Source organism: Mus musculus, chromosome 1 (assembly GCF_000001635.26).
Source record: "Mus musculus strain C57BL/6J chromosome 1, GRCm38.p6 C57BL/6J".
Classification (NCBI taxonomy): domain Eukaryota; kingdom Metazoa; phylum Chordata; class Mammalia; order Rodentia; family Muridae; genus Mus; species Mus musculus.
The window spans coordinates 75,624,912-75,769,090 of NC_000067.6; the positions used below are offsets into that span (position 1 = coordinate 75,624,912).

At 44.3% G+C, this 144,179-nt stretch overlaps 1 pseudogene, besides 1 other annotated feature; it reads left to right on the forward strand.

The window, feature by feature from the left end:
* On the forward strand, nt 11,467-12,310 carry Gm5257 (predicted gene 5257; annotated as a pseudogene).
* Nucleotides 35,842-38,343: an enhancer, noted in NCBI's record as "VISTA enhancer mm1045". NCBI's record gives its function as "enhancer in: midbrain (mesencephalon)[4/4] | branchial arch[4/4] | facial mesenchyme[3/4] | other[3/4]" and the evidence as "EXISTENCE:transgenic organism evidence [ECO:0001131][PMID:17130149]".

Here is a 144,179-nt window from a genome sequence, read left to right on the forward strand (position 1 = left end):
GCCTTCAGGGACTATCACAGAATTCATGCTGGAGAGTACCCCTACAAGTGTGAAGGATGTGGCAAAGGCTTTCCCCATTTTCCAAAGCTTCAGGAACATCAAATGATTTATACCGGAGTTAAACCCTACAATTGTGAAGAGTTTGGCAAAAGTTTTTCCTTATCTTCATGCCTTAGAAGACATCGAACAATTCACTCTGAAGACAAACCCTACGTGTGGAAAGCCTGTGGCAGATGGTTTTCCTCTTCTTCCAAACTTAGAGGACAGCAAGCAATCCATTTTGAAGATAATCCTTACAAGTCTAAGGAATGTGACCATAAGTTGTCCTGTTCTCCATAACTTCAGGAGAATCAAATAACTCATCCTAGAGAGAAATTATCCAAGTGTGAAGAATGTCACAAAGCCTTTTGTTCTCAGGCATTTCTTAGCAGACACAGGACCGTTCATACCGGAGAGAAACCCTACAGCGTGGGACGTGGTTTTCCTCTCTTACATCCCTTAAAAGACATCAAATAATTCATTCTCAAGACATCCCCCATGAGTGGGTATAATGTGGCAAAATATTTTCTTGTTCTGCATGTCTTCAGGAACATCAAAAATTTCATACTGAAGAGAAACCCTACAAATGTGAAGACTGTCACAAAGCCTTTCTTTATCACTGGTTTCTTAGGGGACACAAAGCAGCTCACACTGGAGAGAAACCAAGTGTGAAGAGTATCGGGAATGTTTTTCATTTTCTTCAGCCCTTAGACGACATCAAATAATTCATTGTGAAGACATTCCCTTCAAGGGTGGGGAATGTGGCAAAGCTTTTTCTATATTGTCTACCATTAAGAAACACAAGTTTGTTCGTTCTGGAGAGGAACCATAGCAGTGTGAACAATGTGGGAAAGCCTCGTCTTCTAATACTTCCCTGTTTCAGCACAAGCTAAGTCATACTGGAGTGAAATCTTACCAGTGTGAAGAATGTGTCAGAATATTTTACTCTACTTCACAACTGAAGAAACATAAAAGAGTACAATGTCAAGAGAAACCATAGGAATGTGATCGATGGAAAATCTTTTCCACTGACTGCTATCAGCATGATATTGTTCCTACTGGAGAGCAACACCACAACTGTGAAGAGTGTGGCAAAATGTTTGCCTGTGTCTCCCAACTGAAGGGACATGGAACAATTCATTGTCAAGAGAAATCCTACACATGTGCCAAGGACTTTTGTACCAGCCAATAACTTTCTGTACACATGAGAGCTCATACCAAAGAGAAACCACACAAGTGTTAAGCACATTCAAAACCTTTTCCTACTCTTATACCTTCTTCTCCACAAATTATATCATATATATATATATATTTACTCTACTTTAGAACTTAAACACTAAAATATTCATACTGGAGAAAAACCATATACGTGCAAAGAATATCCCATTGGGTGCCCTAACTCTATGTACCCACTATGTTATTTTTTTTAAAAAAGCTTTATTTATTTTATGTATGGAAGTACACTTTGCTCTCTTCACACCAGAGGAGGGCACCGGATCTCATTACAGATGGCTGTGAGCCACCATGTGGTTGCTGGGAATTGAACTCAGGATCTCTGGAAGAACAGTCAGTGCTCTTGGCCGCTGAACCATCTCTCCATTCCTAATTAGTTTCAAAATGTTAAATACCGAATGTCCACGAGCACAAATGCTAAGAATATGATCGGATAACAGTAAAGACACATCTTTGATGTAATCTCCCACCACTCTATAAACCAGCATGTTTGAAATATACCTTGATTAATACATTTCTTTCTTCTGTGAGAAAAAAAAAAAAAAAAAAAAAAAAAAAGAGCACACATTGCTCTTCAGAGGGCCCGCTCTGTTCTCAGTACCCGTGTTGGGTGGCTCACAACTGCCTATGACTCTGGCTCCAGGGGAGTGCTCACACCTCTGGCCTCTGTAGGCACTGCACTTTGTGTGTACGTACCTGTAAACAGACATGGATAGATCATTACAAATCAAAAGGGAAACTTTCCCAAAGTTTATCACATTTGTTTACTTCCCATTGGCTGGAGCTCAGACACATACCTCTGCCCCCTAACTAGATGAGATCTGGGAACTGTATTTTTCCAGCTGGATAGCTCTGTGAGCCACTAAGATTCAGGAGTTACTGACTAAGGGGTAAGGAAGATGGGATGTTGGAGAGGCAGCTTGTAGGCTCTGTCTCCGAATATGAATTCAAGGACTGGGAAAGGGTATTTAGGAGAGGAGGGGGTGTATGACATATTTGCAGGCAATAATGACTAGGCTTGACAAGGGATTAGCGACTGGACAAAAATAAGAGATTCGCAGCTTGGGTAAAGTGAAGCTAGTTAATGTCGAACAGGCAGGCGTGGCTTTAGTGTTTTCTCACAATCTCCCACCATTTCCCTTGGGCTTGTGGTGATAGAAAGACTCATGCTAAGTGTGGGTGGCACCGTTCCATGGGGTGGAGTCCTGGATTGACTGGAAACGGAGAGACGGAGCTATCACTATCTTCTTCTGTCTTCCGTTGCCTTCTAACTGTGGGTACAATCGACCTTACCCAGAGATTATTTGTTTATCTATGTATTTATGTGAGTATACTGTTCCTGTCTTCAGACAAACCAGAAGAAGGCATCAGATCCCATTACAGAAGGTTGTGAACCACCATGTGGTTGCTGGGAATTGAACTCAGGACCTCTGGAAGAGCAATCAGTGCTCTTAACGGCTGAACTGTCTCTCCAGCCCTGTTTATTGTTATTATTATTTTTTTAAAGTGCCTTTTTCAGGCATGTTGATAGAGTGGTGAGGAAAGAAACCAATATATTGTCCTTATCTTGTGGATGAAGACAGTGAGACATAGGGAGGAGAATTTGCTTGTCCCAAGTGTTAGAGCCAGTGTTGAACTGAGCTTGGAAAAATCGTCAGAGTGTGGATGATTTACCACATATCTTGGTCATTGGCAGTTCCAAGCCTTGGCCTGGGACGGTCACTGAACATTGGCAATGCCTTCTGGGTCCTGGGATTAGTTTTGGAGGTTGCAGCTCAGATTTCCCAGTTGGTCAGGAGGTAGGCTGCCCCAGAACCTACGTTACCAGGTCCAAATGGACAAAGGAAGGAAGGAAGGAAGGGAGGGAGGGAGGGAGGGAGGGAGGGAGGGAGGGAGGGAGGAAGGGAGGGAGGGAGGGAGGGAGGGAGGAAGGAAGGAAAAAAGAAAGGGAGGGAGGAAGGAAGAAAGAAAAGAAAGAAAAGAAGAGAAGAGAAAAGGAAAGAAAGAAAGAAAGAAAGAAAGAAAGAAAGAAAGAAAGAAAGAAAGAAAGAAAGAGACCAAGAGGGAAAGCTGGTTGGGTCCAGTGTCTTTCACATCTCATGTCTGGGTAGGGAGCTGGCTGGGTGGTTTCCCCTTATGGTTCTTGGAGCAGTGGGCACATCTGAGCTTCAAGGGCTGGGACGTGTGGCTCTAGGAAGGACAGAGGGGATTTGTTTTGTGGCCAAATGTGACTTGGAAGAGAACTTCTTTGCTGCTGCTGTATTGCAGCCTGACGGAAGCCACGTCCATGCCAGGGCTGAAGACCGAGACTGGAGTAACGTCTGCAGAGAGCAGGGTAATTAACAATTTCTTTAATTAGAGTTGGGTTCCTGTTTCTTCAGTCAATTCTAATCACTCATTAGGCTTTAACTTGACTTCTTTGGCCTGCCTGGTGTAGTCACGGAAAACCACAACCCATTGGTCTTACATAAAGACAGACCTGGTTCTTCGTTTCCAAAGCAGGGAAGATTCAAAGAAATAGTTTGTGGATGTTTTGGCAAGCTCTCAAGTTGGTTATTTATTTCAGGAGTAATAAGGTTGCCTTGTTGGTCATAAATGCCTGTTAGTAAAGGATGGTGTGCTTAGATTTCATGCTTCAGGGATCCCAGTGGCTTCCATTTGTCACCGAGGTGCCTCTCTACAGTGACACCTGTAATCAAAGCCTGGAGATTTACTTAGGTACCCTAAGATCAATCTTGACAAAATTCATCAAGTGTTCTTTTTTCTTCCTTCCTTCCTTTCTTTTTTTATTCTTAAAGTTCACTAGGATTTAGCCACCATTGCTCTAATAAGGCATCTTACTTTTAATCTGATAGAAAGTTGCTTTTGAATATACTTAGAAAATATATTTGTTTAAACAAAATTATGGCGGAGACTACAATAAATCAATTGGGAAGAAATGTGCTTTCTTTTTGTGTAGATGTGTTTGTGAGTATATGCATGTGTGTGTGTATACGTGTGTTTGTGTGTGTGTGTGTGTGTGTGTGTGTGTGTATGCAGCTGTGTGGGGCAAAGGTGGACACTGTCTTCCTCAATCACCTTCTGTCTTATTTATTTGATAGAAGATCTTAGTATGCAGCTCTGGCTGGCCTGGATTTCTCTATGTAGACCAGGCTGGCCTCAAACTCAACAACCCACTTGCCTCTGCCTCTGCAGTGCTAGGATTTAGGGCACTAAATGGTAACTCATCCACACAATCTCAGTTTCTAAGGTAAGGTTTCCCACTGAATTTGGAGTTCACTAATTTGGTTGAGCTGTTTGGCTAGCAAGCCTCAGGAATTCTCCTGTCCCTGTACCTTCAATAATGGCATTACAGACACGTGCTTCTGGATTTTCATGTGGGTGGAGCAGCAAACCCTTTATTCATTGAGCTGTCTTCCTGCACACCAAGAAACAGGTCTCTTTGGACAACAATCTCACATTGGGACAAACTTTGATGTTTTGATATATGGTACCCATTTATATTCTCTCTCTCTCTCTCTCTCTCTCTCTCTCTCTCTCTCTCTCTCTCTCTCTCTCTCTCTCTCTCCCACACACACACACACACACCTTTTTATTGGCTCTTTATGAATTTCACATCAGGCACCCTATTCCACTCATCTCTCCATCCCCTCATACCTGCCCTCTCCCCTTGCTGCTTCTTCTCCATAATAATAAAAAGATCATTGTAGAAGCTGTAGTGTGTCACAGTGTGTCCCACAGAATACCTTTTTGTCCATGTTTCTTTTTTTTTTTTTTTAAGATTTTATTTATTTATTATATGTAAGTACACTGTAGCTGTCCTCGTCCTCAAACATTCCAGAAGAGGGCATCAGATTTCATTATGGATGGTTGTGAGCCACCATGTGGTTGCTGGGATTTGAACTCGGGACCTTCAGAAGAGCAGTTGGCGCTCTTAACCACTGAGCCATCTCTCCAGCCCTTTGTCCATGTTTCTTTGCTTTCAGATGTTCATTGCACTGAGTCATTGGTCTGGTTCAAGGCCTCTGGCTTCTGCTACAGTATAGATACTACATCCTCACTGGGATTCCTCTCAGATATCCTTTTGTTGCCCTGTGTCATGGAGTTCCTGCAGCTTTGGATCTGTAGGACCAGTCCCTTTATGCATCACATGCTCTATCATTGCATCAGTGGGGTAGATGTTGGGATAGGCCAACTCAAACCCTGGATCTGGGCCTGGGAGGTAAGCCTGCCAGCTCTCAAATACCCACATCATCAGACTGAGCCCTCCAGCACTGCCCCAGCTAACTCATCCAATGCCAAAGCTGGCAAGGGGTGGAGCCAATTCTCAGAGACCCATGCCTTCAGGGCTGTCTCACTGTGCGCACTCCAGCAGGCAGCCATGGAAGCAGGGCCAGTCCTACTGTGCTGCCCAGGTGAGATGTAGGGCCCACTCTCCCAATTGCTGCAGCAGTATGAGGCACAGCCAACTCTTCCATGCTCAGGCCCACGGGGGTGGCTCACCTGCATCCCCACCACCAGGGTCAGCTCTCCTGAGCTGCTCAGGCCAGGTGCAGGGCCTGCTCTCCAGGTTACTCAGTATTTTTATTTTCCACTATACGTCTCCTTTTCTTTCAACCAAGATTTAATTGCTGGGGACCAAATTCTTTTATTCTAATTTTTCTATGATAAAGATATAGACAAGAATAAGATAATTACATCAATCATCTTACAGTCCGAGAGGAGATAACCTTGAAACTAGCTCATGCAGTAGGGTAGATGTCATTGAGTAATAAATTGGTGTGCTCACGAGTAAACGGGCAACACTGGGTTTACCTGCCACTTAGTAAACTGGAACTTTCTATCACAAGCCTTATAGTCGCCTGGGAAGAGAAGTCTTCTACTGAGGAATTTCCTCTCTCAGGTTAGCCTGTGGGCATGTCTGTGGGGCATTTTCTTGATTGATGGTTATTAGAGGTGGGCTTAGCCTACCGTGGGTGGTGCCACTCTTGGGCAGGTGGTTCTGGGTTGCATAAGAGAGCAGGCTAGGTAAACCATGGGGAGCAAGCTGGTAACTTTCTCCATGGCTCCTGCCTTGTCCTGTCCTGACTTCCTTTGATGATGGACTGTGATGGGGGCATGTAAAACAAATAAATGATTTCTTCTCCAAGTTGTTTTGGGTAATATTTTATCACAGTAACAGAAAGCTAATTAGAACAGGGGGATATTTGGCAATATTTAATAAAACATATTTATCCTTTGTCACAGCAACATTATTTACATTACATCCTGCATTTATCCTAATGATATATAATATATACTATGTACTGTTGTGTAGTATTTTACACACACACACACACACACACACACACACACACGAAATGAAATACTATTAAAGCTAAAATATGGTGTAAATATACCAGATTGTGTTGCTGACAGAATACTTGGCAGAAATAATATAAGGGAGGAACAATTTATTTTGCTCAAGGTCCAGAGATTTAAGTACATTCCAGCAGAAAGGGCATGGTAGAGCACAGAAGCTCATTGTGATGTTCAGGAAGCAAATAGGAGGAGGGAAGGGAGGAAGAAAGGGAGGGATGGGAGGAGGGAGGGAGTGGAGGAGGGAGGGCTGGAAGGAGGGAGGGAGTGAATTTGTGCTTTTCTCCACCCCCCTTTTATTCCACCCAGTTCATAGCCAGTGGAGTGGCGCCTCCCACCTTCAAGCCTCTTAGTTAATTCCCCCTGAGAAACTCTCACAGATGTGTGCTTTCCTAACCTCCAGGCTCTCCTCAATCCAACCATGAAGTTAGCACCACTGTATTTTGCTTTTTATGTAGGAAAGAAGAAAAGATAGGCCAACATCTGTATTTGCTTATTTCTCTCAGAACAACACAGACAGGATCAGAAACATTGAAGTTGGCTGCCAACAAGAGGAATGATGCAGGAGAAATATGGAGAGAGCCATAATTCATTCTCTCTCTCTCTCTCTCTCTCTCTCTCTCTCTCTCTCTCTTTCTCTCTCTCTCTCTCTCTGTGTGTGTGTGCATAATTCTGACCCCATGAAGTGTGTTAGTCTCAATATATTAAAAAATTAATAGGACTAGAAAGAATTCTGAGAACAAACTGAAGCTAAGCCATCAGCTGTATGTAGTTCAGATGGATGATATAACCACACTGATGGGAAGGGGAAAGATCTGCATTTGACTGTCTCCCCTGGGATCTAAGTCCCTCTCCAGTACTCGATGTTGAACCCAGAGCCTAACACATGCAGGGTAAGTGCTCTATCACGGCATCATACCCTTATCTCCTACTCTCATTTTAAGATTTATGTTTATGTGTTTTGTATTGCATGTGTGCATGTGTGAGGGTGCCAGACCCCATGGAACTGGAGTTACAGACAGTTGTGAGCTGCTGTGTGGGTGCTGGGAATTGAATTAAGATTCTCTGGAAGAGTAGCCAGTGCTTTTAACCACTGAGCCAACTTTTTAGACACCCCTGTCCTCATTTTAAATGAAGGGATAGAGGGACAGGCAGCCTGAACCTTTTACAGCAGCTTATAGTTATAGGAAAAATAGTGCAGAAACACTTTTCTATTTTATTGAGCTCAGTGAACTAGTACCAAAAATGTGGTTGTTGGCAATACAGGTTTTATCAGAAGGAAAGGAAATATATGGCGTTGGGGGAAGGAAAAATAAATCCCTGTTGAAATGGATTGAAACTGAGGCTTGCTTCAGTGTATCCCATAGTTCTAAACACACATATACATGCATGTAGCAGCATTCATAAGTATGTAACAATGTACACACATTTATTATCTAGCTTCGCTGCAAGTGTTGAAAAGCAAACATCAACAGAGGCAATGAGCACATGAAGTATCCAGATCTTGTTTTTTTTAAAAATAACATTCTTATCTGTATTGGTTGACATTGGCTGTCAACTTGACAGGATCTGGAGTAAGCTAACAGGCAAGCCATTAGACAATTGCACTTATGAGTTTTTAAAAATCAGTTATTAAAGTGAGAAAGCTCACCCTAAACAAGGATACTACCTTGTGTCCCCCTTCTTGTCTTCAAGTTTTGTTGGCAAGTTCATCTACCCTGTTGGCATCTTTCTGTTATGCACTTGCCACCATTCTTTGCTGCCATTAGAACCTGGCTTCTTCTATCTTCCAATAGCTTCGTTGGCCTTCTCATATAGACTGAAGATCAATGGCTCTCCAGGAATCCTCCAGGCCTTCAGTGCCAAACTGGGACTGTCGAAGCATGGCTCTGTTAGATGGAGTAGCTCCTGTGCCCTCCGACTCTCCAGTGGGAATGCAGCCATGTTGGATTACCTAGACTGTATCATGTAACAACCTAACAAATTCACCCTTAATATAGATTTATTTTGTCAGTTCTTTTCCTTTGGAGAGCTCCTGATTACTATACCATCCAAAGGTACCAAGGATCTTAGGAGGAAACAGGAAGTTCTAGGACCAGGGCAGGGGTATACAAGATGAACTTAGACCATACTGTTAGAAATTAAGGAAGTAGTCATAGAAATATGAGAGTATGTTGTAAGGAAAGATCAGGTGGGAGTATTGCCCACTCATAAAGATGTTCTCGCACGTAACAGAAAGACAGCTAGCAATCTTAGTAAAATTAACATAAAACAATATTTTCACTTAAATCTAATGTCTGTGGCCTGCTTTTGTGAGCTGACTCAATGGTGAATTTATAGTTTTTCTATAGCTATATCTAGGATAATTTAAGGGCAGTGATTAATTATGTCATTAGAAATAGGAGCCTATGATTTCAAATGGATGACTGGATGGAGTATGGGAGGGCTTGGGCATGCAGTGAAATGCAGAGAACCAACAGGTGACTTGGGTGGTGGTGCTGAAATCAGAAAGTTAGCAATTCCAACCATTATGACAAAGATTAATTAGACGAAGCAAGAATCCTCCACACATGTAGGGTTTAGGATGAAGGGCAGGGTGTTTGTATAGTTTCAAAGTCTCTCTCTCTCCATATTAGTTCTAATGGGAGGAGCGTGTCAAATCTATTACAGGAAAATTCAGTATCTTGAGTGGGTTGCATGGATAATGTGTGACTTGCCGAGGACCTGGTGGCATGTGTGTTGGGTTCTGGCCAAGAATGCCTAACCCAAAACCATAAAGAAATACTAGACAAACTCTAAATGAGAAAAAAATTTATCATTTAGAGAACTCCAGATTTGGAGAAAGGTCACTGTATATGACAAAGAAAGTTCTAGAAATGTTCCAGGTTAATGAAAGATAAGGAGATCTGGCAGCTAAACACAATCTTTGATTCTAGAGCAGTGGTTCTCAACCTTCCTAATGCTGTGACACCAGTTCCCCTTTTGTGGTGATCCCAACCATAAAATTATTTTCATTGCTACTTTATAACTGCAATTTTGCTACTGTTATGAAGTCTGAGGTAAATATCCGTGTTTTCCAATGGTCTTAGGTGACTCATGTGAGAGGGATATTCAACCCCAGAGGTGGCAACCCGCAGGTTGAAAAGCACTGCTTTAGACTGACTTCTGTATCTCAAGGAAAAACTATAAATTCACCATTGAGTCAGCTCACAAAAGCAGGCCACAGACATTAGATTTAAGTGAAAATATTGTTTTATGTTAATTTTACTAAGATTGCTAGCTGTCTTTCTGTTACGTGCGAGAACATCTTTATGAATGGAAAACACATCCACTGATATAGAGAGAAGAGGCCATGAGGTTCTAAAATGGTTGAGGGAAACACACACACACACACACACACACACACACACACACACACACAGAGAGAGAGAGAGAGAGAGAGAGAGAGAGAGAGAGAGAGAGAGAGAGAAATACAAGAAAGCATAATACCAGGCATCAAAAGCTAGAGCCAATAGGTAGTTAACAACCAGTGGATTGTAAGGAAAAACCAAAAATAAAACAAAGCAAATCCTGCAGTCTTTAACTACGTCCATCCCGGTCAATTTTTTTCTGAATATAAAATGATTTCCAAATTTAAAGTTTAAACAGATCGAACATCTTGCTGAACATCTTATTTTAATTCAGAAGCTTATTGCCTCCCCCCGCCCCCGCGTCCCCCCTCCCCCCGCCCCCGCGTCCCCCCTCCCCCACTAAGTAGTTTTCTGCCGACTCGACACGATAGAGAAGAGGGAACCTCAGATGAAAAAATTCTTAAGATTGGGCTGTAGGCATACCTGTAGAACATTTTCTTATTCAGTGATTGATGTGCAGGGTTGGGGGTGGGAGCGGGGGTGGGGGTAGGGTTGGGGGGCAGCCCACTGTGGATGAGGCAACCCCCGGGCTTTTGGTCTTGGGTTCTATAAGGAAGCAGTGTGAGCAAGCCATGTGAATGAGCCAGAGCCACATGAACGAGCCAGAAAGCAGTACCCCTCTACGACCTTTGCCTCTGGTGAGTGGAGTCTGGCTAAATTAAGCTGGACGTGGTCCACCTGACCTTAGTATCCTTGGAGTGAGAGTGGTTGCTTTGTGATTGAGTGGAAACCTTAGAATTAGTTCATAACAATTGACTTGTATGCTGTGGCCAAGGTCTAATGCTTGTTCGCAGTGACAGATGACCGCCACTTTCTTTCCTCCGCTCTGTGAGATGATTTTGTCATTGGCTTGTGGTTAATGCCTGGCAGCTATGCAGTGATGAAGCCCTATGTGCCAAGGCCAGTGCATGATTCATTCAGAGTGTGTTAGATAAAGACAGGGCAGACAGATTTACATTTCTCCTAGCTAGATCAAGCAAGAGTCATTGTGGCTGTGGATTTAGAGAGACATACAGGAGAAGAGCAAGATATCCATGTGGTTTTATTTACTTGATTTTAAGTTGTGTCTATGTACGCTTCTTTGTACACATGAATGTAGTGCATACGGAAACCAGATGAGGGTGTGGGCTCCCCTAGAGGTGGAGCTAAGGAAGGTTGTGAGCCTCCTGATGTGCGTTCTGGGAACAGATCTTGGATCCTCTGCAAGAGCAGTCTGCACTTTAAACTGAAAAGCCATTTCTCCTATGGCTTTAAAGTATCTTAGAACTTGAAGTTCTCTTTTAAATGGCTCTGGTGACTCACTGCTGATAGGATTTGTATTTACCTAAGCATCTTCCTCGTCCCTCTTCCTCTTCCTCTTCCTCTTCCCTCTTCCTCTTCCTCATTCTTGTTTTCATTCCGTTAAGAGCCCTTAAGTGCTTCCCTCCAGCTGAGCAAGATGCCCAAAGAAAAGTAGGGCAAGGGGAAGAATGTGGCCCTTGCCCCTGCCACCGTCAAGAAACAGGAGGCCAAAAATGTGGTCAATCCTTTGTTTGAGAAAAGGCCCAAGAACTTCAGCATTGAGCAGAACATCCAGCCCAAAAGAGATCTAAACGCTTCGTCAAATGGCCCCGCTACATCAGGCTGCAGTGGCGAAAAGCCATCCTCTATAAGAGGCTCAAAGTACCTCCTGCCATTAACCAGTTCACCCAGGCCCTGGACAGGCAAACTCAGCTGCTTAAGCTTGCCCACAAGTACAGGCCAGAGACAAAGCAAGAGAAGAAGCAAAGGCTACTGGCCCGTGCTGAGAAGAAAGCTGTTGACAAAGGCAACGTCCCAACTAAGAGACCACCTGCCCTTGGGGGAGTCAATACAGTCACCACCTTGGTGGAGAACAAGAAGGCTCAGCTGGTGGTGATTGCCCATGACGTAGACCCCATTGAGCTGGTAGTTTTCCTGCCTGCCCTGTGTCGAAAGATGGGGGTGCCCTACTGCTTCATCAAGGGAAAGGCCAGGCTGGGGCACCTGGTCCACAGGAAGACATGCACCACTGTTGCCTTCACACTGTTAACTCGGAAGACAAGGGTGCTCTGGCTAAGCTGGTGGAAGCCCTTAGGACCAACTATAATGACAGATATGATGAGATCCACCGCCACTGGGGAGGCAACGCCCTGGGTCCTAAGTCTGTGGCTCGCATTGCCAAGCTGGAAAAAGCAAAGGCTAAAGAACTCGCCCCTAAACTGGACTAAATGTACACTAAGTCTTCTGTGCATAAATATAATTACAAAATTAACTTCAAAAAAATAAAAATAAAAAGAGTCTTTAAGCAAGGAGGGTTAGGGGGTTGTGGGATTAGAGGAGGCTTCAGCACACCCACTGGGAGAGTGACCGAACAGAACTTTCCTCTAGTTCAGTGTTCTGAAAGGTGGATTTTTCAAACAAATCCAAACAAACTAAACTGTAAAGTCCTGTTATGGTTTGAATAGGAAATGTCTTCCACAGGCTCATGGCTTTGAATACTTGGCCTCCAACGGTGGTACTGTTTTGGGCAGTTATGGACCCTTAGGGATATGGTTCCTTCCTGGCTGGCTAGGTCAAGGCTACTGGGTAGGCCTTGAAGTTGATCCCTGCTTTGGTCTTTGGCCTAAGCTCTTTGGCCTGGCACATTTGCCAAGATGTGAACAAGCAGAGCGATAAGCCCTTGCCGTTACAGACTGATGTCTGCTCCCTCCGTGCTTTCTCCACTGCAATGGTCTCTATTTGTGAAAATCCAGGAATTGCCAGGATTCTGAACTCAAAAAAGAAAAGTCCAGGAAAGCCACAACAAATCCTTCCTACCTTAAGTTGCTTCTGCTAGGTATTCAGTCATGGCTATGAGATAAGTAAGCAACAACGTTATTCTTTGAGCTTGAGAGGTTGTACCTAACACGTACAGATTGCTTTGAAAAAATGTAGCTATCTGCTTAGTGAATTGAAGTCGTGCATGAGGCCCAAGGTTGTGATGACCACTTCCTTCATGGGAAGCTGGATCCTGAACACAAAGCTGCCTAACTGTAGCCTCCCCTCTCCTCAGACTAATCTGTGAAGAACATGTCATCAAAACATTGAAAACAAGAGCCCGGAGAGACGGCTCAGCAGGAGAGAGCACTGGCTATTCTTCGAGAGGATCTGAGTTCAATTCCCAGCACTGATATGGCAACTCACAACTGTCTATAACTCCAGTTCTAGGGGATTCATTCAACACCCTCACACAGACACATACATGTAGGCAGAACACCAATGCATTTAAAATTAAAAAAAATGGAAAACAGAAAGAACCCTAAATATGTCATGTTTTAGGATGTTCTGCCTTGATCGATAATGACTTCTTTGAGTCTCATGTTGCGGATGGTTCTCCAGGAACATTTGGGTTTAAAGGGAATGAGTGCTGTGATTGATTTGTGATGCCTGCTTGGGGTATAGAATGGGAAAGTTGGTCAGGTGTGTGCAGCTTACACAATTCTCCAGGGCTCTGTTTATTTGGAAAGAAACAGCTTCATTTTATGTATTTTCTTACTCACCCAGGAACATGGGCTGTGGTGTCCTAGGTTTGATAGAGGAGAACCACAGGACCGTAACAAAGACTTGGAACATTTTTTTTTTTTTTTTTTTTTTGTTCACATGCCTTTCTTCCCAATGCAGCAAAGAAACCCTGAGTGCAGGAGACCGCAGAATACATGGTACATCCTGCCCCTGGCTTACCTTGTTTGAGTTTATCTGGCAGGCACACTCTTCTTGACATTTAGAATCACCGTCTTTTTAAGAGTTCAGAATGCTGACATTTATTATTCTTGGATAAACACCGTGATCTTTCCTCATAATCTAAGTGCCAAGGAAATCTGACCCCACCCAATCTCTCCATTGCCATCTACCCTGCAGGAAAGAAGCCCAAGAAGCAGAGGAGGAGATTTTGTAGAGAGTTCTCCATGAGGGTTCCACCGGCTGCTTCCACACGGGTGGAGAATTCCCACCTCTGATTTTTGGCGTTTAGCTCTCTTAGGTGGGCTTGATGCCGCATTGGGCTCTTCTGAACCATCAGAGGCAGTGAACACTCATCAGTAGCTCATTAGAAGGCTGTGGTGGTTTGAATATATTTAGCCCAGGGAGTGGCACTATTAGGAGGTGTGGCCTTGTTGGAGGAAGTGTGTCATTGTGGAGGTGGGCTTTGAGACCCTCCTCCTAGCCACCTGGAAGACAGTCTGCTCCCGGCTTCCTTTGGATAAAGATGTTGAACTCTCACCTCTTTCAGCGCCATGCCTGCCTGGACACTGCTGTGTTTCTTGCTTTGATGATAATGGATTTGGTCATGGCGCCTGTTCACAGCAGCAAAACCCTCACTGAGACAAAGGCTTATTGCTGTGTGCCTCTTAGATTTCTCACCGTTTCTGACATGTCACAAAGACTGCTTTGAAGGCATTTCTAGGACCCCACTGTGCAAAGTGAATTCTTTTCTCGACATTTGTTTTAGGAATTAGTTTTCAGGGTATGAATGAAAAAGGCTGCAGAACTGTGCTAATCTGGGCCATCAGGTAGGATTGTGCCTTCTATCCTTCCTTTGTTGAGGGTTGATCTGGGGCTGCTTGTATTCATTTGCTAAATTCTGCACCCCAAGATTTGGTTGCCCCAAGATGAGCAAATTCATACATAGCCTTTATTGTGCAAACCTTACTTCCCAAGTTAAAACTATTGGTTGGATAAAAATGGCTGCAACCAGTTACTGGGGAGAGGTAGAGAGGTCACAGGTAGGGACCATGAAGGAGGAGGAGGAGGAGGCGGAGGAAGAGGAGGAGGCGTAGAGAGAGGGGGAAGGAGGTCGAGAAGACAGAGAGAACAGATGGTCTCCATTAGCAATGATAGACCAGAAACACATGGCTCAGTGAAAAGCTTCCCAGGACACCAGGCTGCTGAACAGAAATAACCCAGGAAGATTCCAACATCAAGTATTTGGGGAGCACAGTAGGCCAGCAGTAGAGTTATATTAGGAGTAATCCCCCAGTAGTTGCACAGAGCCTAATAAACAAATATTAGTTTGAGTCTCATTCATTTAAAGCTGGATGGAAATAGGCGTAATTTATATTATTTTTACACTCCTTGCTTCCTCTACCAGTATCCGAATTCCTTTTACTCTTTTGTGATCCACAGAGCTGATTCCCTGAAGCAGAGTAGCTGGAGGTATTTTACCTGGAGGCAGGGGTATTATTAAATGCAGTGCTTTGAAGGAGCCAAGACGTGCTTTCCGCACCAACAACCCCAGTAAGGAAGACTGTGTGAGCATCTTGTTTTCCAGTAAGGCACGTTGGGATGAGCTGGTGGGACCCACCCCTTCCTTAAATGAGAAAACAAGCCTCCATCTGTGTAGGGCTCCCAGGTTGCCCTATTTACTTGGACACTTGGCGGTATGGGGCTTGAACTTTGGGGTCAGATGTGTGAACAAGAAGATAGAGACCAAAAGAACTCCCGAGAATTTGTAGTGGAAATGCGGCCCCAGACGGAGGGGAAGTAAGGATGGGCACAGACAGGAAGCCTGAAGCAGTGTTATTTAGAGTACACAAGAAGGGTCTACATTTCTATTTTGAAAATTGCTGAAAATGGTTCTTTCCTGACTTACTTCTTCTTCCTGTGTCCCCCTTTCTCTTAGAATAATCTGTGAAGATCCTGTAATTAAAGCATTGAAAATAGAAAAAAAAAACCCAACCCTAAAATGACATCTGTAAATCCTTGCTGCTTCTTTCATTTAAAAAAACAAAAACAAGAGAAACACAATAAAATCAATTTCAGTGAATTTTCATCTGAGCCTCCATCAATATATTGTCTCAGCTTTATTCTACTCGGATGGGTGGTCAGGGTATGATTATGGTTTAAGATTCTTCGAAAAGTCAATTCTTCGAGATAGTCATTAGTTATGGGAGATTTAAAACGTTAACAAAACTCAGAATATGTAAAATTTGAATCTTGATCATCTGCATAGTAATTAGTAAGTAAGTCCCAAATTCCGACAAAGTTTAGCCCCCCTCACCCCCCCCCCCTTACTTTTGCTTTTTTGAGACAAGAGCTTCACTGTATAGTCCTGGCTGTCCTGGAACTCACTCAGGCTAGCCTCAAACTCAGAGATCCACCAGCCTCTGTCTCTTGAGTGCTGGGGTTAAAGGCATGTGCCACAACCACCTGGCTAAAACTCATCTATTTAAATGACCATAGTGCATTTCACCCGCCTGTCCACACTCACCTGTAGCCTCTGCCACCTTCTCTCACCAGGCTCCTGCCCTATCTCACCTCAGGCTACCTCAAGGTTCTCCACCCTGGAACAGGCCACCCAGCTCACTCACCACAGGCACCTGATTGGCTCTACCAGCTCCATCTTCAACCAGGCTCTGCCATCCATGTTACCTTGATCACCAAGGGCAATCAATAATAAAAGCTCGCTCTCTCTCTCTCTCTCTCTCTCTCTCTCTCTCTCTCTCTCCCCACACACACCCCTCCCTCTCTCTCTCCCTCTCTTTCCTTTCAAAATATTCATGAAAACTTTTTTTTTGATTTGATTGCTGACTAGTTTCTAGACTTACAGTAGAACTTTGTCAAACATTGGACCATGCCTGGCTGCTTTATCACAGATCAGTCAGACACACAACATTCACTAAATAAGTCAGTATTGGCGAATCGAATGGTATAATGTCCTTAAGCAGAGCTACAGAAAACAAACAACAAGGGCTGGAGAGATGGCTCAGCAGCTAAGAGTAGTTGTCCATCTTGCAGAGGACCTGAGTTTGATTTCCAGCACCCACATGTTGGTTCCCAACCATCCCCAATTGCAGTTCCACAGGGATCTAATGCCCTTTTCTGAGCTCCATAGGCACCAAGCATACATGTAATACGCAGATGCACATGCAAGCAAAATACACATAAGACAAAATGAATAAATCCAATAAAATATTTTGTAAAAATGAAATAATGGCCTGTTGCTAAAGGGGTCACTTGCAAGTGAGATACGGGGTCTCTTTAAGCAAACTGCCTTTGACATTGCTCAGGAGTACTGGTTTGAAGAACCAAAAGATTCTTTGCATTCCTGGTTATTAAAATACATGGCACATGCTCTCTAAGTTATTGGTTAAGACCTGTGAACTGGCTAGACATGAGCCTGAAACTGTGATTTTTTTTTTTGGCTCCAGGGGATAATGGTGTGGGTCATACATGGTATTTTTAATATTAGAAAGGAAGACAGTTTTGAGTTTTTCCTGAAAACAAAAACATTCTTTTATTAGCAGACATTCAGGGAACCCAGTAGGTGTCTTCTCAGCAGTGTCGTGTTTGAGGCGGAGGCAGGGGGATCAAGGAGACAAGAGGCTCTGTGTCTTATGGGAGACAGACATGTGAACAGTCATAACTCAAAATGACAAGGGCTGCTACCGAGAGGAGGGCGGATGCCCTGGGGAGGATGAAGGAGCTAGGGTATAGCCGCAGAGGACTATGGAAGGGGCAACCTTAGCTTGTGTCTCCTTTGAAGAGGATTTAGTGACCTCTGCTGGGGAGTGAGACCTCGGCTGGGAGGAGATACAAAGTCAATTTTTCTAAAGAAAAAGAAAGCAGCTTCACAAAGGTGGGGCCTTAGAGGAAGAGTAGCTTAGTGTAAAGGGTGGAGAGTGGAGACGCTAAGGGTGCTGGAGTGGGGAGAGGACAAAGGACACAGGGAGGCCTGCCCAGCAGCTCATTGGAGGGACCCAGGGAGGCCTGCCCAGCAGCTCATTGGAGGGACCCAGGGAGGCATGCCCAGCAGCTCATTGGCTCTGGGGATTTGGACTGACAATTCAACTTTCAAGAATTTACTCTAGGGGCTGGAGAGGTGGCTCAGCGGGTAAGAGCACTGACTGTTCTTTCAAAGGTCATGAGTTCAAATCCCAGCAACCACATGGTGGCTCACAACCATCTGTAATAAGATCTGACGCCCTTTTCTGATGTGTCTGAAGAGCAGCTACAGTGTACTTAGATATAATAATAAGTAAATCTTAAAAATGTTTTTATTCTAGTTGAACAATGGTAGCACACAACTTTAATCCCAGCACTCAGGAAGCAGAGGCAGGAAGATCTCTGAGTTTGAGGCCAACCTGGTCTACAGAGCCAATTCCAGGACAGCCAGGGCTACATAGAGAAACCTTGTCCCAAACAAAACAAACAAACAAATAACCAACCAAACAACAAAAGAATTTACTCTAAGGAAGCAGTCCAGTAACTGAGCACAAGTGTTTGTTCCTTCTCTGATGGGACAACAGGAATAGTAAAGCCCAGGGGTTGGTGAGTGCAGTCTGTGCAGAATATGGTTTAATACTGTGATGGATGATGACAGCTGAGAGATGTTGATAAGTGAAGAACCAAGTCACAAAACACTGTTACAATATGCAATGGTCATGGGTGTGAGGAGCCGCCCTCACATTTGCCATTACAAGATGGCGCTGACAGCTGTGTTCTAAGTAGTAAACATACTCTGCACACGTGCAGGGGCAGTTTTCCCGCCATGTGTTCTGCCTTCCCCGTGACGACAACTCGGCCGATGGGCTGCAGCCAATCAGGGAGTAATACGTCCTAGGCGGAGGATAATTCTCCTTAAAAGGGACGGGTTTTGCCATTCTTTTTCTCTCTCTTGCTCGCTGGCTCTCTTGCTTTTGCTCTTGCTTTTTCTTGCTCTTGTTCTTTTTCTCTCTCTTGCTCTTGCTTTCTTGTTCTTGTTCTTTTTCTTGCTTTCTTGCTCTCTCTTGCTCTTGCTCTTGCACTCTTGCTCTCTTGCTCTCTTGCTCTCTTGCTCTCTTGCTCTCTTGCTCCTGAAGATGTAAGCAATAAAGCTTTGCCGCAGAAGATTCCGGTTTGTTGCGTCTTTCCTGGCCGGTCGCGAGAACGCGTGTAAGACATGGGGGCTGGAGAGATGGCTCAGTGATCATGAGCTCTTGCTGCTTTTATAGAGGACTGGGGTTTGGCTTACAACATCCACATGGTGGCTTGCTACCATCTGTAATTCTGGTTCCAGGAGATTTGATTTTGATGTCTTTTTATTTCCTTCATAAGCATTGGATATACATGTAGTACATTGTCTTAGATGGGGTTTTACTGTTGTGAACAGACACCATGACCAAAGAAACTCTTATAAAGGACAACATTTAACTGGGGCTGGCTTACAGGTTCAGTCCATTGTCATCAGAGCAGAAACATGGCAGCATCAAGGCAGGCATGGTGCAGGAGGAGCTGAGAGTTCTACGTCTTTATCTGAAGGCAGCTAGGAGAAGACTGGCTTCTAGGCAGCTAGGAGTAGGACACACTTCCTCCAACAAGGCCACACCTCCAAATAGTGCCACTCCCTGTGCCAAACATATTCAAACCACCACATACACAAATTACATTCGTAAAAATGCATATATACATAATATATACATACACACGCCCACACCCCACTGGCTAGCTCTCATATCTATCTATCTATCTATCGGCATAATCGGGCTGGCACATAGTTCAGTGGTAAAGCACTTGCATGTCCGAGGTCCTGAGTTTGGTCCCCAGCATTGCATAAATCACCAAATAAAGACCACATAAAGTCTAGAAGTAAATGAAAAATGCTCACAGTAATGAGACAGAGAATGGTTAGCTTTCACTTTACATTGTAATGTGGAACACCCTGCCCCATAGTGAATGGGCATTAAAGTTACAACCAGGAAAATCAGTAAAGCTATTTCCACTTTGAAAAGTCCACAGAGTTTTAAAAGAGATCATTAGGGTCAGAATTCTAAGTGAGTGACTGGTAAGACTGTTAAAGCATATATGTGACTCATTCTGGACCCTTCACGGGGACCATCCCAGTAGAGTAGGATTGTCTCTCACAGGGCGGATGGATGAGTCCTTCCTTGGGTTGCTCCCTCTCATTTATCTAGAGGTGGGTGGTGGTGTAGTCTCCTTATAGGTTCTAGAGTAGGCATGAAACGAGTAGACACTTGGTCACAGTCCCTGAGCCAGCCATTCTCTACATTCTAGAGCCACCAGAGGAGCCTAAATAATTCCACTGCCTAGACCTTTTGCTCTCAAATATCTGCAATGAGGCCCAAGTAATAGGACCTACGAGATGCTATTCTGCAGTCAGGGTTGAGTCTGATCTTCTGATTAGAAGAGAATGAATTAAAAACTAACCAGCCAGGAGCATGCCCATAGACCCGCACTTTCAGGACATGCCAGATCTGAATATTTATCTTTACAAAAATGATTTCCTAGTCAAATATTTCTGTATCCCTGTCTAGAAAAGTCCCAAAGTGTATTAGCCAATAAAGACTTTGGGAAGTCTTACAGTAGGGAAATTTGTCTCAACTATTTTTTCCTAAGTAGTTTCTCATCTTGGAAACTGTCTAAGGGTTTCTAGTGCTACATCAAAACACCGTGACCAAAAAAAGCAAGTTGAGGAGAAAAGGATTTATTCGGCTTATACTTCCAGATCATAGTCCATCATTGGAGGAAGTCACTGTAGGAACTCAGGCAGGGCTGGAACTTGGAGACAGGAGCTGATGCAGAGGCCATGGAGGGATGCTGCTTACTGCCCTTTTCTCCATAGCATGCTCATCCTGCTTTCTTATACAACCCAGCAGCCCAGGGATGGCACCACCCACCATAGGTAGGGTCCTCCCTCATTGATCACTGATTGAGAAAATGCCCTATATCTGGATCTCTTGGGGGCATTTTCTCAACTGAGGCTCCTTCCTCTCCTGTGACTGACTTATTGAGTTAACACAGCCAGACCAGAAACCTTTGTCTTGGGTAGCACTCTGCCTTCACTTGTCAGCCTGAGGCTAAGCCCTGTTGGTTCCCCTGCATGCCATTCCTCTGTTACCCTTTGGGACATTTCCCTAAAGGGTCCTTAGGACACTGATAAGACCCGAGCAGATCTCTGAACCCACAACAACACGCAGCAGAGGAGACCCTGTTCTGGAAATTTGTGGGATGCTCATCCCTTTTGGGGCACTGCTGACCTGGGACCCAGAGTGGAGAGGGAGCACCATGGTTACAGAGTCTGGAGTGCAGAGTAGAGTGAGGAGTTACTGACTGACTGCTTTGTCCCCCGTCAGAAGCTGGGCAGGGATGCAGCAGACACCAAATCCCAGACTTTCCCCTCTTGGTTACATTCCTCCACTTCCTCCAATGCAGTCAAGAGGTCACCCCAGGTCTTTTACAATCTTCGCATAGAGGAGCACAGTCACCATTAGTGACAAGTTCCTGCCTTCTTTCAGCATTTTGAGTTTCTGTCTCCGTCTGCCACGAAGACACCTAAAGCTCTAAATATCTCTGGGTTGTAAGGAATGTTTAGAATCGAAGAGCTGGTTCGATACAATTAAAAGCTTCCAGAAGGCCGTTATGGCGCCAATTATTTACTTTGCGATAGCAGGCTATTTAAATTTCATTACAGAGTAGAAAATAGGGAGATAAGAAGGAAATATGGCCAGGCTGGCTGTGACCTCAAAACCTTTGCTCCTTTTGTTCATAAAAGATACCAGAGGCAGGACGTTCGGATTCAAGGATCATTTGGTTAAACTGTGCGTTCCCCTAAATGAAAGCACTTCTTAATCTCTTCATGGGCTGTTAATGGGCCATTTATCAGGGTGTTACAAGGCAAAGTGAATGTGGAGGAAGCAGGGTTACCAACTTGGGAGGGCCACCCTGTATCACAGGTGGTCTGACAATGACCCGGTGACTCCTGGGCTTGACCTAAACATTCCCAGTCCCCAAAGGAAATAAATGAATGTTCACCCCTTGTCCCCCTTCTAGGACCCCTTCTGAATAGATCGCTTTGATGGTTAAAGCTCTCCTCATGGTCCCTAGTCCTTATTCAAGCTGTTCTCTCTGGTGGCTTAACTATAACATTTCCAGTGTTGCAACTTCTCATTTAATCCTTTGTACAGGAGGTAGACAGCAGCCATGAGGCAGGGTGGAGGACCTGCTTCACGTGATTGTCAGATGTATGTGTAAACACTTGGTGTATGTATGTGTACACGTATATGCACGTGTGCGCACACAAACACACATACATACACACACACGCAGGTACAATTGACACAGTAAAGTTGACTAAGTTTCTAATTTTGTTTTGGCACAAATTTGTATGCGATCCAAATCAAGATAGAGGATCCTTTTGTTACCCAGAAACATTCCCTTGTACCCCTTTGTTGTAGATTCCTCCCTTTTCCCTAAGGATGAGTTAGGTCCATGAAGGAAGCAAAATAAGGGTCCATGTTGACTCACAGGCTGTCCAGGCAGCACACACGACCCGTCCCATGAATGGACAAGTGACTGGTTAGGCAGAGGGAGTACCCATAAAGCACGTGGACTCCTTACTGTCTCAGTCAGAGATGTGCTACACAATGACCAATCCCCAATATAATCACCTTAGTCTCTACCCAGATTCCCTCATTAGATTTATAAAAGGCCACCGGGCAGTGGGACCCAGTGCTGTCTCTCCCTTATAGCCTCTCTCAGTCTCGGAAATTCTTTCTCACTTTCCCTTAGTTACTCTACATTCGTTCCATCTATTCCTTATTTGAATTTTCTTATTCTTGGGCATCGGGCAATGAACTTAGTAGCCATTGGTTCAGGGTGGCTTTGGTATGCACTACATGTCTGGTACCCTTAGCTCCCCGAGTTAAGCTCATTAAGAATCCGGAAAGGGGAGTGAAGGGGTGGCTTAGTGACTCTTAGCACTGGCTGTTCTTTAAAGGACCCTGGTTCCACAATTCCTCACACCCGCATGGCAGCTTACAACCTTCCTTATCTTCAGTCCCAGAGGATTTGGCTTCCTCTTCTGGTCTCCACAGACACTACACCCACATAGTGAGCAGACACACAGACAGCATACATACTAACAGCAGCAGCAGCAACAACATCATCAACAACATCAGCCACAACCACCAGCTGAGAAAGACTCTGTTGTTCTGAAGAAACCCACGCCAACCTTATAAATGAAGAGCCCAGGAGAAGAAGCCACACCCCTGTTAAAGACCCCACTTAGCTATCGGATGAAAGCTCTGCGGTTGTAGAGAGCTAGAAAGTTATACGATCCAGAGGCAAATTATCTCAGGCTACCTTTAGCCCACCATTTGTTGCCCTCCTCTTTGTTCTTTTGACGCTCAGGTCAAACCTTCAGAATGCATGTTTAGCCCACTAACGTAAATACTAAGAATGTCATCAGATAGCATCTGAAACTTACAGCCGAGTCCCCCTCCCACACTGTGACAGCTTACTTCCGCCAATGTACTTGGGGGAGGGTATTGACTTTTGGCTTCCTTCCTTCCTTCCTTCCTTCCTTCCTTCCTTCCTTCCTTCCTTCCTTCCTTCCTTCCTTCCTTCCTTCCTTCCTTTTTCTGTGATTATAAAAGTTCATGCAACTTTATTTGGGGCAACATGAATCTGTGTTCCTGGATGTGGCGTTTGAATGAGAACGCCCTCCATAGGCTCATTTATTTCAGTGTTTAGTTCCCAGTGGGTGGACTGTTTAGGAAGCCTTAGGAGGTGAGGTCTTGTTGGAGGAAGGATGTCATGGGATTTGAGGTTTCAAAAGCCCATGCCAGGCCCAGTCTATCTCTCTGTCTGTCTGTCTCTGTCTGTCTCTCTCTCTGCCTCTTGCCCATGTGCCACGCCCACCTGTCTGGCTGCAGTGCTCCCTGCCATGATGGCTGTGGGCTAACCTTCTGGAACAAGTTCTTAGTTAAATGCTTTCTTTTCTATGTTCCTAGCACCCACATGTTAGCTTACAACTGTTTGTAAATCCAATTCCAGGATATCCAACACCCTCACGCAGACATATATACAGAGAAAACACCAATTCACATACAATAAAAATAAAGTATTAAAAAAGAAATATGTATAGTCTAAAGAATACGTTTCTTCTATCACTATCCTTTCTTCTCATGAAGATTGCAATTATTTCAATGTTTTTGGTCTTATTAAAAACTTGAATATAGGGCTGGGAAGATGGCTCAGTGGTTAAGAGCACTGACTGTTCTTCCAGAGGTCCTGAGTTCAAATTCTCAGCAACCACATGGTGGCTCACAGCCATCTGTAATGAGGTCTGATGTCCTCTTCTGGTGTGTCTGAGACAGCTACAATGTACTCATATACATAAAATAAATAAATCTTTAAAAAATGACTTGAATGTATACTGGCAGTTAAGGACAATTTGAATTATTTAATTCTAATTTTAGTAAAATTCTTTGAGACAGACTTTCATTATGTAACCTCAGCTGGCCAGGAACTTACTATGGAGACCAGGCTGGTCTTGAATTCACAAGAGATCTGACTGCCTCTGAGTCTCAAGTGCTGGGATTAAAATGTCCAACCCCTACCCTCTGTGTGTGTGTGTTAACACAGTATTTGTGGTGTGTGCTTATGTGGGTGGTAGATACATATATGTATGTGTTCATGAGGGTGGTAGATATGTGTGAGCATGTATGAACACAGAAGTCAACAGCTCTCTTCCTCTACTGCTCTCCACTGTACTTTTGGAGACATGGTTTCTCATCGAACTTGGAGCTTGCTATTTCACCTAGCCTGGCTGGCTAGTGAGCGCCCATGAGCCACTGTCTCTGCCTCTGTCACTGTCATCTGCTCTGGGTGACAAATAGATGTCTGCCACTGTGCATAGATTGCTTAGGGATCAGAACGCAGGCTCTCATGTGCATGGTAAGCACTTTACCCACAAGGACACCTTCCCCATTTCTCCACATTTTTCTTTTGATTTTGAGGCAGGTCTCACATTAGCCTAAGCTGGTTTTGAACTCCCGATATAGCCAAGGATGATCCTGAATGTCTGGTGCTCTTGCTTGACCCCTTCAGTGTTGGGGTTATAGGTGTGCACCATTGTGACCAGCTTACGTGGTGTTGAGGACCAAAGCCAGGGCTTCTTGCATGCAAGGCAAGCACTTCACCAACTGAGCTACTTCACCAACTGAGCTACAGTCCCAGCTCCGAATCGAGCTTTCTTAGTTCCAGGTCTGCATTTTAGTCTAACGCATGTTGCTAGAGCAGTATATCATAGACTGGGTCATTTGTAAAGAAAACAGTATTTATTTCTCAAGGTGTAGGAGGCTGGAAGTTCAATATTAAGGCACCAGCATCTAGCAAGGGCAGTGTCGTTCCACAGAGGAAGGCAGAAGGTGAACAAGAACACCTGCACACGAGGCAGAGACAGACGAGGGCTGAACGGCTTTCACTGCAAACCTGCGGTAGCAGATTCACTCCTGCAGCACTGAATGCTGATGCATGCTGATGATGACGAGGATGAGGAGGATGATGATGATGATGATGACAGGATTTCTCTTTGTGACCCTGTAACTAAAACTTGTTCTGTAGACCAGGCTGCCCCCAAATGCAGAGATCCACTTGTCTCTGCCTCCCAAGTGCTAAAGTAAAAGGCCCACACCCCTACCCCTGCCTGCGGATCCACTCTTGATGTGATAATTTTCAGTGTCTAATCAAGTCTTAGAGATTCCCACTTTTCAACCCTGTTGTACTGAAACCAAGTTCCTGGCTCATGGACTTTGGAGGACACATTCAACACATAGCAAGGTCTGTATCTTTTCTTAAAGATCTTCTCTATACCATTTCATAGAGTAAACCAAGACAAAACCATGTGTGTTGAGGAGTGTCAATTGGTATTCTTAGGAAAGATTGTTCATTCTTTTTTTTTTTTTTTTTTTTTTTTTTGGTTTTTTCGAGACAGGGTTTCTCTGTGTAGCCATGGCTGTCCTGGAGCTCACTTTGTAGACCAGACTGGCCTCGAACTCAGAAATCCGCCTGCCTCTGCCTCCCGAGCGCTGGGATTAGTGTGTGTGTTAGCAAATGAAAAGCAAGGAAGGGAAGACATCATGGCCAGTTCCAGGAATTGTGTCAGAGTTGGTTGTAGAAGTTACACTTTGGTTCTTCCTCCCACTCTACGCTCCAAGAAACAAGACCCAGACTCTAAATCTATTTACAAATACCTTGCCATATAGTTCGGCTCTTCTCTGACTAGATCATAACTTATTATAATCCAGTTACTCTAGTCTACCTTCTGCCCCATGGCTGGTTACCTGTGCTCAGGTGCCATGCCTCTGTCTTGTCACATCTTCCCAGGCCAATCTCCTGCTCCTGGCTCTATCCCAGAATTCTTTCTCCCTCCCAGATGTCCCACCTTCTATTCTACCCTTTCCTATAGGCTGTAGGTTTTTGTAATTGACAGGTGATGCATCCATAGAACACACAAGATATTCTCTCCACAGTTCATCTACGTGTTTCTGTCCTCGTTCCCCCCCCCCCCCCCCGCAGGTGCAGGAGACCAGCACACACCATAATGATTATGGCTTCATCTTCCCTCTCTCCTTCCATGTCTACTCTCTGATTTTCAAAGTGTTTCTGAGTGTGAAGTAGTCTGGCCTCTTGTCAGCCAGAGAGCTAGGGAAAGGGAGAGTGTTGGCTTCAGAAAGGCATGTGACAGAAATACTAGCCTTTCATTATGTAGGAATATAAAAAAGATTTAAAATAAACCCTTCATTTAATTTGAATATTTTATTGGTAACGATGGTGCATGAGTTATATGACACTGGATACTGATGCCTTTTATAGGCATTTGAGAATTTTTATAGTTTATTGACATATGGGCCAGTTTCCCTCACTGAGTGGGGCTCAGAGCTTGCTCTCTGGGTGTCTCTCCTCTTTCACCTTCTTGATTTAACAGTCACATTGGCAGAATTATTAGTCAATTAAAAACATTTTAAAGAGACTTTGCCCAGCATTTCTGTGGAAAACCTGAAATATGGTATTTTTGTTTTAAATTTGGACAAACTAGAGACCAAAGTGACCTCTGTAATCAGGGTAAGCTGATAGTTGAAAATGTCTGAGAGTAGCACGAGGCACCCCATCTTCTGCTTGTCGAAAGCAACGGAAGCTCTGTGGAGAGATCTGGCCACCCAGGGATGAAGTGGAAGTGATTTTGTTCTGAGCACTGTTGAGTCTTCAAGCGTGAGCTAACTCATTCCCAGTCTGCACAGCACAATGGATTATGAAATGGGACTATTGGAAAGAATTGAAAACTTTTAGGGATGGGGAGATGGCTCAGTGGGTAAAGGCATTTGCTGCCAAGCCTTATGACCTTGGCTCAATCCTGGGCCCACCACAGGAAGGAGAGAACTGAGTCCTGGAAGTTGTGCTCCACAAGCACACCATAGCAATGTGAACACACACACACACACACACACACACACACACACACACTAAATAAATGCAAAAAATAACAATTCAGTTCCTAAATTGAGGGCTTAGCAATCAAATGACTACAGATATTAATGAGATACTTAGGGGCAACAGTTTTATCATTACCCTAGTTAGTTTCTATATTTCAAAATAAATTGCAAATTATTCATTTCATCAATGACATATAAACAAGAAGCAAAGAAAATAAATGATTGTTTGCCACATGAAAACATTTCTTATTTTTTCTACTGAATAATTATTAAGCATAAAAAAACCTAATTGAATCTCATTTCTACAAATCATTAAGGAGTTTTTGAGCCAAACAAGCCATGGCCTTTTTGCTGATGGGATTGTAAATATCACCAGTCTAGAAAAAAATTAGCCGATCATTTATTCTGCAGAGGGCATTACTGCATTTCTGTAAACACATCATGTCATTGTAGAGTTGGGAAATTGACCAGAGGCTGGGGAAAAAAAAATCTCACTTGGCCAGCAGAGGTCACTCTTTCTCCTTTATCGATCCCAGTAACCGGCTTCTGAGTGTTTAGTCAAAGGTGTTTTGAGCTTGAAGCTCAGCCAGAGGCTGTGGAAATAATACACATCATCAAGGCGAGCTCTGCTTTCTTACACACATGCACGCACACATGCACGCGCGCGCGCACACACACACACAGACAGACACAGAGTTTAAATGTTTTACTCTAGCTGGACAACTCACATACATATAATAAGAGCCACTCGGTTATGCATGTTAATGCATTTCTTTAATTAATCTGTTTCATCAACTATTACTCTAATGCTTACTGGTGCCAGCTCCAATTCTGCCCAGTTCTCTGACTTATGAACCAAAGCTTAGATTTCTATAAATACCTGCAGGTGACTGGCATGAACCTTTAGAGAGAGTTTCTGCAGAGGAACCAGGAACTAACTAGGACCAGGCTGTATTGAACCCTGGCCAAGCAGAGAGGCCAGTGCCAGGCACTGAGGGTTAAGCTGGAGAGGTACATACCCTACCCTGGCTTCTGTGTTTGGCTTTGTTATGGAAACAAAAGCATATGCTAGCAGTTCTTTCGAAGGTTGGGCCATAGAATGAATTTAGATGAATTATACATGAATATCCAAAGTATAGGCCAGTCATAAGTATCTATAGATGGTCACGACAGCTGAGTGATGGAACTGTCTAGTAGTGAGGTAAACCACTCAGCGTTTGTCTGGCCAAATCATTAAAAGTATTTCAGTAATTCATTTTTAATATCTTTCTTTATGGGGGACATAGTGGGCATTTTTAGGAAGTGCCTGGGAAAGTTGAGCTTTTGGTTTGCCAATGATTAGCTAAGATCTTTTCTAACTCTTCCATCCCATCTCCTCCTTCCCCCTTCCCTCCCTTCCTGTAGCACCCCCTTCCAGTCCTTTTCTGTCCCTCCCTTCGATTCCCCTCCCCCACTCTTTTTCTTTCCTGAAATACCAATTTCATACAGAATTTTAAAAACGTGGTGGAAATCTGAGATTCTCCGTGGCTGTTTTTCCTTTGGCCACCAGGTGGCGCCATCACAGTGCGCCGGGGTCTAGGCAACCCTTCCTAAAGAACGGAATGTGTCTCTTCCTTAGGTGGTGGGTAGCTTAATGACTAGGTCCGTAGCTCCCTGTAGTGCCTGCGAGGAGCTGCATCCAGGGGAGGAAGATCTATTGGGCTTCCTCACATCGCCCTCTGAAACCTTGGTTTCTCTGGTCTGTGGTTTTGTGCTGGGCCAGCTGCCATCTGCTTACCCAGAATGCCTTGCAAAAGTGTGCTGGAGCCAGCTGGTGTACTTGCTAGAGACTGGTTAAGTAGCCAGGAATTTTGTGAACTGATTGTTGGACCATTGGCAATTAGACATCAGCCTTGGTGGGCGTATTTGAGGCACTAAAAAATCACACGACTTCGTCCTGTTTGCTGATGTATGAGTACTCTTGCCTTTGTGACCCTCGGTTGTATCCAAAACCAACCAACCAATCAAACCATAGTCCCCTGTTGCCTGACGTTAAAAGTGTCAAATTAAAAAAAAAATGCAAATATTTGTAGGGAAGGAAAAAAATTCCTCCTTTTTCTTATCTTTCTTTAAAAGCTTTGAAGCAAAAGTTGTTTCTTTTTAAATGATCAAGTATAGATTTCTGCTCTTCTAGCTAGAGTTTAGTCAAAAGCTGAGGGGATTATTCCAGCTTTCAGCCTCAATCCGATTCCTCTCCTGAAATTAACGTTTGGCCTAGCTATTTTTCCTTCCTGTCTCCCCAGTTTTATTTAACATCCCTTTATCGCCCTCACACTGTGAAACTCTGGCCTCCTGAAGGTGTGTGTCCCCTGACATTGTCCCTGGCCTAGACACCAGTCTTTACCAGTCCTTTAGGACTCAGAAAGCCGTCCAGGTGTAGGTGCACCTAGGCCGCATGCGCTCATGGAGTGCTTGTCAGGAACGATTGTCGTTTTCCGGTTCTCCACGGCGACATTGTTTTACTCCCTGATAGGCCGAGCCTGGACTCCACGGCACGGCTCCGACTGCTTCGGAGGCAAACTCAAGGGAGAAGACAGTCAGTACCCATTGCCTGGGTACTGAGCACTGTTCCTCCTCAGGCTGAGGAGGGCGCACCTAAGTTGGTGCCAGCATTGGAGGGAGGTTGTGGAAGCAGAGGCTTAGAGCTGCTGTGGGGAGAATCCTGTTGAGGACGCTATCACAGCTTCTGCTATAAAACCATTGTCTAGACGATGGTTCACTCCTGTTTGTTGACTGCCTCAGCGAGCCTCATCCCTTGGGCAGAACATTTCTTTTGCACAGATGTTGCATTAGCTGCTCAGGGTGCCATAAAGAGACTTTGCACACTGGGAGGCTTAAGTGACTGGCATTTATATTCTCTCTGTGGAGGCGAGAAGCCCCACAAACTTAATTTATGGTGAGGGCTCTCTTCCCAGCTTCTAGATAGCCTTTTTTCCCCCCTGTATGGCCATGGAAGGGTCTTTCTCCATGGAGTGTCTATTAACTCTTCCTACAAGGACACACTACTAACGGGTTAGGGCCCTAGGACTCCATGAACCTTTAATACCTCCCTAAAGCCCGACATCCAAATAAGTCTAACTGGGGACTAGGGATGCAGTATACAAACTACTGTGGGCCCACAATTAAGTCCATAGCAAATGGCAACTGATGGTTTTAAAAACATTTGGAGCAAGAAGAAATGCGAGGACATAGTCTCCTTTAATCACCGTCTCAGGTTTACCAGATGTATTTAGGAAACTCTTCTACCTGGTCCAATTGCTGCTAGTGTGGGGTAAAGTCATGATTTTTTTTTTCCTGCTTCCCCATGTCCCCATAAGGAGGACCGAGACCTCGTCCTCATTCTGATCCAAGCTTCAATTACCCTTCAGAATTTCCCCACTCACAATTAATGCTTACCCATTTGTAATTAAATAATAAATCTGTGTCATAATTTGAGGAGATTTCCGGTGGCCAACTGAAACAGCGATGGGATTCATAATTCCTTAAAGGCAGAGGCATGCTCTTTCTAAAAACTCTCATAAAATAGTGGATTTAAAAAGTTCTCTGTATTACCTCCTATTTTCTTCTTGCCAACTGATTTTTTTTTTCCTCTGATTCCCTTGTCTTCGTCTGGTTGAAGACACAAAATAGAGTGTAAGTCGAAGAGCATGCGTGTTTGTGAACTTTTTATTCCTCTCTAAGTGTTTTTCTTAAAAAAAAATGATTCCTATCTCTCTCTTGATGGGGAAGTTCTTGTGTTTCTTAGAAGCCTTTGTTCTGTACTTAGAGACCTGGGGAGGAGCAATGGGGGGGGGGGGTTCCGGGTAGGGGGTGGAAAATGTTGGTGACACTGGGAAAAGAAGTCTGAGCACATGCTAGTCTTCTGTGTACATTTGCATTTATCAGGAAACTTCTGGAAGCAAGATGCTTGCATGCAAAGACTCTGGCTGCCTGTGCTGAGAGTTTCAGGTTGGACTGTGAGATTGTGTGGGGTACTGTGTGGTTGTGTGGGGTACTGTGTGGTTGTGTGGGATACTGTGTGGTTGTGTGGGATACTGTGAGGTTGTGTGGGATACTGTGAGGTTGTGTGGGATACTGTGTGGTTGTGTGGGATACTGTGTGGTTGTGTGGGGGACTTTCTTTAAATCATTCCGCATACGTCCAATCTGCGTCTTCCCCACCCACCTCAGAGTGGCCCAGAGATCTTGGAGCTGTAGAAGTAGTGGGACTGGACTCAGCCCCATAGACGGTTCAGAGGTGTGCCTGTCTGTAAAAAGCACACTGGTATCTTCCCTAGTCTCCATGTGGGTTAGGCCTTGGGACCAAGTGGCTGGGTATCTGGACTTGGGACAGGAGCCTTGGTCTGGGAGTGGGGCTGAGCATCTTTCCTCCCAACGGATTACTGAATCTCAAGCCTTCAGGGCTGGAGACCCCCTGAAGTCCAGCAAAACAAGCTTTTCCATTCAGATGAACTCGCTGAGGCCTCAGGGGGGGTCCCACCCTCTTTCTGGGCTTGTCAGAGGCACTTAAGAAATACATGTTGACTTGACATGACCCACTGTGAAATAGGCATGACAAAACTCCCCACATGGCAGCTGGATTAGGCTCCCAGCAGCTGGGAATGATTCTCCCTCTGTTGCTGTAAGCCTCAACGGCAGGGCACAGCAGAAAGGCATTGTGGGATGCACGTCCAGGCTCTGGATGGTACAAGCCACACAGAGATTGAAAGCCTCCTTTTTACAAGTAAGAGTTTAATAGATGTCAGAGCTGGAATGGACCTTGTGAATCAATGGTATCGGTCTCTTCAAACTTCAGATTACAGATCACTAAACTGATGCCCGGAGCCCGGATAGAGGAAGCAATCTGGGCTGGCGAGTTGACTGTGTTTGGATTCAGGCAAGAGGCAGACCGGCAAGTGGCAGGGGAACACACAGCTAGGTGTAATGAGGTTCAGCCCAGCTTTCTCTTATGCCACCATTTTGTGACTTAAAGTGGAGCGAGAGTTATTGTCCCACCAGCGAAACAGAACCGTATAAATTAAAACGGCAATGAACTGTCTGCTGAAGGTGTGAACAAGGCAGACAAATCCCCGGGAGCTTAGGAAACATCTGTTCCTTACCTTGAAGGCAGAAACCTAGCCATAAAGCAGACAAAGCAAGGACTGGAGTCTTTCACCTTCTCTGCCGGGCTGCAGGGAGATGGGGCACCTTTTGGATGTGCTCCGGAACACGAAGAGCTTTTTGCGAACCATCTCCCGACCTCCCTCTGTCTCTTTTAGGGGTCGTGGGTTCCTTATTTCAGTCATGCGGGCCTCGTTTCTTCAGCATTCTTGCGCTGCTGTAAAGTCCTGGGAGGCGCTCTTGACGCGGCCCAGGTGCTTTCTGCGTATCCCAGGGCGTGAAGAAAAACCCGAGCCAGGGGAGGAGTGATGAGAAGACTGCCAGGCAAGAGTCAGGAGCAGGAGGCAGAGGGTGGCATCAGAGCTGGGTCAGAGGTCAGGTCTGAGTGACTCATGATAGCTATCAACTCAAGAATCCAGGAGATTTTCATTAGGTTGCTAACTTGACAACAAGAATCTTGGGCTCACGGGGCTATGAAGACAGACCATAGCGGGGCTGAAGGCTACTGCAATATACTGATGATGACTGTTATGGGCAGGACAGAAAAGAGGCTATGTTTTAATGCCATATTAATTTTGCCTTACTCTGGTTTGTTGTGTGGACTTGTGCCTTGTCTGCCTACAGTGTTTCATTGTCCAAAACAGGCACTATGCTACCTGTCTGCCCACTCATAGAACTGTTGTACAGAAGTTGGCTCCCTTTAATTTATTGCCTATGGTGGAGTCTAAGACTTTCTTTATTTACTATTATGTTCAGTACAAAAGATATTGCATGGACAAAATCCTTTAGGCAGAAAAAAGATAGGTGGTTCTTATAACCCAGAGGGTGTTGAACACAGGCCATTGTTCTGGCATTTTGCAGCCCTGGGTGTCTCATCTTTATTTCTTGAGAGCTGGGTGAGGGGTGCACACGCGTGTGTGAAGATGCTGTATACCAGGATATGTGTACACCTGTGCAGAAGCCAGAGAATGATGTCAAGTATACTCTTTACCTTATTCCTTTGAGACAGGGTCTCTCACTAAACTTGGAGCTAGGCTGGCGTCCAGCAAGCCCCAGTGACCTTCTTGTCTCTGGCCTGACCCCTGTGCTGGGGTTACAGTCTGGCAACACCAGGCTTTTTAAAAATGTCAGTACTGGACTACGAACTCAGGTTCTTACACTTGTGCAGCAAACGCTCTTATCCACGGAGCTGTCTCTCCACCTCTGTCTTTTTTTTTTTTTTTTGATTTGGAAATGGGGCTTCACTGTGTAGTCCTGGCTGTTCTGGAACTCACTCTGTAGACCAGGCTGGCCTCGAACTCACAGAGGTCTACCTGCCTCTGTCTCCCCAGTGCTAGGACCAAAGGTGTGCACCACTGCTTCCCAGCTCCATTATCAATTTTGAGGAGCCAAGATGGGCTGTGGTAGGCTTTCTGTTGCAGTCTGTCAAGGTCCTTGCTTGTGCAGACTGACAAAACATGGTAGGCATCTAGTTAACAGCTGCGGGCTAAAAGAATCCACATCAAGAGACTTTCTGGTGAATATGACCAGGTTTCTGTCCCAAGGGGACTTCTGCTCTAGAGAGAACAGAAAGGGACAAGAATTCCATGGTCCTTAGGAAGTTGGTGAGAAGCACCATTATAGTGGACTACTGAGCTGCTTAATAGTTGACTCTCTTGGTCATAGCCACATATGAACGGTTTCACTTGGGGATAGGGGAACAGGGAGGAACAATTCTACATTTCTTTTCTATTTCTTCTGGCCATGTTTCATTGATCAGAGTTACAACCATTAACTTCCTGAAAGTGTCTAAACCTTTTTCTTTAGAAGACACTGTGTGTGGACGTATGCACCTGAGGGTTAGGAAGCCTGGCATTGGCCAGAGAAATGTCTCTAATTGATTCACTGAGATATTTCGGATTGAATTACTTACATGACTTCTTTCATCGCCCAACTTTCATTACAAAGAATCTGCAAGGCAGAGTAATAACGTTTACTTTACTTCTGAAAGGATCAGCAATACTAACATGTGGGGAAGCACTGTAAACATGTGAAGATTTATTAATGTCATATTTATAATATAATATTAGGTGAAAATTTTCACATTTATTGCATTAGGTTTTCTACTGTTTTGATAAACCACCATGACCAAGGCAACTTGTAGAGGAGTTTATTTAGGCTTATGGTGGCAGAGGGTCAGAGTCTACAGTGGAGGAGCAAAGGCACAGGAGCCAGAGCAGCAAGCGGAGTGCTCACACTTGATCCACAACCAGAAAGCAGAGCATGCTGGGAATGGCATGAGTCTCTCAACTCTCAAACCCTGCCTTCAGTGACTTGCTTCTTCAAACAAGGCTGTGTCTCTTTTGCCTCTCCAAATGGCGCCAGCATCGGGGATCCAAGCATCCAGATTCTCACGACTGTGGGGGAACATTTCCAGTGAAATCACCACAGTGAGTAATCTCTTTTGAATGAGTTTTTTTTCTTTTCAATGATTTATTCATTTATTTATTTTATGCGAGTACATCATTGTCTTTAGACACACCAGAAGAGGGCACCAGATCCGATTACAAATGTTTGTGAGCCACCATGTGGTTGCTGGGAACTGAACTAAGGATCTCTGGAAGAGCAGTCAGTGCTTTTAACCACTGAGTCATCTCTCCAGCCCTTGAATGGGGTTTTTAACTGCACATTCTAGTTACCAATCTAGAAGCTCTCCAGGGAGCTCCTTTCTATCTTTGGATGATGCTGTGTTTTGATCAACAGGGAAGAGCTCTGAGCTGCTTCTTGGCTCATGGCTTTAGGCTTGTGGTGGAACAAAACTGCTCATCTCATGGTTGGGAATCCAAAGAGTGAGGGAGAGATAGGAAGAGATCGAGATCCCCAGGTCTTCAGTGATGTGAAGACTTCTCCCCAGATCCCACCTCTTCATGCTTCTCCCACCACCTGATAGTACTAGGCTGGCAAGAAAGGCTTTTCTATGTGGGCCTTTGGAAATCCTGAAGATCCAAACATCATTAAAAGTGGAGAAAGGAGTCTCTCTTCCTTCACAGGCTGGTTGCTTCACAGGGAGAAGGGATTTGCTTTTGAGATGAAGAACCAGGTGAGGGGTGTGGTGTTGGTCTGAAAATTCAAGCACAACTACTGGCTAAGGTGTCCTTGATCTCTTGGTTAGCTCGAGATAACCAATTGGGCAATAGAATGACAAGCGAGGCCAGTGACTCGGCATGTAAACATGCTTGCCACCAAGCTGGATGACCTGAATTTGATCCAGGAGGCTCACAGGATGGAAGGTGAGAACCGCATCCTGGAGATTGTCCTTTGACCTCCATTTGGCATGCACCTGCCCCCTGACCCTGCTGCCCTAGTAAACAAATGTAACAATGTAACAACAGCAACAATTACCGATGACAAACAACACAGGCAAGTGATACCCAGACAAGAACTGGCACGGGTGTTTCAGATTTACCTTGTTCCAGCACCTGCCTCTTTCTAGGGCCTTTGTCAGGACTCAGTGGATGTAGCTGGGCAACAGAGCAGGTGGGGGGGGGGGCTGTTGTTTTTAGCTTCCTAGGTGAAAGCTATTGCCCCATTTGTGTTCAAGGCTGTGCACTTTGGAACTAGGGCACCCTGAGCTCAGATCAAATGCTCTGCTGACAAATTGTTTTTACTTTCAGTTCCTATGGTCAGGAGAGAAACAGAACTTGGAATGTCATTTGCCATACCGATTAGCATCAGTGAGGAATCCTCTCTGTGGCTGTTTGCTTCAAAGCCTTAATTGATGGAAGCCCGAATATATGATCATTAACAAAATGATCTCTTTCCTACTATGTTAATAATCTTACTAAGTAGAGATGCTCCTTTAATTTCTTCTGGGATAGGTTATTTTCCTGGCACCAAGACGTGTTGGTTTGAGATTTTTGCCATCTATGTCAGCTGCAGAGGTGGTGCTGTTGGGAAAGTGCTGTTGGCTTAAGCGTGATGACGTGAGTGGGGATTCTTGGCATCCATAGTAAAATCTGAGTATGGTATTCAAGCTCCTGCAGCCCCAGTGTTGGGGACGTAGAGATATTATCCCCACTGCTTGCTAGCCAGCCAGTCTAGCCAAATCCGTGAGCTTCAGGGTCAGTGAGAAGCCCTAGCTCAAAAAATAAGGTGGAGGGGTTGGAGAGATGGCTCAGAAGTTAAGAGTACTTGGTACTCTTGCAGAGACCCAGGCATATGTTCCCAGAACCCAACTGGTGGTTTATAACCAGTTCCAGGAGTCTCTGTAGGCACCAGGTATGCAGGCAGTGCACACAGATGTGTGGAGGAGGCAAAGTGTTGGTATCATGACCTCCAAAACCTATGACATCACATAGGCGGGACCTGCAGACCCGTTGCCAAGGCAATAGCCACAATATTCCCAGAACCCACTTGGCCCACCTCCCACCTTTACCTGTAATTATATCATCACCCATATATAAAGAAAGGCCCCCCTCCCATCTCTCTCTCTTCCCCACTTCTCTTTCCTCCACCACCTTGCCCCTCTCTCTTTCAATAAACCTTATGTGGAACTATTTGGCCTCGTGTAGTCCCTTTTGAAGCCATGCAACATTCAAGATCATAACACAAAGTACCCGTACACATAAAATGGAACTAAAGAAATCTTTAAAAATAAGATGGAGACCAATAAAGGAAAGCCATATCAATAGAGGATGACACCAGCGATGACCTCTGACCTCCACATGCATCTGCACACACATACACTTAAAACTCCACACAAACACACATTAAAAGGAGTTTTTTTTTTTTTTTGCTACATATGAGACATATGAAGTTCCATTTTGGAAAGCTCTGAGCTTAGGCTGCTCAAAAAGACAGGACTTGAAGGGACTGTCTTGGCCCAGCTGTGGGAAGCAGTGTGTTTACATCAGAATAACCAGAGACACTGGCTCACGTGGGAATTGTATACCTGCCCCACATGTTTCAAACACGTCTACAAAAACAAACAGCTCCATCTTGGCAATTGTAGGGTCAAAATGTCACGTGTTAGCCTCAGTGGCAGTTTAGCTGACTGAGTCCTTAGGCAGTCAGCCCGATGTTGTTGAGTAAGACTATGTTGTGGCCACTTAGCCAATTCCACACCTGGAAAAAATAAAGACTCAAACAAGAAAGAGAGTGAAGTGAATTTGAAACCAGAGAGCAGGCTCTAGTGACAGTGTTGAGATTCGGAGTTCCTAAGCTGTCTCTACATTCCAGGCTGGGGGTGGGGCGGGGCGGGGTGGAGGGGGTGCATATTTGAAAAGCAGGCATCTTTTATGGGCAGAATCTTCTTAATCCATATCTCAGGGGCGAGATTAACGCCGTGCAGCACCCCAGATGGACTGAGCTTGCTGGAAATATGTTCTCATGAAAAGTGTCCCACCGACTGTGTCTTCTGTGTCTCTCTTAAGCCAGCTGGTTCATCTCTTGAAATTCGATATGCTCCCCACCCCGCCTTTCAGAGATGTCAGTGCACAAAAGAGGCCCATGAAAAGAAACAGCTGCACGGAGACCAGCAGCCGCTGCTGGAGCTGCAGATTGGAGGTGTGCACCTGCGTGGAGTTGGGTGACTGGCGATTTTTCAGAGGAGGGAAACATCAATGGGATGTTAGGACATGAAGGCCAGAGGGATGGATGACTCTGGGGTGGCACACTGGATACCCTGCTGCTCACCTGGAGGTCACGGGGATCACACCTGGCTTGAATTAGTCAAAAGGATTTCAGGCGAAGGTTAGTTGGTCATTTAGGAATGAAATGATTAGCTGGGCTGTAACAGTTGCTAATAAACAGATTGTCTACATCAATGACATCCATTCATCAGGACAGGGACAAATGGCATCCTGTGGTCCTCGTGGCAGAAGCAGGCAGGATTGATGAGACTGAGATGCATCCTGTGGAAGCTATGTCCTCCTGCAGAGGTGAATGAGCTGGAGGTGGGGGTGGAGATTGTGGGTGGTACTCAGACTACGGGGGGGGGGCAGGGGGAGGGGCAGACAGTAAGGGAGAAGGGTAATATAATCAAAGTGAAAAATGAAAGGTTTGGAGGATGAGGTTCTGCTGGAAGTGGTAAGATCGTGCAGTGTTCTGGCTCTACTGTGGAGGTAGAGCCAGGAGCATGCTCTGGTGGAGTAGCAGAGAGTGTGAAGGAAATGGGTCAGGGATGGGCCCTGAGGGTTTTGGTTTGGACAACTGGAAGGGCTGAGTTTCCAGCAACTTGGATGAAAAAGGCTTTGAATAGGGACAGGTTTGGAGGAGAACTGTTCACGTTGGCTCTGTCCACTATGATCTGAGTAGAGGGGCCGGGGAGGAGGGAACTGGGGGAGCTGGAATTTCAGAGAGAAAGAGGGAGAGGGAGGGGAAAGGGGAGGGGGAGGGGGAGAGGGAGAGGGAGAGGGAGAGGGAGAGAGAGAGAGAGAGAGAGAGAGAGAGAGAGAGAGAGAGAGAATGAGATAGGTAGGTTCTGGTTGAGAAGGAAATTTAGGAGTCAGCAGTGGATAGAAGACATTTAAAACCAAGGAGTGGAGTGAGATTCCAGGGAGCAGGCAGAGAAAAGGGTCAAATGCGGAGTCCAGAACCTTCCAGGAGAAGAGGCCAGTGAAGAAAGAGGCATGGCTATGAGGTAGGAGAAAACCTGAAACAATGTGGCAGCCCAAGAACCAAGTGAAGAGTCCTCCAAGGAGGAGGAAGAGGGCAGGTCCCCATGACAGTGGAGGATGAACACGGAGCCCTGATGGTTGGATTCAGTTACATCCATGCTACTAGTGACTTGGACAAGAAAGCAATTCTAGTGGAAGAGGAGGGCGAGGGATGGAGAGAATGAGAGCAACAGCTTCAGCAAAGGAGCACCAACAACTGTGCTGAGGAGCACTGACAGCTCCTCTGAGGAGCACTGACAGCTCCACTGAGGAGCACTGACAACTCTTGTAAAGGGATCCTGCACGTGGGTGGTCGCTGCAGGGAAGTAAAGACTGAGGAAAAAATGACTTATTCACTTTTCTTTTAGGCCAAAAGAATAATACGGGCACAGGAATAGCCCAGCAGACCAGGAAAATTTCTATGATGTAAGAGACACAGGGGAAGGTTTTGGGTCTTGGATGGGGTGCGTGGAATCCAGCTTTTCCTAGGAGGGAGATGTATCAATATTTAGGTGGAGAATGTAGAGTTTTGGGGTACAGATGCTGGTGAGCAGGTAGAAGTGGAGGTGAGAAACGGTGGCAGTTTGTTTCAGGGTGCTTCTGTTTTCTCAGTGAGGCAGGAAGTCAGGTGAACACCCAAAAGAAAGGAGGGGCAGGGAGGTGCTGGAGGTTAAGGAGAGAGAGAAGTTGGTCTTCTAGGGACTCATTGGAGGTCATGGAAGTAGACCATAGTGTCATGTTCTCCAGCCATGCTTGGTAGTTGTGTACAGGTCCAGGATGGGAGATATAGATTCCTGGTGATGTCAGTGGGGCAGGCACCTAAGCACCTCTGGCTCCATGAGATCCAGCTGTAAGGCATTTTCTCAATTAGTGATCAATGGGAGAGGACCAGCTTATGGTGGGCGGTGCCATCTATAGGCTGGTGATCCTGGGTTCTATAACCAGGCTGAGCAAGCCATGGGAAGCCAGTCAGCAGCATCCCTCCATGGCCTCTGCATCATCTCCTGCCTCCAGGTTCCAGCCTTGCTTGAGTTCTTGTCCTGACTTTGTCCAAGTGATGGACCATGAGCTGGAAGTGTAAGCTGAATAAACCCTTTTCTCCACAACTTACTTTTTGGTTATGGTGTTTCGTTGCAGCACTAGAGACCCTAGCTAAGACAGGTGGCTTGCTAATAGTTTCATGCCGCAGACCCTCTGGGTCTCTGTGTCTGCGTGGAACAGGTCTCTAGTCGTGGGTGGGCAAAGCGTGGATGAATGAATGACAAACAGACACACACAGGAGAGTTTGTGTGGAATCTGAGTGTAATTTTCAAATCGAGCATCAGACTTTTTATGCAGAGGACAATAAGGAAGTTGGGTGACATATTCACAAGGTACAATTGAGGTAACCGGAATCTTACATAAAACAGAGGAATGCAAACACAAAAGGTCTAATGGGAACCACCTGGGATAGAATTCATTGATAACAGCTGGGATCAACAAGGGCTCCACCTAAGATTCACTAATCTTAGAAGCCAGGGTCAAGGGCTTCGCGCCCTTGCCATAGTTCCTATTTTAGTCTCTTGTATAGTCCACCTTCCCCTTAGGCCATTGTAAATATGTGTGTATGGGTGTAACTCTGCTACAGTTCTAAGTATCTATTCTGGTTTCTCCTTTGGTCTGAAACTTCCTTCTTCCTTAGTGATGGTAAATTCCTGTGTAAGGGAGTGACTTAGCTTTTACAATCTTACTGAATTCCAAGCCCATGATCTTGCTCAAGGACATTTCTAGGACTGTTGGAACACTGGCAGAAGGCTTTAGCCATGTCAGAATTCAATTTTAAAAAAGCACTTATAATAGGAAAATACTGAAAGAGAACACGTGGATCCATACACTAGACTAACGCAGGAATGGAAAATTAATGTATGGGTAGGGAATGCTAGACTCCAGGAGGAGAGCTTCCTTGAAACTCTTTTGCCTCATGAGTGACTTTTAAGCCTTTCGACTTGTCCAGCTGACTTGACCGGAGAGCGTAGCAGTTTCAGAGAGTGAATCCACACCCATCATGGTGGGAGTATGGCAACAGGCAGGCAGGCTTATAGCTGAGATCTTTACATCTTATCTGAAACTTGAGTGAGCAAGTGAGAGAAAGAGATAGATAGATAGACAGATAAGAAGGGAGGGAGGAAGAGGGGGAGAAGAAAAGAGAGGGGGGCTTTTGAAACACCAAATTCTATTCCCAATGACACAACTAGGCCACACCTCCTAATCCTTCCCAAACAGTTCCACCAACTGGGGATCCAGCAAACATATGAGCCTCTGGGGCCATTTTCATGCTAATCACCATAGCCTAGAAACTCAGAACTGTGGACCTTCCCAAACAGTTCCACCAACTGGGGATCCAGCAAACATATGAGCCTCTGGGGCCATTTTCATGCTAATCACCATAGCCTAGAAACTCAGAACTGCGGACAGAAACTTCTGAGAAATGAGTAAAAAGAAATTCTTGTGTTCTTCATCTCAGGCATTCTGCATCAAGAAAAACCACCTAAATGCAAGGCTCAAACACCCCAGATGTCCACTCTCTTGTCGGTCTCAGAACACATGAGCCCACTCTAGGACAGTCTCTCTGTCTAGCATGAGTAGCAGACACTGTTAAATACTCTCTAAGATGATACTAGCTTTTAAGGCAGCCTCGTCAAATTGTTGACTTGCACAAGCTCTGCCTTCTAAACCAGTTCTTTACTTACAGAATTGACTTTTTTTTTTGATGGAACAAATAAATGCCTTTGCCACTCGAGGTTGGGAACTATGTGTTTCAGAGCTGAAGACTCATACTTGCTGAGCTGGGTATCAAGTCCTGGTTCTTGTTCCCTCAAATTTTGGTTTGTCTCAGAGCACAAGACCCTGTAATGATCTCAGGGGCAGAAAAGAAAAATGCTTAATTTTCTTTTCTTCTTTTTTTAAAAATATTTTTTATTATGTATTTTCCTCAATTACATTTCCAATGCTATCCCAAAAGTCCCCCGTACCCTCCCCCCTCACTTCCCTACCCACCCATTCCCATTTTTTTTGGCCCTGGTGTTCCCCTGTACTGGGGCATATAAAGTTTGTGTGTCCAATGGGCCTCTCTTTCCAGTGATGGCTGACTAGGCCATCTTTTGATACATATGCAGCTAGAGTCAAGAGCTCCTGGGTACTGGTTAGTTCATAATGTTGTTCCACCTATAGGGTTGCAGATCCCTTTAGCTCCTTGGGTATTTTCTCTAGCTCCTCTATTGGGGGCCCTGTGATCCATCCAATAGCTGACTGTGAGCATCCACTTCTGTGTTTGCTAGGCCCCGGCATAGTCTCACAAGAGACAGCTATATCTGGGTCCTTTCAGCAAAATCTTGCTAGTGTATGCAATGGTGTCAGCGTTTGGAGGCTGATTATGGGGTGGATCCCTGGATATGGCAGTCTCTAGATGGTCCATCCTTTCGTCACAAGAAAAATGCTTAATTTTCTTAACCTTCTGTCCGTATCTTTGGGTCTTCAGCTCAAAGGAAGAATGCGTTAGAACAAAGCTGGTGTGTTCCATGCCCTTCATTCATCATAATTTCATTCGCTGTGAAACATTGAATATAAATAAAGGGTTTCTCTCGGTGGCATCCCATGTTGATGAGCAGGTACAGCCTTCTCACTGTTTATGGCCTGCATGCTTCGGTGCTAACGTGCTCCCCATGAATGTGGTTGGGTTTGGCTTTCCAGGCAACAGTTAAACCAGCAGGAGACCACTTGTGTGCAATTTGTTGGAATGGAATCTGCATTTTGGGATTAGATTACTTAGTAGTGTCATTTTGCATTGAGTCAACTTTGTGGGTGGTCTCCAATAAACCCCAGCTCGTACAGGGAGTGTCAGCCCTGATTATCTCCAAGCAAGCTTGTAATGACTGCACAGCTTGGTGTTTACAAGAAAAAGCCAGCTTCCCTTACTTTAATTCAGGGTATGCAGAGGCGTGGATGAACCCCCCACAGAAGGAGTGGCAAAAGGCCCATTCTCAGGGCCATTCTGAGAGCTGTGTAACTCAGCTTTTTGTCTTCCCCGGGGATCAGGGCAATAGTTAACAACTATCACTTGGGGCTCACCAATTAGGGCATTTGTCTTTAACAATGCCTGAAGGAGCTGTTGCAGCTCAGAATAATAAGGACTAAGGGATTAGCTGAGGAGGACAGACCCAGACTGTGCAGTGAGCTATATGGCTGGCTTACGTGTGGGGGCATGCAGCGAATACCAAGCCACAATGTGGGATCGCAGCTGAGCCAGTCTCCTCCTCAGCCAGCGGTGAGCTGGCCCCACATTCTGTCTTTGGTAATGTCTAGAGACAGTTTTGGTTGTCACACTTAGGGACGGCTACAACACCTAATGGGTAAAGGGCAGGGCTGCTTGTGGCCATGTGCAGTGTGTGGTCTACCTCCCATCTCTTAGAATGGGGAGTAAAACATCAGTTGGGATAGAGAGACCCCGGTTCAGGGTACTGGGGAGCCTTGAAACCACTCTCCAGCTTCTAACATCTCTGGTCCACTCTCATTCTTTCTATACCCCTGATTGGCTGGGGGGGGGGGTCCACAAAATACTACAGTATTCATGGCCCCAAAATACTACAGTCTCACAATAGAAATGGCAGTGTTCAGTTGAAGCTTGTCAGATGTGCATTAAATCCCAGCCTCGGGCCTTTTTAGGGGGTGACATTGAGATAATTATTATTTTTTTTGAGGCAGAGCCTCATTCTGTTGTCCAAAGCTGCCCTAGAATCCACTACGTAGCTCAGGCTTGCCTTAAAAATCACATCACAGCAATCAGATTGCATTAGCATCCTAAGAGCTAGGATTATCGATGGAAGCAAGGCCAAGTGTCTGGCTGGAGCAAGTCACTTAGGCCAGATCAGCTTCAGTCAAACCATTTCCCATTAAATTTTAATTTCTTTATCGTGTGTGTGTGTGTGTGTGTGTGTGTGTGTGTGTGTGTGTGTGTGACTGTGCATGCACATGTTTGTATGTGCATATGTGGGTGTGATGTCTAGGTACTTGTGCAAGTAGAGGCCAGATATTGGGTCAATTCTGCTTTTAATAACACTTTTCTCAAGGATTACCTAGACTGGTGAGGGATCCCCAGAAATTCTATCTCTCTCTTGCACACTTACCTTAAGGGGGTGTGGCGGGGGTGGGGGCTACAGGTATGCCCAGCTTTTTATATATATGTGTGAGGGTCTGAAGTCAGATCCTCTTCCTTCCTTCCTTCCTTCTTTCCTTCCTTCCTTCCTTCCTTCCTTCCCTTCTTTCCTCCCTCTTTCTTTCCCTATTTTTCATAGAACACTAAGTAAAAAGAAAAGCAAAAAAACAAAACAAAACAAAACAAAAAGCAAAAAAAAAAAAAAAAAAACCAAAAAACAAAACAAAAAAACCCCAAATGAAACCAAACCAAATAAAAAAACGAAACGAAACTAAAACTAACCAAACCTGAATCACCCATGTCTTTATTCTCTGGAAACTAATAGCTAACCCCCCCACCCCCCACCCCCCACCCCCCACCCCACATTTCCAGCTCCTCCCCTCCCTTCCTCTCCCCTCCCTTCCTCTGCCCACGTGCACATTGCTCAGTGCCAGCTTGTTAGACCTTGTGATGTATTTGGAACATCCCTTCATGTCAATAAATATAGATCCACCTTGCCTACATCGTCACTCTCCGAAGCTGCCCACTGGTTTACAGCCTCACCGAAGCGGAATGTAGCCCTCCCATTCCTTACAGTCTTGAGCATGTGGGGCATCAGGGCTAGTGCAGGTTGCATGGAGCTTGTGGAAAGTGAGCCCTTTCTGTGTCCATCTGGCATTGTATGAACGCACCCATATGGTTGATCCATGGGGTGAGTTTTCTTCTAGAACCATGTTCTTTGTACCCACCCTCAGGAACTTCCTGCTCCCGGTGTGGGGTCCATGGTAGAGTCAGTCTTCATTTTTCATGGCGCCGCTCAATATATAACAGCTTTTCACTCGCTCTGCAGTGCCATACAGACTGGTGATTCCTTACCCAAGCCTCGGCTTCTGGATCTCTGAGAGGGCAACTCTGCTTCATTACATAGCTGTTCTCAGAACAGAAGGAGGAAGGCCATGCCAGGTGCATCAGATCTGGTGGATAGCAATCACCCTATGTGTCGTAACCCACATCCAGTGAGAACAAATGTCCTATAAGCTGTGCACATACGAGAAGCCTTTCTCCTGGTAGAAGTCCAGGCTACTGGGCAAGCATTTTCTACCACCATCGTGTGTCTTTGTCCTAGAGCAGCTAGAGTTTGAAAAAAAAAAATCTCTACTGCTTTTCTGAGTCTTCCTAAAAATCTCTACTTTGCTGCTTTTCTGAGTCTTCCTAAAAATCTCTACTTTGCTGCTTTTCTGAGTCTTTCTTTTGTTTGATACGGGGGGGGGGGGGGAGGGGGGGCGTGTCTCACTATTTGTCCAGATGTGCCTGGGATTAACCGATCCTCCTCCCTTAGGCTCCCCACATGCTAGGACTGCACCAAGATCTTCTGAGACGTTCATTTTCAAAAGTTGCAGTAAATAACCACGCAACGCCTTAACACGGCACATACTTATTATCTTACATCAGGAGAGTTCCTGATCTGTTCTCCTGGTCTTAGGATGCTCGTCAGGCTGTGTCCTTCCTGAGGCTTTGGCAGAGGACTCATTCCCTGGCCTTTTCTTAGCTGGCAGAGGTTGCCTGCAGTCCCTGGCTCATGGCTTCGCAGCACTCTGACTTAGGTTTTTGTTGTCAGATCTTCTACTCCGAGCCTTCTGCCTTACCCTTAAGAAGACACTGTGGCTATATCCGGTCACCTCCTCATTTCTCTGTTCCCCCCCCCCCTGCCCCCCATCTGCCAGTTCCCTTTTGCTACATAGTTGCCCTACATAAGTTTGCTACATAGTTGCTACATAGTTTGCTACATAGTTGCCCTAGCCACAGGTTCTGGGTCCTAGCAGGTGGACATCTTTTGGAGGCTGCATGGCAGGCGCCTGCTGCTTTGCCAATTGGCTTCTCTGAGACTCAGATGTTGCTGGGAGTCCAGGTGGGTACCCCTGACAGGTGCTGCACCCCTGAATAAGCAGGGTTCACTCACTGATCACTCTTCATGGTGGAACTTTCCTCATCCTTGGGAGAGAAAGAATGGATGCTTGTTCTGGATGAAGTTTCCCATCCAAATGATACCTGTGCCGTAGGCAGCGGGTGGGCACAGGAGCACGCTGTCTACGAGAATGGCCAGATGCTCAGAGGCTGGGCTACTCCACCCCCTACCCCTTGCTTCTCTCCTTAGTCCTGTTAATCTACAAGTCTGCTTCTAAATCCGGAGCTCAGGCAGCACATGATACCTACTCACTTCAGCGACCAGCCTCCAGAAACAGACACTGTGAGGAACGGGTACATACAGGTGGCCTCCAGCTACAAGTAAAACCCCAAGATCTGCTGGGCTGGGCAGGGGGCGTGTGATCAGGTGTCTCCCAGCTTCTGTTCTGCTACCTGTCATGTAGTTTCTCACGAGGGCCAACCAAGTTTCCTTATCTCTGGATGGGAGAAGCGTCTCCCTTTTACGTTCTCCACAGTGACTCATTCTAAGTACCACACAGTCTCTCTCCCCAGGATGAGATGAGGGCAGCCAAGTTCTTCCATAAAATGTGGTTGGGGAGTCCTACTCACTGCACATGCTCTCACCCTGTCTCCCCTACAGGATGTACCCCAAAAGACATTATTCCTTACCATATCTGCCCCAGACCCTCTTTCACCTGCTTTCATATGTTCAGAGTGACCTCTGGGTCCCACCATCATTTGCTTGATCCACTGGACCTCTCTGGCAAGACTCATCCCTGGCTGAGGCTCAAACAGAGAACGGTGCCCCTCACTGTCACTGGGCCTCTAGATTGTGGGTGCTGTGAGAGAAGAGTCCATACAAGTACCTTCCAAAGGGAAGTGGGGTGGTCGTCTCATGAGATCGGAAGACTCCCCAGGTCAGCCTTCTCAACGTACCTACCTTTGCTGTCAGTCAGCATTCTGGGATGTGAGCCTGGGCAATTGGGTCCCATTTGGGCTCTATCATGCTTGTCCCTCTTGGGAAGGACTTAGTTCCTTCCAGTGCCCAGTAGAACTCTGTATTTTCTGTGTTTTTCTGTTGCAATGACCCTCATGACCCACCCTTTACATTAGAGCCATCTGTGGCCTGGATGTGACCCTCTGCAGATTTGCGTGCTGAAGTCCTAACCCTCAAGGTAATGTCTTAAAAGGCAGAGTCTTGGGGAGATAATAAGGCTCAAGAGGGTGGAGCCTCATAACTGTCCCATATAAGAGACTTGGAGAGCTTCCTCGTCTCTCTCACTGTGTGAGGACACACCAAGAAGTTACCATCATTGAGCCAGAAAGCGAGCCTTGATGTGAATCTGTAGGTCAGAACTCTGAAACATTCTGGTGTTTATAGCTTGCCTCATTTGTGGTACCTTTGCAAGAGCATCCTGAGTGACCCAAGAACCCCAAATCATTAGTGCCTGAGCGCTTGTCTCTCCCATGCAGGTCTAGTTGGTTACTCCCATGTGACACTCAGTTTTTTAAGTCGCAAAGCTCAAGTTGCATTTGGGGAAACATTTGCCTGTTCCTATCCCTTTAGAGAGCTGCTACTTCCTCTCCTGCAGGTGAACGGGATGCCTGTCTGCCCTCTTCAGTTTCTGCTCCATCCTCCAGCTGACTTTTTTTAAAATTTTAGCTTCTGAAGATTTGCTTAGCTTTACAGAAGCACCAGCCTAATACAGAGAAACCCACCCATGTCGCCAGTCATCCCCGGCAAATTAAACTATTTTTTTTCCATGTTCCTTCCCAGTTCTTACCCTTGTGAACATATAATTTGAGGGGTTGTAATCATAGTATAGCTATCATTTTGTGTTCTGCATTTTCCACTTAGCATTAATTATATCATAAGCATTTTTCCACACTGTTGTAAAGTCATCATAATTATCATTTTTAATGACTGTATGAGAATTCAAGAGGGGAGTGTGCTACTTAACCCTTATCTTGTCCTGGGCTTTTGGGGACTCCTTTGTTCTGTTTTCTCCTTTAGGTTACTTGTGACCTCATGCCCATCTGCTTTTCTTGGGTGAATGAGGGGAGGCAAGCAGCGACGTGGGGGTGGGTGGAGGAGGAGGGGAAGATGGCCGTGGAAGGGGTAGCAAGCAGAGGAAGCAAGAAAACATACTGTGGTGGGGTCTGGGGATGGTTCACCAGGAAAATGCGTGCAGTGCAACCGTGAGGAGCTGAGTTCAGGTCCTTAGCACCTGCATGAATAGGCTGGGCATGACCGTGCACGGCTGAAATCCTGACACTGGGGAGGTGAAGACAAGAGAGTCCTTGGCCTGTCACTCTATCCTCATCAGTGAGTTCCAGGTTTAGTGAGAGACCCTGTCCCTCCAAATAAGGAGGAAGTGACAGGAAGACAGATTTGTTGCTTTTTGGCTTCCCTCCAAATGTATATATGCGCATCCTCCCTGCCACACACATCTATGACCCCCACACAAACTAAAAGCAGTCTGTTAGGCTGAGAACTGGAGGGCCACCTGGACTCTCTCTTGGTAAGTCCCTCCATCAATGATTCTCGGGGATGGCAATCCTTCACAACGACCTTGCGTGCTTAGCGGAAAGGAGGCTGCAGGAAGCCGATTGTGAAAACAAATTTAACTTCATGGTCTTAAGTTCTCCGGCTGTCAGGATCAGCTCTCAAAAGGCTTTTCTGAATCCCACAAACATAGCTACAATTTTTGTTAATCAAATATTTAGTGCTGATTAGAATGGACAGGATCAATTGAGAGGATCTCAGCTCTTCAAGCTCCACCAGTGTCGTCAGGCTCACCTGCACTCCAAGACATGGGGTTCTACCCCATGCACGATCCTCTACAGAACAAGGCTTCCCTTGAGAACACAGGAGAAAACAGTAACGCTGCGTGCTAGAACCCTCTCCTGGATATTCTTAATGCCTGTTCACATATTCAGAATCCAGAGGGGCCCTGCATGAAGGAAAAGGGCCTGCATTTGCCTGACCCAGTATTTTCTAAGGTCCCGTGGGCCCTCCATTGGTTATAGTCCCTTTGGGGAAATGAAGACAGGCTGCATAATTCCGAGAAGATGAATCATACTCTAGTTAAAAAATGTGGGGTTTGGTGCCCAGAGGCTGATAGAACTCTTGCTGTACAAGTATGGAGACCTGAGTTTGATCCCCAGCACCCGTGTGAAGAAGCCGAGCATGGTGGTAGTGCTTGAATCTTTCCTTGAGAATATGAAGAGAAGGAACACTGGCCAGCCAGCCTAGTCTACTTGGTGACCTCCAGGCCAGTGAGAGACCCTGACCTTAACAAACAAGGTGGATGGTGCCAAGGGAATGACACATGAGGTGGCCTCTGGTCTTCACATAAACACACACACACACACACACACACACACACACACACACACACGTTATAGAGATTGACAGGTAAAGGAAACATCAAAGCAGAGGATGGACACAGTGTTCATAGGACAGTGTGCAGCCTTGTATCTTCAATCTTGGGGGTAATGCACAGGGTCTTGGGACCTCCAAGAGTAATGGTAGGATGTGGCAAGACACGTGCTGAGCCTTGCTGTTGTACACCGGAAGAGGCTTCAGCTGTGAATGCTAGGTCTGTGGAGGACCCAGGAGTCACAGCTGCCTGCCACTTCTGAAGGCCTTCTGCTGTGGCAGGCAGAATTTTGGTCCCCATGACCTCCGGCCCTTGTTTCATGCATTTGAGTATTGTGTTATGAGATAAAACAGAATTTGCAGATAGGAGTTAGGTGGAGCTTATATGGAGATAACCATATTACCTGGTGTGGACTCCGTGGAATCACACAAGCCCTCGACAGTGGCAAACTGTGCTGGATGGTTTTATATGAATTTGACACAAATTAGGCTCATCTGAGAGGAGGAAACTCCAATCGAGAAAATGCCTCTGTAGGACTGGGTAGCAGGCAGGCCTATAAGGCACTTGCTTAGTGATTAATGGGAGAGGACCCAGCCTGTGGCAGGTGATACCATTCCTGGGCTTGTGAGCTTAGATTCTGAGAGAGCAGGCTGAGCAAGCCAGTAAGCATCCTCCTCCACCGCCTCTGCCTCAGCTCCTGCCTCCAGGTTCCTGTCCTGTTCTGAGTTCCTCTACTTACTAGCTTCGTCCATAACAGGATTGTGGCGTATTGCTGGGACAGACCTGGGCATGCCGTTCTGGGGAGTACAGTGGAAGGACTTGGAGCTTTGGTCAGAATCACTTGAGTGGTCAGTGATTGGTGAGATGCTCTGGAGGAGTTTGGAAACTCAGAAAATTGTGAGTGAATACCAGATTTTGGACATTGAGTTATTTACAGTTTTGGAGTTTGGTTTTGCTTGGATTTGATTGTAATTGAGCCTTGGTTTTTTTTTCCCTTTAAAGTAAGAAAGCATTTAATTTATTTATTTTATAGGAGCTCATAGTTGGAGAGACTTTGAAATTTTTTTTTACTTTGAATTTTTAAAAAAGATGTATTTTTTATTTTATGCATATGAGTGTTCTATTTATTTTATGCATATGAGTGCTTTATCTGCACGTACACTTGCATGCCTGAAGAGGGCGTCAGATCTCATTACAGATGGTGTGAGCTACCATGTGGTTGCTGGGAATTGCGCTCAGGACTTCTCGAAAAGCAGCCAGTGCTCTCAACTGCTGAGCCATCTCTCCAGCTCTGAGACTTTGAATTTTAAAAGACTTTGGCTTTTAAAAGAGTTTGTCTATTTTAAAGAGACTAAACATTTCGTGTTTGGATTTTTAAGGTTTTTCTTTGTTTGCATTTTTAATGTGAGATCTCGGGGATGAACTTTCGAGAAAGGAAAGGTTGTGGCTTAACAGTGATGTACTCATGTGTCAAGTTGACAAGGGGTCAGTTGTGCTCGATAGTTTTATGTCAACCGGACACAAACTGGGCTCATCTGAGAGGTGGGAACCTCAGGTAAGAAAATGCTCTATATAATTTCCTGTTGTGGGCAAGCCTGTAAGGCATTTTCTTAATTAGTGTTTGATGCGGGGAGGGCCCAACCCATTGTGGAATGAATGTGGATGGCTTGTAGAAGCTGACAAGGACTAGCCAGTAGCTGACAGGAAAACCATCCTCGGGTGTACAACTTCACAGAACTGACTCCAGTGTTTGGGAAGTGGACCTAAAGCTAGGATGAGAGGCCAGGTCACCCAGTACCTTGTTTCTGGCCTTATAAGACCCTAAGCAGGGAACCTTCTGAGCCCATTGGGCTTCTGACTTACAGATCTGTGAGATAATAGGTGAGGGGTGTTTGAAGCCAGTAAGTTGAGAGTAAGTTGCTATGGCAACCATGGAGCATGAACACATGCTCCTGCTTGTGAGTAACCTGCCATTCTCATGTCTTTGCAAGAACCAAGGCTTATTGCAAGGGGCTCTGGGACATGCAGTGCGTGGGTTCTAGCTCCTCTAAAACAGCACAGAGTGCTGGAAGGGAAGGCTAACGGCTCCTGCTGAGCACCTGGCGCCGTGCCTACTAGCATTTGGTGGGGTGGGCATTAGAATAACTCTGCTAGGGTGCTGACTGTGGTATAGCAGAATTGGAGCTTTAAAACAGGGACTTGGGGATCTCCCATGAGTGTGAAATGAATTGTTGTTTGTGGGGAATTGTATTATTGTGTATATGTTAATGCTGGAAGTTAATACAGCAGCAGATATTACTTAACCAGCTGGTTCCCCACATAAGCTCACAGACACCTTTTTAATATTTCAGAGCTTAGGCCTTAGCTGGCTAGACTCCTTAACTAGCTCATCTAAGTTAACCAGACCACCTAGTCCTATCCAGCCATGTGGCTAGCTATACCTTCCAGGTCCGTAGTCACATCCATCTCCCTTCATGTCTCCTGGTGAAAAAGGCCTTCCCCTTTCTTCCCAGAGCTCCTTTCTCCCTCCCAGGAAGTCCTGCCTTCCTCTCTCTGCTGCCCAATCATAGGTTTTTAGCCTTTTATTGACCAATTAACTTGGGGACCCAGGTGTGCACAGCAAAAGCCAGTGTATGTGAGAATTTGCTCATCTTGGGGCAACCAGATCTTGAGGTACAGAATTTAGTATTTGAACACAGCAGTACCAGACCAACCCCAACACATTAGTAATGGTGGTACACTCATGCTAACCTGTGAGACTGACTAGGAGCTCAGTGGGGTGTCCTGGAAAGAGTGTTCTAGACTGGAGGTCAGTTTTCAGCTCTGTCAGATTTTAACCAGTGGTCCCGCGTCACCCATGCTGCAGGTTCTCTTAAAGGGTTACTGTTGGAGACCCCCTTCCTCTCTCTCTCTCTCTCTCTCTCTCTCTCTCTCTCTCTGTGTGTGTGTGTGTGTGTGTACATTTGTTTTTGTGTAGGCATGAACGTGTGTGCACATGAATGTGTTAGCCAGGAAACAACTTTGGGTGTCACTCCTAAGGGACTGCCCAACTTTTTAAAACCAGAGTTTCTCTTTGGACTGGAACTGATCAAGTAGGCTAGGCTGGCTGAGCAGTTAACTCCATGTTGGTTTTTGCCTCCCAGTGCTGGTGTGAGCCCACAGCACCACATTCAGCACTATAAGCCATAGGTTCTGGGCTGGAGAGATGGCTCAACGGTTAAGAGCACTAACTGCTCTTCCAGAGGTCCTGAGTTTAATTCCTAGCAACCACATGGTGGCTCACAACCGTCTGTAATGGGGTCCGATGCACTCTTCTGGTGTGTGTCTGAAGACAGCTACAGTGTACTCGTATAAATAAAAATAAATACATCTTAAAAAACACCCACAGGTTCTGGAGCTCTGACTCAGATCCTTGCTGCTGACTGAAGTATTTCCCCAGCCCAAGAATAATTTTACACATCTGAATGGTTGTGGATGCCATCTATGTGACTGTAACCATTTCAGTCACTGGTGGGATGGATAGCTCCCAGACATGAAACCGTTGCTAAGGGATATTTCAGACTCTTATTTCACCAGCTTGGGAGATAGGGTCTCAAATGGGTCTGCGGGCTTCTAATACATGTTGGCATAAGGTTACTTTTCTTGGATATAATATTCTATGCCAACCCTGTTCCGGGATCTCCCATGAGTGCAAAATGAATTATTATTATTATTATTATTATTATTATTATTATTATTATTATTGTTGTTGTTGTTATTAATGCTGGAAATTAATTCAGCAGCAGGTATTCCTTAACCAGCTGGTTCCCCAAATAATCACAGAGACCTTTTAATATTTCAAAGCTGTGGGAGCAAATTAGAGGAACAAAGCAGATACTTCTGGCTTCAAGGAGCTTCTAATCCCGCGGAGGAAGGAGGCTGACAGCCACGGCTAGGATGGGAGTGAATGGAACCATCTCTTGAATTCTCTCACAGGCTTGTGTCAGCTCCCTGATACTGCTGTCTGGGGGTTATGTGAAGGAGGTCTTCCCTTTGATCTCTGTAGATCACAGAGAGGCATAGACCTTTGAGCAGCAGTGTTTCAGAGCCGGGCTTTATGGCTTTTGTATTTTTCTTTTGGCTGTTCCAGGGGAAGTGCTCACTGAAGCTGTGAGCATCTTTTGTGACAGTTTCCCATAGGGTGTAAATGTACCTTGCCACCCACCTTGAGAAGGTTGTTATTTATTTATCTATTTGGCACTTGAAAGTAAAACAAAGTACTAGTGCCATTAATGGAAAGCTAGACTTTTCTCTTTTGCTGGTACCCGTGACAGGTTCATTGATGCTGTCCCAGGCTGCTCGCCCCTTTTCAAACTGCAACTTTTAAGCTCATTACTCTTTGGTGGATTAATTCCTGATGCTCCCCTTTGACACTCTCTTTACTTGCACTGACAGAGCGCAATGCTGCCAGGTCCCCTCTCCCCCACTATGTCGGAGCTGATGCCTTGATCCTTTCCCCCCTTCACGAACGGACAGGTACATCTGGGCAAACCTTCAGTATGCACCTGGTGGTTCAGGCCTCACGGACCCAGCTTTAAGCCTCTTTGATGTCCTAACTGCCTCGTGTTCTCAACGCTCAGTGTTTCTTTTCTTTTCTCAAGAGACTGCTTTTGGAAACTTTTTACAAGGGCATGGAACAAATTTTGCTTCATCTGTCATAGGGTGGAGGGTCATCTAGGACAGTGTGGAAGGCCCAAGCCAAGGGGGAGCTGCCAGAGAGTGAGTTCTGATTCCAACACTGCTTATTTTATTTTTGTGTGTGGTATGTGTGTGTGTAGTGTATGTGCATGTCTGGGCTGACAAGAATAGGAAGACATTAGAGCCTGGTCTATCACTTTTCTATTCTCTGGAGGCAGAGTATCTCATAGAGCCTGGAGATTGCCATGTTTGGCTAGGCTGGCTGACTAGCAAGGCCAGAGATCTTCCTGATTCTGCCCTCCTCCCCCACCCCAAGACTCTGCACTGGGTATGCAGGTATGCCTGTGGCCACACCTGACTTTCTGTATGGATGCTGAGGTTCTGATCTCAGGTCCCTCTCCTTGTGTTGCAAGCACCCCTACTCACTGAGCCCTCCAGTGCTTAGCTCAACATTTCTTTGAGCAAGTCTCTTTATTCCTCTGAGACTTGGTTTTCTCATCTGTGAAGTGGGAAGAAATGCAACTTGGCGGGATTGTTAAGATCAAGGTAAATAACACACACTAAGTGATCAGCCTGGTGCATGGTTTATAATTAAGTGCTTGTTACAAACTAGCTGCTGTCATCGTCTTCATCAGTGTGATCCTTATTGCTGTGCCCATTCCTGCCATTGCTGCCATCACCATTATTAGCATCAGCACCATGATCACTCTCTTAAGTGTTTCCTGTGACAGGGTCTCACTATATTGTTCAGGATAGCCTTTGAACTTCTGAAATCAAGCAGTCCTCCTGCCTCAGCTTCTGAAATAGCTAGGACTACATACATGTCCATGCTATTGTGCTGAGGCACCAATGCCACCAGTAGGTCATTGTCCTTATCTCTGTCTGTACCATTGTCGCCATCTGTATCCTTTTGCCCTCCTGGAGCATCTCCATCAGCCATCTTACTGGAGTCTCTGTTTCCTAAGAAAGGGTCTGGAGTGTAGAACATGGACTTGACTTGTTTTAGAGAACACATGTTTTGGGTGGTTTTCTCATGGTCTCCCTGGAATGATAGTTCTTCTGATTCTTCTCATTTTTCAGAAAAGACTCCTCCCTCCCCCCTGGCTTTAACCCTTAATTTGGAGCTTTCTTTCCCCGCCTCACTGGAGACTGCAAATAGAAATATATTTTGGAAAATGTAAGAACATTGATCAATGGAAGAAATCATTTCTTTTTATTTTTTTATTTCAGTGTGGAAGGTTGCCTTGTAGCTAATCACAAATACTTTCCAATATTAGGTTTTCTCACCGTGCAGCTAAGTGAAGACTTTACCCCATCTGCTTTCCAGCCCCTCTAAACTGAACAATGTCAAAGAAATCTTGCCGCCACAATAAAACCCACCCGTGTCCCCGCCCCTTCTGTCTGGCGAGAGGGGATGAAATCACAGCGTGTCAAGCAGGCTGTAAACACATGAGCTGCTATCTCTCAGCTTTCGAGGGGCTTCTCCTGGATGACAGGGGGACAAAGGGCTGCAGTGTAAATTACCATGCAAATTGCCACAGTGTTTGAACTAAAGACACCTTTGCCTGTGGCAGCTCAAAGAACCGCAGCTCCCGTGACTCCCACTCAAGAGGAGACTTGAAGTGCTTTCCGGCACCACCTAAACACCTAAACAGCCTCCGTGCCTGACTCCAGCCAGAGAGCTTTCGGGAACAAATGAGCAGCCGGAGAGTATGACAACTCAGACAGAGTGTGCTTTGGTAGGTCTTCCTCCACTGACCTTCTGCAGGCTCTCTCTGTAAAGTCCAGTTCATGAGGACAACTGGGGACAGTTTTAGACTATGATGAAGTAACATGTCTTGGAGACACTATGGCTGCCATCTTTAGGTAGGGATATACATGCCACATTTTCTTATGTTTCCTTCCTTCCTTCCTCACTCATTCCGTGAGGCTGCAGAAGGCTCCTGTTTTCTTTACCTTTGAGGCTGACTCATTTGGTATGTTAGTCCTGTCCCCAAGCCTACGACCCAGTGACCTGGCATTGGAGTAGATCCTCATGTACAGACACATCTCTGACATTTGTGTGTGAGCTTGCCTGTATCCCATGGCTACGGCTGCAATTCTGGAGGCTCTGAGAGAGATAATGGGCACTGAGTGTTTCCTGGCCCGGAACTTTCTCTGCCTCTTTTCTCCAGAGGAAGTGACTCCATAGTGGCACATTCCTCTATCAGGGGCACACAGAGGAGCCTGGAAGTGTGTGGGGACTTCCTTAGCTCTAAGGAGCAAGTAGATATGGGCTTGGTCTCACCAGTCCTTCCACTCTAAGTTAATGTCCAGTGTGGTGTAGTGACACTTCACATGCGCACACACATGTGTGCATGCATGTGTGTGTTAAAATAGACAATACCCACTGAACCCTAAAACTGTGCACATGCAGGTAATACTAATTGGGCTCAGTGTATACATATATACATACACACACACGTACACACACACACACATATACATAATCTACATATATATGAGAGGTGGGTGGGAGGAGGGACATGGGAGGAATTGGGACAGGGAGAGGAGAGGGTATAGTTACAATGTACTCATGTATGAAATTCTCAAGAATAAAACATAATCCCCTAAAATATACAACACTCACATTTACTATTTATTGGCTTTATGAGCTTTGGGCGTTATACTGAACAGTGTACATGTTTTCACCTCAATGCTGACCACAAATATTTAGTTCTATCTATTTTTATCTAATCTACTTTTTTTTTGTTTTGATTTTTAAAAGGAACTGATTGTTGCGATATTTTGATGCTAGAAAGTCTGAAATCTTGCTGACATGCTGGGCTGGAGACTTGGGGGAGAACCTAATGCTTCAGGCTGAGCAGGAGTGCTACCTCCAGGTAGACTTCTTTCTTGGGAGATTTTAAAATTTTATTTTAAATTATGCATGTCTATGCGTGGCCATGTGCAGATGAATGCAATACCCAAAGGGGCCAGAAGAGGGCAGCAGATCTGAAATCCGAGTTACAGATGGTTGTGTGCCGCCATGTGAGCGCTGGGAACTGAACTCAGGTCCTCTGGAAGAGCAGGCAGTACTCTAAACCACGGAACCACTTCTCCAGCCCCTGGAATGTTTCTTCTTTATTTTTAAAATCTTCAACTGATGGGGCTGGAGAGGGAGGCTCAGTGAGCAAAGCACTTGCTGCACAAATGTGAAGAGTGGAGATTAGCTCCCCAGAATCCATGTAAATGATGATAGGCACGGGAGGAATATCAGTGTTGAGGGGCAGAGGGAGGGGAACCCAGAGCAAGGTGGCTGGCTGGGGTGCTCAATTAGCGAGCTCTGGGTTCAAGTGAGAGACCCTGCCTCAGTGTGTCAGGTGGATTATAATTTGGAAGACATCTGAGGCTAACCTGGTCTCTACATGTATGCATGCACACATGTGCACACACATAGGCAAACATGAATCCACACATGCATGCATACTACATATATGTGTGTACACATGCAAAATATCTTGAACTGAGAAGGGCGGTGTTTATCACACTTTGGAGGATAGCCATCATCTTTCAAAGCCCACTGAGGTAAGTGCTAATTGATTTAAAAATACCTTCATGGTGATATTTTTGACCTGTTTGACCAAGTGTCTGGAGGCCATTGGCCCAGCCAAATGGATACATAAGTTCATTGTTTCCTCTGTACAAGTGAAGAAAATGAATCTCAGAGAAATGGATTGAATAATACCTTGATGTATATCCACATTCTATCCCAGGACTAATATATGATCTTACATAATGAAAGGAATTGTGATAGTTTGAATATGAATGGTCCCCATAGGCCATGATGATAAGGACTAAACCTCTGAGACTGTAAGGCAGCTCCATCTAAATGTTTTCCTTTATAAGTCTCACCATGGTCATGGTGTTTCTTCATAGGAATAAAATACTAAGACAGTTTTTTTAAAAGAATTATTTCTTTCATTTAATGTTGTCTTGCCTGCATGCATGTATGTACATGGCTATGTGCCTGGGATTCATGGAGGTTGGAAGAGGACATCGGCATCCCTGGAACTGAAGTTATGTGTGATTGTAAGGCATCGTCTGAGCGCTGGGAACGGAACCAGGATTCTCTGCAAGAGGAACTAGTGTTCTTCACTTCTGAGTCATTTCTCTCGCCCCCAAGATACGGATTTTGTGGTGGTGATTTGTTTAAAGACCTTGAGGCACAGAGGGGATTCCGAATTATCCAGGTGGCCCCGGGGATGTGATCAAAAGTTCCTCTGATGAGGAATGAAGAAAAGTTGGAGTCAGAGGGAGAGCCAACATGGTGCCCTTTGAAGGCCAGCAAGGCGTCTGTGGCCGAGGAGTTCAGGCGGTCCATGGAAGCTGAAAAAGGCTGAGAAGTGTGTTTTCTTCTGGAGTCCGCAGGCTCACTTGCATTTTGCTTTTCAGCCATGTCAACTTTGGATGTGCTTGCCTCTAGAACTTTAAGGAAATACGTTTGTGCGTTAAGCTGCCAAGTTTGTGGTAATTTGTTATAGCAGCTGTAAGAAGCTGCTAGACCTGTCCAAGGCCACATAAGCGAGTGAGTGTTAGAGATGGATGCAGAGTCAGGTGGGGTTGACGCAGTGGCCTCAAACATTTCACACTTCTGTCACTATCAGTCCTGTTCGTTGATTGTTCCAAAACAATAGTTCCCGATCTCTCTCTTTCCCTCACAGTCCTTGTCCACAGCCTAACCACCCTGCCTCGAGGGAAGCATTAGTCATCCCCCGCAAGAGGACAGGCAGAAGGTAATGAAAACAAGAGGCTTTATTTATTGAGGTCCTTCCCTGTGGCAGACACTTCATAATCTTTGCGTTTGTTTGCCCAGCCTCCTTGAAGGCAAGTAGCTTTGCTAGCCCTATTTCATAGTTAAGGAAATTGAGACCGAAGAAGGGGAAGTAGATTGCCCAAGGTCACAGCTGGTCAGTCAGCCTGATGCCAACTCTTTGGGCTGTTCTCTTCACAATCCTCGCTTCACGATCCTCACTTCACGATCCTCGCTTCATGACAACCTTCAGCACAGCTCAGTAGCAGCATCCGGAGGACAAGTTTATTGATTGTCAGAAGCTGATGGCAGAGGTCCCCTGTGTCCTTACTCCCTGACTTAGAAGCAGCATGTCCACACTGGATGTTTACATGCAAGGTCTGTGGAGTGCCTGGCAGCTCCCGGTGCCCACTGCTTGCCTTTCTTTTCTCTGCCATCTCCATCTTTCTTTTCTGCAAACCTTGGCTGTCTTCAGTATCTGCAATGGCTAATATTCATTGTCCAGTTAGCTGGGTTTAGACTGGCCTAGAAGACACATCTCTATGTGTCCGTGAGGACGCTTCCTGAGCAGTTTCCCCAAGGGAAAACTCACCTTGCTGTGGGCATATGTAGGAGTCCCAGACAACAAGGTAAAGGGAGGGTAAGCTGGGTACCAGGTGTTCATATGTCTCTGCTTCCTGACTATGGACGAGATGTGACCAGCTGTCTCCCACTCCTACCACCAAACCTTCATCATAAGGGATTGTATGCTTGCTCACATCAGGAACCAAAATAAACCCTTCCCTCTTTAAGTAGATTTTCCGTCAGATGTCTTGTCCTAGCACACAGAAGTGACTAAGGTATCTGTGCAGAGTTGTGTCCCTTCCCCATGCCCATTTTCTCCTGCCATGGTCTCTGCTGCCTCTTCCTTTTCACTCTGGCCACCCACAGAGGGGTAGGGGAACAGATAGAAGGTGAGCAGGTGGGCAGTGCTCCTCTCTGTGGGATACTGACCTGCCTCCCTCAGGCTATGGTGGGTAGCAAATAAACCCCCAGAGGCACAGTTAGGCCAGGTGAGCTGGGCACCCAGAGGCCTGGAGATCATTTTTGGGAGTGAGCGTGCAGCCTGTAAGCTACCTTGGTTATGGTGGATCTGAGCTGATGACTTGGTGAATCAGATTATCAATGGCACTGGGCTAAAAATACCATGTTTATTTTTGAAATAGCTTGTTTTGGCAGTTATAAAGACTCTATGAAGTCAGCTCAGAAAGTGGTCTAGCAGCTCTCAGAACATGTGAAGAATATTTCAGAGGTGCACACCATCTTCTATGCAATCCAACATACAATTTCCAGAAGAGTCTTTGCTCTCCCCACTAATGGAGGGAAGACAGAGTGCAGATAAAACCAGTGGGTAATCGTCTCAGCGAAGGCTTACAGCAAGCGCTCTCAAGCTGGGAAGCTGACCTGGGAGTATTTCTACAATAAATGTGCAAGGGAGTTTTCTATGCTGCCAGAGATGGTATTACCCTTGGGAAGCAAAGACCTGGAGTGAACTGCTGTCACTCAGGGCGGGATTTACACCCCTTCTCTCCATGCTCCTGTTCCCCATCTCCCACTTTTTTTCTCTTACGTCCCTTTCTCCCTTCCCCTGTCCACTTCTATTTCCCTCTCTCTTTCTCTTACCTCCCCCCCCCTTTTTTTTATCAGTCCACCCTTCAGACATTAATTGAGCACTAACTGTGTGCCTGCTACTCTGGTGGCTTCTGTGAGTAGAGACCAAACAAACCCAGCAGTATCTGCAGCCAGCCTCCCGGCCCTGCATGGAGTTTCTGATTCATTATGGTGATTAACAAGCAAAGAAATGAGTAATTACAAAATGTGATTTGTATTCCTAGGACAAGGCAGAGGGACGGAGAGAAAGCTGGCTGGAGGCATCTTAGATAAGATAGGATCTTGATTCTTCAGAGGGTGGCGTTTTAGCTGAGGATGGATGTGAGAACCAGACGCAAGCACACACCTGAGAAGAGCTGGGGATCCGAGTGAGGAAGTGGCTTGGTACAATCCACGGCGCATGCGCATGCCTGTGATGGCCAGAGGCTACTACTAGGTACCCTCTCTTCTATCACTCTCCGTTGTTTTTGTTTTTGTTTTTGATTTTGTTTTGAGACAGGGTTACTTGAACCCAGAACTCAACAACTGCCTAAGCTCTCTGGCCAATGAGCTCCACCGATCGATCCTCCTGTCTCTACCCTCTAGTGCTAGCGATGCAGACAGAGGCTGCGAAGCCTGGCTTTTGAGCTGGATTCTTTGGGTTTGAACTCGCGCCCTCATGCTTGAGTACCTTGCCTGTGATCCCAGCCCCAATGGCACGTTTTTGCTCTGGCATTGCCATTGTGAGCTGACTGAGGCTGCTGGTTGCATTCCTAAGACTTGTGTCCGATCTCCCGACGACCCCACACTTCATCCCCTTCTGCCTTCCTTTTTCACTGTGTTGGCAGACTCTTTCCCTGGATGAAGACACCGTTTATTTCAACTCCGTCTACCCCACCATGTGGACCCCTGCGCCCTCCATCATTGTCTTCATCTTTGAAACTCCATATCTACTGTACCTCATCATATGTCAGTGAGAAAGCAGATGCATATTCTGCCTGCTCCCCTGTACCTCACCAAATCTTCTCCGAGCTTTCCGCGAGCATCCTCATAACTCCATTGGCGGTGCCATGTTGGTTCCCCTTGCTGCTATGATGTTCCGCTCTTAGGCCTACTGACTGCCTTGGCCATCAACTCTGTGCTCTTCCGTACCTCCTCCTCATCTCACTCTCTCCCGCTCCTTCTCGAGGAAATCAGGTACTCTCATTCTTGTCTTTCTCCTTCCTACCCATCACCATCATTACATCCCCACTCTGCTCAGCCCCTGGGAGGACCTGGTTCTCTGTGGCATGCCATGATTGTAGGACTGTGGACTTCCGAGTTAGATCTGGATCTGAGGTCCACTCCATCCCTGGTTACCTTAACCTTTCATCTGCAATGGCTGGCAATGGCTGGTTGTACTGGCTAGTTTTGTGTCAACTTGACACAGCTGGAGTTATCACAGAGAAAGGAGCTTCAGTTGAGGAAATGCCTCCATGAGATCCAACTGTAAGGCATTTTTTCAATTAGTGATCAAGGGGGAAAGGCCCCTTGTGGGTGGTGCCATCTCTGGGCTGGTAGTCTTGGGTTCTATAAGAGAGCAGGCTGAGTAAGCCAGGAGAGGCAGGCTAGTAAAGAACATCCCTCCATGGCCTCTGCATCAGCTCCTGCTCCCTGCCCTGTTTGAGTTCCAGTCCTGACTTCCTATGGTGATGAACAGCAGCATGGAAGTGTAAGCCAAATAAACCCTTTCCTCCCCAACTTGTTTCTTGGTCATGCTGTTTGTGCAGGAATAGAAACCCTGACTAAGACAAATTGGTACCAGCAGAGTGGGGTATTCCTGTGACAACCTGACCATGTTTTGGGGAGGACTGTGGAAGGACTTTGGAACTTTGGGCTAGAAGATTGGTGTTAAGTGCTCTGTCAAATGTTGTATAGGAGCTTGGAAGATAATGTTGATAACAGTACAGAAGATGGAGGCCTGGCTTGTGAAATTTCAGAGGGAAAATTAAAGACTCTTTTCAGGGCCATTGCTGTTTTGATTGTGAAGATTCTGTAGTTCTGGTTAGCTGGGGCTGAAGAATCAGCTGTGATTAACAAGATACCAGAACTACTAAAGCAAAAACTTTACATTACTGGGACTATTGATGCTGGTTAGCTGGAGTTAAGAAATTAGCGGTGATTAAGAAGAGACCAGCATCATTGAGGTGACATCTTCTGGGAAGTGTTTTCTGAAAGCACAAAGAGGCTGTGTTCCAGAGATAGCCAAGGTTGTACTCCTGCTGCAGCAGGACTTGGTAATATGTAAGGGTCACCCAGGTGGTACTGGTTTTGAAGGCATGAAGGGGTCATGCAGAGCAGCTGAGGCTCGGCACTGTGAGAGGCCATGGAAGGCCATTGGTGACGGTGCAGCCTCAGTTGCAATTGAAGGCCCAGGACTGAAAGGGCCATGCAGTGTTTTGGAGATGCCAGTACCATGAGATGACCACCAAGAGCAGCAGCAGCAGTGGAGTACAGGCATCTGGAGCCTAGAGGATGACGCCTGTGCTACAAAGGGCATGGCTGGAGAAGTGACCCAAGCCCTTGGAGGAGCCCAGAAGATCGTGAGTTGGATCCCAGACATTGGATGGTTGGAGATTGATTTTTGCTTTGATTGTGACTGTGCCCTGATATTTTCCCTCTTGAAGGAAGAAACTGTTTTAGTGGAGCCCACAGTTAAGAGACTTTTAATTGTAAAAAGAGTTTGGATTTTAAAAGAGATGGATATTTTAAAGAGATTGAAAATTTAAGAATATGTAAAGACTGTGGGACTTTTAAAGTTGTTTAGATCTTGGGGATGAATAAGAATGTAAGGGTTGAGGCTTACTAGTGATGTGTTTGTGTGTCAAGTTGACAAGGGGTCAATTGTACTGGCTAGTTTTGTGTCAACTTGACACAGCTGGAGTTATCACAGAGAAAGGAGCTTCAGTTGAGGAAATGCCTCCATGAGATCCAACTGTAAGGCATTTTCTCAATTAGTGATCAAGGGGGAAAGGCCCCTTGTGGGTGGTGCCATCTCTGGGCTGGTAGTCTTGGGTTCTATAAGAGAGCAGGCTGAGCAAGCCAGGAGAGGCAGGCTAGTAAAGAACATCCCTCCATGGCCTCTGCATCAGCTCCTGCTCCCTGCCCTGTTTGAGTTCCAGTCCTGACTTCCTTTGGTGATGAACAGCAGCATGGAAGTGTAAGCCGATTAAACCCTTTCCTCCCCAACTTGTTTCTTGGTCATGATGTTTGTGCAGGAATAGAAACCCTGACTAAGACACTGGTCCATGACTATGGAGGATTACAGGATAAAATGGCCACCAAGGTGCCTAATGTTTCTGAGGTACTTAGCAAGAAGGTGATTTTTCCATCTCAGGGGATGTTGGTGACTCCTGAACAAGCACTGAGCCAGCACACAGAGACCCGTGCCCAGGCTCAGGTGACACCTGCCCTCAGTGCCAATGCTGTTGTGGAACCTGGGGATACTAGAATACCCCACCCTAAATGATTTAAAAACATTTGGCTAATGGCGCTTAGGATCTTTTAAATTACCCAAGCAGTTGTGAGTATCTTCTTGTAAAACCACAAACAGCAAACAAAGGGAAATTTCCCTTCGGCAATTACCATTCTCCCTTTCCAACGCTGGTTTCTCTCTCAGTAGTGACAACTTTAGTTTAGACTTGAGTATAGCCTTCTGAACTTAGAAACGTATAATTCTGTATTGGCACTTGTTTTTTAAAGACACCCCTGTCATGGTCTGAACAACATACTGCAACTTGTGAATTTGTGCCGCTTGTTCCTTCCTTGAGAGTACGTGGGGGCTATCGAGGTTTGTTTAGACGCTGATTGTTTTGAGAACATATTTTTCTCTTTCTTTCTGGGACTAGATCTCTCTGTGTAGCCCAGGCTGACCTTGAACTTACTCTGTACCCTAGGTTGTCGTTGGTCTTTGTCCTGTTTCAACCTTCTGAATTCTGGGATTACAGGCATGCACCACCATGCCTGGCTCCCATTTAAAAAAAATCTTTTGATTATAGAAGAAGTTGGAACCATTGCGGAGGTAGACAAGGATGATATAATGGACCCTCTGTGCTAACTGCTTACCTCCAACAGTCATCATCACCTCCAGTCTGGAGCGTCTGACCCCACTTACGCCTCCTCCTGTATTATTTTTAAAGTAGAACTCAGGCAGGCCATTCCACCCACCAACACTTCATTATGTAAATCTGGAGGCTAATGGCTATTGAAAACATGAAACAGTACCGTGGTCACACGTAAAAATTAATAATCCTCTAATGTCGGTCTTCGTTCAGTTTAAAAATTATTGGATTTACTAGGTTCCTGTCAAGAACTTCATATTGCAGTTTGTTTCAGTTAACTCTTTTTCTTCCTCCCTTCTTCTTCCCTCCCTCCCTCCCTCCCTCCCTCCCTCCCTCCCTCCCTCCCTCGTTTGGGAAGATGTACTTTCCCCATGGGATTGTGCAGTTGGCAGGATGTCTCTCAGCATTTATTTTTCATTGTTGTGATGATGGGCATTTAGGCTGTTTTCTAACTCTCACTGTCAGCATACGCTGGAGAGACTGTGTCAGAAGCATCTTTCTATGAGCAGGCCAGCATTTCTTTCAGGCAGCTTCTAAGTGTTTGGTTTCTGATACCCCCACCCCACAACCCTCCCTGTCCCTGCCCCAGGGACTGAGGTGTGTATTTTACTATCAAAGCAGACCTGGCCTCCAGGTTCTCCCAGCATCTCTCAGTCCCTACCTGGTACATATATCCTGCCCCCAACCCTGAACTTTCCAGCCCAGAGGCTCTTTCCTATATAATCCAGACATTTTGGTCTCTATTCTTTCTGTTTTCTTTGTGTGCAGGATCTTTCTCTCTTTCTCTTTCCCCTCCCTCCTCCCTCCCTGCCCATGGTGACTTCCATGGCCCTGGTCCTTGGGGCCAGTGAACTTGCCTGAGACTCACCAGAAGAGGGCGTCAGATCCCTCAGCTTATAGATGGTTGTGAGCCACCATGTAGTTGCTGGGAATCGAACTCAGGACCTCTGGAAGAGCAGTCAGTGCTCTTAACCTCTGAGCCATCTCTCCAGCCCTCAGTGCACTTTTAATTGAGTGCTTTCAGTCATATGAATTTGTCTTTTTCCCCAACAGTGTCTAAAAGTACCCATTGCCCGACCTCTATTTCCACTGTTCAGAAGATCATCATTTTAAATGTTTTCTCTGCAAAGGCAAGGAATGGCTTTCCTGTGTTTGTCATGGAGTCTCTAAAGCCATGTAGCGTTTGCAGCGTGAAGGTTCTGCTCCCAGTGGAAACTAGACCCTTGGGTATGCTCACTTAAAACAGTCAGTACTTCTGCAGTTGTCCTCAGGTGAGTGAGTGCACCACAGGCGGGAAGAGCTTCAGGCTGAGACAGGACTGGCTCCATTCTCACAAAGATTCTTCCCTGGAGTGAGATCTGACCCAAGGCAGCCTCACACCTGGTTCAACATGAACCCATCCAGCTGAAGCCAGTAGCCTCAAGATGACCTGTGGGAGATCTCGCTTCACCTGTCTTGACTAGAAAAGAAAGATGATGGGGATCAGATGCTTAGAAAGATTCCTGGAAATTGCAGCGATGAATACCTCTTATACACTATACTCTAGCTTTGCTCACTCAAGATCTGCCTCTCTACTGAAGGTCTGTGGGATGATGCTTGGGAAGTGGAAGCAGGAAGAGCAAGAATTCAACGTCACTTCTGGCTACATAGTGAGTTTAAGGCCAACTTGATTCACATGAGACCATATCTCGCTAACTCCAACCACATATGTATGTGTGTGTATATATGTATATGTGCATAAAATTACATATATACATATATACATACATACATACATACATACATATATATATACATATATATATATATATACATACATACATATATATATGTATAAAACTTTGCCAGGGATGCAGAATAGGAGGTCCCCTCAGAAACTTCAGCTAGCATCTACCTATAGACAAGAACACTTGGTGAAAGTCTCCGAGGTTACCTGTATGGACCAGAGAACTGGATATTGTAAAGAAGGGTAAGGGGCATGGTCTCTCTTCTCTATGTTGTTCTTCTCTTTCTCAGACGCTGGTGCTGTGACACCTCTAGGACATGAAAGAGAAGTTGAGGTAGACATTCAGTGTCTCCAGCATCCTGAGTGTGTCCCAGTAAACCCACTCCTGTGCCACTGCCCAGGTTCATGACACAGACGGACAACTTGGGATGTGCACAGGCAGAGTCCACAGTGACCAACAGACAGATTTTGGTGGCTCTGAGTACTTTCAGTGGTACCCACTGTTATGAAATAACAACATACCTTACCCACCATGTTGGCAGCTCACAGAAATGCTTGGACAGTCTACTTGGCTTGAATCCTTACATGATAGTCTCCAGGCTAAGATTTAGGTACCACCCCGAGGCTCTAGTGAGGAATAGACACCTGCTACCTTGAATTTTAGCAAAGATCACGGGTGTATTACACCATACCTGGGAGTTTACCTGGAAGTTTAAAGCTATGGAGTGAGTCAGACTGAGCATTCAACAGTGGGCAAAGGGTGCAGGGAACATGGCATGTATACACAGTGGAAAACTGCTCTGTCTTAAAAAATGAAAGAACTGTCACATGCATCCACGTGAAATAAACCAGACACAGGAAGACAAATACCACATGTTCTCACTTGTATGTGGAATCTAAAACAGTTAAACTCAGAGGAGCAGGGAGCAGGGGGTGTGGGACGGGAGGCGGGAAGGAGAGAGCTGACAGTCAAAGGCTGGGAATAAGTTTTATTTTGAGTTGGATTCCACAGATGGGCAAATACAGTTAGCTAGATCATTGCACCTTTCAGTACTGCTAGTTGAGTAAATTTCAACCGTTGCTTATCACAAACTGTAATAAGCACTTGAAGTGGTGGATACTTAATTATCAATTTAATTATCCCACATTGTATTCCTATATTGTGACACTTTATGTCCCATAAATATATATAATTATAATTTGTCATTCTATAATAAAAATAAAAAATCGGAGGTAGAGACACCTGGGGAACTGAGGCAGGAGGGTTGTAAGTTTAATGTTCACTTGGCTGACATACAAGACCCTATCTCAAAAGTATATTTATAAGCATACACACACACATGCACCCCACACACACACACACAAGTACACGCACGAGCCATGGTGGTGGTGGGTGGGGATGAAGGCTTTGGCAGTGATGCTGGGTGAGAAACCAGAAGCCCCGCACCTGGTCTGACTCACCAGAACACTGCCAGAGAATAATTCACAGCATTATTCTATGCTACAGTTGTTCCATCTGGATAATGGGAACATGTGGACCTGTCATGTCCTTCCCCCAACTCCCAGTGTTGTCACAGTGGGCACATGTCCCCAGAGGCATTTTGAAAGCCCTTGTGTGCTGTGCACAAGTGAAGCTTAGTTTTCAAATCCACAGACTCTGCAGGCTAGAGCAATGCCCCCTTTCTGGTAATTATTCAGTAATTATTCACATAAGAAGGATTTCATTGTTATGCTTCATGTATTTGTCTCAGCTGATGGCCTTTTAATAGTGGCATTGAGTTTGTGTACAGAAAGGTTATTCATTTTAAGATTTCTGGGCCTTAATTGTTATTTGTTTTGCTTGGTTTCAGCGTGCTATAAATTAGTGATATCGACAGAGCATATTTGTCTTGGCACCGTGGTGCATTGTCTGTGGCGAGCACTGTTTGGCCTGGCACCGGCCTGGATTTCCCCATCTGTTTCTGATGTTTACATTGTTAAAGATCCGATAGACACACAGGACATGGTCACATGCAGAGAGGGAACTTTTTTCCACTCCAGTGCATCAAACAAGGTCTGGGCCTGTAATAAGCACAGCCCTAAATTACACTTGAGCTTGCTAGTGGCCGGACCTAAGCCCAGCCCCAGCCATGAGACTGATTGCTCAGCCCTGGGGATATTCACTCTCAGGAACGCTTCTGGCTGGCCCCACAGCTCAGTCTCCACAAACTCGCTTTGTTTTTTTTTTTTTTTTTGCCTTGTGTTTGCCAAGGGGGAACGGCACAGAGAGCATGCCAAGAGGCTTTCCAGACATCTGAGGACAGTGACAAGGTGTGGCGTGAATCCCCAAGGAATCTTGGGGTTATGTCCTTGCGTGCAGGGACCTGTGAGGGGCAGTGTTTTCTGTCAGCTCTGCTTCTGTAAGCCCTAGCTTTCTTGGGATGCCGAGGGAAAAGATGTTTCTGCAGATGGCTTGGTTCTAACTCCCAAGCAACTCCTGTCATGTAGTCATCCCAAGTCTGTTAAAGTGAGTGTCCACATCACCTTCTAAGAAGGAGATCTGGAATTTCTATCATCACACCTGAGGCCATTGAGGCAGGAGGAGGAGGTAGGTATGGCTTGGGCCTGGAAGGGCATTTGGAGCCTTAGCAAGTTCTGACCAGTGAGAGTGTCTTGAAAACACAGTGCATGGTACCTGAGTTGTCCTCTGGTTCCCAGTTGCATGTGTGTACCTGATCCATGCACCCTCCCTGACAGGCCCCACACATGCATCACCCTTATCCATCCCCTTGCAAAATGGAGCCATATTTGTAGTGCTAGCTTCCTGTCTGGGCGACAGGATAGCCAATTGTGTGGAATGATAGACTGCTGCTATCATACAAGTGTCTTTTTGGTGCCCACAGAAAAATGTTTCAACCCTATTCCAGGCCAGTTGACTTTCTTAAACCCTTCCTCTCTCCAACTGATTCTCCATATTGCAGTTAAGACAAGCTTCCTAGAACGTTTGTGGAAGGCTGACGTATATAAGAGATTCATTAGGGGTTTTGTTCTTGCTGGGGTTTCTCTAAAACTCCAACCCCATGTGCGTATTCGAAGAAATAGCTGGAATTTTTAGGTGAGGGTCCAGTGAATCTCTCAACCCCCTTCTTCTATGAGGGAATGTCAGAAATCAACAGATATAGCTTGGATGGAGGTTAGCTGAGTGGGAATGCTATCTCTGTAGTGATGGGAAACCACCATCTGAACTGAGTGGACACCGTCTGGTGCTTTGGTATCGCTGAGTCTGCCTGTAACCCATGCTCTTGTGAGTAAGACTGACTGGTTTCCCAAGGTGAAATTCATCTGAAGGAGACTATGGCTTGCCACCTAGGCCTTATGAGGAGGTTGTGGACATTGTTTACGTTTTCCCAGGGAGGGAATTCAGACAACACTGCTTCTCACCTTGTCTTCTACCATTGCCAACACCCTTGGTCCACTTGTTCTTTATTCTCTCTCCTGTGAGAATTCTCACTCCATATTGAAGCTATAGTGATCTTGAATTCAAGTCTGTGCTAATCCCCATCCCCCACTAAAATCCTTTGATGGTTTCCTGTTCTTAGGAATAAGATCGGGCTGGAGAGATGACTCAGTGGTTAAGATCACTGACTGCTCTTCCCAAGGGCCCGAGTTCAAGTCCCAGCAACCACATGGTGGCTCACAACCATCCATAATGAGATCTGATGCCCTCTTCTGGGGTGTCTGAAGACAGCTACAGTGTACTTACATATAATAAATAAATAAATAAATAAATAAATAAATAAATCTTTAAGAAAATGAATAAGATAAATGTCTAGGTGTGACCTATAAGCCCCCTCCCCCACTCACCTCTTCAATCTCCTCTTACACTGGATCTCTCCTTTCCCTACCTTGCCAGTTCCTCTGGCCTTCTGCTCCTTTCACCATACACTGCGGTCACAGGGTTTATGCACATGTTTATCCCGACAGTTGCAATTTTACAGCAGTAAAGACAATTTAATTAACACTCGCTTCTTTAATAATGCTAGATTGAGGAAGTTGGGATCCTGTCTATTTCTGCAAATCATTATGTCTCCATGCCTTGTATGGTGCTTGGCTCTCAAATTAATCATTGAATAGATTAATAAATAAAAGAATGAAGGCAGATACAGATGCAGCTTGGCCAACATTCGAACGCTCACTTCAATGGGCCATATCTAGTTTTTGGTACTGCCTGGTAACTACCTACCAACATTTAATACGTCATTTTACTTGGGCAACTCTGTCCTTTGCATTTTATTAATTGAAATGTTAACAGTTTACAGAGAATCAGGATTTGCTCCATTGTAAAAGGATCCATATGTCCTTAAGAATTAGTTCTGATAGCATGATGAATGGCTCTTGCCTCTGTTAACAAATGATCATTAATTTTAATTCCTATGCCTGACATCTGTTCCTGATCTTTGTCCTTTCAAGAGTAATTAAAATAGTTGTAAATATGCAGCCCATTGCTGGGAGTCACAGGTGAGTTTCTGTACTGAAGCCATTCTCCAACTGGCGGTGCTGTCCTTGGTGACAGGATATGGTTTTCTGGCCAGGTACTTCAACAGTGTGTGGGGAAGGAGTCCTGTGGGTGGAACAGGTTGGCCTATTTAGCAAGTGTCTTTCAAAGGGATGACGGCTCATGTATGGGCTGCTCTGCACATGAGAAGCAGTTCTCTGAATGGCGGCTCTACTGAGTTGGAGGGCTGTGTTTGTATTAGGTATCTACTTTAAAAATGGTGGGATTTCCAGGAGCTAGAGTCTCCCTTTCAATGTATACGTCTGAGAGTCTGTCTTAGTTGGGGTTTCATTGCTGAGAAGAGACACCATGACCAAGGCAACTCTTCTAAGCAACAACCTTTAATTGGGGCTTGTTTACGGATTCAGAGGTTCAGTTCCTTATCAAGGTGGGAGTGTGGCAGCATCCAGGCAGACTTGGGGCTAGAGGTGGTGCCAAAAATTCTACATCTTGACCCAAAGGTCGACAGGAGAAGACTAGCTTCTGTGTGGCTAGGAGGAGGGTCTCAAAGCCCACCCCCACAGTAACACACTTCCTCCAGCAAGGCCACACCTACTCCAACAAGGCCACACTTCCTAATAGTGCCACTCCCTGGGCCAAGCATATTCAAACCACCACAGAGTCTAAGCAATTTCTATAAGAAGCAACATCTTCTTATCACTGGTAAAAAGCCAAAGATTTATTCATTCTGAAGACAACCCAGGTGATTCTTCTCGTAGTTGGAAGAGCTCTATGTGAAAATGCCTTTGGAAGAGAAGATGTTTGGATTCCTACTGAAGTGTAAAAGGCTGACACAGCCCATTTCTCCAGAGGAAGCTTTAGCATGGGGATGGGACTGAACACCTAGAGTAAGGAAAAAGACGAAGGGTGGTATTGCCATCCTCTGCTGCCTGAACACTGCCCTAATGCTTAGATTTCATACCTTTCTAGGGTCTGTCACCGTAACATGAGGCCCACCAGTCAGCATCTGGATGGCTGACAGATGTGGTGCCAAGGTTGTCCCTGGGCTCAGTTCTAGGCTGAAGTATGGCAGGCCGATAAAGGCTGGCTTTGACAATGTCTGGAGGAATACCTGGGTTTGAAACCACAACAAAACCACTCTGTCATTCTATCTCTGGGATCTCATAGTAAGGGCTGGGGGAGGGGGAGGGGGAGGGGGGGTACAGTGGATGAAATAACACTTTTACCATTCAAAGGAAACTATGCAAGTGAAGTGTTTTCCATATACCTGTGTCTGAATTGTTACAGGGACATTTTACTGTAATAGAACCCATGATCTCAGAAACCAGGTTTTTGTCCTGAGGCTAGTATGCTTTTACAGCCACATCAAATCAGCAGAACATGTGAGCCTGTGACGACTCTGTTTCTCAGATCTATCGCCTTTGTGAAACCAATTTATGCCCTTGGCATAGGTTTGGCTGTGAGGTTGCCTCAGGGGAGAAAACAAAGGGCACTGGCCACTCTCCCCCTTCTCTTCTCCTCACTCAGCCTTCCTTGACTGCTCCCACCTACAGAGGAAGGGATTAAGAGGGCTAGAGACATGGCTGGGTTGTGAAGAGTGCTTGATGCTCTTGTAGAAGACCCTAGCTTGGTCCCTAGTCCTCATGGCAGGCAATTCTAGCTTCAGGGACAGCTGATGCATCTGATGCCTTCTTCTGATCTCTCAGGAAACAATTGTATATATACACCCAGAAATACGCATAAAGAAAGATTATATATAGAGAGAGTTTTCTAGGAATGTGTTTTGGGTTTTGAACACGGGAAAGTGGGCACTGGTAATACCATACTTGGAACAACTTCAGTCTTTCACTCTCTTGCTGTTCATTCTCCCAGGGGGTTAAGAGGGCTGCTGTGGTGGTAGGGCTGGTTCCCTGATCAAGAGAGTATTAGGATACGACTTGTAAGTCTGCTGTGGATGACTCAATTTGACTGCTAAGAGATCATACCATCTTTCTTTTTCCTTTTTCTTTCTTTCTTTTTTTTTCTGTTTTTGAGACAAGGTCTCACTATGTATCCCTGGCTATACTGCAAGTTGCTGTGTAGACCAGGCAGAGGTCTTCTGAATGCTGAGATTAAAGATTAAAGGTGTGCACCACTATGCCAACTCTTCAACTCTTCTGAATTCTACCTTAATCTCTCCCTTTCTCCCTCTCCCTCCCCCCTCTCTCTGACAGCATCTATGTAGCTCAGGCTGGCCTGGAACTCACAATCCTCCTGCCTCATCCTCATGAGTACTAGCATTGTAGGTGTATGCCATCACACATAGCTATAACTTCCCTGTACTGAATGCAGAAAATCTCTGTCCTGGATGTAAGCTGGCTATTCCTCAGCTAGTGATTTACTTAACATTCTCCCAAGGTGTGGCTTCCTCCCACAATGACCTTGCAGATCTTTAATTCAAGTAGACGTAGTACTGCCCTTGAGCATTTCGAGACATGCTGTGTTTGATGGAGAGAGATTATTATTTCTGGCCTTTGGGTCAGTCTAACTTGAATGTGAAACTCCCTCCAATGCCAACAGATTTTAATAGACAAGGCACATCTTTTACAGTAGTCAGGAGGAAATAAAATCCTCTATGTAGGAAGTTGGATGGCCAGGTGGGAAAATAGTGATTTTTCTTTGCCAAAATATATTAGAGTATATTTAGTTACATGTTCTAGAAAAAGACAAATGTTTTCTCTAAGGAAGGTTGGGTGGGAGGGAAATGGCACCTGAGCCAGCCTGTTGCTACTCTTGTAGATACTTTCCTGTTCAATATCTGTCTATTAAAAAGAACCTCATAACATACTTGCTATTTTCTTGTTAGCTGCCTATTCCTACTTTATAATATTCTGTGGTAGTGTCTGCAACAATATACAAAAATCTACACACTATTTTTTTTCCATTTTTTATTAGGTATTTAGCTCATTTACATTTCCAATGCTATACCAAAAGTCCCCCATACCCACCCACCCCCACTCCCCTACCCACCCACTCCCCCTTTTTGGCCCTGGCGTTCCCCTGTACTGGGGCATATAAAGTTTGCGTGTCCAATGGGCCTCTCTTTCCAGTGATGGCCGACTAGGCCATCTTTTGATACATATGCAGCTAGAGTCAAGAGCTCCGGGGTACTGGTTAGTTCATAATGTTGTTCCACCTATAGGGTTGCAGATCCCTTTAGCTCCTTGGGTACTTTCTCTAGCTCCTCCATTGGGAGCCCTGTGATCCATCCATTAGCTGACTGTGAGCATCCACTTCTGTGTTTGCTAGGCCCCGGCATAGTCTCACAAGAGAGAGCTACATCTGGGTCCTTTCAATAAAATCTTGCTAGGGTGTGCAATGGTGTCAGCGTTTGGATGCTGATTATGGGGTGGATCCCTGGATATGGCAGTCTCTACATGGTCCATCCTTTCATCTCAGCTCCAAACTTTGTCTCTGTAACTCCTTCCATGGGTGTTTTGTTCCCAACTCTAAGGAGGGGCATAGTGTCCACACTTCAGTCTTCATTCTTCTTGAGTTTCATGTGTTTAGCAAATTGTACCTTATATCTTGGAAATCCTAGGTTTGGGGCTAATATCCACTTATCAGTGAGTACATATTGTGTGAGTTCCTTTGTGAATGTGTTACCTCACTCAGGATGATGCCCTCCAGGTCCATCCATTTGGCTAGGAATTTCATAAATTCATTCTTTTTAATAGCTGAGTAGTACTCCATTGTGTAGATGTACCACATTTTCTGTATCCATTCCTCTGCTGAGGGGCATCTGGGTTCTTTCCAGCTTCTGGCTATTATAAATAAGGCTGCTATGAACATAGTGGAGCATGTGTCCTTCTTACCAGTTGGGGCATCTTCTGGATATATGCCCAGGAGAGGTATTGCTGGATCCTCCGGTAGTACTATGTCCAATTTTCTGAGGAACCGCCAGACTGATTTCCAGAGTGGTTGTACAAGCCTGCAATCCCACCAACAATGGAGGAGTGTTCCTCTTTCTCCACATCCACGCCAGCATCTGCTGTCACCTGAATTTTTGATCTTAGCCATTCTGACTGGTGTGAGGTGGAATCTCAGGGTTGTTTTGATTTGCATTTCCCTGATGCACACTATTTTTTTTAAAGAGCCACATAGATGTGGGGGGGATTGTGGGAGGGGGGTGACTGTGAGGGGGACAGTAAATAAAAAAAGGGGCCACATAGACTCTAATTAATGGATGCATATTAATTGACCTGAGTTGCTGGTACACACTCAAGTTGCTTCCAACTTCACTGTCATAAGTGACTGCCTAGTTATGTTCATAGAGTAAATCTTAGAACTTCTGGATCAAGCATGTCCACTATGTATGTATGCGTGGATATATGCCTGTTATAAAAATTCAAACAAAATGCCCTTCCAACCTCAACCCACCCCGTGTTTATAACGAGGTGGCACTTACCAGGCTTTGTGATATGTGGCTTCACTGAAGCTGAGTGAGACACAAAAGGGCAACAATCTGTCCAACAACAGCAAACATCAGAGTGTCAGGCATCTGTGTTGGTTAGTTTTTATATCAACTTGACACAAAGTAGAGTTGTCTGGGAAGAAGGAATCTTAATTGAGAGAATGTCTCCTTTGGATTGGCCTGTGGGCAACTCTGTAGGGCATTTCCTTGATTGATAACTGAAGCGGGAGGGCCCAGTTCACTATGAGTAGTGCCCCTGTTGGGTTGGTTGTCTGGGGTATTTAAGGAAATTGGCTGAGCAAGCCAGTATCACCTCCACAGCCTCTGCATTAGTTCCTGCCTCCAGGTTATTGTTTTCAGTTCCTAACCAGTGTCTCCCCTGGATGATGGGCTGTACAAGCTGTAAAATGAGATAAGCCCTTTCTCCTCCAGAGTGACTTTGGTCGTAGTATTTTAGTACCATGACAGATGCTCTGCAATAGCACTCTTCTCCAAGTTCACCTGTTTCTCCAGTCCTTCCCACTACTTGCTTGAGTCCCTTTTACCTCCTTTCTTTCTTTTTTTTTTAATTTCTTATTTTAATAACTTTTTTATTATATAAGTAATACACATTCATTGCAGGGAACATAAAACCATAAATGAACAAAAAACATAACAAAAGCTTTCCATATCCCGTCACCCATGGCATATAGGCTTTTTCAATGTGTGTATATTATTCATGTTTTGTAACTTTACCTCCTTTCTTTATAATAGAATGCTTCCTCTACAATTTGGAACCTCTTTGCCCACTTGCCATTCATTCATTCATTCATTCATTCATTCATTCATTCTTTCATTCATTCATTTATTCAGACAATACTAAGTCTTATCAGGTGATACCTTCTTCTAAGCTTATGTATTAAGGGAATAAAAAAGACTTATCCTCTTGTAGTGACAGCTAGAGATTATCTATCTAGATTATCTATCTATCTATCTATCTATCTATCTATCGTCTATCTCTATCATCTATTATTTATCTATCATCTATTATCTCTACCTATTATCTATCTATCTATCTATCTATCTATCTATCTATCTATCTATCTATCATCTATCTCTATCATCTATTATCTCTACCTATTATCTATCTATCTATCTATCTATCTATCTATCTATCTATCTATCTATCTATCTATCATCCATCCATCCATCTATCCAACTATCTATTATTTAATCTATCATCTATTATCTATCATGTATCACTCTATCTATCTATCTATCTATCTATCTATCTATCTATCTATCTACCTACCTACCATCTATCAAATATCATCTATTTTCTGTGTCCATTATCTATATAGCTATCATCTATCCATCTATTATCTAACATCTATCTGTATCTTCTATCTGTCTATCTATCTGTCTATCTATCTATCTATCTATCTATCTATCTATCTATCTGTCTGTCTATCCATCTATTATTGTCTGTCTGTCTATCTATCTATCTATCTATCTATCTATCTATCTATCTATCTGTCTATCCATCTATTATTGTCTGTCTGTCTATCGAGGCATAGAGGAAAGAGCAAGAGGGAGACTTGTGCTGAGAGGCTGAGGTCCATTTGCTCATCCTAAACTCTCACTACAATATTTTGCATGCTCTTCCTTAGTAGTACGTGTTCATGTTGACCAAGACTTTTAAAAGCACTTGTTAAGAGTTATTTAAGTTTATGTGTATCAGTGTTTCATCTGCCTGTTTGTATGGTACCACATGAATGCCTGGCGTCTTCAGAGGTCAGAAGAGGGCAGAGTTACACTGATGGTTCTGAGCCACCATGTGGACGCTGGAAACCAAACCCTGGACCTCTGAAGGACCAACAAGTTCTCTTAACTGCTGAGCCATCTCTCTGTGCCCCCCCAAAAAATCGTCCTGAAGGGGATCAGTTCAACCATGTCAAGAGAAATGGGGAGAGGTTAGAGAGCTTGGGAGAGGGGCCAGAAAACTCCCTTGCCGTTTAAAGGCTGTGTGTACTCAGTGGGTTTCCTCATGTTCTCAGAAGGAGTGACACTGATTTAATGTACAGGAAACACAGGACACCTGAGAATTCAATAACGACTTCTGTTCTTTTCTGTGTCTGTATGGGATTGGCAGCCAACAACTGTGTTCTTGAGATTGCTATGGTAGATTCCTGCAGTGGAGAATGCTTTCAACCAGCATAATAATCAGACCAAGTCGAACATCCTCAGTGTAGTTCATCGACATGAAATTGACCATGATGAGAGAAAGAGGAAAAAAAAAAACCCAAAAAAACCAACAACAAAGCCCACATCAATTCACTCAGGCCGTGGCTAACCTGGCTCCCTTGAACATAACCCAGAAATGAAACACTTGCATTTTCTTAAGTAGGTTTCCCCTTTATTGTGCTTCCTAATAACTTCTGTTTCCTTTTAAAATGTGAATAAATATCGGCTTTTTATTGCCACGGTTGATGAATAAGTTGGGGTGCAGTGCTCCCTGTTCTGAGTTTCAACCTGCTGTTGTACTTCCAAGTCTAAGGGGAAATTGACTTCAGAGAGACCGTGGGTGCAGCGCTGCTGCTCGCCTTTCATCTCCCAGTGATGGTGCAGTGGTCAATGAGGGCATTAGAATAAACATCAAGGGTATCAATAGGGTTTTTATTAACTACTAGAATTATCGAGTTTTTCATTTTCTAATGCCCTTTGTGGTTTTTCTGGAGTGAACAGAAAAGAGGTTGCTCTGGTAACCACTTTATTTATTTATTTATTTATTTATTTATTTATTTATTATGCATTAAGACGGTTTATTGAGCCAAGTATGGTGGCACATGTCTATAATCCTAGCAGGTGAGAGGTTGAGGCAGGGTGATCATGGGTTCCAGGCCAGTCTGGGCTATATAGTTGAGACTCTATGTTAAAAAGACTAATAAAAGGAAGAAAAGGCCTATTGAGCTAAGGATGTACCTTAGCTGGTAGCACACTTACCTAATATATGCACGAGGCCCTGGGCTCCATCCTTAGCACTGCTTAAACTGGGCATGATGTTCCATACCTGTTATCACAACACTTGAGAGGTAGAGGCAGGAAAGAGCAAGAGTTCGTGTCATCCTCAGCCACGTAGAGTGTTGTGGCCAGCCTGGGCTACATGCAGTCCCTGCATATTAAGGTGGAGTATAGGGCACACAGTGGTGCTTGTCTTGTGGGCATGTGTGTAAGAAGACAGACTGATTTGGGAGCCGAGGTTTTGATTTAGATCTAAGTCTGATTTCTCTGAGTTAGGTTGCGTTAATCTAGCATTTGATACATGTATAGGCTATGCAAGGATCAAATCAGGGTAGTTAACAATTATAGGTTTCTTAAACATTAATTTTTTTATTAATGTGTAGTGATTGTACAGAAGCCTGAGACAGTGTGTGTGTGTGTGCTTGGCTCAGTGCTTCAGACACATAGCCAGGCTGAAGGCTGTGGGAAGCAGCAGATGTCGGGAGGTGAAGGCCCCCCTAGCTTCGTAAGGTGTTCTCTGAGTCCCTCTGGCCTTGACTTCCCTGTAAAGTAACTGAGTGTTTTAAAATGAGAGAGGGAGAGAGATGGAGACAGAGATAGACAGAGAGACAGAGGGACAGAGAGAGACAGGGAGAGAAAGGGAGAGAGACAGAGAGAGACAGAGAGCTTGTGTGCCGATGTACCTTTGTGGAGGTCAGGGCCTGAGTCCTCACCTTCTGTCTTGTTTCTAGGCAGGACATCTTTCAGTTCACCATCATGTAACTGGGTTATCTGTCCTGTAAGCTTCTGGGATTCTCCATTCTTGGCCTTCTATCTTGTGGTAGGGACACTGGGAGTTCACATGCTCACTGCTGTGCCTGGCTTTAAGTGAGTTCTAGGGATTTGGGCTTTAGGCCCTCATGCTCCTGTGGCAAATGTTTTACCAGTGGAGCTTTCTCCTTAGTCCCCAGTCTGAGTTTTAAATCTAGGGTCAACATTCAAGTACAGAGATCTTAGGTAACAGATGGACCTTAACGTCTATTTGAAGACTTAAATTGCTTGAGCATCACAGATTATTTTTATTTGTTTCATATGCTAAGGTCATCATTGTTGTCTTTGTCGTCATCATTGTCATCATCACTATCATCATCACTATCATCTTTTCCTCTTCCTCCTATTCCTCTTCTTTTGCTGTGTTAGGTGTTATCCAACTACACCTCCAGCCCACATTCTGGGATTCTGAAAGCCTTCATAGGAAATATGTTTTCAGACCCACTAGAATCCATGACCTCCACATTACTTTCCAGGCTAAGCTTCCAGGTTACACAGCCACAGTTAACGGCGCTCTCAGGAAAGGTGTTAGAAAACTTCTTTCTTTTGTTTCCTGTTCTGGTTATTAAAAGTCAGGACAAATTTCAGCCGCATTGAGAGACCAGCTTTGAGGGTAATTTGGATCTTCAAAGAGAGCTCCTCTGGCCCCTTGAAGGAGTTGTGTTAAAGCAATTAAATGTTATTTGAAGGAAAGAAAGAATGCGGGCTGACTACTGAATAACAGGAATAGCATTAACAAAACAAAACAATCGCTGCCCTGGGATCAAAGCCAGAGAGGCTGAGAGCTTGTGCTGGGGAGAAGGGGAGCCGGGAAGAAAGGGAGGCCTTAGAGTGGCTTCCGCTCAATTAAAGACATGGATGTGCAATCTGGGGATAACATTCCAAATGCAGAACAATAACTGGGAACGGAGTCGTGAATGGTCCCAGGAGAGCTCACTGAGCAAGAAACTCTGGATTCCACATGTCTGTTCTGAAGAGGGTAGGGCGAGTCAAAGAACAAAACAAGCAAGTGCGCAGGCTTGTTTGCCATTCAGGGGAGCCACAGAAAGCTCAGCATATGGCGTGCGGAGATTCCGGAACGCACTAGAGATCTCTTTCAGAACGATTATTCTCATTCCAGAGATCTGGGAGCCAGATGATGACGCTCCTGGCCGAAGCACGATGTGTCGCTGAACAGTATTTCACGGATTTATCACCTGGTCCCCAAAGGCTTTTATTGTTTCCAAAACTCAGGTTTCTTCCACAAACAGCAATGACTCATCACTATGGAGGCGGTTTTGAAAGTCTGCTACAGATCTCAGAAAGAATGCATTCAAAGGGGAGGCTTGAGTGGCACCCAGAAAAAGGGCGTGGCGTCTCTGTGGTCCAGCAGGGGCCATGGAGAGCCATGGTTCTTGTTTATCTTTGGAGATGTGTGTACGTGTGTTTATGTGGGTGGGAGTCAGCCTCAGCTGTCATTCCCCGGGTACTAAAGTTCCGTCTTGAGTATTACTATTATATTTTATTTTAGACAGAATCTCCTACTGGCTTGGAACTCTCCATAAGCTGGCTTGCCACAGAGCCTCACCCAGAGAAATACCTCTCTGTCTCCACTTCCCCAGTTCTGGATTTATAAGAGGGCTTCATACCTGGCATTTTATGTGAGTTCAAAGGATTAACTCAGGTCTGCATGCTTGTAGAGCAAGCAGTATACCGACTAAATGGTCGTCTAATATCTCTGTGTTTATTTACTGTGTGTTCCTGTGTGTGTGTGTGTGTGTGTGTGTGTGTGTGTGTGTGTGTGTGTGTGTGTTGTCAAGACACAGGTCCCAAGGTGAGAGGACAACCTGTAAGTGCCAATTCCCCCTTTCCACCATACAAGTCCTAGGTATTAAAATTAGGCTATCAGGAGTGGCAGCAAGCTCCTTTAATGGCTGAATTCTCCCCCATGTCCATGGAGCTTTCAGGGAATGAGGAGAAGTAGGTAGCGGACATGGGTCTATGTGGGAAGTTTTGCACTGCAGCCTGCAGGGCCTTCTGATTTAGACACAAGTGTTCATAAAGTACCGTGTTCACAGAATGCAGGGAGTCCATCTGGGGAAGCAGGATGCTGATATTAAAAATCTAACTCAGGCTGAGGACTCAGGCTAGTCAGTAAGGCACCTGCTATATGAGTGTTAACACCCGAGCTTGATCCCTAGCATCTGCTTAAGAAATCCGTCATGGTGGTACGAGCATGGAATCTCAGAACTCGGGTATGTGCCGCGGGGTTGGGTGGAGACAGGATGGATGATCCTTAGGGCCAGCTGGCCAGCCAGCCTTGCAGAAGCAGGAGCTTCAGGTTTAGTGAGAGGCCCTGCGTTAAAAAGGAGGGGCAGAGCGATTGATGGAGAGACCCTTCACACATGTACATGTCATGTACACATACACACATATGCACAAATCTAACTGTAATTAGACATATACTAAGGGCACCAGGTTACAGGTTTTGGGCTGTGTTATAAGGGGAAGGAAGAGATTCTTGGGTCAAGTGCATCTGGGAAACAACTGGAATCAGATGGCTATGTCCTTTCCTCTCTCCCCTTTCTTCCCGTCTTTTCTTTTTTTGAAGCTCAAGGACAATTGTATCAAAGTTTGAGAGATAAAGGAAAGCCAGGCTGAAAGTCCTTTCCAGCTGCCAGGAGGAGGAGAGATGAATAAAAAGGCATGCCTTTTAAGTCAGGTGTTGTGGTCCAGAAGTGACGAAGCCCCAAGTGCCTGGGAAAGGATACTTAAGATTTTTCTTCCAGTATCCGAAAAGAGATAAAAGAAAGGAGAAGGAAAGAAGAAAACATGCTTAAATGTCTGGTTGCGGGTCTGAGTTCAGAGAGTATGCCATCCCAGGCTCTTGTGTTCCAGGAGAAAAGATTGCAACAGAGAGACACAGTTATTGAATGAGAAACAGTTTATTAAGTAAGAAAAAACAGGGGCGGGAGAGATGGCTCAGGTGTTGAGAACATAGACTGTTCTTCCTGAGGACCAGAGTTTGGTTCCCAGAACCAATATCAGGAGGTTCACAACCACCTGTACCTCTGGTTCCATAAGAGACCTGAAGCCTCTGGCTCCTGTGGGCATTCTACACATGTGCCCATACAAATACGTATTAAATATATAGTAACTCTCGGAGGACAAAAAGGAAAAGTTATTTTCTTTTTTCCTTTCCTTTCCTTTCCTTTCCTTTCCTTTCCTTTCCTTTCCTTTCCTTTCCTTTCCTTTCCTTTCCTTTCCTTTCCTTTTCTCTCTCTCTCTCTCTCTCTCTCTTCCTTCCTTTCCTTCTTCCTTCCTTCCTTCCTTCCTTCCTTCCTTCCTTCCTTCCTTTCTTTCTTTCTTCCTTCCTTCCTTCCTTCCTTCCTTCCTTCCTTCCTTCCTTCCTTCCTTCCTTCTTTCCTCTCTCTCTCTCTCTCTCTCTCTCTCTCTCTCTCTCTCTCTTTCTTTCTTTCTTTCTCTCTTTCTTGTTTTGTTTCATTTTGCTTTTGAGACAGGCTGTGTAGCCCTGGCTGTCCCAACACTTGCTCTGTAGACCAGGCTAGCCTTGAACTCACAGAGATCTGCCTGCCTCTGCCTCCTGGATGCTGGGTTTAAGTGAATGCACCATCTTTGCATCTGGCAAAGGAAAAACCCTTTTTTTTTTTTTTTTTTTTCCATTTCTTTTTTCTTTTTTTTTTTTCCATTTTTTATTAGGTATTTAGCTCATTTACATTTCCAATGCTATACCAAAAGTCCCCCTTACCCACCCACCCCCACTCCCCTACCCACCCACTCCCCCCCTTTGGCCCTGGCGTTCCCCTGTACCGGGGCACACAAAGTCTGCGTGTCCAATGGGCCTCTCTTTCCAGTGATGGCCGACTAGGCCATCTTTTGATACATATGCAGCTAGAGTCAAGAGCTCAGGGGTACTGGTTAGTTCATAATGTTGTTCCACCTATAGGGTTGAAGATCCCTTTAGCTCCTTGGGTACTTTCTCTAGCTCCTCCATTGGGAGCCCTGTGATCCATCCATTAGCTGACTGTGAGCATCCACTTCTGTGTTTGCTAGGCCCCGGCATAGTCTCACAAGAGACAGCTACATCTGGGTCCTTTCGATAAAATCTTGCTAGTATATGCAATGGTGTCAGCGTTTGGATGCTGATTATGGGGTGGATCCCTGGATATGGCAGTCTCTACATGGTCCATCCTTTCATCTCAGCTCCAAACTTTGTTTCTGTAACTCCTTCCATGGGTGTTTTGTTCCCACTTCTAAGGAGGGGCATAGTGTCCACACTTCAGTCTTCATTTTTCTTGAGTTTCATGTGTTTAGGAAATTGTATCTTATATCGTGGGTATCCTAGGTTTTGGGCTAGTATCCACTTATCAGTGAGTACATATTGTGTGAGTTCCTTTGTGATTGTGTTACCTCACTCAGGATGATGCTCTCCAGGTCCATCCATTTGGCTAGGAATTTCATAAATTCATTCTTTTTAATAGCTGAGTAGTACTCCATTGTGTAGATGTACCACATTTTCTGTATCCATTCCTCTGTTGAGGGGCATCTGGGTTCTTTCCAGTTTCTGGCTATTATAAATAAGGCTGCTATGAACATAGTGGAGCATGTGTCCTTCTTACCAGTTGGGGCTTCTTCTGGATATATGCCCAGGAGAGGTATTGCTGGATCCTCCGGTAGTACTATGTCCAATTTTCTGAGGAACCGCCAGACTGATTTCCAGAGTGGTTGTACAAGCCTGCAATCCCACCAACAATGGAGGAGTGTTCCTCTTTCTCCACATCCTCGCCAGCATCTGCTGTCACCTGAATTTTTGATCTTAGCCATTCTCACTGGTGTGAGGTGGAATCTCAGGGTTGTTTTGATTTGCATTTCCCTGATGATTAAGGATGTTGAACATTTTTTCAGGTGCTTCTCTGCCATTCGGTATTCCTCAGGTGAGAATTCTTTGTTCAGTTCTGAGCCCCATTTTTTAAGGGGGTTATTTGATTTTCTGAAGTCCACCTTCTTGAGTTCTTTATATATGTTGGATATTAGTCCCCTATCTGATTTAGGATAGGTAAAGATCCTTTCCCAGTCTGTTGGTGGTCTTTTTGTCTTATAGACAGTGTCTTTTGCCTTGCAGAAACTTTGGAGTTTCATTAGGTCCCATTTGTCAATTCTCGATCTTACAGCACAAGCCATTGCTGTTCTGTTCAGGAATTTTTCCCCTGTGCCCATATCTTCAAGGCTTTTCCCCACTTTCTCCTCTATAAGTTTCAGTGTCTCTGGTTTTATGTGAAGTTCCTTGATCCACTTAGATTTGACCTTAGTACAAGGAGATAAGTATGGATCGATTCGCATTCTTCTACATGATAACAACCAGTTGTGCCAGCACCAATTGTTGAAAATGCTGTCTTTCTTCCACTGGATGGTTTTGGCTCCCTTGTCGAAGATCAAGTGACCATAGGTGTGTGGGTTCATTTCTGGGTCTTCAATTCTATTCCATTGGTCCACTTGTCTGTCTCTATACCAGTACCATGCAGTTTTTATCACAATTGCTCTGTAGTAAAGCTTTAGGTCAGGCATGGTGATTCCACCAGAGGTTCTTTTATCCTTGAGAAGAGTTTTTGCTATCCTCGGTTTTTTGTTATTCCAGATGAATTTGCAAATTGCTCCTTCTAATTCGTTGAAGAATTGAGTTGGAATTTTAATGGGGATTGCATTGAATCTGTAGATTGCTTTTGGCAAGATAGCCATTTTTACAATGTTGGTCCTGCCAATCCATGAGCATGGGAGATCTTTCCATCTTCTGAGATCTTCTTTAATTTCTTTCTTCAGGGACTTGAAGTTTTTATCATACAGATCTTTCACTTCCTTCGTTAGAGTCACGCCGAGATATTTTATATTATTTGTGGCTATTGAGAAGGGTGTTGTTTCCCTAATTTCTTTCTCAGCCTGTTTATTCTTTGTGTAGAGAAAGGCCATTGACTTGTTTGAGTTAATTTTATATCCAGCTACTTCACCGAAGCTGTTTATCAGGTTTAGGAGTTCTCTGTTGGAATTTTTAGGGTCACTTATATATACTATCATATCATCTGCAAAAAGTGATATTTTGACTTCCTCTTTTCCAATTTGTATCCCCTTGATCTCCTTTTGTTGTCGAATTGCTCTGGCTAATACTTCAAGTACTATGTTGAAAAGGTAGGGAGAAAGTGGGCAGCCTTGTCTAGTCCCTGATTTTAGTGGGATTGCTTCCAGCTTCTCTCCATTTACTTTGATGTTGGCTACTGGTTTGCTGTATATTGCTTTTATCATGTTTAGGTATTGGCCTTGAATTCCTGATCTTTCCAGAACTTTTATCATGAATGGGTGTTGGATCTTGTCAAATGCTTTTTCTGCATCTAACGAGATGATCATGTGGTTTTTGTCTTTGAGTTTGTTTATATAATGGATTACATTGATGGATTTTCGTATATTAAACCATCCCTGCATCCCTGGAATAAAACCTACTTGGTCAGGATGGATGATTGCTTTAATGTGTTCTTGGATTCGGTTAGCGAGAATTTTATTAAGGATTTTTGCATCGATGTTCATAAGAGAAATTGGTCTGAAGTTCTCTATCTTTGTTGGATCTTTCTGTGGTTTAGGTATCAGAGTAATAGTGGCTTCATAAAATGAGTTGGGTAGAATACCTTCTACTTCTATCTTGTGAAAAAGTTTGTGCAGAACTGGAGTTAGATCTTCTTTGAAGGTCTGATAGAACTCTGCACTAAACCCGTCTGGTCCTGGGCTTTTTTTGGCTGGGAGACTATTAATAACTGCTTCTATTTCCTTAGGGGATATGGGACTGTTTAGAAGGTCAACTTGATCCTGATTCAACTTTGGTACCTGGTATCTGTCCAGAAATTTGTCCATTTCGTCCAGGTTTTCCAGTTTTGTTGAGTATAGCCTTTTGTAGAAGGATCTGATGGTGTTTTGGATTTCTTCAGGATCTGTTGTTATGTCTCCCTTTTCATTTCTGATTTTGTTAATTAGGATTTTGTCCCTGTGCCCTTTAGTGAGTCTAGCTAAGGGTTTATCTATCTTGTTGATTTTCTCAAAGAACCAACTCCTCGTTTGGTTAATTCTTTGAATAGTTCTTCTTGTTTCCACTTGGTTGATTTCACCCCTGAGTTTGATTATTTCCTGCCGTCTACTCCTCTTGGGTGAATTTGCTTCCTGTTTTTCTAGAGCTTTTAGATGTGTTGTCAAGCTGCTAGTATGTGCTCTCTCCCGTTTTTTCTTGAAGGCACTCATAGCTATGAGTTTCCCTCTTAGAAATGCTTTCATTGTGTCCCAAAGGTTTGGGTACGTTGTGGCTTCATTTTCATTAAACTCTAAAAAGTCTTTAATTTCTTTCTTTATTCCTTCCTTGACCAAGGTATCATTGAGAAGAGTGTTGTTCAGTTTCCATGTGAATGTTGGCTTTCTATTATTTATTTTGTTATTGAAGATCAGCCTTAGTGCATGGTGATCTGATAGGATACATGGGACAATTTCAATATTTTTGAATCTGTTGAGGCCTGATTTGTGACCTATTATGTGGTCAATTTTGGAGAAGGTACCATGAGGTGCTGAGAAGAAGGTATATCCTTTTGTTTTAGGGTAAAATGTTCTGTAGATATCTGTCAGATCCATTTGTTTCATCACTTCTGTTAGTTTCAGTGTGTCCCTGTTTAGTTTCTGTTTCCATGATCTGTCCATTGGTGAAAGTGGTGTGTTGAAGTCTCCCACTATTATTGTGTGAGGCGCAATGTGTGCTTTGAGCTTTACTAAAGTTTCTTTAGTGAATGTGGCTGCTCTTGTATTTGGAGCATAGATATTCAGAATTGAGAGTTCCTCTTGGAGGATTTTACCTTTGATGAGAATGAAGTGTCCCTCCTTGTCTTTTTTGATGACTTTGGGTTGGAAGTCAATCTTATCAGATATTAGGATGGCTACTCCTGCTTGTTTCTTCATACCATTTGCTTGGAAAATTGTTTTCCAGCCTTTCATTCTGAGGTAGTGTCTATCTTTTTCTCTGAGATGAGTTTCCTGTAAGCAGCAAAATGTTGGGTCTTGTTTGTGTAGCCAGTTTGTTAGTCTATGTCTTTTTATTGGCGAGTTGAGACCATTGATGTTAAGAGATATTAAGGAAAAGTAATTGTTGCTTCCTGTTATTTTAGTTGTTAAAGGTGGCATTCTGTTCTTGTGGCTGTCTTCTTTTAGGTTTGTTGAGGAATTACCTTCTTGTTTTTTCTAGGGCGTTGTTCCCGTTCTTGTATTGGTTTTTTTCTGTTATTAACCTTTGAAGGGCTGGATTCGTGGAGAGATAATGCGTGAATTTGGTTTTGTCGTGGAATACTTTGGTTTCTCCCTCTATGATAATTGAGAGTTTGGCTGGGTATAGTAGCCTGGGCTGCAGTTTGTGTTCTCTTAGTGTCTGTATAACATCTGTCCAGGCTCTTCTGGCTTTCATAGTCTCTGGTGAAAAATCTGGTGTAATTCTGATAGGCTTGCCTTTATATGTTACTTGACCTTTTTCCCTTACTGCTTTTAGTATTCTATCTTTATTTAGTGCATTTGATGTTCTGATTATTATGTGTCGGGAGGAATTTCTTTTCTGGTCCAGTCTATTTGGAGTTCTGTAGGCTTCTTGTATGTTCATATGCATCTCATTCTTTAGATTTGGGAAGTTTTCTTCAATAATTTTGTTGAAGATGTTTGCTGGACCTTTGAGTTGAAAATCTTCATTCTCATCCACTCCTATTATCCGTACGTTTGGTCTTCTTATTGTGTCCTGGATTTCCTGGATATTTTGAGTTAGGATCTTTTTGCATTTTCCATTTTCTTTGATTGTTGTGCCGATGTTCTCTATGGAATCTTCTGCACCTGAGATTCTCTCTTCCATCTCTTGTATTCTGTTGCTGATGCTCAAATCTATGGTTCCAGATTTCTTTCCTAGGGTTTCTATCTCTAGTGTTGCCTCGCTTTGAGTTTTCTTTATTGTGTCTACTTCCCTTTTTAGGTCTAGTATGGTTTTGTTCATTTCCATCACCTGTTTGTATGTCTTTTCCTCTTTTTCTGTAAGGACTTCTACCTGTTTGATTGTGTTTTCCTGTTTTTCTTTAAGGACTTGTAACTCTTTAGCAGTGTTCTCCTGTATTTCTTTAAGTGATTTATTAAAGTCCTTCTTGATGTCCTCTACCATCATCATGAGATATGCTTTTAAATCTAGGTCTAGGTTCTCAGGTGTGTTGGGGTTCCCTGGACTGGGCGAAGTGGGTGTGCTGGGTTCTGGTGATGGTGAGTGGTCTTGGTTCCTGTTAGTAAGATTCCTCCGTTTACCTTTCGCCATCTGGTAATCTCTGGAGTTAGTAGTTATAGTTGACTCCGTTTAGAGATTGTTCTTCTGGTGATTCTGTTACCGTCTATCAGCAGACCTGGGAGACAGATTCTCTCCTCTGAGTTTCAGTGCTCAGAGCACTCTCTGCTGGCAAGCTCTCTTACAGGGAAGGTGCGCAGATATCTTGTATTTGGACCTCCTCCTGGCCGAAGAAGAAGGCCCAAAACAGGACCTTTCTCAGACACTGTGTTGCTTTGGCAGTTCCCAGGTGGTACAGACTCTCACCTAAGCAGACTAAATTCCTAAGTTCCTTGGAGTCCCGGGACCAAGATGGCGACCGCTGCTGCTGTGGCTTAGGTCGCCTCCCTAGCCGGGCGGGCACCTGTCCTCTGGTCCGGAAGGTGGCCGGCTGTCCCCGGCCCACACAGGGTGCTGCCTCAGCGCCTCTGTGCTTCTGCCTGTTCCAGAGGCTGTCAGGTTCTCTGGCGCACCCTCTCACCTGTTCAGACTAATTTCCTAAGTTCGGCGGGTCCCGGACCAAGATGGCGACCGCTGCTGCTGTGGCTTAGGCCGCCTCCCCAGCCGGGCGGGCACCTGTCCTCCGGTCCAGACGGTGGCTGGCTGTCCCCGGCCCACAAAGGGTGCTGCCTCAGTGCCTCTGTGTTTCCGCCTGTTCCAGAAGCTGTCAGGTTCTCTGGCGCACCCTCTCACCTGTTCAGACTAATTTCCTAAGTTCGGCAGGTCCCGGACCAAGATGGCGACCGCTGCTGCTGTGGCTTAGGCCGCCTCCCCAGCCGGGTGGGCACCTGTCCTCTGGTCCGGAAGGTGGCCGGCTGTCCCCGGCCCACGCAGGGTGCTGCCTCAGCGCCTCTGTGCTTCCGCCTGTTCCAGAAGCTGTCAGGTTCTCTGGCGCACCCTCTCACCTGTTCAGACTAATTTCCTAAGTTCGGCGGGTCTCGGACCAAGATGGCGACCGCTGCTGCTGTGGCTTAGGCCGCCTCCCCAGCCGGGCGGGCACCTGTCCTCCGGTCCGGAAGGTGGCCGGCTGTCCCCGGCCCACACAGGGTGCTGCCTCAGCGCCTCTGTGCTTCCGCCTGTTCCAGAAGCTGTCAGGTTCTCTGGCGCACCCTCTCACCTGTTCAGACTAATTTCCTAAGTTCGGCGGGTCCCGGACCAAGGTGGCGACCGCTGCTGCTGTGGCTTAGGCCGCCTCCCCAGCCGGGCGGGCACCTGTCCTCTGGTCCGGAAGGTGGCCGGCTGTCCCCGGCCCACGCAGGGTGCTGCCTCAGTGCCTCTGTGCTTCCGCCTGTTCCAGAAGCTGTCAGGTTCTCTGGCGCACCCTCTCACCTGTTCAGACTAATTTCCTAAGTTCGGCGGGTCCCGGACCAAGATGGCGACCGCTGCTGCTGTGGCTTAGGCCGCCTCCCCAGCCGGGCGGGCACCTGTCCTCCGGTCCGGAAGGTGGCCGGCTGTCCCCGGCCCACACAGGGTGCTGCCTCAGCCCCTCTGTGCTTCTGCCTGTTCCAGAGGCTGTCAGGTTCTCTGGCGCACCCTCTCACCTGTTCAGACTAATTTCCTAAGTTCGGCGGGTCCCGGACCAAGATGGCGACCGCTGCTGCTGTGGCTTAGGCCGCCTCCCCAGCCGGGCGGGCACCTGTCCTCCGGTCCGGACGGTGGCTGGCTGTCCCCGGCCCACAAAGGGTGCTGCCTCAGCGCCTCTGTGCTTCCGCCTGTTCCAGAAGCTGTCAGGTTCTCTGGCGCACCCTCTCACCTGTTCAGACTAATTTCCTAAGTTCGGCAGGTCCCGGACCAAGATGGCGACCGCTGCTGCTGTGGCTTAGGTCGCCTCCCCAGCCGGGCGGGCACCTGTCCTCTGGTCCGGAAGGTGGCCGGCTGTCCCCGGCCCACACAGGGTGCTGCCTCAGCGCCTCTGTGCTTCCGCCTGTTCCAGAAGCTGTCAGGTTCTCTGGCGCACCCTCTCACCTGTTCAGACTAATTTCCTAAGTTCGGCGGGTCCCCAGGAAAAACCCTTTTAAGAATGGGAGTGAGATAGTGAGCTAAGGACAGCAACCAGAAAGTACTCACCATGAGTGTAGAGCTCTTTATGGGATCTCTCCATAGCATTGATCTTTGTCACAATTTTCTCCCACATGCTGTCTTTTTAATAAAAGTTCTATGGCTAGCAAGATGGCTCAGCAGCTAAAAGCTCTTACTGCCCCAGCCTGATGGATAGAGTTGAATCCCTGGCCCACATGTTTAAAAAGCTCAGATGTGGTGGCTCACATCTGTAATCTCATTACTCTACTACATCAGAGGCAGAGACAGGAGAACGGCCAAAAGTGTACGGGCCACCTGGCCTGGGGCACACAATGGGACAGAAACAAGAGGGACCCTTCTTCATCAAGGTGGAAGGAGAGAGCCAACTCCTGTTGGGGATTGGTTCTAATGCTTTGAATTAATCTGGCCCCTAAAATCGAGAATCTGATTGTTCAAACGCTGAAGGTCCTTGTCTCCAGTTGGTTTTTGATCAACCAATAAAGAGCCAATGACCAATGGCTGGGCAGGTAGACTGAGGCAGGACCTTTAGACTTGTGAGGGCTAGGGATGGAGAGGAAGGACAGAGAGAGAGAGAGAGAGAGAGAGAGAGAGAGAGAGAGAGAGAGAGGTCTTGAAGGTAGACAGATCAGATTTAGAGCTGCAGAAGAAAATCCATCTAAAATGTAGGTGGAAAGGAAAAGCAGCCCTGTGGGAGGGGCTGCCCAGAAGGTAATAATAGGGCAGCAAAGATAGATTTACAAGGTGTTGAGCCAGGAGTACTGGAGGGATTAGAACTGCCCAATCTGTGTGTGTGTGTGTGTGTGTGTGTGTGTATGCGTGTGTACACGCACATATCTTTCATTCGAGAATCCAGATAGCTCCTTGGGAGCTAAAGCAGTTAACAAACTACTGCTACATACTCTCAAAGTTGTCCTCGCACATCTGTACGTGGACCATGGAATGTGTGTAAACCCATCACACTAACTAACAGTAAATAAAAACATTCTGGTTTAATTAGAATGCAAGGTAAAACATCCTTAGTGACATTTTAGTGTATCTTTTGTTTTGATTGATAGTCTTCTGTTTTCCTCATCTTTCTGTGCCCCCCCCCCCCAACTTCCTGCTTGTCCTTCTGCCTCCAGCATTCTCCTTTCATGCCTCGTGTGTCCTAGTACCCTCCCCGATCTGTCTTTACAGCCACATGATGATTCCTATATAAAAATTAAAACTGGGATGCAGAGATGAGAGGTGACATACACTATTTGTATGAGTATGGGTCACCTCACTTTATAGTAACTTTCCAGTTACACGCAAAATTGCAGGACTTTTCAAAACCTTTGCTGGGAATGGGATATTGGATGCAGCCTTTCCAGTGTATTTGCTCCTGTTACCATGTATCTGCCCAGCCCCTCTTGGGACCAATGTTCTGCAGAATCTACATTGTAAAGAAAGAAACCTATCAAAGAATCTTAGGGATCTTGAAGTTTATTTCCATTATTCAGAAAAGGATTATAGACCCTGGGAGAGAAAATGATTTTCCCAGGGTCACACAGATGGCTTTGGCTCATGTTGAATGAGAACGCAGAACATCTTGTGCTCAGCAATGTGTCTCAGGGATCCTGGTTCAGCTCTTCCCATCACACCACACTTCATTTGACACGTCCCTTTGCTGTGTCTCTGAAGAAAGGTATTGGATGATTTTCAGTGCAAATAGTGAGGCCAGAAAAGAGCCAATGAGTCCAGGCTTTAAAGAAGACCAGAATGGCAGGTGTCTAGATTTCTCTGCAACTGAGCTACATTTCCATCTTGTCTTTGTTGCATAGTATCATGGTAGTTTCCTGGTAGCAAATGACCTTATTTTGCCCATAATTCTTGCTGCTTTCTCCACCTTTATCATGGTGAATGTAGTAGGCCTTCCTACCCCACTAATGATATGTTGACTTTGCCCATGACTTGTGGGCTGATGTTCATCCTTAAGTTTATATGATGAGGTACTTCAGTATGTGATAATATTTGGAGATACTGTAACGACACAGATAAATGAAAATAGATCATTGGGGTTGATCCAACATGGCTAGTGTCATTACTAGAAGAAAAAATTTAGACACAGACACTAACAAAGGACAGGTGTTATGAAAATACAGGGAACATCCTGGCATCCTTCTGTAAGCCTAAGGATAAATCGTAGAGGAAACAAACCCTTGATTCTGGAACTGTGAGGAAATAAACTTCTGTCACGTACACCCCCATGTTGTGATATGTTTTTGGAGGCAGACATTGTAGACTGGTATTGTTCTGTGACTTGTTTTGGTCCAAGACATGTGGGTGGCAGTCCTACCGTGTCAGCTCTGAATCCAGGCTGATGAAGTTCCCATAAAGCGTTGCTCATTATTCTTGTGTTTCTGCTGTGCACTGGACATCTGTTGATTCTAGATAGACAACTTTAGGGTGCAGAGGAGCCCCAGTTTGTAGTTTAAAGTGTTGCCATCCCATATGCCTGCAGACCCACGGGGAGGGAAAATTTATGCTCTCATAATGACCAAATTTATGAGATTGTTTGTCATGCAGCCATTTTGAGACTTGTTTTAAGATTTGTAAAGGACAAGGATCTCTTCTGCATGATAGTATTCCTGGCTTGGTCATGGTAACTGCTACACAGTAAATGCTCAGCGAATCCTTCAGAATTCATGAATGAGCACTGATGACTCCCAAAGATTTTGAACAGTTAGGTGACATGAGTTGGGAGAAGCTTAATTTGGAGGAAATACTAGTGGGTGGTCCAGGAAGTATGACGACCTGGGTTAAGGTGTGGGGAAGAACCATTTTCTGACGATGCTGAAGCTTATGACATTTGGAGGTCTTCATGTGTGTGCAGCTTCATGTGCACACATAGGTACCTATGCAAATGTGTGTGTGCTTACATGGGGAAGGCAGAAGACAAACTTGGGGGTTATTCCTAAGGATCTCTCTACCTAGTGTGTGTGTGTGTGTGTGTGTGTGTGTGTGTGTGTGTGTGTGTGTGTGTCTCAGTGCCCTGAATATATCAAATAGGCAAGGCTGGCAAGTCCCAGACATCTGTCTTCCATGCCCAGGGTTTGGATTGCAAGCGTGAGCCACCATGGCTGTTTTTAAGTATATGTTCTGGGAAATGAACTTGGATCCTTAGCTCTAGAATCCTTTATGGGAGGAGGTCAATGAATACAAAAATATGAACGAGAAGTTAAGGATTAGGTTTTTACAAGGCTTGTGGGAGTGAGAGCCATAGTAAATTCCCTACTATCAGAGGACGTACCAATAGTCACTGCCATCTGTTTGAGCACACTTTTTTTTTTTAAAATAGAATTTTGTTTTATACTTGGTAATTATTGATTTGTTTTAGTTAGTACAATATTGACTCCTGTAATAGATAAAACACAAAAATATGAGAGACTTAGTATATGACATCTGTTGAAGACTGAATTTTCTGCAATCCATATGTTGACATTCTGCCTCTAGTACCTCAAAATGTGACTTGTTTTGGAAAGAGTGTTATTGAAGATGGAACTAGTTAAGATGAGGTTTTTTTTTTTTTTTTGGGGGGGAGGGGGCGTATTTTCTGCCCAACATAACTGGGGTTCTTTTTATAAAAAGGGGAAATTTGGACACAGAGATACAGTCAGGAGGAAGCAATGGAGTGATACTCCTATAAGCTAAGGAATGCTGGAGACTTCTAGAAACCCAGGAGAGGCTAGAGGAAAGGCAGGGATACATCTGTTCTTATGGTCCTTAGAAGGAACCTATCTTGCTAATACATTCCACTGGAGTTCAAGTTTCCAGAACCGTTAAAAAAGGCATTTCTTCTGTTTAAACCACTTAGTTTGTGTATTTTACTATGGCAACTCTAGCAAACCACAGCATCTCAGTTAGTGCTCAGCTAGGTAACTGTTGTCCAGAGAGTCACCAGAAAACCAGCCCTTTCCTATAATGTCTGATCATTGTCAACACATAGCTCCCAAGATGACTGGAATGGTATGCAGGAAGACTATGGATAAGGAGGAACACAGAGGATCACAAGTGAATGGGCCACTTGTGGAGATGGTACACAGCACTTCCCTCATGTTCTATTGGCTAGAATGTATCACATGGATCTTCCCAGCATCCTTTGCTTTAGGATGCTATAGACTTGGCTTTTGGTTCCCTAAAGACCTATATATTGAGTGAGGGCTTGTTCCCCAGAGTGGTGCTATCAGGAAATAATAGTGAAAACTTTAAGATGTGGGGACCTTGGGGGAGTTGTTTTAAAGGATATGATGGTATTCCGGGCCTCTGTTTCCCACCTCACTCATTCTTGGACTTGAGGTAAGCTGCTTTGTTCTTTTGCAGGTTCTTGTCTTGCCTCAGATCCAAAAGCAACAAGTAAAACCAACTATGAGTGGAAAAACCCCCAAACTGTGAGACAAAATAAATGATTCTTTTTTTATAAGGTGATTATTGCAAGTATTTTATTATAGAAATGAAAAGTCTATGTGCCCAAGATAAAGAGGAAATGGATTTAGAGATGGGGCAGCTAGATTCAATCTTGTTTCTGACTATGCTATAGGAGAGTTATCATGAAGAAATTAAAATGATTTGTTTCTGATTACACAGCTAGACAGTGGCAGCTACTTTACATATTTATACGGGGAATATTATAAAATTAACTTGTGCTGTTAAAAACAAGTGTGTGGAATTGTGAAATGTAAGAAGATAAGACCCATTTCTTCTCTGTCGCCCAAAGTCAGTTTCCTGAGGTGATCCTGCACCAGTGTGATTGTGGCCGATCCTTAGATCCCCGTACCCATCCAACTTGCCACAGTCATTTGGCTGACTTGAGCCAGGTGGGAATCTATCCTGAGGCTCAGGTAAACCTCACAGGGACCGTATCTCCTCTATACAACAAAGCCACTTCCCCTGCCCTGCAGGTGCCCTAGTTGGAAAATTGAACTGGATTCTCTATGCTGAGAACCTAATGACTTCTTCATTGCTGACCTGTCCTTATTTGGTGAGGATGAAGCCTCAGGCACATTTAGGAAGTTAGAAAACCATCAATGAAGTATGGCTGCAGTAAGTTGGTTATTGGCTAAATGATCCACTTAGATACAGACACAAGAGGAGATAGCTGTGATTTTTCAATGATGAGGACCCATTTAATTTTTTTTTTTTTGGATTAATGAAAATAGGATTTCAATAGTAGCTTCAACTCAGATATGACAGGGCTCTTTTGATTCCTATGCTTGCCTCCTAATAGTGAAAATGGTTGTAACTCAGTTCCTCTTAAACCTAGGGCAATTTAAGGTTTTATTTTTCCATTTAGACAAAGAGGTAGATTTGGTTGGATTCCTGTCAAGCCATCTGTAAGTGTGTGTGTGTGTGTGTGTGTGTGTGTGTGGGCGTTTGCTGTAAGCTCAGTAATACCCCTCTGGCTTTACCATGGCAGACACTTGGCAACCCTGGTTACCTTTGCTTCTGGAGGTTCACATCTCTCAGGTGTCTCTTATCGTTCAGGAACACTGCCGTGTTCAAGTGCTGTTGCTTTGTTAGAAAAGAGGTTCAAATTCTCTGACAGGGAACCCTTTCCCTCATTTACTTTGCATTCATTCTGCAAACATTTATCAAATGCTTTCTAGTGCCAGGTCTTCAGGGAGGGGCCCAAAGTGAATAAGAGAGTCTCCACCCTCCAAAGACCTCTGTGTCATGGGGCTGGTCTCATTGTGTGCAGGAACTTGTGCTCTGCATTGTGAGGATCCTAGTTATCTTACCCTGCGCTTCAGGGGAGCTAAATGCATTGTGTGAAAACATTGAACACAATCCCAGCAGTCTCAAAGCCTTAAAACCTGTCTCTCTAGATTCATGCATAGATAGAATTTTCCTTATTATAAAAGGTAGTTGAACAGAAAGTGAAGACGGTATCTCTGGGAAATAGTATATTATTCAAAGACAATGGGGGATGAATCATTGACTTGACTTTATTAGCTAGCAGCTCCCAATTAAATAGATTATTGAACTACATTAGTGAAACATCTGATAGGAAATGGTCCCAGGATGGCAATAAATGCAGCATCATATGGCAGTGTCGGAAGGTTGGATACTCATGGTTTGAATTCTGCCTTCTCCATTCCTTCCCTTTCTTCCTTACCGACTCTTTTACTTCTTTCTTTCTCCTCCATCCTTTCTCTCCTTCCTTCTATCTTCACTTTCCCCTTTCACCTCTTTTTATTACTTTATTCAGCCCCTATCAAAAACCTTCTGTTTATGGAAGAGCCCCGCGGCAGGTGTGGGATACTGAGATGAACAGGGCTCAGCCTGTTGCAGTGCAAGGCTGGTAACGACACCTTTCCTAAGGTAGGATTGGCGAGTGCATACCACACCCAAGCAGCCTTTCAAAGTGAAGGATTCCTTCCTTCTTGTTATTTTCTCTCTCCACACTTACATTTTCAATCTAGACAATATGTTGCCCAAGATACTGGCTTTTGGCTGATTTGATAAAATCCACCACTCAACGCATAGGGAGAATTTCCGGCATCCTTTGTTGCATATTGCAGGGATCAGCAAACTATTGGTTTTGTGTGGCTCATGGGCTAAGAAAGGATTTCAGATTTTTTAAGTGATTGGAAAAACAGTCAAAAGAAGAGTGTTTTGCAGTAGGAGAAAATTATATAAAATTCAAATTTTCGTGTCCATAAATAAAGTTTTATTGGAACACAGCCATACTCATTAAGTTAGGCATTGTCCATAGTTGCTTTTGCTACAATGGCAGATTGAATGGTTCTAACAGAGGTCATGTTTTCCAGAAATAAATCTGAAAATACTTACTATCCAGTCTTCTAAGAAGGCCTATTAGCCCCTGACATATTATTTTATTTGCTAGTAGATACGTTTTTAAAAAGATATCTTAAAAAATAAAAAGAACCACAAAAAGGACCATGTGTAAGGGAACAACCATGGAGGAAAACACATATCACATGCTTTCTCTCATGAGTGGACACATAATCTCATAAATAATGCATATATACATGCATAGAAACACACACAAATATGTTATGAAACCAGAAGAGGGACAGACAGGAAATGAGTGATGAGGTGTGGGGCCAAGGGAGGATAATGGGAAGAGTAAATTTTTTTTTCAATGAAAATAGATGAAAAGAATAAATGAGCAAAATACAATGACATATGTGTATAAGTATTATCACGGGAGGCTGGGGGAGTGGCTCAGTTGGGAAAGTGCTTGGCTCGAAAGTACAGGGACCAGAGTTCAATCCTTAGAACCCATGTGAAAAACTACATTTGCAGTCCCAGGGATGGGGATACCAAGCCGGGCACATACACATGCATTCTTGCACACCACCCTCACAACATATCATAATGAAATATGTTATATTGTACCCTAGCTTAAAACTATTTATGAGCTAACAAAAGGCATCTTAACTCCAGGGTATCGTTTAAACCTTCTGATTGGCTATGTGGATATGAAGGGATAGGTCCCCTCTATTTGAAGAGTGCACTTTGCTCTGTCTAACAACTGAGGAAGGTACCTCTCTACCTTCTTGCTAAGGTGGGAAGGGATGGCCTCCATAGTCAAATCTGTTCAAGGGTCAGTCCCAGCTCTGTGACTCCGCCCACCATTTAACCTTTCATAGTTTGAGGCTCTTCATTTGTAACGTAGAAATGAAATGAATGACGTCACCTCTTGTGTTTCCCTGAGGATGAAATGAGTCAATGTATACAAGACGCTTGTCATTCATCCTGGGCCTTTGAAAGTTGCTATGAATTTGGCTGAGTACAATTATGGTATTCGTGGGAAAAAGGAATTAAAGGAAATAATGTGGGAAGGGCCTAGAATACAAACAAACATACCTCCAATGGACTTGAAAGATCCCAAGGTTCTTGCTGTTTCTCTGATTCACATCCACAGTCCACTCTGACCCATGGCGTCAGAGGAGACATACAGACAGATACGCAGATGTGTGTCCAAAGCCAGATTTGTAACAGGGGCACGTGGAGGGCCTTTGCGTGTTATTAAGAATGGGATTTGAGGGCTGCAGAAATGGCTCAGTGCTAAGAGTGCTTGCTGTGCAAACATGAGGACCTTCAGATCCCCAGCCCCCATGTGAAAGCTGTGCACAACACCACACACTTGTAACCCCAGTACTGAGTGGTGGAGTCAGGATCCTGGGGTCTTATTTCCCAGCCAACTATCCAAACGAGCTCTAGGTTCAGTGAGGGGCCCTGTCTAAAAAAGTACAGTGGAGTGCAATAGATGAAAATCACACACACACACACACACACACACACACACACACACACACACACACACTCATACCAGCATGCATGTGTACACATATGTGCCCACCACATAGAATATAATTTTGATGTAAGTCATGTCATTGCATAGAATAAACAATGATTATAGAAGGGGCTTGTCTTCTTGGGGGGTTTGAACAGGAAGAATTAGGTGAGTGATACAGATATGTGAGGTCCAGTACTGAGAAAAGAATCCAATGATAATGATGGCTGGGAAGTGGATTTGGTGGGTCAGTGAGGCAGCGCTAGGCAACAGGAGTGTTTGATGTAGTGTGACAGGACCAGGGGACACCAAGGAGTGGTTTACTTATTTGTTTTTGTAATGAGCAGCTTAGAGCTTTACCTCGGCAAAGGTTTTATATCAAGTCCTCATTTGAACAAACAGAAGTGGCTATCTTGATTTTGAACCATGTGTTAAGAGCAGAAACAGTTATGTGTCTAAATAGTGATCACAAGCGTAGATTCTGGAGTTGGAATGAAGAGCAGACATCGATCTCAACTGTGCCATTTATTAATAATGACCTTGGGCCCGCAGCTTCACTTGTGTTTGACTCAGTTGCTACACATGTGACTTAGTAAGAGTGATGCTTGTAGCGACTTCGGCAGTCCAGTCTGCAGTGAGCCTAACCAGCTGGGACTTACATACACCTATATCTTCCTCTAATAGCATGCCAGGGGGTTCTCTGTGGCTAATGGAATGTGGAAGAATGGTAGCATGTCACTCCTAATATTAAAAGATACCATGGTTACAGTCACATTTTCTTCCCTCTCTTTGTGTCTCTTGGCTCTCTTGGGTCACTTGCTCTGGGTATAGCTCTATAGTGAGGACATTGAGGTTATCTGTGAGAACTCTAGACCCGTACAAACCATGAGTGAACTTGGAAGTTGATTTCCTCTCCCTGGAAGGCTGCAGGCCTGTTCCTGACTACATCCTGGTAAGGGACCCTAAGCCGAACTACTACCTAAAACTCCTCCCATAGTTCTGACATATAGAGACTATGCAATAGTTGAAGTTTTTTTTCCCCAAGCTATTAAAATTTGTGAGTAAATTTTTATAAAACCTGCTAATTTGTTTTAGTGCCTGTATGGTTACTTATAAGCTTCAGGACAATACTTGACACAGTGTAAATACTGGACTAGTGCTAGCCAAATACACAACTTCACATTTCAATATACTATACCTGGGAGGTTAGGGTAGAATAAAGAGCACTGTAGTGGTCAGGACCCAGTCAAATCTTGTTTCACACTGACTACTCCTGCTTTCCTTAAGGCGATTTTGCCTGTTTGTCTAACAGTTTGTAATAAGCAGGCGACCCTGATTTATATTTTCTGCAGAAGGGAAGAGAGATTGAAATGAAGCGCCAAAGAAATTAAAAGTCATTTCGTTTTTTCAATTCATTACTTCTGAAAAAAAAAACAAAAACAAAAAACCAAGCCCAGCTTCATTACTAGGGCTCTGTTTTAGTGCTGATGATAATTGCAAAGGCAGTATTTTAAATTAGAATGTGTAAGACCACATGTAATTAACCTGTACAGAAGGCCTGAAACTTCATATTAGACTATTAAATCAATCCCAGCAGAATCACTAATGCTGAGCAATTGGTTAGAAAATACTGTATGGGCAAAGGAAAGGCGCTGGATGCTAATTAGCATCAGTGAATGTTCACACCCTCCTCAGAAGCAGTGAGTCTGGCAGACTCTTTTTTTCCTGGTCCTTAACCCATGCAAAGCTGTGAATTCAGATTAGTTCAGGGTGAATACTCAAAACTGGCATGGAGTTGAAGGGCTTTTGTAGCCTGAGCTTGTGTGCATGTGCAGGGACTTGGTGGAAGATCCTTGGAAAGGCAGTAGGTAGCCTCCTTCTGAGTTTTGTACTTCGTATGCTCCCTGCTTACATACATAGCCTTTAGAAAGTTCTCTGGGTTAGGGAACTGAAGCCAGGGTCTTGGGCACGAAGGGGAGATGCTCTACCACTGAGCCACACTTCCAGCATACATGGCCCTCCTTCAACACGCACAACACACCGTTTCTTTTTCCTTTGAGACAGCCTCCTTATTTACTTATTTTACATTTTTTTCCTTAAGTTGAACATATTCTTTTCTCATCAGGTATAGCCTGATTACAATTCTCCCTCTCTCCACTCTTCCCAGTTTCTCTCCACCTTCCTCTGGATTCACTCCCTTTCTGTATCTCATTAGAAAAGAACAAACTTTCTTCTTCTTCTTCTTCTTCTTCTTCTTCTTCTTCTTCTTCTTCTTCTTCTTCTTCTTCTTCTTCTTCTTCTTCTTCTTCTAAATATTTTCTTTATTTTCAAATGCTATCCCCTTTCCTAGTTTTCTCTCCAAAAATCCTCTATCTCCTTCTCCTCTCCCTGCTTCCCAACACACCCACAAGAACAAACTTCTAAGAGATAACAACCAAACACGACAAAATAAAAAATGGTAAGATAAATCTTCACATTGAGACGGGACAAAGCAACCCAACAGGAAGAAAAGAGCCCTAAGAGGAGGCACAAGAATCAGAGACCCACTCATTAATATACTCAGGAGTCCCATAAAAATACTAAGCTGAAAGCTTGTGTATGTATGTGTGTGTGTTTAACCAACTAGAAAATGCCTATTATTTGCCCAATGAAAAGATGAGTAGCAGAATGGTAACTATTGAGTATGAGAACAGAGACTTTAAGCTATCTGTATCAAAATTTAGCTCTTGATTTCCCTAGAGCAATACCGCTACAACCAGGCTCATTGCACCTGCATATCCTGGACTCTCTGCAGTGATTGCTGATCAAGTCTTCTTCATGGCATTAGGAGGGGAAGAGATGTGTGTCATTTTTTCTTTGAGACATTCTTCTTATTTATTTATCTTACATTTTTCCTTAAGTTGAAAATAGATTCTTGGCCCTTTAAATGAATGACAGTTCATCCTTTGACTTACTTACCATAGCCTCCTTTGCTGGTTGGTTGGAAGATGATGACATCATAGTCCTAGAGGTCTAGGAAGAAGGGAGTCTGGGCATTTTCTATAGATTGATGTGTTGGAGGATTAGACTTCAGTGTAGCAGTTCTGAGGTGGAAACATTAGAGACGGAACCTACTGGGGAGTTAACTGGGTCACTAGGCACATAATGCTGACATCACATAGTGAGTTTGTTACCCAGAGTGGGTAGTTGGCTTCTTCTGCACATAGTTCCCTTTCTACTGCTGTGCCATGCTGTCACCCAGCTCACAAAGCCTAAAGGCTGAAGAAGTGCTACTACTACCTCTAAACTATGAACTAGACAAACATCCTTTTTTTTTAAAATAAAGTCCCAGATTATTTTCAAATAGTAACAGAAAATAGGACAAAGAAACTTCACTCACAATGTAGAACAAACTTAGTGTCAACGACACCCACATGACTGATCTGTCTTTGGGGGTGGGGGTAAAACATACACTTTCATACCTAGCTGTTGTATTCCTTTAGCATCATCCCATTAACATTTATATGCATTATCTCAAGTAAGCCATGTAAGAATCCTATTAAAGTGACATTGTTAGTTGTGGGTCTGTGTTGTTCAGAGGAGAGGCATAAAGTAGGGGCCCTAGGCTACATTTCAGGAAGGCAAAATGCAATCTAAGATAGGGGTCCCAGCCTATGTTTCTCTGGGAGAGAAACGGTGGGGGCTGGGATGGAGGCAGTGGTTCTCAAACTCTTGGGCACTGTGATGCTGCTGGGAACTGTGAGGAGTTAAGAATGCGGCCCATAGCAGGGTAGTGGCAGCACACACCTTTAATCCCAGCACTTGGGAGGCAGAGGCAGGCAGATTTCTGAGTTCGAGGTCAGCCTGGTCTACAGAGTGAATTCCAGGACAGCCAGGGCTGCACAGAGAAACCTTGTCTCGGAAATAAATAAATAAATAAATAAATAAATAAAGAATGAATGGGGCCCATGGGCCTACAATGAGCCCAGGGTGGGGAAAGGCAGGTGAGGGGGGATCTGGCCTAGCTCCAAGTGAGTGCCTGGAGTTTGAAGAGACCTTCTACAAGAGATTTAGGCAAGGCTCTGTATGAGAAAGGCCTCCTCCTCTCAAGGTGGTCTATAAAGGAGACAGTCTTTGCTTATCCAAACTGCTTTATTCATGGCAGATAAAGATGCATATGATGTACTCAAGGTGAACCAGAGATTAAATACCTTTTGCAGGAAGGAATGGCCAGGAAGAGAAGCTCATTGGCTAAACATTCGGGCCCTATCTAGATACCTCATTAGCATGGAGAACTCTATGCTATATGTCAGGTTGTCATGGTCCTCTTAGTAGGGGGTCATGATCACGTACTCCAGGACAGGAACCTGATTGGGAGCTAATTTGAACTTTTGCTGTCCTCAGTTATGAGATTTACTGGGGTTCTAAAATTGCTACTACTTTATGGGTTCTTTTGTCTGCTGCTACTGCCCCACAGTTAGTCTATTTGTTTTGTTTATTTATTTATGGATGATGCAAGGAATTTTAAAGAACAATTTAATAACTTATATGAAGACATCTAGATAGTAACAAATAGGCCTGAGATTAATCTGGAGGAAAAAAAAAGTTTAAGGAGTTGTCTTTAAGCTCAAGGAACCCACAGGTTGCAGAAAAAACAACTTCTTTGAGCTCAAGAGCAATTAGAGGATCATGTGATGCTGACTGTTCATTCTTCTCATTTATTCTAACATCAGCCCATGTCATGTTGTGTTGACAACTGTGGACATCATTTCTGATTAAGACAAAGTATGACGACTGTTGTTTCTCTATGGATATTAAGATTCTCTAGAGCTCTAGAACCAAATCTCTTTGGATACCAAACTTGAAACCACTCTGCCTCCTCCACTATGCCATGGCTGTATGGGGCAAATATTTCTGGTTGTGGTTAGATAATAGTACCTGAAGTTAGGGCAGCATTGTCTGAAGAAAACACAGGATGGGTCAGGTGCCTTCAACACTGGGTACGTTTTGATGCTCTTCAGATTGAGAGTGAGTCAGTTCCCTTGTTCCTTGAATAAACATGGTCTCAGGGAGCCACTTATAACATTGGCACAGAGGGAACTTAGGTTTCAGTTGGGTAAGAAGAGGTATGTTGCTTTTGGTTGGAGATGTACCTTCTCAGCATCAGGTTCCCATGCTGTGAGAAGCCCTTGGAGACTTTGGTGCTTCCAAAGGCAGTGGACCAGCTGGACTCCTCAAAAAAGCCAGCATTAGTTTCCAGCCATGTGGGAGTCCCATCTGGGATGTCTGGCTTCACCAGACTCTCGTTGAACACAGCCTAGCTACAGGCTGACTGCATTGCCTGAGAGCTTTCAAGCTGATCTTGCTCCCAATTCCTAGTCTACAAAACCATTCATTAAAGAGCTTAGTGGCTGTGTTAAGCCACACACTGAAGTACGTATAGTTGCCTCTAGATAGTCTTGGATCAGCAAATTAAAATCTAAATATTGATTTGGGGTTCTGCAGGGGTGAGAGAAACAGCTTTATTCTTCTTTTCCTGAAAGGTATGTAGAACTTACTAAAGCTCTTTGCCTGAGGGGCCCAGAGGGCAGAATTGCAGGCATTAATATATATTGCTTTGCTAAAAGTATTTTGCATTGAAGTTTGGGTAGAGAGAATCCATTTTTTCCTTGTGTATCTTTTGTTGGCATTTACTTCACAGATATGCGGAACTGGAAAGAGGCTCAGCTATTAATGGGTTAAACTTACTTATACTTTTCAGACAGGGTCTCATATATCCCAGTATAGCTGCAAACTCACTATATTGTCAAGGAACTTCTAATTTTCCCATTGTCACCTCCTAAGTGTTGTGGTCATGGGTGTGTGTTTTACTCTATCTGGCTTATGAACTTACTGGAGCTTGACCTGGGCTCCATGTACGTTAAGCAAACATTCTACCAACTGAACTACATCCCTAGCCCATTAATGGGTTAAATGGGTTGCTGTTGCTTATTTGTATTATGGGATGGAGGGGCAAGCTTTTTCAGTAAGATTTAAAATGCCTTCAAACCATTTGCAGGCAACTCCTCTTAAGGAATGTTGTATACCAAAGCCATGTGAAATGAAAAAAAAAAAAAAATAAGGAAAAGGAAAAGAAAGAAAAATCCTTAATTTCCCCTTAGAGTCTGACGTTACTGTTTGCACAATGTCTTAGCCAATACCCTCCTGAGTTGTGCTATGTGGAATTTATGCCATGTTTGGCTTTATCATCCAAGAACACTCCTCGGAGCTCAGAGATTTGGAAGAAGAAGAAAGAGAACCCCCTCAGAAGTCTTCAGTGAGCCAAAGGAAAAAAAAAGTTCAGGATTTGAAGTTGAAATTTATAAATTTCTTCCTTCATTTGTGAAAGACTGATAACCCAGAGTGGGATTTGTGGATGCTCAGTTTTGTATAAATGGTACACTTTCAAAAATGAGTGAAGCCTATTGAGTCCTAAACCGCCACAGACCCAAATTTAGCATGCCTGAAGGTTTCTTTGAGACGGCCCTCTTCTTGCTCTAACTGGCTGCTAGGTTAGATAAACAGGTCATATCTGGTTGATATTACATGTTCTCTGAAGGAGAGAAGGGTCACTGGCTCCTGAAGGTCCAGTATTTGAACTTGAGGGGATACCTCTGATTCATTGAGCTCTGCTCCTCAATCTCCTCTTTGTGTTTCCCAGGTTTCAGAAGGCAAATTCCCCCTGCATGGGAATCCATGTCAGGGATGGAGGATAGTCCTTGAGGATGCCGAGGGGCAGGGGCAGGATATGAATACAGGTTTTCCATCTTGTGTTGGTTCCTGAGTTCTTGGGTGCAGTGATGGTACAGCTCCCATCTTACACAACAGGCAACAGGCAAATATAGTCAAGTTTATCTAACTGTAAGTCTGACAACAGTCTATTGGTGCCTCCCACCACACCCCCATTCTGTTCTCCTTTCCCTATCTCTCTCAAATGTCTGGCTTTACAAATGTGCACAGATATATCTCATGTAAATCACATTCCATAGTCTTTTGGCCTAGAGGGCCAGGGATATTGGCATAAGATATGAGCTGCTGTCATGTTGGGATTCATATGAAGTAGTCATTCAGGTGGTGGTGTGTTTTCAGCCCAGCCAGGTGGAGTCTGCACAGATTGGCAGAACCCCTGAAACCAGGTTCTAATCTATGTCTCCTTGCAATTATGTTTGTTATTTGGTATTGACAGCACAAACAAACTTTGTTAACTGGGGTGTGTTATCATGGCTCTAGATACCATGCAAACAGAGCAGTATTCTTGCATTAGCCACAAACTACCCTGCAAACAATAAATACTTAGATCACAGGGAGTTCACAAAGGACCTGCATATGAAGGCATAAGCAGGGCTTACAAGCTCCCTACACGCTCCCCCTATCCCCTGCTCAGATGGTTACTGTAAGAGTTCCAGGTGGGGTGAGAGAATCTCAACCAAGAAGAGTTTGCCCATCACCAAGTTTTAGGGTAAATATCATTTCATTGATGTATTGACTGTCTGAGTCTTAGTTTTTATGGGGAGATGTTAGGTGTTTGATTTGCCTCATCATTGCTGTAGCAACACACCAGAGGCTGGGTAATTTAGACAGGAAAGAATTTATTTGCTCTCTTTCTGTTTTTGTAGGCTAAAAGCCCAGGATCAAATAGACCATCACTTTGGTGTGTGTGGGTCTCTTGATGGATGCCATCACAATGTTGGGGACCCCTGAAAGAGCAATCACACAGCAAGATAGGTAGATAGAGAGATACAGGGGCCAGGATTACTTGTTTGTAATGACTTGCTTTCACGGGAACTCACTGTGGTTTCATGAGAGTTAGCTTAATGCTTGCCCAGGACAGGTTCCTGATGACAGTGTCCTCTCGGCTGTGCTCCCCACTTTAAGGGGTCCCCACTCTCTAATATGAACACACCAGGGAGGAAGCTTCTGATACCTAAACCTTTGGACGAATCCACCTATATCCAAATCTTAGAACAAGTGTTCAGCTTGAAAAGAAAGGAATGTATTAAGGGACAGAGAGCCTTTGCCTTGCCTTTGGGGGACTCTCCTGAGAGTTCTTAGATGAACCTAGGATCTCACCACCTGCTTTCCTCCAATTCCTACTTGACGACACTTTACTACTTTATTGGAGAAAGGAGATAAGAAACTTTGGGGTTAACTGGGGTGTCTCAGACACTTGAACTCTAGGCTAGGACGAGAGGGTCTTGATAATGAAGTGTGTGAACAGCAAGGGGAAGCAGGACTCCTGGTCCCGTTGGAAGCACCTACCTATCTTCCTTGGGTTCCACACATGAATGAAAGATGACCCAGTCACCTACTGAGGAGAAGGTGCCCAGGCTGTGTCCATGGTGCATGCTATTGATCCAGTCGGGGCAGGCAGCGAATCAGGGGGTAGGGGACTGGGAGTGGAAAGCAAGGGTCAAGAGAGTGAGGGGAGGGGAGGGTCTATGGATCACCGGATTGCTGGCAAGTTATAAAAGCACCTTTAAATGACTATGTGGAGTTATTGGTTTGTAGATAACGGGGCCAAATTTAGCCTGTGAATTAAACTGGGAGGCGTGGTGGTGAAGACATTCCTTTCTGGGTGAGAGTAGGAGAGGGGCTAGACATTTGTGTGTTCCTGTGTCCAGAGGACAAATGTGGTAGCTAAGGCAGCAGCCAGGCCAGATCATTATATTTTCACATGGTGAATTGGGGACTGAGCTCTGGGCCAGCTGTGGGGCTCAGCTCTCCTGAAGGAGAATGGATTACCTAAGCTTAGGATTTTTGCAGCAGCAGCAGCAGCAGCAGCAGCAGCAGCAGCAGCAGCAGCAGCAGCAGCAGCAGCAGCAGCAGAGGCTGCGGCGGTTGGGAGGGGGGGAGCTGGAACTGCTTCTTGGAGAGTGAGAGGGAGGGGATCACCCAGGGGCAGAGTTCCTAGAACAAAGTTTCAGTGAGAAGGCCAGTCATATCTGTGACTGCCTCCATCTTCAAGGACACCACAGGGTGTCTGTGAGCTCAGTAGCCTTTCCTTGGAACCAGGAGATGTTTACACTGACCAATGTGGGGGTCGTGGGGTGGGGAGGGAGCTTACCAATTCACCGGTAAGCTAGATAGATAGCTAGGGTAGATAGACCTAGTGAGCAACCCAATGTATATATATATTAAAAAAAAGGGGGGGCGGGCGTGGTGGCGCACGCCTTTAATCCCAGCACTCGGGGAAAAAGAAAGAAAGAAAGAAAGAAAGAAAGAAGGAAAGAAAGAAAGAAAGAAAGAAAGAAAGAAAGAAAGAAAGAAAGAGAGAGAACCAGGATATGTTTGTAGAGGCTCAGTATGGTGAGGTAGAAGGGGGTGCCTCTGTGGGCCCATACTGAGGCATCCCTTCCCCTTGAGGTACCAGCCATATGACAGATACAGTATACAATATAGTTTATAGGGCATGGGGAAGAGAGTTGAGGAGGGAGTAGAGACAGAGAAAGAGAGAGAGAGAGAGAGAGAGAGAGAGAGAGAGAGGAGGGAGAGAGAGAGGAAAGAGATAAAGGAGAGAGAGAAGAGGGAAAAGAGAGAGGGGAGAGGATGGCCATGAACATGTGGAGAGAGAAGGAGGCAGGGAATGAGGAGGGAAGGGACAGAGAGGGTAAGAGGGTAAAAGAGGGTAAGAGAATAAGAGGATAAGAGAGAGGTGAGGGGCAAGCAGCCCCTTTTATAGTGAGTCAGGCACACCTGGCTGTTGCCAGGAAACTGTGGGGTGGCGCCTAGAAGGAATGCTAACAGATACACTCTCTCCAAACTCTCTAAGCTCATTTAAAATCTTACAAGAACTCTTCAAAGCTCTCATTTATCTACTAGAAGGTCAATTTTGTCTCAGAGTTGTTTTGTGTCAAGGTCATTTACGTAGAGTTTGCTGCAGGGAAGGGCACTGCTTATCCAACAGAAAGCAAATCCACTTTGCAGTTTCAGGTCCCCCCCCCCCCCCCCCCCCGCCCTTCTCAAAAGCATCAGACACAACTCATTCCATCTTTTTGGAATGTGGCTCTGGACTGCCATGCCTCAGGCTTCTGAGTAACTACATGAGTCCTTTACATCTAAGGTTAAACACGTTCTCACTGGTTGTTTAACCACCAGGGACTGACAAGACATCTTATTGTAAATGTCAGAGAAGATTTAGGAACTTTTTACCAATTGTAAATCGGAGCCTCGAGCCTCAGGGACTCCTACTTGTCTTCCTTCTTGGAATTATGCAACAGAGCCCTGTGGGTACGGTTCAGTGAGATCTCAGACAAGAAATTTATTGAAAGTAATCCCCAACACAAGCAGAGACTTAAAAAAAAAAACTCTGTTACAAAAAAAAAAAAAAGAATAAAATCTAGTTTCCTTCCCTCCCTTCTTCCTCTGACTCCAATAAGTAAAACACCATCCATTTCTCCTCCTACCTCAATTTTGGAGAGAACCAAATATCAGAATCTGAGACTGGGGCCATGTCTATTTTCCTTGAAAGTTCCTGGGATCCAAAAACAGTCATTATTAAATAGCATAGGGTTTTTTTTAGAGCCCTTGCTGTGTGCCACACACATAGGATGTGCTAAGCATGTAACTCTGCTTTGGGAGAGAGACAGAAGACATACATCATAGGATGATGTGGCAAGAGTTACAAGCGATAAGTGTGTGTGTGTATTTATTACATGCACATATTACATATGTGCGTTGTATCTACAGAGATGAAGAGCAGAAGGGAACGCCATTCTCCTTTGTGGGGTAGGGAAGTGGGGAGGACATTGACAGTTTTGCTCTTAGAAGACACATGACAGGATTTGAAGATGGCATTCAGAGGCCCTGGGTGCTGGCAAACAGCCCGTTACACACAGAACACCCTCACATATATATAAAATCTAGAAGAGCATTACTAAAACGTTTTTAGATCTGAGTCTCATTTCCAAATGAAATCATTTTATTTGACACACGATGTCTCCATCCCCTTCTCCTGATGAGGAAGATCTTGCCTCCCTGGGGATCATGGATCAAGGTCTGGATTGACACTGTGGAGAATATCCTCATCTTGGAGGACATCTTCATCGTGAAGGATATCCTCACAGGCAGGGTTTAACCCTGGTTACTTGGAGATGACACTGTACTCTGAGAAACCTGGGAAGTGAGCCTCAAAGCACACTCTTCTTGTCCCATGATCACAGAGATAATGATACAGAGTTGGTCAGCAGTCACAGACTGAGTCACCCACTCCGATGTGGTCCACTTCTGACTCTCCCAGTCCTCCACTGGCTTCATTCACTTGAGGCAGCAGTGTAAGATAGCAGCAAGGAGAACTTGGTATGCTAAGTGTTAGGTTAGCTGAGGTTGAAAAGCCAACTTTTATTGCAAAGAACTCCTCACCGAAAATGACTGGAAGGACTAACTGATTTGTCTCTGATGTTGCCCAATTACCCAGCAAATTTGAATATATATGGTCATGACTAAACCTGTCCCATCAATGCTGGATGCTGGGAAAACACACTTCCAAGAACACAAATGCCCAACTTCAGGACCTCTTCCAAGTACATTACAATGGCACAGAGTTGCAAACTATAAAAGATCTGTTTATTCTATCCCTAGTTATCAAAAGCCTAGGAAGGCTGCCAACTGGGTGTCAGGAGACAACTTTGCTCAAGTTGGTTTTAATCTGGAGCTTTTTCGGCAGCAGATGCTTTTGAGCCACTTGACCAGATGTTAGTGAGCACCATTACAGGGGTCGGTAGGAATCTTAGTTATCTTCAGGGTACATTGGATGAATTTCCTCAAGAGTTCGACAAAGTGCCCTTAGCTATCCAGGCTGCTCTCCTGGCCATAATGAGGTGAACTGAAAACTTTTAAACCAGTCCGCTTCAGTCAAGGATCTTAAATCCAAGGGAGAACTTACCAAAAATTGAAACGCAAGGCCGAGGATAGTACCCAAAGGTGATGCTACCCTGGAGAAATGATGGATCTGTACCCATGAGGCCTGGGGTGATATCATGTGGTTAAAATTCTGAAAGGCATTATGGTGTAGGCCTTTTTCCCTGCTATATCAGTTATCATTAAATAAAGTGGTTATTTTTACCTTTAATTGGTATGGCAAACATAAAGGGGGGGAAGGCTATTTGTTTCGAAACACCAAGATTGGGAAACAGTACTGTAGACTGGTGTCTGGCTGGCCCAAAGGTAACTTGAGTCCACTAGGAGGTAAATAAGGAAGCCTATACTATTCAAAGGTGTCATTGCACAAGTAGCATTGGGAACCCTAGAGGGGTTAGATCAGAGGCTCTGGGTCTGGGGCATCAGCCTAGTGATACTGTCTCTTGGTGCAGCAGGGTTGGCTCAGGGACTTTCCATTCACTGGAGTGTGAGTCAGGGGTATCTGGGCAGGAGAATGCCATGCCTTCCAAGTTCAAAGAGAAGAATTAAGGAGTTTGTCTCTCTGGGGCTGCAAGAGGAAGGGTGGGCTGTGTGCACAGGAAGGGCTGAGGCAGTAACTATGGTAAATGAACATTATGGGATGCCATAACTTCAGACTAAGCACCTGTGTGGACCCCTACAACTTAGGCTAAAAATCAACCTTAAATTTCTTACAGTTTCCCCAGGTTCATCGCCAAGCTTTTAGTCTTATCCGAGAAATCAGAATTTGGGAGATTATAGTTCAATTTCTCAAATAGATCAGATTCAATTGCCTGATAAATCCTTTCTGCTTTAATTCTTATATAGAAAGATACCTCAAAATGACCAGCGGTAACTAGTGGGTCTTTTTTTTTTAATGATCCTGCTTTCCTTTCCCTGTGTTATAGGGAATGTAACATAAAAGCGATCAGTTTGATCTTTGTTTTTACTTTCTTCAGCCCCTTTCTGTCTGTAAAACTAAATTCTTCCAGGCCTATTAGAAAACATATCCCATTTCTTCAGTGAAGTCTTGTCTGCCTTTAGAATGGAAAAAATAAATGTCAATGGAGATCTTCAAATGCCTGCAATTTTGTTTTCTGACATCTCCCACAGTATGTGGGTTAACTTGGGCTGATTTCCTACACCACATATGTGAGAAGGACAGACATTGTATGTGAACTCCAAGAGTTAGAGATACAGAGGTTACCCTGCTCCACCCAAAACTTTTGATGGAGAGACTAAGCTATACCATTGAATCTGCTCATATAGAAGTGCTCTCACATGGAGTAAAATGACATTATCTGAATGGATATTCCAAATAACCAGTGGGGTTGACCAATGCCACTGTACAATGAAGGAAACTGACGTTTGCAAGCAAAGGTTCCAATGAAGGAGCCCTGACTCAACACAGTTGAGATGCCCTTGTGTCCAGAAGTGTTGATAGCAGAGTCCTAGTGTGGCTGAGAATTCAGTGGAGCTATCCTCTGGGATTTCCTGTGGTCTTAGATAGACTCTGCTGTCCTGTATATTTGATTGCTCCTCCAAATCATGCTGGCTTTTATTTATTTCTGTTTTCTCCCAACACTTATCACCACAGCAAAAAATACTACAAGTGTTAGAAGCACGAACTCTCTCCTCTTAAGGTAACTGGTTTGTTTCCTGCCATTTTTCTTATAGGTCCTTAGTTGTAAAAGTAATATAATTGTAACTAAATCTTTTGTCACATGGTAAGATACTCTTGTCCCCCTTCTCATATAGACTCCATGGATAATTTTAACTACCCTGCAGTACCCATCTCAGTGATGGGCCATTATTTACCTGTTAGCCCCCTAATTTGGTCATTTTGGAGGTTTCCAAAGTTTCAGTGTCACAAATAACATCTCAATAATCTTTTTTTTTGTATGTGAATAGATACTTTTGGTCTTTCAAAGATTTCTTTAGGATACATTTCCAACAATGAGGTGGAACTGTCAAAGTGCATAGACATCTTCATGGCTCTGGGTAGATATTGTCAATTTGGTGGCAGTAGAATGGAACAATATATACAATGTGCATAAGTAAGTGTAGCATTCTAGAGAGAGATTCCCAGTATTGAATATTATTTTATTCATAAACTATTTTTGCTGCTTTAATAAGTATAAAGTGATTCCCTTCCCATGATTTCAGGGTACGAAATGCCAGGCACTTGTACTGTGCTTTGGCACATGGGGGTTTGTTTTTGCTGTGTTTCTTTGGGGTTTCTGATACTTAGCCTGTAACTTGAGTCACATCCTAGACCTATGTTCCACACACTCTGGTCCAACCTTTTTTTTTTTTTTTTTTTTCCAAATCTTCAGAGGTACCTGACTTGGCTCAGCTTCTTATGATCTTAGCCATTAATGGTAATACTTAGCTTCTAGATGGAGCCTGTGTGCTAAAAGGATGCCTAAATTTCTTTACTCCTTCATCTATTTGCTGTACGATCTTCAATAAATGCTTTAACTACCCTATGCCCGGGAATTACTGAGACAATGTTCGTTAAGTAAGCCACACTGTATCTGATACAACATGAGCAACATTAATCTTGATAACATTGCTCTGTCTTTATAAACTGTATCAACCTTTGAAATAGGTGTTGTTATTATCCTCCTTAAGGAAGAGACATTGAGACTCTAAGAAGTTGAGTTCTTTGACCAATGTGGGGCACTTAATGCAGTATGAGCCCTGGCCCTTTCCCTGTGGTACTGGGGAGCAGGCCTGTGTGGAGTAGGAGTGCTCAGAAAAGCTATTTCTGTATTATGACACCCAGTGGGAGCTCCTATGTGCAGAAGTGACTGTAAGCCACATGTGTACATCTCTCTACCCCAGGCTCTGTAAATCCCAAACTTTCCCATACAGAATTCCAGAAAAGCCAGCAGTTTTATGCTACTACTCAGTTGGAAGGGAAGTAGGGCAGGGTGGATAGATCAGAAAGAAAACAAATGTAACCACTGCACTTAGAACGTCTGAAAGTTACAAAAGCCTGTGACCACGTGAACTCAGGCTCTGGGCTCTGAAGTTGAAGCCTCATTAGGGCTACGGTAAATGGGCCACTGGCCCAAACTCATGTCTAGCACTTAACCAGTAATGGGACGATGGCTAGTTACTCTTGATTGCTGGTCCCTTTCCTCGGAGCTGAAACTTTGTCATTAGCATAGTTTCAGCCTGAGACTTACTGCCAGGGTGGAATTACTCTAATTAAGAGGAAAGGAAAAATATGTTGGCAGTCATTAATTTTTCTTGATTAGAGGGTGACCCAGTTTGAGGTTAAATGAAGAGGACTGGGGTGGTAATTTAGCACTCTGGGGGTTCATGGGGATTTTTGTGAGCTGGAGAAGCAACAGCTGGAGCCCAAGATTGCCTGTCTGATTTGAATTTTTACCTATTCAGAGAAAGGTGTGTGAGCAAGAGCTTCTGAGCAGCACCAGGCTCCTTTTTAAGAATAAACAAAATCACAGATAGGGCCATCAGCACAGCACTGGGAATTCTTTTCTATTAGTTTTTGGAAATTTTTTTACAACATGTTTGCTCACATATACTCTCTCCCCAACCTCTCCAGATCCATTCCTTTTCCGTACTCATCTATCTTTGTGTCCTTTATTTGTTCTTAACCCATGACATACAGTTTGTGCTGCCCATACACTCTTGAGTGTGTGGCCGGCCACTGGAGTGTGTTGAGACTACCAGAAAACCAACTCCCTGTCTCAGCAGACATCAAGTGCTGATAGCTTCTGAGTTAGGGGCGGGACTGTGCCCATCACTCCACTCCACAGGGCACTGCTGCACCATGTACTGAGAGATAGATGACATCTCTCTGTGTGAAACTATTATGTATTTATTTATTGAGGCATACTTCTGTGGAAAGAGCAGGCATAAAGCTAGAAGAACTGAATGCGAATTCTGACCTGCTTTGCTATCCCTGTGACTCAGATATTAATATTTGAGTTCACCTTGTTTTCAGTGGCATTATTTGGGGTCTGGGGCAGACGTAGCTCACAGTGGTGGTGGCTAGGTTATATTCCAGGGTTGATAAGCGACAATCCCATGTCTCAATGCAAAGAAAAAGAACCATGTAGAGACTCCACTGTGTCTGGGAATCGGCTTGATCTCTTACAAAGAGTCATAGAAAATGAAGCTTGAGTTGGGGTGAGCAGGGTATCTTTTGCTGCTTAATCACTTGATCTCATGGTGGCCTCTGAAAAGAGGCCATGGTGGTTTTCTGCGATCTCGAGTCAAAAATCTCTTCTTTACATAGACCCTTGCCCAAGTTAAAATGGAGCATTACAGGGGAGATAGCCTAGTCTGTAGAGTGTCTGCAGCTTGAGTTGATCCCCAAGAATGTATAGAATCTAGGCATGCTGGCATCACTTATAATTTCAGCTCTGGGGACAGAGTCAGGAGGATCACTGGGACTTGCTGGCTGGTTCCTGTAGCCTAATTGGTGAGCTTCAGTCAATGGAAGCAAACAATGTTCTTGAAGGTTGCACTTAAGGTCGCTTTCCACATACATGTGCACACATGTACACTGGACACACTTATGTACTCACAGATGTGCACATGCATGGACACACACACACATACTTGACTCACTGCCCAGCTATAGCCTATTCATATTATGTTCTATCAGGAAGGTGGTGGTGGGGGGGCACAGAATCAGAAAAAGAGACCCGTGTTTTAAATACTTTCTTCTCATGATTATTCATTAAACAGAGATTCACTGAGAACCTCCTATGTACAGGTCCCTTTCCAAGAACTGAAGCCATTACAATTAAAGTGGACAAATCCCCTCTCTTTTCAGAACACATAAATGGGGGTAATGCAGAGAAAATACACCAGTCACGAGCAAGTCATGTTTTAGATGGCAATGATTCCTGCAGAACAAAGGAAGCAGAAAAGACAGAGTATGTGTTTGTGTGTGTGCACACATGCTTGTGAGTGTGTGGCTTTTATGGGACAAGCTAGAAGTTGCTGTTTTGAATGGGGTTCTTGGGAGGGGGGAGCCTCACTATAGGTGTCCTGCAGGGTTTTTTTTTTTTTCATCTCTGTGATGAAATACCCAAGATGAAGGATTTAATACAAGAAAGGTTTCTCTTGGCTCATGCTTTCTCTCCGTGATGGCTTGGTTCGATTGCCTTTGGGTTGGGGTGAGGCAAGGTGTCATGGCAGGGAGTTCATGGTAGAGGTCTGCTGGCCTCATGGCGGCCAAGAAAGTGGGGGTGAGGAGAGAGAGAGAGAGAGAGAGAGAGAGAGAGAGAGAGAGAATACAAGTGAATATGAATGAGAATGAACATGTCCCCTATGACCTAACTTCATTATATTAGGCCCCACTTCTAAGGACAAAACACCTTTCTTTTCCCTTCAGTACTTTCCTAATAGTTCAGGTAGGTAAGAGCAAGCCGTGCAGGGACATTTAACATTGAGTGACATCTGTGAAAAGCTTTAAAGGAGATGTCTGACCCGTCTGGTGTTGGGAGGAACATGCAGAGGGAATAGTCAACACAGAGAGCCTCAAACAGCAGCCAGCCTGTTGTGCTGAGGGGATGGAAGAATGGCAAGGCAGGGAGATGAATTCAGGGAGGGCACTGATGAGAGAAAATGGCGGCCATGACTAAGGTCATCCTGCGAAACAGTTGGGGTCTTCCTGACTGAGGTGGAGGGCCTGTGGTAGTCACTGGGAGAGGTTTGCTCAAGCTTATGCTGGCTTCTCTGACAGGTCTATTCTGAGGCAGAAGGCCAACTGCAGCTTTGGTAACCCAAGCTGCTTCCTCTAGGTTGTTGAATGGGTGTGGTGAATTCCAAATGCGAGTGACTGACTTTAAGCACTGGTCTTTGACCTGGTTTGAGGGGTCTGAAGAGAGAGAGAGGGAGAAGAGAGGAGAAGAGGTGGGAAGGAGAGGAGAGTGCTTTAAGGGACAAAAGGTGTGGGACTTCTATCTACAAGTTCTCTTCCTTCTGTGAAGTTTCCAAGGATGGCTGTAAGAGCTTGGCAGTCCTTTGGCTGTATGCAGTATCGCCTGACACGGAGAAGCCTTGACAAATCAGTATTCAAAGAACAAGTGAGTACACTGTTGTTTGGATCTTAGATGATCCCAAAGGCCCAGTAGTAAAGCCTTACTCCACAGGGTGGCGCTATGGGGGTGGTAGGACATTTTGAAGGTGGGGCCCTGTGGAAGGTCTTGAGGTCTTTGGTGTGTGTGTGTGTGTGTGTGTGTGTGTGTGTGTGTTGCCTTTAAAGAGGTTTGTGGAGCTTACATCTTTTTATTTTTGTTCCTTGGTTGTGAGATACGTTGGTTTGCTCTACCAAACACTTCTATGATGCGCTGCCTTGGCACATGTGTAAAAGCAATGAGGCCAGCTGGTTGTAGGCTGCAACTTCAAAACCACGAGCCTATTTAAAACAAACCTTTTCTTTATAAGTTGATTATGTAGGGATTAAAAGATAAAACGACAGCAGATAGCTAGAACCACACTCCAGTTTCTTCAATGAGTCTCAGGTGCTCTTGAACCCCTAGTCCCTCCCACAAGTCACTAGGTCACCAGTACATCACTGAGGGCAGCTGGAAGAACACAAGGTTTCTGAGTTGCATCTCAGCAGTAGGATTGTATGGGAATGCTTATTGCACTCATTTCTACTTTGCATATGAGTACTGGTTGTTGCCAGCTTCTGTGTCATTTTTTAAATAAAAAAATTGTGTGTGGATATTAGCATATTTATATGTGTGTGTGTGTGTGCTTGCTCATGCATGTGCACATGTATGCAGACCAGAGGTCAGATTTTCCTCAGGAGACATCTATTTTTAAAGACAGGTTTTCTCACTGGGACCTAGGACTCAGCCATTCGGCTAGATAGCCTGACCAGTGAGCCACAGAGCCTCCCGCCTCTACCGCTCCAGTACTGCGACTGGACGCACCGCTGTCCTCTTCTTGTATTGGTTCTGAGAATCTAGTTCAGGTTCCCACACTGTTGAAGTGAACCCTCCCCAGGCCCCGAAGTTCCATTTAAGTACAAAACTGCACGAGTTACAAACTGGATGAAACGAAAGGCTTCCAGGTTCTGGAATCACACTATTGTCTCTGATTTACCGTGGCTGCCCTGGCTCTGGGGATTGGCGCATGCGGAGATACGACTTTTTTTTTTTTTTTTGGCATGGCTGACTTTTAAAGAACTTGCTAAATTTTTATTTATGACGAGGCTTTCAAAATGCATTGTTCACAAGTACTGACAAGGTTAAATTTATGAAAATGGAGGCCATTTTAATGTTATCCTTCTAGTTTCAAATGTTGCCCCTGAAGGGGATGCTGGGATTTGGCTGCGGTGAATGGCATCCTGGGAGAGGCCGTTCTCATAAACGCTTAGTGAAATTGCATTACAACTTACAGTTGAAAGGCTAAGTGCTGTGAATTCAACTTGAAATTCACACATAGATTTCAGCTTGGCTGAGTAAAGTTTTGTTTTCCTGGGTTTATCCTTAATTACTAATTTGGTTCAAATTTAATTAGCATTGCTCAGTGATGCCTTTGGCCTCTTTAGCATTCCTTACCTTATTTGAGTTGAAAAGGAATAAAGAACCTTTTTCCCCCTTAAGGGCATTTTTTTCCAGTGGGAAATATTATAATTCATAGTCATTTGTAATTGGTATCAACTGAGTTGAGGCCATGCCTGGGAGGATGGTAGCTGACTTATGTTCCCCAAGACCTTGTCCAAGTGTCTCCTGATGCAAACAGAAGCTGACTCATTAAAGCCTCGATCTAGTGTACAGACATGAAAGACTGCCTGGCATGTTTTTGAAACTTGAGCTGCCCTTTGCAAAGGTCTTGCCTTTATTTTTTTTAAGGGAAAGGCTGAGTATCTTGAAGCACAGAAATGACAGGTCATTTTAGAGAGATTGTATGTGACAAGAGAAAAAGATGATGTCATTCATATATATATGATCCCATATATATATATATGAAATCCAGTGATAAAGAAATTGATGGTTTCTAGACTGGTTGTTCTTTTAAGCAGAAAGCATTCCAAACCAGAAATCTAAGAGAAACATTTCATTATCCTGATTATCAAAGTGAACTACGTGAAACAAACATGTTAGTGAAACGAGGCTTCTCCAGCTGTTAGAGATTCTCAGGGATCATTCTCAGGGGTCTGTCTATCCGAAGTAGGAGAAAAGAATCAAGAAAAACTTGCAGATCTGTGGGTTTTAAAGCCATTGATTCAATCAATTACAGATCGATCCAGGAAAAACACTGCAACTCTACTGAACGTGTAAAAATCTTTGGTCTTTAGTCCTTGAACTACTGACTTAGAGTTTATACTGTTATTATCTACTGTTAGTAATCTAGAGATGATGTAAAGTCTGCAGTAGATGGCCTGGAGAGGTTCATGATGCCTTAGGGTCTGGGAGAAGGCTGGCTGCTTTAGTCAAGTGTTCTCTGGCTATGAACAGACATCATGACCACTGGGTGGGGCAGGGTGGGGGGACTCTTATGAAGGAAAATATTTAATTGTGGGCTTGCTTACAGTTTCAGAGATTTAGTCCATTGTCATCATAGTGAGTCTCTGTTTAATGAATAATCATGAGAAGAAAGTATTTAAAACACGGGTCTCTTTTTCTGATTCTGTGCCCCCCCACCACCACCTTCCTGATAGAACATAATATGAATAGGCTATAGCTGGGCAGTGAGTCAAGTATGTGTGTGTGTGTCCATGCATGTGCACATCTGTGAGTACATAAGTGTGTCCAGTGTACATGTGTGCACGTGTATGTGGAAAGCGACCTTTGGTGCAACCTTCAAGAACATTGTTTGCTTCCATTGACTGAAGCTCACCAATTAGGCTACAGGAACCAGCCAGCAAGTCCCAGTGATCCTCTTGCCTCTGTCCCCAGAGCTGAAATTATAAGTGATGCCACCATGCCTAGATTCTATACATTCTTGGGGATCAACTCAAGCTGCAGACACTCTACAGACTAGGCTATCTCCCCTGTAATGCTCCATTTTAACTTGGGCAAGGGTCTATGTAAAGAAGAGATTTTTGACTCGAGATCGCAGAAAACCACCATGGCCTCTTTTCAGAGGCCACCATGAGATCAAGTGATTAAGCAGCAAAAGATACCCTTTGTTTCTTCCCTCAGCAACTGTTCTGCATGCATTTTAATTGTGTGCTGGTGCTTGGTCATGGCTTTGTCCACACGAGGCGAGTGTTCCATCACTGAGCCACGCCCCTGACCCTGGTCTTTTCAACTTTGAGGAAGAGGTCTGTTGTACATCCCCCAAAATATTTCCCCAGTAGAGATGATTTTTTATGGTTTCATATATGTTCATGTCATGCCCTCCCCATGTTGGTGGGGTAGTGTCCAACCCCCAAAGGATGCTCCATCTGGCTTTGTGGGTAGAGAACAGAAATGTAAACCACACTGAAAAAAATAAGTCAAATATTTTAATGCTCTCTTTGTAATGGTTTTTATAAACAGTACAAATATGATTCTTAGCCTTGTTGAACACTGGCTTAGGTTTCCCCTTGTAGTGTGCTTTCACCCCATTGTTAAGTAGAGACAAATAATATTTAGGGTCCTTTCTACATTTTTACACTGTGTAAAATTTGGTGAATGCATGTGTGTGTACTGGAGAGTTCAAGGATTCTATGTTCTTCCTTCCTTCCTCACTCAATGGATGAAAATGGGAGTTGCAGACTGAGGTCCTATTATTGTACACATCAAGAAGTGCCAACTCTATGAAAAAATCAAATGTAGTCTTTTCCATTGCTTTTTCTTTCCTTCTGTTGCTCTGGAAGGCCAGTTTCCAAGAAGTCCTCTAGAGGCCAGTGAATCACAGCTGTCTCCATCCTATTCCACAAAATAACAAACCAAGGGAAGAGGGCAGGGATGAGGTTAGGACAGCATGCAATGTAGGTTCCTGCTGCTCTGTAGCCTTACCCCTTTCCTCTGTCCCTCCAAGTGGTTCTTGAGGCCTAGACCATGGGGAATATAGGGGTGCATGGTGTGTGAATCTTATTCTTGACTCTGTCCTTTGAAAGCGGGGAATGATTTTTTTCAAAAGAAATCACTTGGGGTGGGCGTGGGGTGGCTGTTGGTGATGGTAAGAATTCAGACCAGAGAGACTGCAAACCTTAACAGAACTCTAGAATTTGAGAGCTGAATGGCTTTTGTCCAATTTCATGTTTCAAAGGAGGGAGATTAAATGTCTTTCCGAGTGACCCACAGCACCTACTTATGTTAAATCCAGCTTGTTTTGGAGGATTGTGGAGACAGTGAAGACCCAAATAGGCACTGCAGAAGAGTGAAGCCAGCCCTTGGATCACCACTTCCCATCCTGCAGCAGTGAAGAAACTGCCATTGATTGTTTCGGAATCATTTAGCCTGTGTGATTTCATTTTTATGATTTAGTGAAAGCAAGCGACATACCTGAAGTAGGGTATGATCAAGTTTTGTGTGTGTGTGCGTGTGTGTGCACGAGTGTGCTCGCACATGCCTCTATGTGTGTGTCTGTAATTTGAAGGATTTTATATCTCCTCCCCCCCCCCCAAAAAAAAAACCAGTGGGTAAAAGCGTAAGTCTCAGATTCAGAGATATGTACCCCTAGGCTGACCTCAAGCATGAAATCCTTCTGCCTTAGCCTCTAGATTTCTGAGATTAAAGGCGTTCGCCACAACGCCCGGTTTGAAACACATTCTTTCTTATTTGTTAAGACTCTTTTAGCCGGGCCACCACGCCCTTAATCCCAGCTCTTGGGAGGCAGAGGCAGGCGGATCTCTGAGTTCGAGGCCAGCCTGGTCTACAGAGTGAGTTCCAGGACAGCCAGGGCTACACAGAGAAACCCTGTCTCGTAAAACCAACCAACCAACCAACCAACCAACCAAACAACCAAACAGCCAACCACCCAACCAACCAAACAAAACCAAACAAAACCAAACAAAACCAAACAAAACAAAACAAAAACCAAAAAAAAAAAAAAAAAAAATCCCGACTCTTTTAAACACATCCTGTGTATAAGGGAGCCCTTAACTAAGAAGAAGAAAAAAAGAAGGTTCCTTCCCTGACAGTAAAAGATCGTTCCTCCTCCCTCAACAAATCTTAAAACCTCACGTATCATCTTAACAGCTAATAGCTTGCAAATTTCAATTTTCTGCTTGTCACTAAAAGTGACAACTCAGGAGAGACTATGGCAATTGATTTACCTAGCTAAAGTTATCCGAAGTAGGAAGCTAAATAGGTCAGCCAATGGAAGGCCAAGGCAGGGGTCTTTTTCCAAATAAAGCAGCAAGAACTCCACACGGGAAGCAGCAGGATGCAATGTAGCGATTCCAAAGGGATATGGAAAACCGCTAATCTTTGTTTCGAACTGTCTTCTTCCTACATCTGTGAGCCTGTGGATTCGGAGCAGATCATGAGTTGGTATTAGAAGACAACACTCACTATACATGTTTAAACTGACTTCAAAGAAAAAAATAGACAGGTAAGTCACCAACCTCCTCGAATAAAATTGAAGAGCAAAGACTCAGATGAAAGAGAGTCCATGTTACAAATCTCCCTGTATGAGATATGAAATCTGCTAAAAGAATATATATCAGGGCACGGCTTCAATTAAGTGGAACCTAACTCATTAGAGCTTTTGGTTACTATTATTATTCCCACTTAAATCATGTCTGTAACAAAACAAACTTGTCCCAACATTGTCCCTGATTTAGGTATCTCAAACTTTTTTTATATTGACATGTATTTATCTAGTCCCATAGAATTGGCCAAATAGTTGGGGCTGAGAGAGCTGGAAAGACTTTTGGGCCCTCTAGCACAGTGACTTGCAAACCTTGGCTTCACATTATAATTAGCTTTTAGAACTCCTCGGGTCAGGGCTGGAGAGAAGGTTCAGTCAGTAGTGTTCCTGCTGTGAAAATACGAGGACATGAGTTTTGGTCCCTGACAGTCATGTAGAAGCCAGGGGTGGTTGTGCATGTCTGTGACCCTAGCCTTAGGGTAGTAGAGACAGGTGGAGCCCTGGAGCTTGCTAGACCAACTGGCTTAGCCAATCAGTGAGCTCTGGCTTTAATGAGAATCGTTATCTTAAAAAGTAGAGCATGATATTGGAAGAGATTTCACTACAACTTTTGGTCTCTGTACCATTTTCACACATGCAGTATATACAACACACTTACACACACACACACAATTACACACACACACACACACACACACACACATACATACACATATATTCTCTCATATACATGCACACACACATACTTTTACCACACGCTCAGATACACACACATAAGCACAGACACATACATGCACACATGCACACATGCACACACACACACACTGATGCCTAGGCTCTAGCAGATAAGAAGGAAAGCAGAATATATGAGTTCAGACCTGGCCACCTGACAGTTTCCATATGATTTTAAGGTATGGTCAAATTAAAAGTCAGAGATCATTCATGGCTATCCCTAGAAGTAAAGTAACTGACCCAAATTGCCATCTTGGGGACAAAGTTAGGTCTGTCACCAAGGGCTTTCTAAAGCAGTGCAGTTCTTTCTCACATGGCTCCCAGGTTCCCAGCAACATAAGGCCAGTGTGTGCCTCCCCCCCCCTCCCCGGTTGTTAAGCCAGTGATATCTCACTCTGATATGTTTTCTATTCACCCAGAGATCTTCTGAACTTGCTTCTGTCTCATAGGTCTCATAGGGGTTGATAATTGCATTTGTAACAAGTTTTCTGGTGGCCCAAGTCCCAACTTGGAGATGGACTGCTTTAGGCTATTTTAGGATGCCGTCCTTACCCACAGCACTCCTGCCTAGCACCAGACACTGGCTTTGGGCTCCTCTTCTATTGCTCTTAGTTGAAAGTTCTCTTTGTTTTTCTACAACGCTATTCTGGAAAGCTCACCTACTAGGTGAGCTTTCCAGAATACACAAACTGCCCTTTGATGGAGGACTCCCCCAGCCATGTGCTTTGTGGAATAAAGCTTATATTTGGCTACATAATTCCTGCAGAGTTTTTTTTTTTTCTCATTCCCGAGGGAGTGAGGGATGTGCTTCATAATGGGCAACACCCAAGAGGTTAAAGTTCCCTGACAAGGACCATTCGTTAGGTGGGATTCCTGTCTGAGCTCCGCTCATCAGCCTCCACATGTGGCTGGAGATGGAGGAGCTGACTGACGGTAGAATGAAACTGGGCACCTGAGGAAATCCAGGCCTAATCCTCTCCCATAAAACAAAATGGAAACTCAGTGGAAGGTTGAAATCTAAAAGCAGATGGCTGTGTTCCTCCATGTGGGGCTGTAAGTGGGGAGGGGACCTTTGTGACAGAGTATTGGTATGTTGGGGGGATCTGGACAAGGCGGTGCTGTAAATGCCAAGCAATCTACAAATTTTGTAATGGGAGCCCACCTCATGATAATTTCAGCGAGTTTGAGGAAAGATAGCTGTTTAATGTATATGTTTCATGTATGCATTTAGGAGCAACGAGGTTGGTTCCCGCTGTTGTGAGCAAGACAAACATAGTGGATGAAAGATAGGGCTGCTAAGTGAGATCCTTGTAAGGCCTTCTGCTAGGGACAAACTGGCTATTTGGGTCACAAAGAGGCTCTATGTGGAAGTAGGAATGGGGTGGTGGTTTAGTTGTGGCTCAGCACATTTTCTCTAAAGGGCTGTCCCCTTACAACAAAAGCAGGTGCTTAGAATTGCTGAGTGAAGCAGGCCGTTTCTGTTCCAACAGGTTCCTTTACTATATGAGGCCACAATCCTTTGCACAATGCAGCCAGGTATTGAAGGGTTGCCCCATTTACAGTTATCAAGAGGTAGCTAGGTAGGTACATCTTTCAGGGGACAATGAACATCCCTGATCTTTTAAAGTTCTATCCCCCAGTCTTTGTCTGATCCATGGAATACCTTTGATGGATAAAAAGCATTCCTTAGCATACAAAGGCATAGCTAACTGGACCTTTGAAAACTATTCTCTCTGGGGGGAAAATGTACCATATGGGCTATTTAGAAATCCATTTTTAAAATCCAAAGAGCCTGTTCTAATTGCAGTTTTGAAACAATCCTGCAGAGCTGTGTGCTTTGGGGGAGGGACGTGCCTTTTGTCTCCAACTCTGAGGAATACGTGCTCCTTGTCTTAAAGTGGATGAATCAAGCAGGCAGATTTCTCAATTGTAGTTTAAGCTGAGTGGACCCTTTGGATTTTCCCGGAGCTCGTCGGAATTCTATTTCTGGGAGACCGCATTGTGATCGAGTAAGATGAGAGGGGGAGGGGAGGGGAGGGGAGAAGAATCAGAATGAGAAACATGTGAAGAGAAAACAGATGTCTCCGTGTCACATGCAGAGTGCTCATTTGTGCTGTTCCAGTCTGGAGGGACAGCTTTGGATGTGAACAGTAAACACAAGAAGGAACGGGTGGCCCCGGAGCCTCATTGTGTGGTTGTCCCAAACCTGGAGAGTCTGGCTTCTGAGAGCTTCTGCAAGCTGCATGTGTGCCTGGGAAGGAGCCAAGAGTGGGCCCTCCTTTGGACCACTGGAAAAGGCCTTCTTGAATTCCACCTGATTCTCAGTCATATCTCTTTTTCTCCCTAGGATTTGCTTTCTGTTAGATCTGGGAACAGGATAGGTGGAGCCAGAGGCTCATATCTTTCCCCCAGCTTGCCTTTTTCTGGCTCCCACTATTAAAATTCAAAGTTCTAGATTCCTGTGCCTTCAGTACTGGTGACCAGTTCCATGAGACTTTCAATGTCTATTTGTGTAAGCCAGTGAGTAGGTCTCAACACGTGGTGCTCAGACCAAAGGCATTGGTACTTTTTCGATGATGTTCTATTCCAGAAATGGAAACCCTTCTAGGCTAAGAACTCTGGGAGGGACCCATGCCCTGTAATTGATCAAGTCTTCAGATTCTTGCTAAATCCTGAGGCTGGCCCTTATGAGACTACCCTGGATAGAATTCAGCCATATACAGAATTGAATTTCCCCATCTGAACTTGGAGGTCTGAAGCAGGTTAGTGGGAGAGGTACAGTTGAAGGGAAGAAATATCTGACTCCCCTTTTGTTCCACTCTATGACTTTCTTTTGTCTGAGTGCTAGATCTACCCCACAGACAGCACGAGTACAGTTGGCCTTGGGTAGTAATGCTAAATAAATAATGTTCTTCTACCATGGACCTTTCCAGCATCTTTTTTTCCTTCTGTCACATGGTTTGGATGTATCATCAGGGCTGTCTTCTTTGGAGCTGTCCCAAATGCACAGTACTAGTACATATGTACACACATACAAACACACACACACACACACACACACACACACACACACACACACACAAGGTGGAGTGAAAGGAAGGGGGGAGGGTGGGAGGGTGGGAGGGAGGGAGAGAGAGAGAGAGAGAGAGAGGTGTCAAAGGCTCAGAGGCCATCTATATGCTTTTACTTTCGGGACATGAGCCTGAGCAAGGCAGGCAGCAGAGATTCTTTGATGGAAAACTCTTGTTACATGCTACTCATGGAACTGCTTTCTGCATGCCTTGTCTGTACACATTTCAATTGCAGATTAAATAGTTCACACGTCTACTGAAATGAACTCCTCCTTCCTCTTCACATTTGAGTCAGTCGTACTGTGTCAGTGATTCCTCCCCATGAGCATCATGGATGGGGATGTATGCCCTTTTGGAATGGGAACAACATAAGGGTAAGATGTAGCTGTTAGAGTTTCCTGGTATCATGGAGGATCCACAAGGATTCGCTATTGGAGAAATCAGATTTTAATAAGGTTTACAAGATTAGGTTTTTGTTGTTGTACCCAGAGATTGAGTTACCGTTGTTTCTGAACTAAGTTTGTGTTGTGTTTTCCTTCACATGGGTGGCTCGTCTGGGGTCAAGAGAGAAAGGTAAAAGCGTGAGTTTGTCTGATGTGCACCACAAAGACCATGGAGGCTTTGTAGCACGGGGCTGGCGTGGTAATGGGGCTGACAGTGGGAACTTAGTGTGCTGGGTCGAGACATTTTGGGAGCTCCAGGCCAGAGATAAAAACATGTCTGCCATTGTCCGCCAGTGCATGGCCAGCCAGGCCACCAGACCCAGAGGTACAAGCTTGGGAACATGCTGGTTCATCTTTTTAATGTTTCCTGCAACAGATGGTGAACCAACGTGATGGGCAAGAATTCACTAGAAATGTAAGGTTAGCCTGAGAGTTAGAGTTTTATTTTATTTTATTTTATTTTATTTTATTTTATTTTATTTTATTTTATTTTATTTTATTTTATTTTATTTTGTTAAGTGAGCCCTGGGCTGGGATGAGTCATGTGGATTCAAATGAGGGAACTTTGGAACAAAGAAACTGCTGGCAGGCTCTGAGGTCCCCAACTGTGGGAAATACAGGCTGTTCTGAGTCAGAGAGCTGTAGAATGGAAGTTGCCTACTTCTTGGAGCAGAGATCGATCAAACTGTGAATTTATACAATTGGAATTATTTGCTTTTAGGATAGATTTTGTCCAAATCATGTGGGGAATTTCGCCTGTGGTTTGGAACTATAGGGAAAATTAGTCACTGACTTCAAGTAGAGAAGGTAGTGAGCAGGTATTAATAAAGTAAATGTCTGTGGCTCCAGGCAGAGAGCTGAACAGATAGATGGTATAACAGGATGGCTGTTCTAGGCAAAGAGCTGAACAAATAAAAACTACCTGCTTCCTATAGGCAGATATCAGTGAAAATTTGAATTAATTGTTTTAAAGATGGTATAAAGTATGTCTTACAGGATACTCAAATTCTGTCTAATGTGGGCTCCAAGGGAATTCTGGGTTATTATTCTGCATGGCAAAATAGAAAAGGCCTGAGAAAAGGCACAGAAAGTATTTTAGTTTCCTTCATTTGTTTTGGATTGTTTTAGTTTTCAAAATGGGTGTGATTTTGAGTTTTGTGGTTATATTTATCCTCTGCAAGAGAGGTCAAAATAAAGGTTTTTCTGATTCCTGGCTCAAGGATATGCTGATTTGGGAGAAAGGTTTTGTCTTTGCATTTTTAGAAAAGGTGGTTATGTCTATACACCTTTTAGAGTATTAAGGATCAGATTTGATAGAGGGACACCCCCTGAAGGATTAGATTCCAGAGAATCAAACAAAAAGGTTATCTTGATGATACTAAAATTTTGTTTTGAGATTTTTATATTATAGAATATATAACCATGGTAAGTCTCCGCTTGAATTGTAGATATTTTGGACTTTTTGCTGGATCTAGTCAAGACACTGACATTAGAGACTAAATCAATTGTTGGTGTGGCCTTCTTAAGGCCAACCAACTCTCCTATTTTTCCTACCTATCCCCCACCCCTTCAAAATATCTCAATGCCCATATTCAGCTTGAAGAAGTTATGAAGAGTTGTCGACCCAGTCCCCTGGGCTTTGCGGCTGGAGGTGGCTATTATAGGTTGTCTTTCTAGGGAATGTAGAAATGGTCATAATTGGAACAGGGAGGAATAGCTAGAATTGATTGCATAGCCATAGTCACATTTGGTAGAAATCTTTTTAATTGTTACTAAGTTGAAGTCATAATTTCTAATTTTGGTACAGAATTTATTTTGATGCAAAATCAAGGTTTTCATTGGTATAAATTTCTTCTATTGATCAAAAAAAATTAAAAGTGCAGGGTTTAGACCCAGTCCTTCTATAACTGTTATTATAAACTGATCTGAGATATTTAAGCCTGTGAGTTAAGGGCCAAATAGCAAATTCATGGCTCTGAGTTTATTGTTAGGGTGGTTTTAGATATTTTAATTAGAAATAGCTGAGAATAGTTAACAGAGAAAAGTCCATATTACTTTGCACAGGTAGTTGGCTTTCAAAAATGTCAAAAATGTCAGGAATCCACAGAATGTGACATTTAATGTTATTTATTCACTTGTTGTCGAGACAAGTCTGCTCCTGACATCATTCCCTTTCTTGGATTCAAAGAAGAAATTGAGCATCAGTGGAGTTGCTCCAGTTGTGTTGAGACAGCCACTAGGCAAGAATTGCCTCATTTCATCTACAGACAAAACACTGTCCAGAAAAAGGACACAATTTACAGCTTAGGACAGCTTAGTTCTGCTGAGACAGAATAGGCTAGTCCTTAATTTTCTGTTTTTCTAAGGTCTGTCAGATGATCCTGGGCCAGAAGGCTGAAGACAGATGGATGGTCCAACTTACTGACTTACTGGGGCTGTAGAGGTAGGCAGCTGTCCCTACAATTTGTCTCAGTTCTAGAAGTGGTGTTAGGCTTCCTATATATCCTCAGTTTATGCTGGGGTTAGACTTCCTATATATTCTCAGATTTCTGGCAGGGTTGAAAGACTACTTATAGTCTCATAGCCAACTCAGACTATTTACTTTGATAGAATAGATTTGAGAGGATGATTTTCAAATGGCATACTATCTAAAGCCAGGACATAAGTCTGGTGTAGAACGGTAAGTCTTTTAATTTAGGATAGATGACAATGTTCTATCTTTGATAAGACAAAATTGATAGACTGGGTGTTAGGTTTATCTATACCTTATAAATTACAAAATGGTAATAGTTGTGCTCTATATTGAGAATAAGGTTTTGTTTTTTATTAGAACAGAAAGGGGGAAGAGTTGCTGATGGCTCTGTGCTGCTTGTATTTTCATGTTAATTCTGCTCTCCTGGGAGAGGTTGTCTGGAATGAAGAATGAATCACATACTCAGGTGGCTTCTTGTGAACCAATCCCCTGATGAATAAAGGAGCCAATCACTGGGTGAGTAGGCGGGACTTCCGGGTTGTAAGGAGGAAGAGAGGAAGCAGGAGAGAGTTAGGCCCTTTTGGAACAAGGATGATATAAGGGTAAGATATAGCGGTTAGAATTTCCTGGTACCGTGACCACCAGAGGAACCAGATTTTAATAGGGCTTACAAGATTAGGTTTTAGTTGTTGTGACCAGAGATTGAGTTACCATTGTTTCTGAAAAATAAATAAATAAATAAATCAATGGTGATGTATAAATCATTTTGTGAGCACAGTGAACACTTCCTCCTTGGGTCTTGCAGTTAGTTTGGTTTCCTTATGGTAAATACCTTTCAGGTTGTCTATGCATCCTGAGACTTCTAAGAAGTATAACTGGAGGAAGCCAGCTGTACCCTTCTGTTCTTCTTTCTCTTCTTGGCACCAGCACAAAACTTAATCCTGACCTTTCTTGAATGATCCATATGGTATGTAAGCGGCAGCCATTACAAGATAAGAAGAGGTTTCCCTCCTATGTTTGGCCTCTTAGGTGGAGCCAGGAATCATACTGAGAGGAAGTCACACTGCATTGCTTTTTAGATGATATTGAAAAGATTAAGTTATTAAAGCTTTAACTGGTCCTTGCCAGTGTTATGACTTCCTTTTGCAATGTGTCCCAATTTTTCAGGAAAGAACTTACCAAGTCTTTTCTGAGCCTGGTGTAGAGGTTTGGGGAAAAACAAAGAGACTGGGTATAAAATAACAGAGGGAATTTCCCAGCTCCCATTCTCTGGTGACCTCTGTGGGACAGACAAGGAAATACTTTCTGTTGAGTGGTCCTACCATCCAGGAAGAAGGCATTGGAGTCCTCAGATAGTGACCACTGACTGTATCCTTCCTTCCTGGGAGCTGGAGAAGCATCACAGGCGAGGGGAGAGAGACTAGTTGGGGAACTAGACACAGGTTATTAGACAAGGTGACCTTGTGTGTTACACACATTTTGGTACTGGAAGGGGACCATGAGTTGGAGTTCAGGCAGAAACAATGGGCCAAGTCTAAAGATTGAGGCCAGAGATGGGGGCCAGAGCCTTGAAGGTGGTACTGGGGAACATACTGTCTGTGAGCTGGGGTCTGTGAGATGGTGCTGTTTATCTGTTTAACAGCCATCTCCTGTTGCTCTCTCTATTGATGCATTTTCTCCAATGCCTCCACTCACCCATCCCTTTCCTCACCTCCTTCCTTCCCCTGTCCTATTCTGTTCCCAAGGAGGTGAACCCATGCAAAACAAAGCAAAGCTGTGTAAACTGAGTGTATTCATTTGCCAGACAAATCAAATCTACATCAGGAAATTAAATCCAATGTTTGTGAGCTGGTGGGGGGGGGGGGTTATTTAAGAAAGATTTTTTGTTTTTATTTTGTTTTTTTTTTTTGTTTTTTGTAAACACTTAAGAGATTTCAGTGTGATTATACCATTAACGGTAAAACAGTGAGATGGTAGGTCTGAGTTCTATTGGTTAAAACAAGTGCCTCTGCCTGTTGGCTTGAGAAAGGAAGCACTAGGTAGGAAAGCCCACTGAGTTGTTCCGACGTCATGGTGGGTTATTGATTTTAGCTCATCTGGAGGGCATTCTCTTTCTATTTGAGTGGGTTGCCACTGGCTCTGGTATCATTTGCTTAGTGAAGGCAGGGCAGGAGAAAAAGGGTCCAAGGAAGTGAGGATGAGGACATATTCTCCCACCTCCTTCTGGCTGGGATGCTGTGAGCCACCTGCCACCCTCTCCCCAAAGCGGCCTTCTCCACTCTGCTTGTCTCACATGGTTCTGGTGTTCTCCCTTCCCCATCACTTCAGGCTGAGGGGTAGAGCATGGGGTGGGAGTAGCCCCTGCTGTTGTTGCTTTCCCTCAGATTGTTTCCTAGCTTTGGAAACAATCACTTTATCCAGCCATTCTCAGATTTCTCAGTTTTGAGTTTGCTGTCCTTTGCCTTCCAGAACCTTGACAGGAAGGTCTGACCGATACAACCTGCACTAACAGAAACTGTCCCTGCCTTTTTATTTATAGAGTTCATATCCTCTCTGCTTTGTCTTGTGCATGGTCTATTATCATCCCAACAGATTGAGAGCATCAGGAGATGACTGCATTCTTTGCCACACCACAACTTTGCAGACTCAGCTCCTAATACTGCAAGCAACCATCTCTCTGAATTTCTAATTAAAACATTTGTATCCGATGAGCTGTTCTTACTTCTAGGCCATATAATATTTGTCTAAAAATTTGTAAATTGGCTCATTTGCTTAAATATTCTTGGTTCCATATCCTGTGGCTTTGGCTTCAGGTAATCACATGGTACAGGCTATTTATGTCAGGCAAGGGCTGGGGGTGGTTCCTTTAGATGGAGAACGGCCATTGCAGGTGATGTAACAAACACAAAACTTTATTTATTCATTATGCGTGTTTGTGGTTTATTCCTGTTTATACTTGTGTTTATATGGTTGGGGTCCCCCCCCCCCCGCCCGCCACACACACACATCTGCGGGAGACAGATGTTAACTTTGGCATCTTTCTCTATTGCTTCTGCCTTTTTTTTTTGAGATAGTCTCTCAATGAACTTGGAACTCACAGATTTAGCTAGACTAATTGGCCAGCAAGCCCCTGGGATCCTCCTGTCCCTGTTCTACCCCCAGCAGTGAGGGTATAGGCATGTTCCACCACACCCTACTTTACTACAAGTTCTGAAGATGTGAATTCAAATACTTGCTCAGCAAGTATTTTACCCACTGAATCATCTCCCAATATTTGAAATACATAATGGGATGATTTACCATAAGTACACATTATTCAATAATTAAATCAAGCGAATAGTCATACCCATCACCCCACATATCAGATTTGTGATTGGAATGTTGAAGATCTACTCGCTTAGCAATGTGGGTATAAATTATTTATTATTCAGCATGGCCATGTTGGTCCAGAAGAGATACCCAAACTTATTTCCTCTAACTGAAACTTTATATCCCTTGATAGCATCTCCTCCTCTCTTCGAGTCCCTGGTTTCTCTCTGTTTCTATGAGTTCAGCATCTATAAATTCCACGTGCATTTGGGATTTCCTGGTATTTGGCTTTCTGTGCCTGGCTTATTTCATTTAGCACACTATGCCCCATGTCTCATCTATGTTCTTTTAGATGGCAAGGATTCTTCAAAGGCTCAGTAGTATTCCATTGTCTATACTGCTTACCCCGTCAATGGACATGTTGGACATTTTCATAGCTTGGCTAGAGTGAATGGTGCAGGAGTCTGCATAGAAGTATACAAGTCTCTTCTGCATACCAGTTTCCTTTCCTTTTGATATAAGGCCAGCAGTTTAATCAAACTTTGGGCCATACATTGGTTCTATTTTTAACCACTTGAGGAATCTCAGTATTTTTTTTTTTTCTTATAATGGGTGTACCCTTTTACATCCTTGCTGACAACATTCTTGTTAAAATTAGTTTTTAAGATTTTAATTAATTAGTTTTTTTTTATTTGTAGGGTTGATTTCCCTGAATGTACATCTGTGCAATAAGTATGCAGCACCCATGGGGACCAAAGGGATCCTATAGAACCGGAGTAATAGACCCTTGTTATCCACCGGGTGGATACTGAGATAAAACCCTGGGACCTCTGGAAGAGCAGCCAGGACTCTTAACCCCGGAGCCATCTCTCCAGCCTGCTTTAATGTTTTAAAAAACGGTTGGCTTAATGGGAATAAGACAATTCCTTGGGGTTTTGATTTTCATGTCTTTAGTGTTAGCGAGGCTGGGATTTTTCCCTCTGACATAATTGTTGGTCATTTGTAGGCATGCTTCCCCTCCTCTTTCTTCTTCTTTGGTTTTTTGAGACAGAGTTTCTCTGTGTAGCCCTGGCTGTCCTAGAACTCACTCTGTAGACCAGGCTGGCCTTGAACTCAGAAATCCGCCTACCTCTGCCTCCCAAATGCTGGAACTAAAGGCCTGCACCACCATGCCCAGCAGTTATCTTCTTCTTGATGTTGAGTTGTTTACATCTGTGTATTTTGCATTCTAACCCCTTAGCAGTTTTATTGTTTAGAAACATTTCCCGTTTTGTAGGCTTTCAATCATTCTTTTTCCTTGATGGCAGGCATGTTTTAGTCTGACATAATTTCCTCCACCATTTGCCTGCTTCTGACTTTGTTTCATGTGCTTTGGGGGTTATAGTAAGAAAAACAAGCAAACAAACAAACCAAGGAAACAAACAAAACTCATTGCTCAGAAAAATCTTCAGACGACTCCCCTATGTTTTCTTCTAATAAGTTCACAGATTCAGGCCTTGTGCTTAACCTTCTAGTGTACGTTAAATTGATTTTAGTACAGTGTGGAGCCAAATGGGTGCAATTTCATTTATCTGAACCTGGAAACCTAGCTTTCCCAGCATGGGTCATTGACAACCGTCTTTCCTTTATTTTCCTGCAACTTGTGCTAGTGATCCATTTTCTGTGAACATGTAGATTCATCTGCTGGGCCTTCTATTATGTTTTCTTAGTTTAAATGTCTGTTTTTGTGCCGGTACCAGGCTGTGCTGAGTGCTGTCACTCTGTAATATCAGATGGAATAAGTCGTGTAGTAACAGCATCATTCTTTCTGATTAACATTTTTTTAAAATTTGGGTTTACACAAATATCTCATTTAACATGTCTAGTGCTATTAAACACACTCACATGGTAGAGTGGCCATAAATGTTAATTTCTGGAACTTAAAAAAAAATCACTCCAAATATAAACTTTGTCCCTTTAATTAATTTAATGCACTGACTCCCGAATATCCCTCCTTCTAGCCCCTATTAACCTTGATCCTATTTTTTACTTATATGGGTTTGCTTCTTTTATATACTCATGCATGTGAAATCAAATAACATTGTCCCTTTGTGTCTGTCTTATTTCCCTTAGCATAATGTCCTCAACCCATGGTTAGCATATATCTGAATTTCATCCCTCTTTTAGACTAATAAAATATTTCATAGAATGTATATATATATATATCATATTTTGTTTATCCATTTATTTATGGAGGGGCATTTGGGTGGCTCCTACATTTTGGCTATTGTTGTACAAGATGTATAAATTGAATTCAAGTCTGTTTTCTCTCCCTAATGTATGTAGAGCCTGGATCTTTCCTTTGGGCTATTCAGGGAGTCTGGATGAGTGAGGGGCCCCTTTATGAGACCCTTCCCTCTGCTGAGAGTCAGCAGGCTTCCCAGTTCAGTACAGGGAGGGAATAATGGCCTTGGAAGCTGTCTGGTTACATTACCTTTTCAATTTCTGAAATACCTCAATCATCCTTTCCAGGGTTGGATCCAATTTCTCCCTCTCTGAAGCAATTCTGTTTTCGTTCAGTCCTGCATCAGTGAGCAGGTGAGCTGACAGGGCCTGGGTAGGATGAAGAGTTTACCTTCCTTGTGTCCAGATGCCATTGCACTGGACACCAATGGGATGGTAGTTAAAGGTTTATGCTTACTCTCGGCCAGCTTTGAGCCTTTGCCAAAGACTTTCTTTATGAAACAAGGAAGTAGCTGGTTCAGTTTCTCTTTTAATTTACTTTTAACCCCCCATGATGCCAGTGTTGTTGTCCCTATTTTACAGATAGAGAAACTGAGGCTCACACAGGTACCTGGCCCAAATCTAGTAGCATGACTGGGACTTGGGCTCTTGACTGAGCTGTTTTCATGTCCACTGGGTCACACTGTGAACTCTTGACATAGGAATGGCACAATCCTTATTGGTGGCTGCTCCTCTACTCCTATTTGCAAGGGGGCCTTGGGGAGTTCCCACGTCTTGCTATCTATCACTGGGACTTCACTGTGTTGGGAACTAAAAAAGGGGGGCCCTGGGAAAGAGGGGGAGGAGAAACCCACACCCTGCCAGAGTTTTACCTATTCTCTCGTCTGTCAGACGTGGGAGAGCTGCCATACACTTTTCACTCAGCCCTGGGTGGGCATCAAGCCTCTGACCCACTCTTCAGGGGGTGGCCAAGGGGCAGCCCTACCTGGGAACCCCAGAGCTACTTTGCTAAAGCCACTGGGGTTATAGGAGAGAGCAATAAGTGAAGAGAGATTCCCAACAACTGTGAGCGTGAGGGCAGCGGATCTTGACTGGAGCACAGGAAGGCCTTCTAACGGGAGATTAGAAACAGCTCATTAGGAGAAAGCCTGTCCCATCCTCCAAGCGCAGTGGGCCTTGATGAGCAGAGACATTCTATGGTTTTAGAGCTTTATTGTAGAAAGGCAGGGAGAAAGAGAAGGGAGAGGGGAGAGAGAGAGAGAGAGGGAGGGAGAGAGAGAGAGAGAGAGAGAGAGAGAGAGAGAGAGAGAGAGAGAGAGAGAGAGAGGGAGAGAGGAGAGGAGAGGAGAGGAGAAGAAAAAGAGAGAGGAGAAAGGGGGTGAGAGTGAGGGGTAAGAAGCAAGAGAGACAAGTAAGAGAGCAAGCAGGGGCTGAACAGCCCTTTTTATGGTCTTCACTGTTGCTAGGTAACTGGGGAGGAGTTTAGCCTGAAGGTCAGAAGCTTTGGCTATTGCCTACATGACTTCTAGCCTTGCTTCTCTTGTGGGGGCTGTGGGGGGCAGTAACTTAGGCAGGAGCCAGAGTTCCAGTAACATAAGGGAATACCTACCATGTCATGTAGGTGAATTATCACCATTTTCAGGGTTCAGACCTCAGCTCAACTGTAGATTAGCTTGTCTGTGCATAGCCCAATGCCCCACATCACTGGATGGTTTGGAGTAATTTGGAGTAATTTGGTTGTGTCGTTACTTTTCTGTTGCTGTGATAAGATTCCATGACTAAGGCAACTTATAGAAGAAAAGTTTATCTGGGGGTTACAGTTACAGAGTATTTAAGTCTATGACTATTATGGTGGGCAGCATAGCAGCAGGCTGGCAGGCAGGCACGGTGCTGGAGTAGTAGCTAAGAACTTACATCTTGAGACACAGTCACAAGGCAGAGAGAGCTAACTGGGAATGGTGTGGGTTTTTGAAACTACATATCCACCTGAGTAATGTACCTCTTCCAACAAGGCTTCACTCCTGAATCCTTCCCAAACAGTTCCAACCAACTAGGGACCAAATATTCAAATATATGAACCTACGAGAGACATTTTCATTCAAACCACAATAGGGACATATGATATGCAATTTTTTCTACATATCATCCACTGCTTAGCACATAGTAGGTTTTCTATAAATGTACAGAAGGTTGAGCTGCAAATGGAACAGCAAGCAATACTTTTATCAGGTTATTTCTTTTCAAGGGAGAGCAGAGTGGCAGAGTGGAGGGGAGATGTCTATCAAATGATTTATCATATCTATCAAACCACATTGTTTCTCATTTTTCTTTTTTCTTTTTTTTTTTCCTCAAGGATCTTATAGGAATAGATATTCGATGGCCCCCATAGCTAGAATCCAATCAAAGCACTGCAAGGCTCTCAGCCTTTGATGTCCTCTCCAAAGACTACAATTTTGAGAATTGCTTTCTTGATTGGCTATTGTGGATGGGTAAGGAGAAGCCAGTGCTCAGGTAGGGCAGCAGGAATGTTCCTGGAATTCCAATGGATTTCTGTTTTGAATGCTTGGTAGTTATTCATGAGAACTCTTTCATATGGAATCACACTTTCTTGCAAATGAAAATATTTATATATGATAGTATTCGTGCAATTTGGAAAAAAAATTGCAACCTGCACTGGCTTCCCTTTCCTCTGCGCCTGGCATCCCAGAATATTTTCATTCCTTCCCCAATGTTAATAAAAAAGAAATCAAACTTTTGCAGGCTTCACTTAGTTCCCGACTTTCAATCAGATCAGTCTGTGAGCTGAATATTTCCTTCTCTCTTTCAGGATCCATGAGGGATTGTTTGTGACTGGGCTGGCGGGTCTTAGCATTTGTCTACAACAGGAAAGGCAGGTTTAATTTTTGGAGTTGTGTGTAACTTACAACCTATATATTTCTTGCCCCTCCTCTGTCTTTCCCATCTTTCCAGCCCTGCATTTGAATTTAGAAGACTTTATCCCCTTCTCCCAACCCAGTTTGCCGTTAGTACAAAGTTAAAGAGTTATGGCTTAAAATATCGATCCAGGTTCTCTACAGAGGCTTTGGTATCTGGGTTCTGCATTTTGATATGGCTGATTGAAAGTGGTGTGGGTTAAATTTGCTTAATAGGATGTTGCACTCCCCTCTTGAGTCAATTTTTATCCATTTTATCAAGTTACTTATTGATTACAGCTCTCACCATGCTCACATTTATTTTCTGGGAAACTTAAAAGAAATATTATGTTTCTTGCTTTGAGTAGGGTAGGAACGTCACAGCATCTAGCTCATCGGGGACTCCAGAGATTTCAATACTTTCAGGTGACTCTGTTTTCTCACTGGGACTTAGCTCAGAATCAGTGTTGGCCATTTTGAATAGAATCCATATCAGAAGTTTGGCCTTTTGAGGACCAATGGCTCCTTGGTCTAATACAAGGCCTCTAGCTTTTGCTGTCCTATCAATACTGGAACCTCACTGGGACTCCTTTCAGATATCCCGTTGTTGCCCAGTTTCATGGAGATCTTGTAGTTTTGGATCTGTAGAACTGGCCCCTTCATGTACTCCAGCAGTTCATTGTTGGGATAGGCCAATTCAAATCCCTAGATCTGGGCCTGAGAGGTATCTGAGCTGGTTAGCTCACCAGCTCCCCTGCTCTCCTGCCCTTGAGGCAGGTTCACCAGCAACTCTGGCAACTAGGGCCAGCTCTACCTTGCTGCCCAGGTGAGGTGCAGGGCCTGTTCTCCCTATGTTGCAGCTGATGAAGGACATGGCCAGTTCTACTCTCATGACTCCAGGGCCAGCTCTCTTGCCTGCTATAGGTGGAGAGGATGGAGGAAGAGGAGGAGAGTGCTCTCTCTCTCTCATCTGTGCCACTGCACAGCAGACAGAAGCAGGACCAAATCTCCCACATTCATGTCCTCAGGCCAGCTCACCTCGAACCCCCATATCCTGTGTGGCCCAGGTGGGATACAGGGCCCATCCCCTCCATCCCCCCCCCCAAGTGCTACAGCAGGTGAGGGGCAGGACCAGTTCCTCCTGCTCTCATGGTTCCGTTGGGGCCAACTCTCCTGCCTGCTGTTGGTGGCAAGGACAAAAGTGTGTGTGTTGGGGAACCTCTCCCTTGCCAACAAAGTTTGGCCTTCTTTTCTCCATTATTTTTATTTTCTGGGCCTCGGAAGGCCCATGGCAGGCAGTTTGGCTTCTCTCTCCTAAAGAACTAAGTCTGGTTAAGTTGCCTGGTATGGGGGAAGAGCAGCTGTTCTCCCCAGTCAGGGTGTGGGTAGAGGAAATGTGCTTATTCTCCATCATGACCTGGCTAAGTTTTCACACACGTTCAGCATCCTTGATTTGGAATCAGATACAGAGAAGTCAAGTATGAGGGTAGAGAGCTATAACGGAGCATGATTCAGACCCGGAGATAGCCATGTCTCTCTACCCCGCTCAATTCCACTATTGGGGTCATTCGAGATGCTGAACAAAAAAGTCAAATGTTTGCTTTGCTATTGAGTTGCAGTTTTGCTAACGTTAATGGTTATTTCTAGAGCCAAGTACTGAGACACCAGCATGTGTAGCCTGACAAATTTATACTGAGAAAAATGTATGCTGTATGTAGTGTTTTTCTTTCTATTTTTGAGACAGGGTTTCATATAGCCCAGGCTAACCTTGAAGTCACTGTGTATCTGAGGATAACCTTGAACTCTTGATCCTCTTCTCTCCACCCCTCTTATATACTTTATTATTTTATTCATTTTTCAACTGTGCCGCCATATCTAGTTCATTTTGTCCTGGGTATTGAACCTAGTACTTGTGCTAGGCAAGTACTCTTACAACTGAGCTAAACCCCAAGTTTGTTTTTATCTTATTGAAATACCAACAGTTTAGAAAGGAAAGCTAGTGTCCAGGACCCGCAGTGGATTTTAATTAAATGGGCTGTCCAGTCTCCTTATTTTGGAGAGGCCTACGTTTATCTTCCAACCTCTAAGACAGCCACCACTAATCTTTGGCCCTTGTCCTGAATACAATGTGTAGTCCCTTCCTATATTGTGTCAGGCTTATCTTGTGTGACCAACAGGATCTGTAAATGTGATAGTATAGGTTATGAGGCTAGACCATAAGAAGATTCTATTCTTCCTGCTCTCTACTGTCCTATAACCCAGTTTGTGGGGAAGCCAGCAGCCGTGCCCTGAGCACACTAATGTAACTGGATGGAGAGGAGGTCTATGTGGTTAGGAGCTGAGGGGATGAAGGATGGAGTTTTTACTATCCAACCTGTTTCCTTTTCAGAATCTATTGATCTGACTCACTCCCTGAGGAGATGATGGCATTGTAGTGCAGCTTTGTGGAAGTCAGCATCTTATTCAAGTCTAGAAGATGAAGTGTTGCTCAAGCGAGGACAGAAGCAGTTGAGGCAGTAAAAAGAGGAGCCCAGGTGGGTTTTTGCTGTTGCTAATTCAGGGGCTCTGATCTGTAAGTTACTTACTTGCAGTGAGCCTTACTTGTTCCCTCAGATTAGGGCACTAGTGGATGTGGATTCTTGCCCAGCTTGCCACCCCATCCAACTTCTTTCTGGTCTGTGTCCTGATCCATGGAATAAGGAAGCTGAAAGAGAGAACTCTAAGGTTCTTGTAAGTGTCTGTGTTCTTGGTATGCCCTGGTCTTCTGGAAGGCAGCCTGGTGCAAGAAGGATTGTGCATGACAAGGTCTTGCTTTGAAGCTTGGTTCTGTCATATAATAGTCACATGACCTTGGTAAGTCATTCAGTTTCTTCAGGCTTTAGTTCCATCATCTATGAAATGAAAAAACTAACACCAATTCCCTTGAATGTATTGAAGAAGAACATGTACATACTGTCCCATGTGTAGGCACTTCATAAATATGAGCGTGCCAATTAATTTTGCTTGGAAGGTAATATTTAATGATAATATAGCTATATTTACATACTAAAAACTGAATTTAGATATAACTATTTTGCAAGTGGCAAATGGATAGAATGAAATCTAAGAGTGGGAGAAGTAGTCTAAGAAATATAGAAATATAGAAAGCAAACAGGGATTTAACTAATGGTAAGGACCAAACCATACCACACCATCTTGGCTTGCTAAGCTCTGTCTCATCTGAAATAGTGTAATGATGCATTTGTTATTGCCATTGGGTGCTGGTGTTTGGGTGTATGGCATTCTCTGAATATAGCCATGTCCCCATTTATCTGTTAGAGGAATTGGTTCATATAATTGAACCAGAGGCTGAGAAGACCAATGATCTATCATCTGCAAGCTAGGAACCTCTGTGAACCAGTGAGGTAGTTAATATGTATCTCCTAAGAACTAGAGGAGCTGGTGGCATATATTTCCATCAAAGAGCAGAAGCCCAATACCCCACCTCAGCAATCAGGGGACAGAAGGAAAAGCCTTTGGCAGTATGCAAAGGCAAATGACCTTAGTGCTATCCAAAGAGGGCCACAAAGATAGGCCTTTGCTCAGACAGGTGTGCTTCAAGAGCCATAGGCTAAGTGTGTATTTCATATGCCTGGGGATGGTGACAGTGAGGGCCACTGGCTTTTGAGGGCTTCAAGAAGGACTGGTAGGGCAGCTGTGGGTGGCTGTTGCCCCTGGCAGGAGATACTGCTGCAGAGGAGCTCCTGTGTATGCACACGTACGTGTGATGTATGGGATGTGTGTCAGCAGTGTGTTCCCATCTACAATCTGAAAGGATGCATATCTATAAAATTGAATATCACAGTGGGAAATTGCTTGATAGTGGTTTCTGGGAAAGGCTGGGAAGACTTAATTTAAGACCCATTTGGGTGTGTTATCTTTTGAGAAATATCTATTTGGAGCATTTGCCCTCCTTTTTTTTTGAGTAGATATCTCATTTTTTTGTTAGTGATTTTTTTTCCTAGTCCCTCTTGTGTTCTGGACATTAGGCTATTGATGGAAGAAACAGCTCTCCTCTCAAAGGAACGAAATAAATAGTTTATCCTGGAGCCAAATATGAGTGACCTTGGTCTGGGAATATAGATTCAGGTTTCCCTACATTCTGTGTTCCAACACAATCACAGTCCTGCTATGTTTTTATAGAAACAGAACAAAGAAAACCATAAATCAAGACCCTTTTCAAATCCGTTTGTGTGTACATCAGGTCGGTGGGTTACAGAAAATTGAGAAAATCTCAGTTACAGGCTTCAGATGCTAATCAAATGGCATTCTTAGCCTTTTGGTTGGTGAAAAGCAGGGGTCTGATCATACATTCCAAAGGATTTACATAATCATCACAAAGATGTTTGACCATATAGAGAGAATAGTAATGAATAGCTTTTAAGGAGGCTGAAGGTGGTCCAAGTTATTTGGCTCTGAACTTGATACATTTTCACCTTTCCACTGAAGTTCTGATCAGTTCATTATCCTTTATAGCCACTGCTTCTTTCCAGGAATTCTCACTCATGAGCCTTTTGTTGAATGAATAATTTGAAAAATATTTTATATAAATATATATTATATAACAATATATAACAATGAAAATATATATGTGTATATGTACAGACACACACATGCATATAATATAACAGGCTGGATAATAAGAACTCCATCCTTCATCCACTCAGCTCCTAACCACAGAGACCTCCTCTCCATCCAGTTACATTAGTGTGCTCAGGGCACGGCTGCTGGCTTCCCCACAAACTGGGTTATAGGACAGTGCAGAGCAGGAAGCCCTCACCATCCCCACTCCGAACAAAGGCCCCATCTTTACTAACATCATTGCTATCTCTTTCAGAATCTAGTCTCCATTTTGTACTCTAAGTTCATACTTGGTTCTATGTCTTCTTCATCCCTGAATCTTTTCTTATAATTCAAGGGAGATTTATAAAGGAGAAGAATTATAACTCATATAAACATAATTGAGTCCAACACTCTTCTCACCTGGTCTAGTGACATTGGTACAGAACTGCATTGTGAAGAACACAGTCCACTAACCAAGAACAATTAAACTATACTAAAACTGCCAGTGCTCCTGGAAAGAACATTAAGGGAAGTAAATATATATTTGAATATACAGTAAAACTTGTTAAACTCCTCACCTCAGATATTTGCTATCTATTCCATTCCTGACCCCAGCAGAATGATCTCCTCTCCATTCTCTCTCTAACCAGGACCTTTCCCATCACCTGTCTTTGTGGATTCCTTGTTTATCCCTCTCCCTCTTTCACGTCTACATTGATCACTCTTATTTTTGACATAGATCATTTGCTGGTACTCAGAGCTACTCAATGGTCAGGTGGACTCCTTTGTTAGGCAGTGCTTCTCCTGCCATTGTGAGAGTTCAGGAGTTCAGGAATGATGGGAATAGGTTCTGAAGATGTTGACTCAGATGAAATACTCTTGCCATACATAAGAACCCAGGCTTACATTTGTGTCCTTGTGTTAAACTGTGCTATGACACTTGGATTGAATCTGATTAGATTTTGCCCTTCTTACTCAATTGCTACATAAATGATGGGGACCTTTGGACCTGCATTAGATCTAGCTTTTGTCTTTGCTTTAATTTCTTTGAGGGGAGTTACCTCAGGGATCTTTTCAGCACCCCCCCCCCATCTTTTCCATAACAAGAACAGATATGCTACGCTCAGGTGGCCCAGGTTCTCCACGTGTCAGCTCTATAGTCCATCTGTACCAAGCCTTTGCTTTATGATTCTGTCTTTTTGAGGGGATGAATTGGCACTGGACAATGTGGGAGCGGTGGGAGCTAACAGTCAGGTGTGCGGACTTCTCAAGTAAGGGATGGAGTAGACGATTAGCTGGCAAGACTCACCGTGCTCCAGGGAAGCAGAGAGTAGAAGATAGTTAAATTCATGGGGGGTGGTGGATGGAACCAGCTGTCGATACATGAGGAATAGTAGTCATTTCTGGGTGTTGTGAAACCTGAAGTTGGAGAGAGACAGAGATAGATAAAAGAGACAGATAGTATAGGTAGGTAGGTAGATAGATAGATAGATAGATTAATTATTGGTTCACCCAACTGTGACATGCAGCCACAGTTGTAGTTAACAACTCAAGGAACTTGTGACAACTCACCTTTGCCTACTCTTTCTGCTTCCCCACTCTTAGCTCCTCCATCTCTGTTACTTCCTGTTCAGTCTCAGCAGAAAGAACTCTTTCTGAATATCTTAAACAAAATTTCAGAGTGAATTTTATTGACCTGGATGAGGTCACATACTCACCCCTAAATCTGACTAGGAGAGGGATTATGTTATGGGCTGAAAGAGGGCTTTCTCAAAGGGCAAGTGAAGTTTTGTTACTAAAGAAGGAGTTTCTGCGAAACAAACCTGCTCAGGTCCAAGTTGGTATAAAGCAACGCATGGTATCCTTGAGCCCAGTTTCTTCACAGGTAAAATTTCTTCTTCATAGAGCCGCTGTCAAAGCTGTAAATAATAAATACTCAGCACCTGGCAGGTAGCAGGCCTTCAGCAATTAGCAGCAGTTCTTCCTGTTAGATGTAGAGAACCAGATGGTGGGAGGAGAATTTTTTACCCAGCGGGATGGTATGTGCATACGTGCGCGTGCATACGTGTGTGCATGTGTGTGTGTGTGTGTGTG